The sequence below is a fragment of the Mustela erminea genome, chromosome 13 (assembly GCF_009829155.1).
Source record: "Mustela erminea isolate mMusErm1 chromosome 13, mMusErm1.Pri, whole genome shotgun sequence".
Classification (NCBI taxonomy): Eukaryota; Metazoa; Chordata; class Mammalia; order Carnivora; family Mustelidae; genus Mustela; species Mustela erminea.
Genome location: NC_045626.1, coordinates 51,784,714 through 51,906,609, shown reverse-complemented (window position 1 = coordinate 51,906,609; position 121,896 = coordinate 51,784,714). Strand labels below are relative to the sequence as shown.

At 36.1% G+C, this 121,896-nt stretch overlaps 2 protein-coding genes, 2 long non-coding RNA genes and 3 pseudogenes across 8 annotated transcripts; 5 read left to right on the top strand and 2 right to left on the bottom strand.

The window, feature by feature from the left end:
* Window positions 1-966: 966 nt before the first annotated feature.
* On the bottom strand, window positions 967-67,559 carry NDC80 (NDC80 kinetochore complex component). 3 transcript variants are annotated; one of them, XM_032310604.1, is made up of 18 exons: window positions 67,451-67,559; window positions 65,852-65,963; window positions 64,439-64,516; window positions 61,862-61,985; window positions 61,611-61,783; window positions 60,816-60,918; window positions 53,533-53,622; window positions 50,843-50,936; window positions 49,534-49,640; window positions 48,645-48,789; window positions 44,868-45,073; window positions 40,090-40,242; window positions 37,215-37,304; window positions 26,935-27,027; window positions 25,629-25,759; window positions 23,664-23,766; window positions 19,246-19,412; window positions 967-1,007 (listed from the first exon to the last, which is right to left on the bottom strand). In XM_032310604.1, the coding sequence occupies exons 2-17, from the start codon at window positions 65,950-65,952 to the stop codon at window positions 19,275-19,277; spliced, it is 1,929 nt and encodes a 642-aa protein (XP_032166495.1). In that variant the 5' UTR covers window positions 65,953-65,963; window positions 67,451-67,559; the 3' UTR covers window positions 967-1,007; window positions 19,246-19,274. The 3 variants fall into 3 exon arrangements, with proteins under 3 accessions (XP_032166495.1, XP_032166494.1, XP_032166496.1); XM_032310603.1 differs by lacking the exon at window positions 967-1,007 and having other exon boundaries at window positions 18,987-19,412; XM_032310605.1 differs by lacking the exons at window positions 967-1,007; window positions 67,451-67,559 and adding an exon at window positions 66,339-66,372 and having other exon boundaries at window positions 18,987-19,412; window positions 65,852-65,961.
* Window positions 7,169-10,683, top strand: LOC116571496 (annotated as a pseudogene).
* LOC116571495 lies at window positions 14,508-15,593 on the top strand (annotated as a pseudogene).
* Window positions 35,933-51,884, top strand: LOC116571991. Its single transcript, XR_004278072.1, has 3 exons — window positions 35,933-35,980; window positions 37,951-38,094; window positions 51,754-51,884. It is a non-coding gene; the product is annotated as an uncharacterized LOC116571991 (long non-coding RNA).
* On the top strand, window positions 57,838-65,899 carry LOC116571990. Its single transcript, XR_004278071.1, has 3 exons — window positions 57,838-57,872; window positions 59,221-59,330; window positions 65,819-65,899. It is a non-coding gene; the product is annotated as an uncharacterized LOC116571990 (long non-coding RNA).
* Window positions 67,560-67,636: 77 nt separating the features above from the next.
* On the top strand, window positions 67,637-108,971 carry METTL4 (methyltransferase like 4). Of its 3 annotated transcripts, none has more exons than XM_032310606.1 (10): window positions 67,637-67,719; window positions 69,133-69,210; window positions 69,547-69,947; window positions 72,455-72,517; window positions 83,024-83,393; window positions 85,396-85,465; window positions 99,111-99,285; window positions 101,822-101,928; window positions 102,341-102,432; window positions 107,900-108,971. In XM_032310606.1, exons 3-10 carry the CDS (start codon window positions 69,555-69,557, stop codon window positions 108,037-108,039), a joined length of 1,410 nt encoding a protein of 469 aa, XP_032166497.1. In that variant the 5' UTR covers window positions 67,637-67,719; window positions 69,133-69,210; window positions 69,547-69,554; the 3' UTR covers window positions 108,040-108,971. The 3 variants fall into 3 exon arrangements, with proteins under 3 accessions (XP_032166497.1, XP_032166498.1, XP_032166500.1); XM_032310607.1 differs by having other exon boundaries at window positions 69,133-69,214; XM_032310609.1 differs by lacking the exon at window positions 67,637-67,719 and adding an exon at window positions 67,908-67,998.
* Window positions 102,736-103,244, bottom strand: LOC116571989 (annotated as a pseudogene).
* Window positions 108,972-121,896: the final 12,925 nt, after the last annotated feature.

Below are 121,896 nucleotides of genomic sequence, written 5' to 3'. Positions count from 1 at the left end.
CTTTTTGCTTAGTATTTTCTCATATAAGAGATACTTGAAGGATGCCTGGGTGGCTCACTCAGTTAAGTGTCTGCCTTCAGCTCTGGTCATGATCTCAGGGTCTTGGGATGGAGTCCCACATCAGGCTCCTTGCTCAGCAGAGAGCCTGCATCTCCCTCTACCCGTCGTTCCCCCTGTTTGTGCTCTGTCAAATAAATAAATAAAATCTTAAAAGGGAGAGAAAGAGAGAGAGAGACACTTGACATTGTATTTAATTGCCATTTCTACAGTAGCGAAACCCATAGTTTAATAAGTACTGTATAAGCTTTTAAAATTGACTGGTATTGCTTACTACTAAAGACTTAGCTATGCTCGGAAAACTGTTATCTGCCTCCACATCAAGCTCATTATGAGATTTCCCCCAAATCCTTTTTCATATTGTTCTTAACTACCCTGTGCTTTCTGATTCAATTACAACACAGACAAGTTTACCTAACAACACAGAAGGAACAAATTTTCTAATCACTTACTGCTTATACAGATTTTTTTTCCCTTCATGGATTTTCATGATTTCTACCCAACTGAACTAAATTTGTATATTATTTTGTATACAAATATAAATTTCTATATTAGCATGCATGTGGCAAACTTTTTTTTTAAAGATTTTATTCATTTATTTGACAGACAGAGATCACAAGTAAGCAGAGAGGCAGGCAGAGAGAGAGGAGGAAACAAGCTCCCCGCCCAGCAGAGAGCTCTATCCCAGGACCCTGGGATCATGACCTGAGCTGAAGGCAGTGGCCTTAACCCACTGAGCCACCCATTTTTTTTTTTTTTTTTTTTTAAAGATTTTATTTATTTGACAGAGAGAAATCACAAGTAGATGGAGAGGCAGGCAGAGAGAGAGAGAGGGAAGCAGGCTCCCTGCTGAGCAGAGAGCCCGATGCGGGCCTCGATCCCAGGACCCTGAGATCATGACCTGAGCCGAAGGCAGCAGCTTAACCCACTGAGCCACCCAGGCGCCCGAGCCACCCATTTTTAAGAGGAATAAAATTAGAAACTTTCTCCCTCAAATGCTAAAAGTAAAATTTGACACTCTAGACTAGAATGATGTATTACTTTGTTTTGTGATTTTTCCAACTTCTCATACCCCAAATTGAGAAACACACCTATCAGCAGTAAGAAGTTAGAGAAAATGTATGTATGTATGTATGTATGTATGTGTGAGTGGCATAACAAGATCTATCTTAAAAACATGACTAGGGCAACATGTAAAAGAAGGATGACATTTTGTGCAGACACTCTTTTATACATTTTGTATAGTAAGTGGTGTACCTTATGTATCTTATTTAGAAGATAAAGTGATAATTAAAGATCTATTATCATTCATTCATTCATCAAATATTTTTTGTGTGCCAACTAGATGTCGAGGACATAAATCAATTTCCTGTTTTCATGGTGCTCATATTCAGTAGGGGAAGGCAGAAACAATTTAACAATGAAATATACAGAATGTCAGATGGTGATTAGTGTGCTATGAAGAAACATCTAAAAGGACTGGAGTCCTGGGGGCCACTAGGGTCACAATTTTATATAACAGTCAGAGAACATTTTCTGATAGATGATATCTGAGAAGAAAGCTGAAGGAAATAAAGGAATAAGTTGTAAAGATCAATGAGAAAAAATGTTCTTGGTAGAGGGAAAAACAAGTGCAAAGATCCTGAGTTTTGAACATCATGGGCATTGTGATAGAGTAATAGAGAGTGAGAATAATAATAATAGAGAGATGAATGGGGCAGAGAAGGACTAATAGAAAGGGCCTTGTAGGTTACTATATAATTTTGGCATTCACCCTGAACAAAAGGGAAAGTATTGGAAGACTTTGAGCAAGGGAATGATATGGTCAGACATATTTTTTTTAAGTCAGAGGTTTTTGAAGATTTTTATTTGTTCATTTCAGAAATAGAGACAGAGAGAGAGCACAAGTGGAGGTGAAAAGGCAGAGGGAGAAGCAAACTTTCCACTGAGCAGGGAGCCCGGCCTGGGGCTCTCATGACCTGAGATGAAGGCAGATGCTCAATTATCTGAACCACCCAGGTGCCCCCTGACATATTCTTTAAGAGAACTACTCTGACTGCTATTTTGAAGATAGACTATAAGAGGCTTAATGACTGGAGGCTGATTCAATAATCCAGGGCGGAGATAATAAGGGTTTGCTCTAGGCTGGTAATGGTGGAGCTGAGGCACAGTGATCATGTTCTGATGTATTCTGAAGGTGAAGCTGACAGACTTGTCAGCAGTTTGGAGTATGGGGAAAAGAGAGGAGTCAAGGCAATCTCTAAAATTTGTGGCTCTCTAGGAAGGATAATGCATACTTGTGTATTTTTGGCTACTCAGCCTCTCAGGCTCCTATGTTTGGAGGATTCCCCATCATATAAATGTAGGTGCCAGACAGAGCCCATCTCTGACTGAAGGTGTGGCTGTGCATGTCAAAAACTCCTTGTTCTAGTCTCCCAGGCCTCTTGATACACTCATGTAACCAATCAGACATTAATGGGGCAGCAACCACAGCATCCAGCTAGTGGAGGCAACAGAGGCACTCTTAGCCCAGGGTAGAGCCAGGGTAGTGTCCACTGTGCAAGGGGCAGCTGGCAGTGGGGTTCTCATGGAAGCAGCTCTTGATTCTCCTTATGCTTTTGGCTATGTAGCTCTCAAGTCAGGTAAGCCAACTTCCCAGGAAATCCACAAGCTACATACATTCCAAGTCAAAAATATTGTGTCTGATTTTACAAGAGCTAGAGATCGTATTTTTCCCTTGCAACTAAAAACCACGACTGATACATTGCAAATTAATATTCTTAGTGTGAACGTTGTCTTGATGATAACTGCCATTAATGTGTAACTGAGGCACTTATTTCAATTAATTCTGTCAGACAAATACTATTTCTGTACTGAGACATAAAGGCAGATCACTTGGCCAAGGTCGTATGTTTAGTAATTGACAGAGCTGGGACTAAAATCCAAATTTATTTGACTCTGAAGTGTAAGCATTTAAACACTATGGATAAGTTCATTTGGGATTCATATGCAATTGTGAACTGAACCATATTTTTTAAAGATTTTATTAATTATTTGACAGAGAGAGAGAAAGAGAGAGAACAACCAGGGGGAGCAGCAGAGGGAGAGGGAGATGCAGGCTCCCTGCTGAGCAGGAAGCCCTATATGGGACTCGATTCCAGGACCCCAGAATCATGACCTGAGCTGAAGGCAGATGCTTAACCTAGTGAGCCACCCAGGTGACCCATGAACCACTTTTTTCCATTAATTCAGTTCCCTATATTGCCTCTACATATATTCACACCAAGCATCAAATTTTCTTGAAATCCTCTAAAACTGTAGAAAGGTATTAAGCTGTGTCATTGTTTTGAAAACTTATACTCTGGTAAAGAATCATAAATCTAATTCAAAATAAATTCTAGTATTTGTCAGTGTTGTTTAAACTTTAGGCAAAATTGGTTGTTTTTTCTGAAAGTTTCAGTCTTAATGAAATCTGTTTTGATCAACTAGAAGTCAGAGGCAAAGTACTGTTTTGGCAAACACATCAAGATTTTCTTCAGATGGCATCTATCACCATTAAGACACGAGGCACCATGGCAGATTCAAAAGTACACACTTACTGCACTCTTTTAAATACATTAGATACAACGTCTCTATTCACCTAAAATACAAAGGTTTGAATATTTAAACTTCACAGCTTCAGGAAAATGTTGCTTACCCATAAGAGGTGTGGCTAACCGAGAAGAAATGAAACTAATTATCAGAAAAGGAGCTGTGGTTTGCGAGCCTCTGAGAAGCCTTGGAGGAGGAGCGTATGTTTACTTGTACAGCATTTAAGACTCACCATGGTGGTTAAGGACAAGAGAAGGGAGCTATGAGTGAGCTAGCCTCTATCTAGCTATGCACCTGAGGGCTATTCAACAAGTACTGCATGTAAGATTAATGAATCAGAGATGAATAAAACAGGCACCGAAACATAAATAACTGGGATGCCTTATTAGATGTATTCATTTGTTTATTAATCCATTTGGCACTCACTGCTAATCCTATGTATACTGTGTGCCAAGGCCTAGGGGTTTGAAGATGAACAAAAAAGCATCCTCTACCCTACACTCAGGGTATAAGAATCAGACTCACCGTGGTGCTGGCATTGCACTCCCCTCCTCCAATAGACTCCTTTTCCCTTTCTGTGGCTCTTCTAGCTCTCTCCTCTACCATTGTTTAACTAACAAGGCTCACTTTAGACTTTATTTCCCCAAGTAAGACTTTTTATGCCCTGGACTGCATATACCCTTGACATGTCCCAGGCAGGAAAGAGCTTTAGAATCCTCAAATCTGAAAATGTGATTGTGTCTTCCACTCCATAAGTGTAATAAAACTACAAACAATACAAAACTATAAGATGAGTAAAACTATATATAGTTAATCTTCTCTTCTAGATAATTTAAACCTTGGAAAATCTAATGCAATTTATCATCTTTTCTCCAGGAGAGGGGGAGAACATATCTGAGCACATATCAACACTGTCATACACATTCCTGGGGTTTGTCAATTTTCTGAAGAGACACATGGTCCCCAGATGATTCCAAAATACTATTTAACCCTGAATTTAGAAAAAGAGTTAGTACCTAATGGCCCTAGATTCAACTTCAAGGTTTTGTCCTGTGCCAGGACAACAATGAGAGTATAGAACTATGGAAGGTTTTTAATCTGGGATAAGGCACACTTAGATTTGCCCCTTAGAAATTTCTCTCTGGGAGCACCTGGGTGGCTCAGTGGGTTAAATCTTCTGCCTTCGGCCCAGGGTCCTGGGATTGAGACCCACATCGGGTCCTCTGTTCAGCGGGGAGCCTGCTTCCTCCTCTCTCTCTGCCTACCTCTCTGCCTACTTGTGATCTCTGTCAAATAAATAAATAAAATCTTGAAAAAAAAAAAAAAGAAGAAAGTTCTGACTGTAGCATGGAGAATGGACCACAACTTACTGGAGACTGTTATGGGAACCCAAGTGAGAGATTATAGTTAATGGCTAAAGGGTGCTGATTTCTTTCTTGGGTGATAAAAATATCTAAGGTTAGACTGTGGTTGTACAACCCTGCGAATATACATGTAACCATTGAACTGTACACATTAAATGGGTGAATTTTATGGTATGTGAATTATATCTCAATAAAGATTATTTCAAATTGCAATAGATTAAAACTAAAAACTTGCATACATACATAAATAAATGGATTAATAAATAAAGAGATCATGATTCTGTTATGAATATAGTCCATATATCCTAAAAGCCTTTCATAGGATTTTAAAAGCCTATGAAAGGCTTTTAGGATATAAGAGAAGGGAATGAGGAGAGGTAGGAGTCAAAAATGACTATTAGGTTTTGGGTTCAGGCCACTGGCTGAATAATGTTGCTTTTATTGAGATGGGAAAAAAATTGAAGTAACCTTAGTGCAGTGGAAGGGTTTCTGGAAGGCACAATAGAAAGGGCTGGAAGGGAACACCAAAGGAAAACTGAAGAGACTGTCACATTTAGGAAAGGAAGGACAAACTTTACTCATCGTCAGGGCAAGGTGTCAGACTTTCTGAGGAAGCCAGAAAGATTGGCTCACCAAATTCAAAACACACTTAAAGGGAAAGAAAGGTTAAATTATCAAGGGTACCAAGGGTACCAGGCTATCACTTTAGTCTGTTCATAGTTGGGATGGGGGGTGGGGGGTGAGGGACAACTTCTTCTTTTTTTTTTTTTTTAGAGAATCCAGGTTTGCAAGAAACTTCCCAGGGTTTATTATTCTGGAGACCAGAACAAGTCAGGATGACCCTAGTGTTTTCAGTTTATCCAGCAGTGCCAAATGGTTTAATTTTGCTTCTAACTATAGTATGTGATATGCTTAATCATAGAAGCAGTACGAAGTGTGAGTTTTGCTTTTATAGATTAGTGGTGACATACCTCATGCAGAGGGAAGGAGAGGAGGCAGGAGGGCGGGACGGACAGTGTGTGAGCATATAGTAGGCCGGACATGGCAGGTAAGTGAGGCAGCGAGAAAATATTGAAGAAGGAAGTATTTGCTCTTTCTGAGTCTCCCTTCAGTCCTGTGTGAGTGGTCAGGCAGTCTAGGTCATTAGTTTCCAACCTTTGACATTGGCTCCAAATAAAATGTTGTTGAGGGAGGAGTCATTGTATTACCTGGAGAAGACAGAACCAAAATACCCAAGAGAGAGCCTACTCAAATGGTAGCAGAACGATATTGTCTGGCTTAAAGCAAAACACCTTCATAAGAATTTAACACCAGCCCAACTTGAAAGTTTCAGACTTCGTCTGATGGCAAACCAAAGATAAGGTATGTGTAAACTTCTCTAGAAAGAAAGAGTCAAAGTCTACAGGAAATTACCATCGCCTGCAATAACAAAGTAAGTCTTCTCAGTTGGCGATAGGAGGTGAATTTACACACAGGCTCTATAAAAAAGCTAAATAGTAAAGCTCCAATCTTCCACTTGGGAATCTCTTTATGTTGTGTTCACCACCAGTTCCCTCTTTACAGTTCTATCACTGTTGTGAACACAGATCTTCTCCTTAATCGCTGGCAGCACAACTGAGATCCTGCTGGGGTGATCAGACTTTAGTATGCAGAAGAAAAAAATCCCTGTGAGGGGTGTTTGAGACACAGATTTCTAGGTTTCATGTCCAGCGATTTTAAATTAGTCAAGTATAGGCGTACCTCATCTCATCATGCTTCACATTACTGCATTTCACAGATACTGTGTTTTGTTTATTTGCTTACAGATTGAAGGTTTGTGGCATCCCTACATAGAACAAGTCTGTTGATGCCATGTTTCCAACAGCATTTGCTCATTTTTTGTCTCTGTGTCATATTTAGGTAATTCTTGCGGTATTTCAAAGTATTTCATTATCGTATTTGTTATGGTGATCTGTGATGAATGATCTTTGATGTTACTATTATAATTACTTTGGGACACCATGAACTGTGCACATTTCAAATGGCAAGCTTATATGACAAATGTTGTGTGTGTTCTGACTGCTACAACCACCAGTGTTCCTGTCTCCTTCCCTTTTCTTGAGACTTATTCCCCAAGACACAACAATTTTAAAATTAAGTCTACTTATTACCCTACGATGGCTTCTGAGTGTTCAAGGGAAAGGAAGAGTCTCACATCTCTCACTTGAAATCAAAAGCTAGAAACAATTAAGCTTCGTGAGGAAGGCATGTTGAAAGATGAGACAGGCCAAAGTCTAGATCTCTTGCTCCATTTAGCCATGTTATACATGCAAAGCAAAAGTTCTTGAAGGAAATTAAAAGCACTAGCCCAGTGGACACATGAGTGATAAGAAAGCTGAATAGTCTTGTTGCTGATACGGAGAGTTTGAGTGATCTGGATAGAGGATCAAACCACCCACAACATTCCCTTAAGCCAAAGTCTAATCCAGAACAAGTCCCTACCTCTTTAATTCTGTGAAGGGTGAGAGAGGTGAGGAAGCTGCAGTAGAAAAGTTTGTAGCTAACAGAGGTTGGAGCATGGAGTTTAAGGAAAGAGGCCATCTTTGTAACATCAAGTGCACGGCGAAGCAGCAAATGTTGATGGAGAAGCTACAGCAAGTGATCCAGACAATGTTGCTAAGATAATCAGTGAGGGTGGCTACCCTAAAAAACAGATTTTCAGTGTAGACCAAATAGCATTCTACTGAAAGAAGATGCCATCTAAGACTTGCATAGCTAGAAAGAAGAAGGCAATGCCTGGCTTCAAAGCTCCAAAGGACAGGCTGACTCTCTTGCTAGGGGCTACTGCAGCTGGTGACTTTAAAATGAAGTCAATGCTCATTTACCATTCTGAAAATTCTTGGTCTCTTAAGAATAATGCTAAGTTAGGGCACCTGGTGGGTCAGTTGGTTAAACGTCCAACTCTTGCTTTCAGCTTGATCTCCAGGTCCTGGGATCAAGCCCTGTATCAGATTCCATGATCAGCAGGGAGACTGCTTGAGGACTTTCTCCCTTTTCTTCTGCTGCTTCCCCCGCTCATGCTCTCTCTCTTTATCGAAAATAAGTAAATAAATCTTAAAAAAAAGAATTATTCTAGGTTTACTATGTGTTTACTCTCTAAGTGGAAGAAAAAAGCCTGGATGACAGTGCATTTATTTATAGCATGGCTTACTGAATCTTTTAAACCCACTGTTGAGACCCACTGCTCAGAAGAAAAGATTCCTTTCAAAATAGTACGTATTAATAATGCACCTGGTGAGCCAAGAACTCTGATGGAGATATGCACTTGAATGTATGTTGTTTTCATGCCTGCTAACATAAAATCCATTTGGCAGCTCATGGATCAAGGAGTAATTTCGACTCAAGTCTTATTATTGAAGAAATACATTTCATAGGGCTATAGCTTCCACAGACAGTGATTCTTCTGATGCATCTAGCCACAAAGTCAATGAAAAGTTTTCTGGAAAAGATTCACTATTGTAGATGCCATTAAGAACATTTGTGATTCATGGGAAAAGGTCAAAATATTAAAATTACCAGGAATGTAGAAGAAGTTAATTCCAACTCTAAGGGATGACTTTAAGGGGTTCCAGATTTCCATGGAGGAAGTCATTGCAGTTGTGGTGGGAATAGCAAGAGAACTAGAATTACAAGTGGAGCTTGAAGATGGGACCAAATTGCTGCAAGCTCATGACAGAGCTTTAGTGGATGAGGGGTTGGTTCTGATGGATGAACAAAGAAACTGTTTCCTTCAGGTGGAATCTACTCCTGGTGACGATGCTGTGAACGTTGTTCAAATGACAACAGAGGACTTAGAATATTCCATAAACTTAGCTGGTGAAGCAGCAACAGGGTTTGAGAGGATTGACTCCCAATTTGGAAAGAAGTGCTATTGTGGGGGCGCCTGGGTGGCTCAGTGGGTAAAGCCGCTGCCTTCGGCTCAGGTCATGATCTCAGGGTCCTGGGATCGAGTCCCGCGTCAGGCTCTCTGCTCAGCGGGGAGCCTGCTTCCTCCTCTCTCTCTGCCTGCCTCTCTGCCTACTTGTGATCTCTGTCAAATAAATAAATAAAAAATCTTAAAAAAAAAAAAAGAAGTGCTACTGTGGGTAAAATGCTATCAAAACAGCATGCATGCTACGGAGAAATCGTTCATGAAAGGAAGAGTCAATTAATGTGGCAAACTTCATTGCTGCCTTATTTTAAGAATTTGCCTTAGCTACCTCAACCTTCAGCAACCACCACTGTAATGAGTCAATGGCCATGAACACAGAGGAAAGACCCTTCACCCACAAAATGATTATGACTCACTGAAAGCTCAGGTGATGGTTAGCTTGATTTTTTTTTTCTTTTTAGCAATAAGGTATTTTTAGGGGTGCCTGGGTGGCTCAGTGGGTTAAAGCTTCTGCCTTCAGCCCAGGTCATGATCCCAGGGAGCCTGCCTCCCCCTTCTCTCTGCCTGTCTCTCTGCCTACTTGTGATCTCTGTCTGTCAAATAAATAAATAAAATCTTTTAAAAAAAAGTATTTTTAAATTCAGATATGTACCTTGTTTCTGGACATAATGCTATTGTACACTTAATAGACTACAGTATAGTGTAAACATAACTTTTAGAGGCATTGGGAAACCGAAACATTCATTTGACCTCCTTTAATGCAATAGTCACTTTATTGTGGTGACTGGAACAGAATCCACAATATCTCCGAGGTGTGCCCATACTGTATGGGACTAGGAATCTTTACTTCTAACAACTTCCAGGTGATTCTAGTGGAGGTAGTCCAAATACCAAATTTTGAGAAAGATTGGACCAGAGGGAACAAAAGGGTGATGAATATAAAAAAGAATATATAGTCTGATTTACAAAATACCAGTGACTCATTTGCAGCTCACAGCCCCTGCCTTCAGATATGCAGAGGTAGTCTTCCCCTAGCAATCAACAGTCTCTCAAACATTTCTACCTTACTTTCAATACAGTTCCCAAAGAAAACTCAAAGAGAAAGACAAATTCCCCCGTTGGACTGTTTCCATTTCCTATCTAGGTTTCACTTTCTTGAAAGAGAAGCTTTTCCCTGAAAACTGGTTACTACTCATTCTCCCCTTATAAGGCAGCGGGCCTGTCATAAAGGTGGGAATCAGCAACCCTTCCAGAGATACACAAGTAGCTCATTTACTTTTACGTAACCACATAAATTATGAAAAACAAGGACTATTTGTATTTTTTCACCTTCCTCAACATCTTTATTTTTTAGTTCTAAATGGTCTCATCAGTAATTTAGTTCATGCTGACCTCAGCCAAGCTCAGACCTGTTCCTCTTCACAGACCCTCCTTCAGCATGAGGTAAACATCACTCCTGTAATTAATTGCCTCCCTGCTGCCTAATGGGATTTAGCTCCTAATGCTTCCGGAATGTGATCTAGAAAAGAAATACTCTCTAAAGGAAACAATAAATTTGCAAAGATAAAACTGCTTACATCATGCTGGATACATTGCACAAAGAGAACCAAGTATCTCCGTTCTCCATCATACACTGATGAAATATGGACTTTAAAAAAAAATTTTTTTTTGAAATATGGACTTTTTAAAGAGAGTTAGTTGGAACAAAATATGTACAAACACTCTCAATTTTCATGTTTTTGTTCTTCAGTTTTAGAGTAGATGCTTCCTGCTTCTACAGCTGTTGGGTGTGTCCCTCCTCCTGTTCCTGTGATCTAAACCTAAAAAAAGGCTTCTCAAAGAGGAAGAAAGAAGTTGAGTAGAGTCACAACTTCACACAACACACACACACGGTATTTTATAGGGTCTCATGAATATTTTAGATTTTTAGATTCACGGTATCTCAACCCTTCCCATTTTAGAAAACATTTTTGCCTGACATTACAAAACTAAATCTGCCCAACCTGTTGCTTTTTCAGAACAAAGGAAGTTTAGGGGTGCCTGGGTGGCTCAGATGGTTAAGCATCTACCTTTGGCTTGGGTCATGGTCTCAGAGTCCTGGAATCGAGTCCTGCATCGGGCTCCATGCTTGCTGGGGAGTCTGCTTCTCCCTCTCCCTCTGTCTCTCTTCCAGCTTGTGCTCTCTCTCTCTTTCTGGCTTACTCTCTCTCTAGCTTATTCTCTCTCCAATAAATAAATAACATCTTTTTTAAAAAAGGAAGTTTATAGTAGATAGTGTATTGTCTCTAATTTTGCTTGCCTGAGAAAGAAACTGCTTCCTCAAAGCAAATTCCTCAAGGTGTGTTCTAGCACAAAGCCAACCACAACAGGAAGGGGAAGTACATGGTATCTTACATTTAGTATGATTTTGTTATTCTCTCCCTATGTGGCAAAATCTCCTCATAGAGTAAAGTATCCATGGAAGTGCAAGAAACAGCTTGTGGGTGTCTGAGGTGAGTCTCCCCTTAGATCTTCCATCTATGTTGAGCAGCCTCTTGCCTCTACACTAGCCATAATTCCCATTGGTCTGCTTTCATGGAATTCTTCCTTGAGTGCTCCTCTAGAGCTACAACCTACTGAGGTTTTTCTATGGCCTACCACTCAGCCAAATTACTTTTCTCAACCAGGACCTTTACTCTCATCCCAGCCTGAGAAAGGACAGCACAATTCTGCTAGCAGTCAGACTGTGATAAACAATGTTTTCAACAGGACTTGGGTCAACAGAACGAAGTTTCTAACAAAACACATTGAAGACCCTACTGCAGTTACAAGCATAGTGAACAACTCATCCCTTTTTAGAAATGACCAGCACAAACACAACCCTGTCCTCTCTTACTGAGACATCCCATGATCAGTTCTAACAACAAACATCAGGTATGACCTGATGACCTTTTCTTTGGTTGGTGGGCTCTAACTGGCTTTTGTTAGTTCTGGGTGACTTCTTCATCTCTCAGAGTGACTCTCCCATAGAACTGGAGTCCCCTTATTTTCCCTTTCCCTAGAAACCACAGTATGCCCCTCACTTGGTGAAGCTCCCCAAATTCCCTTTCTTTGCCCCAGAATAGAACTTTCTGTAAGGAAAGACACCAGGATATGCTGTTCTCAGTTGCTAGTTACCAAATTACTCCCCTTGTCTTCACCTACAGATGAAGAGTATCACCACAGGCTGATAGGGGATTTGCTGCCTTTGGCACCAACTGCTTACCCATCGCCTTCATCCAGAGGCTCCTGCTGGATGTGTGAGAGCCACTTCAACCTTCCCCCCTCCTCCAGCCAACTTCATTTCTGGCCTGATTTAATTCCACATCTTCTCTTGCTTGCTTGAGAAGGGATAATTTCAAGTAACCAGCTGTTCCACCTCTCCATATTTCTCTTCCAGGGTATGAGGCATTAAAGTGAAAGTATGAGAGCAGATCTGGAATTCCTTTTCCATAGTCCAAATAACTTCGAGCCTAAGGAGCCAAGCCTCTCAAACAGACCTAATCTCATCTTCCTCAATCCCAAACTGTCAGATACCTAGGAAATCAGTTTTACAACCATTCCATTTATTCCCTAGCATATTGGTGGAGTTTTGCATTATCCATCCTTGTGAGTAAAGAAGAAAGGCCTTTTCTTATGGTCTTGGGCAACTAATTTGTAGAGAACAAATATTTTCTTTTTTTCTTTTTTTTTTTTTTTTTTGAGATTTTATTTATTGGGGCTCCTGGGTGGCTCAGTTGATTAAGCGTCTGCCTGCAGCTCAGGTCATGATCCTAGGGTCTTGGGATCAAGCCCTACGTGGGACTCCTTTCTCAGCAGGGATCCTGCTTCTCCCTCTCCCTCTGCCTTCCTCTCTGTGCTTGTGCTATTTCTCTCTCTCTCTCTGTCAAATAAATAAAATCTTTTTAAAAATTTATTCATTTGAGAGAAAGAGCACAAGCAGGAGAAGCCATAGGCAGAGGGAGAGACAGAAGCAGGCTCCCCACTGAGCAGAGGACGTCCCCTCCACCCCGCCCCCACTGTGGGGCTCCATCCCAGGACCCTGGGATCATGACCTGAGCAAAAGGCAGACGCTTAATGAACTGAGCCTCCCAGGCGCCCAAGAACAAATATTCTTCCTATTTCTGAGGCCTAAAGATAAGCAGAGAGTAATTTTTCCTTGTAACTATAGTGCTCTGGTTTGTGTCCTCTTTTAGACATTTTACCAAACTACATCCCTCAAGTGAGCTCATTTCTACTAGTAAACAAACTAGCTTCTTCAGCACAGACACCTTTCTCCTTTCTTAGTTGCTTAAAGTCTTGCCATGCCAGTAGAGAGCTACTCATCACTCCATCCTCCACCACAATGGAGCTGTTGCCTCCCTTTCACAGGCAAACAACTCAGGGGCCTTCCCCATTTGTATCCTACTCCTGCAGTTATCTGGTGGGTGGAGTCTCCTGCTTCAGAGCTCCTATCTTGCTCCCCAGTCAGAGGCTGGGAGGTCTGTAAGCCATGACTATCTCACTATCATAACCCTTTTATGAATTGTTGGTGGAGCTTGTCCCTAACCACTCTGTTACTGGACACTAGCCATTTATAGTCCCTAACTTAACTGTACCCCACCCCCCGCCCAATCACACTGTAACCTTGCTAAGTAGGCCACACCCTCAGCAACTTCACTGACCAATATTCCATTAATTTACAGTTCCTTTCTCTCTAGGTGTGTTATATTTTGCACAATTCTTCAATTCTTCAGCTCCTCAGAGAATTACCTGACTTCCTGGATACCTTGCTAAATTGCTTCACAAACTCCCATGTTCTCACAATCCTTTATTTTTTTATTTATTTTTTTAAAATTTTATTTATTTATTTATTATATTTATTTATTTATTTATTTATTTTTCCCTGGGAGATCTCTGTTCCTCCTACTGAATGGCTTGACACCCCAGAGATGCCACACAGAGAAAAGTCTGATGAACGCCCACAAAAATCAGCATGATATAATTGCTAAAATTTGAGGTTCTGAAGTCAAACTGCCTGAATTCAGTTTTGCCCTTCCCTAAAGAACATTACCATTTACTAATGAAAACTTGATAAAATTACATTGTCTTTCTCAATATATGTCTCAATATGTGTCTCATTATATGTGAGGTCAAGTAAATAAAAAATAATTATGGAAACCTTAGTTATATAGTTGATAAGGTAGATCTGATTGATAATATATCCAATTAAATATCCTTAAAAGGGAATGCACTTCTCTTTCAATTGCCCATGAATACTCACAAAAACCATTAGGCCACAAAAAGCCTCAGCAAATCCAAACAGTAAATAGTAAAGACAGTATTCTCTATTAACAACACAATGTAACTGAGAATCACTAAAAATTGGGGGGACAAATCTTCTTCCATGTGGAAATTTAAAATTATTTAAAACAATGCCTAGAACAAAGAGAAGTCAGGAGCTGAAACTGCAGACAATGATAACACAACAAAGACTTGTGACGTCACTTCCTGCAGGCAGCCTGCACTCCCTCTGCTCTTGCATCTCTGTCTCCTGGCACCTCTGCTCCCAGGCCCCACAGATTGCAATGCAAAAAGAAATCATACTAGTCATTGACAATGGCTTTGTCAAGTGTAAAGTTGGCTTTGCTGGGGATGATGACCGCTAGCCATATTCCCATTTATTATCAGGTACCCAACACCAGGGCATCATGGTGGGCATGAGGTAGAATGACAGCTACATGGGTGACAGGGTCCAGAGTAATTCCTGCATCCTGACCATGACATAGCATCATCACCAACTGGGATGAATTGGGGAAAACCTGGCTCCACACCTTCTATAATGAGCTACATGTTGTTCTGGAGGAGTGCCTAGGATTGCCCACTGAGGCACTCCTGAACATCAAGTGCAGTGCAACAGACAGAATGCTATGATCATGTTTGAGACCTTCAACACCTGGGTCGGGTATGTGGCCATCCAGGCTGTGCCGTCCCTTTATGCCTCTGGCCACATCTTTGGTATTGTAATGGGCCCTAGGGATGAGGTCACCCACAGGGTGTCCATCTACTAGGGCTACACCCAGCTTCAGTCATACTGGGTCTGGACCTTGCTAGCTGGGACCTGGCTGACTTCTTCATAAAGATCCTCATGGAGCATGGGTATAGGTTCATCTCTACCACTGAGCAAAAAAAACATACATGGCATCAACAAGAACTCTGCTATATCACCCTGGGCTTGCAGCAGGAGATGGCCACAACTTTGTCCTCCTTTGTCCAGTAGAATTATGAGCATCCAGACAGCCAGGTGATCACATGAGCAATGAGTGGCTCTGGTGTCCAGAGGAGCTCTTTCCTTTCTCCTTCCTGGGTGTTGAGTCCTTGAGACCATGTCCATGAGACCACCTTCTACTCCATCATAAAGTGTGATGTTGACATTTAGAAGGACCTGAATGTCAACATGGTGTGTTTGGTGGGACATTGCCAATAAGATGCAGAAATAGATCATTGCCTTGACTTGCAGTACAATGAAGGTCAAGATCATCACTCCTCCTGAAAGTAAGTGCTTAGTGTGGGTTGGGGACTCCATCCTGGCCTCACTGTCCGCCTTCCAGCAAATGTGGATCAGCAAGCAGAAGAAGGACAAGTCGGCCCCTCCATTCACTGCCCATTTCTAAATGGGCTTGCAAGAAGATTCACAGCATTTGTTTCATGAGATGACTCAGAAGTATACATTTGCCTCATCTCCTGCTGGCCTCATGGAACTAGAATAAGCCTTTGAAAAGAGGTTTATCATTTATCTGCTTTAGCATTGGATTGCAGAATTTGCTGCTGACTTTGATGTTATATTCAAGTTAAGTGTTCTCTTTATATATTTAAAACCCTGCATATATCTTTGATTTAAATCCTTAGTACGTGTGGTTTAGTCATGTTCTAACTAAGGTGAGACATGTTTATAGAGGAGAAATCCATTGGCTTGGTGAGAACTTGCAAGATCATCAATTTCTTGATATGTGCAGTGTTAATGTGTAAGAACTGACTATTCCAGGATTTCTCTAGAGGCTGGCAAGAGTTCTTGGACCACTTGATATTTCTTTTCTTTTTTTTTTTTTTTTAAAGTTTTTATTTATTTATTTGACAGAGATCACAAGTAGGCAGAGAAGCAGGCAGAGAGAGAGGAGAAAGCAGTATCCCTGCCGAGCAAAGAGCTCGATGCGGGGCTTGATTGCAGGACCCTGGGATCATGGCCCGAGCTGAAGGCAGAGGCTTTAACCCCTGAGCCACCCAGGTACCCCATCCACTTGTTACTTCTGTCTTGCTAATCATATAGGGTTGGCAAAATGCAAGGCTTCTTGCTCAGTTTCTTTTCTTACCAGGTATTTCCCTGTCAGAACTTGGGGGGTCATTACTTGCCTTGAATTGGAAATGTTTTACATTTACGCCTGTAAACTTATTCATCATTTTAATCTATGTCATTCTTCAGGGGCCATCCTGTTTCTGAGAGAACCAGACTGGTGAATCAAATGGAGATATGATAGTGAATCCTTTGTCACCTCTGAATTCTTCAGGTCTTTCTATAATAGTTGTATTAAAGTTTGCTAACCTTCCTGGTATCTGATGTTATTTTTATTTACTATCTTGATGAAACTGGTAGTTGCAGCAGTTTCCATATGGCTTTCCTCACTATTACAGTTTTTATGCTTGCATACCAGGGACAGATTATAAGGTTGTGGGGTATTCTTCAAATCCCAAATATATCAACTTCATTTATGTACTTGGAGGTTGAGGAAGCAAACTTTGGGTAAGTCCATAGACCCAATGGGTATATGATGAACCAGATTTTAGCCAGGACTCCATTAATTAGTCCTTGTAGGCCCTACTCTCATAGAAGGGCCATCTGTGTTGGTGCTTTTGGTTAAATGTCAATTCAGATCCTGTGTCAAAGAATCCTAAAACAGTTTGGTTAGTCTTCTTTTCACACTGTACAATCATTCAAATAAGTGGCTGTGGGTCTCTTTCAGGGAAGGACTGGGGGAGTCATCACCATATACATTTGCCATAATGTTGCTAGGTCCTTCCTCCTAAAGACTCAGCTACCTCCTCTTTAGTAATGGGATTCAAATCTGAAAATGGTCCATATCTGGAAACTGAGCAAGGGATTATGACTTTTTGTAGGGATGACCACCCTAAATGCCACCCCCCTCCAGTATTTTTGCTTTTTGTTGATTGTAGAGTTAAAAATCACACTTGTTCAATTTCATTGTTAACCTAAGACTCTTCTAAAATATAGTCTATCAGGTGCCTGGGTGGCTCAATCATTAAGCCTCTACCTTCAGCTCAGGTCATGATCCCAGGGTCCTGGGATCGAGCCCCGCATCAGGCTCTCTGTTCAGCAGGGAGCTTGCTTCCTCCTCTTCTCTCTCTGCCTGCCTCTCTGCCTACTTGTGATCTCTGTCAAATAAATAAAAAAATAATAAAATCTTTAAAAAAATAAAAAAAGAAATGGGAAGATATTTTGGGACTATATAAATACCACTAAGCTTTCACCTACTAGTTTTAGTATCTATATCTCTTGATGAATTATTACTATGATAGTTGCCAAAAAATGCTTTTTTTATTGAGAAATAATTGACATATTAGTTTCAGGTGTACAATATAATGATTCAGTATTCATATAACTGCAAAATGTTCACCACACTAAGTCTAATTAACATTCATCATCACACAGTTAACACATTTTTCTTGTGCTGAGAACTTAAGATCAACTGTCTAAGCAACTTTCAAATACACACTGCAGTATTGTTAACTGTAACCACGCTGCTATACATAAAGTGTTTTTTTAACTTCTAATTCTAGAAAATTTTACATGCAAAGTGATTTTTAACTTCTATTATTCATTACTTCTACACTAATCACTTGGCATTCTACTCAAAGAACTTACCCTTCTCTACTGTTTATATGACTATGGGCCCATGGATTCTTACTTTAATCAATGGGTAATAATCTATAGCTATCATTATTTATTTTGATGTTTAAATTGTCCCAGGTTTGACCAGTGGGAGCCCCCTTCCGGCTGACTCCTCTATCCTTTTTTGACATTTCTCTGTCATTCTTTGAGTATTCACTTACTTTGTGGCACAATCCAATGTTTCAGGCCTAGTCTTTACTTTCCCTGCTCAATCCCTGGAATCGGCCAGTTCTCCAAGGATGACTGGTCCTTTTTAATGGACAATAATATTTGGAAACCAAAGCTTGAGCACTGTATATGTTCGTTGCTCCTAATGTGCCAATGCTTCCAGGTCTTCCCCAAGGACAGAGCTAGAAAATATAAGTATTTATATACATACATATATCTAAATACTTCTATCTGAATCAATATATTACAAACCATGAGTTCATATCAATATCTCCAGTTCCACTCCAGTACCACAAAGGTGCTTAATACATAAGTTCAATAAGCAAGAATTCCCTGGCTTAGGGATACTTTTTCAGAATACAGAATTTAACACCCTGTAAAGGACCCCAGCAGATTTGGTAAACTCACTGATGAGGAGGCTGGATAGATAAGATGATGGCTATTACTCAGTCAAATGGAAATGCCTGTGTTGCCCTTGCAGAGAGTAGAGGAAGAAACAGAAAGGCTGAGGGAAGTGAAAATGCTGCAACACACAATGTGAAGGCAGAAGAGTCCCCAGGGTTTCATAGGAGGACTTTGAGGACAACCCATGCATGAAAGCCACAGGGAATGTTCTGGTGAGAAGGGCAGCAGTATCACTAGGATGTTCAGTGGTAGCTCTTTTACAGAATGTTGACAGTCTGTAGAGCCCCAGCCTTTGTAGAGCGTATACCAGGGACTGGAGAAGTTTATGTAAAGGGCCAGATAATTAATTTTTGGGCCTGCAGTCTAATGAATGTAATAAACATTGCCACTGTACTGTGAAAGTACTCATAGATGATGTGTCAATGAATGGATGTGACTGCATTTGGCCGTTTGCTGCTTCCTGGTTTAGATAAAAATAACTGTCTTCTAACCATCTGAAGTTAGATTGAGAAATAAGGGAAAAACACACTTTGTTGATATAATTTTATTAACTCTGGATGCATAATATAACTAGTCTTTCACATCTAAAGATAACAATCTAACAAGTTACCATAATTTTGGGTTATACATACTTTAAATTAACAAACTAGGTTTATAAAAAATATAAAAATATTTCACAGGCTTGGGAAGATACGGTCATAAGACTTCATTGTAAGGAGGGGTATAAGATATGTTAGAGATTTTTTGAACTTACAAAGGACATTTAAAAATTTACACTGTTAATAAAGTTCTTGTTTAGATAATCAATATTTTATCTTCATTCATCAGAAGGCTTAATTAGAGCAGCTTTCTTCTTATACTTGTCTCCAATCTCTCTAATATTTTCCAAGAGATCTTCAGACATGTATTCTTCATACTCTCTCTCAACTTTAGCAATCTGCTCCTCAAGATGTTTCTAGTAAAAACAATGATTAGAGAAGAAACATTAATTTATTTTAAAAATATATAAACAAGTGGTAACATTTGTAAGAACCGGGAATGTAAGGGATACTCTTTTGTGTCCTTTCCTAATCATATCCCCATTTTTCTTCCCAGAGCCAACCACTCTCAACAATGTTTTGTTTTTCTTTATACTTTTATCCCCTGCCCCACACAGATATGTATGTATCTCTGGACAATATGCTAGTTTAGTGGTACCAGGTTTTATCTTTCATATTTACTGAATGATATTAAATATAATATTCTATGCCTTTTTTCCACCCAGTATTTCGATTCATTGATGTTAATACAGATAGCTTGTTTATTCACGTACTGCCAAATAGTTTTCTATTGCATGAACATACCAATATTTATTATCCATTTTACTATTTAGTTTATTTCCAGTTATGGTAGGCTGAATAGCAGCCTCCTCAAAGATGTCCATGGCCTAATTCCCAGAAACTATGAACACATTATCTTACAGGGCAAAGGAACTTTACAGATGTGATTAAGTTAAGGAGTTTGAGAAAAGGGGATCATTCTGCATTATCCTGGTGGGCCCAATGTAATCATGAGGGTCTTGGTAAAAGGGAATCAGCAATGTGAGAGTCAGAAAGAGAAAATGTAAGGACAGAAAAGCAGTTGGAGGGGATAGAAGATGTTGTGCTGCTGGCTTTGAAGAGGCTGCAAACCAAGAGGTATAGGTGGCTCTAGAAAAGGGAAAAGGCAAAGAAATTCCATCTAGTCTCTAGAAAGATTGTAGTCTGGAAGGCCCATTTTACACTCCTGACCTCTAGATATATAAGGAAATAAATCCGTGTTGCTTTAAGCCATTAGGTTGGTGGTAATTTGTTATAGCACTAACAGGAAATTAATATGCTGGGTTATGTTTTTTATTATTTCAATTATACTATAACAAATTTTAACATACTATATGGCTTAAGAAATTTATTTTCTCACAGTTTTGGAGGCTTGAAGTCCAAAATCAAGATACTGACAAGGCCACTTTCTCTGAAAGCTCTAGGGGAAGAATCCTTCCTTACCTCTTACCAGCTTCTAGCAGTTCTGGGTAATCCCTAGTTTACAGCTGTGTCACTCTAATTTCTGCCTCCATCTTCACATGGACTCTTATAAGGATATTGGTCCCTAGGTTGAGGACCTACCTAATCTATTATGACCTCATTTTAACTAATGACATCCACAAAGACCTTATTTTTTCAAATGTCACATGATGAGATGCTAGATACACATGAATTTTGAGAGGATACTATTCAACTAGTATAGTACTAGTACTAATAGTGCTAGTACTCTAGCACACGTGTAAAAATTTAGCTTAATACCTAGAATGGAACTGCACTATTTTATTAGGGATTGCAAATTTGTTTTCTAAAACTGTTAACATCAGTTTGCAACCCTGTAGTATAAAGGAAAACTTGCATTTCTCTATGTTCTTGCTGGCATTTAGTATTCCCAAACTTTAATTTTTTTGCCAATTTCTTGAGGGTGGGAAGCGGTAGATCTTTTCCTGTTTATTGGCCACCTTAGCTTTCTGTGAAATTCCCATTCAAGTCTTTTGCCCACCTTCTGTACTTATTTATCAGAGGTCATTATGTATCTGGATACTATTAGTTATCTTAAAAAATTATTGTTTTGTGGCTTGCCTTTCCACTTAAAAAAAAAGAAAAATTTATATATGTATTTATTTAGAGAGAGAGTAAACAACTGGGGGGGGGGAGGGGCAGAGGGAGAGGGAAAAGTGACTACCCAGTGAACAGGGAGCTGGATGCGGAGCTGATCCCAGGACCCTGGGATCATAATCTGAGCTGAAGGCAGAAGCTTGACCAACTGAGCCACCCAGGTGTCCCTCCAGTCTTTGTCTTTTGATGTAGAGATCTTAATTTTAACAAAGGTGAATTTATAAATAATTACTTTTGTGGTTTTTACTCTTTGTGTCTAATTTAAGAACTACTTTACAACTCCTGAGGAATAAAAATAGTGTCCATAATTTTTCGAAAGTTAAAAATTTAGCCTCACTTTGGGCTGCCTGGGTGGCTCAGTAGCTTAAGTGTCTGACTCTTGATTTCAGCTCAGGTCATGACCTCAGGGTTGTGGGATCAAGCCCCATGTTGGACTCTGTACTGGGAGCAGAGCCTGCTTAAGGTTCTCTCTCCCTGTTCCCCTGCCCCTCTCCCCAGCCCTCATTCTCTCTCCAAAAAAATAAATTTAGCTTCACATTAATTTCTTAATCCATCTTGAAGTGATTTTTGTTTATGTTTTAAGGCAGGAATCCCAAATCCATTAATTGAACAATTCATTTTACCCCACTAGTCTGCAATACAACCTCTCTTAAAAATATAACTTCTGTCTATGCTTATCCATCTTTTTCTGCACTCTGTCAGAGCTTGGTTTATATGCATCAGTACTATAATGGGTTTGTTATTAGGGCTTAATAATAATTTCTGAACATCTTAACAGACAAAAAAGATTTTGTGCCCTTCAAGAAGGTAGAATTCTGGAATAGGCGTCAGCAACTTTTTCCTGTAAAGGTCCAAATAACAAATACTTCAGGCTTTGTGAACCAAACGGCCTTTGTTGCAACTGCTCAACCCCACCACTGTAGTGGGAATGCAGCCATAAAGAGTATGGAAGTGAATGAAGTGTCTGTGTTCCAATAAAACTTATTTACAAAAGCAGCCTGTGGGCACAATTTGGCCTGTGAGCTGTAGTTTGCTCTCTCCTAGTCTAGAATATCAAGACACATACAGGATCTGCATGGGGCTACAACCAGGAACTGCCCAAGGAAACGTTTTACCTCAGAGGAAAAATACCCCATTTAAAGATACCATTAGATCCACAGTCCTCTGTTTTCTACAGTCTAATTTTATCACTTGTAAAATTTCCTCACATTAGGTTTTAAAGATGATTGATTGACTTTAGGGGCTCCTTCCATAGTTTACTGGCTATTTGTAATTTTTACATAGTGCAAAGTAAGTGCTCTGAAAATGCCATCTGATCTTGAACAACAATGAACTAAATAGAAACTAAAAAGTAATAATCATTAGGGTTTCAAATCTAACTTCATGTTAACTGAGTAAAACTTTAACAGTTGTGGTTTCCTTTCACATAAATCCCTTGTGATAAATCACTATCGGATTAACACTGAGGTCAAACTAATTGTTATAGAGAATAGAGATGTGAAGATGTTGGCAGTGATTTAGTACAACCCTCTCATTACACAGATGGAGGAGGTGAAGACCAAAAGCAGCAAAATGATACATATAAGTAGACTTTCTCAATCTGAGCCAATCATCACAGGTTGGGAATGAATTTTCCTCTTATGCATTTATTATACATCATCCTTGAGAGAACAAGAAAGTAATTACTCATATAATTATCTGGTCTGTGGTTCAAATTAACAATACTTGTTGAAAAAGAACCTATGAAAGGTTATAGAGCCACTAGGCGGGGAGAAGCCAGGTTTTCTGATGTAGGATCCAGCTTATTTTCTTAGTTCTTTTCACCAAGCACTCAAGAACACTAGCATACAAGAAAATGCAGTTCAATGTCTTTTAGGAGAAAGGAGGAGAAATAGCATATCACATGCTATTTTCAATAAATGGAAGACTAACAATGTGATATAATGAGGTTATTTTTTTCTCTTAAACTATTAACAATTGACAATATATTATCACCTAATAGACTACCCTGGAATTTTAAAGGTTAGCAGTTTAGCTTGGCTTCTGGGCTCTGTACAGCAGGTTGGAGGACTAGTATTATTTTTGAACTTTAAAGATATGCTTCACGTTTCATAAGTACTTCATTCTATATTTTATAAGTACTTTACACGAAATTAATGGAAAGGAAAAATATTTGTCATAACCCATGCTCTTTCATCTTAATCTTACTGAAATCTTAAACGTGCTGGTATGTTTTCAGTATGTAGAATGTGGCCTGGCGCATGATTATATACTATTGATGTAATAAATACCATTACATGTTGTTTATGTTGTTGTTACGTGAACAAAACAGATTGTTTTATGAAATGCAGATGCTCCTTACATACCACGAAACAGGACTCTTCTGATAACTTTTTACTAGAATATATTTTCCATAGAAATAAAATTTATCAAAAAAAATAAAATTTATCATTTAATTTCTATAGAAACAAAATAGAAATACAGTTTAAAAAATCTTCATTAGAATGTAGGAAAGACCTTCATACACTTACCTCCACAGACCCTACATGTGTAGCAACCATCTCTAAAAGACGCTGCAAGTTATTTCCCACTTTTCGTCGTTCTTCAGTTGTGGTTTGCACAACTAGTTGGTATCTGTAGAATAAAAACTCTTGCTTGAGTTGTCTAGGAGAAAACCCCTAATCCATCAGTTCTAGTTAGCTCACTTCTCCTTTTCATATTCAATAAACGCAGACTGTGTTTGGTATATGCGCTGTTTGCTTCTCAGCCATTAAGACGGAAAAACATTTTCAAAGATCCTTTGCAAGCACCAAAACAAAACAGCACCAAAACCTTGTGCCTTAACATACAAAACTTGGGGGCAATTGGTCTTCACTGAATCTCCAAAAGGGTTGTAAACTTAAATGCTTTCAGGGAGAAGGCATTCAATACATTTGAATGGGGAGTGGGAGTCTCTCTCTTTTTTTTTTTTTTACGTATGCAAATTCAAATTAAAAACAAAGACTGCAAGCCAAAAAAATGCTTCAGCTGAGTTTTTTATCCCTAAACTACAAATAAGCAAATGAAGAGGTGTGATTTTCTTAAGGGTTGTACTTCAGATCTCAAAGTCAGAATTTTTTAGTTGAGGGTCACTTAATTAAGACTTTAAAAAAAAGAGCCTATGGATTCAGTATATTGACTTTCTATGCGTTGCATGAGAAAATTATATACACAAAGGCAGAATACCCTTTAAAAAAGGATGTCACCATTTTAGTTACTGTTAATAAATAATGTGGCTAAAACTCTTTCTATGTAATTTTTAAAATAATATGGAAACCAAGAGGGAAAACTTGACAATGTGTAATTTGATAATGAAGAACTAAGAAATGTAGCATATAGAGTTAGTTCTGCTGCTTGTTTGGAAACACGCATTTGCTCCATTTGGATTGAAATATTACGCAGCAATTTGACCATAATGCAAAAATTTGTATTTGCTTATGACATTTCTTTTCTTTTTTAGAGTCTGTTTATCTATTTATTTATTTTTAATAAATTTGGGGCTCAAACTCACAATCCTGTGATCAAGAGTTGCATGCTTAAAAAAAAAAAGTTCCATGTTCTTCAGCTGAGTCATACAGTTGTCCCTATGCCATTTCCTTCTTGAGAAACACTAAGTGAATGCAGAAAACTGCCCTCAGCTGAATCCAGATGCAAAGGAATATAAAAACATATAAACACACACCTCAAATGTGTACCAGCTCCCTCAATTCATTACATTATGTGATGAGTCACATGCATCCACCTCTGGTGTTAAAACTTCCCATCTGATTTTGGATAATTCTCCCTCTACCTCATTTCAATAATTTAAAAGCTGCAACCCTTTGAATGCCCCTTTCCCAGGCAAACTTCTGGACTCTTTAAAATAAAGTGTCATATTTATCATAGCATTATGTACTTCTTAAACATTTAACATATGTACAATTGTGCTAACATTTTAGTTAGGTTCCCATCTTTTGTTTATGTGTGTCACTGGCTGATTTTGAGTGTTGTGCCCAATCCCAATTTTACTGTAGGTCCTGATTTTTCATTGCATGATTTTGCAGTGTGGTGATTATTATGAGGGCACATAATGTGTTATAGCACAATGATCATATAATTTACAGGATACAGTTTGTTGTATATATAATTTCCAGAAAGTATAAATATCTTAAAAATAGTAACAAATAGCCAAAGTATTTCAACTGACTGAAAATTTTATGCTGTTTTCAGTGTTTAAAAGCCCTTTATTAATTATATGTAAAAATAAATGTTTTCTTAGGAGGCAATAGCTATAATAGTAGCAGAATACATTTAGGGACAGTATTTCAAGTTACAGGCTCTTTCTGTGTTCACTACTTCCTCTTTCCCATGTAGCTCTATAATATAAATTAAAGCTAATAAACATAGATCTGGTTTTACAGAAATGTTAAATAATTAATCTGAAATAAACATTATAAATCTTGGTTACATGAACTTACTCTCGCTGAATAGCATCTAATTCATTCATAGCTTCACTGAGGCCCTCGTTAACAGCGCTTTCCAGCAGATGCTTGTGTTTCTCCAAGGACTCCAGCTCACTGGCACATTTTTTGTCCTCTTCTTCAGCTTCCTATCAAGATAAGCGTATGGTTATCATTTTTAATGTTTGTGTTCTATATACTTCATATACTATACTCCACATACCATATATATGTAACACATTAAAAAAAAAATCAGGTTACACCATCATTTATATTCTCAGAATGTGTACTGTTTTACATGTATGAGACTTTAAAAAGCTTTTTTGGAAATTTTATACTGTAAACCTAAATATGACCTTCTCAACAGGCCTTGTATGGAATTCATTCAGCGGTATTTTCAGGTAGGTACTATAAGAAACCTTAGGATAATGACTTAAATATTTCCTATGATCATCAAGAGGTCTTTTATACATGCAAAAATGTGGGTAACTTTCACACTACCTTTATTTCACATATGTGAAATATGCACAGGAAAAGGAGCCCAAAGTCATCAACTCTTAGGTTAAGATGAAATATGAAAGGCTTTCACTGAAGTGCTTTAAGAGGACAAATGCAAGTACTGTCATGGAGAACATATGAAAATAACAATGATTACCAACTAGCTGGTGTATTTTCTAAAAATTTCTCACTACTTAACAAAATGTATAGGCCCTAAATGCAATACAAGGCCAAGAGAAAATTTCCAGTTCCTAATACTTTGTTGCTGTAACTAAGTAAAAGATATTAGTATGACTAAAATTCTCTTGTCAGTTTTATAAATGGTAATGAAGAGTCACATGAGTGCTTCCCTAAGTAAAACATGGTGAGAAGGTGGATGGATTAGAGGTGGTGGGAAAAGAATCCTATTATTTTTCCCACATTCTAAATTTCATATAAAATATCTCTGTGATTTGGCCAAGTTAGTCAGTTTGCTATAACTCTTTCCAGGCAATCACATACACAAGCCTTATTGGAGGTTTATGCTTTAGGAGTACCTAACACTAAATTTCTAAAAAAGATAGAAGAGATTACATTTAAAACATGTTTTGGTCTTACAAGGATACAGAATCTCATATTCAAGTCTACAATATTAATGAAACAATAAATGTGTTCTCATGTGAAACAGCCTAATTCCTGGAAAAAAATCCTTTAAAAGGACAAAATAACTCTTTACAATAAACTTTAGAAGATTAGACTAAACTTAAACACAAGTTAAGCTTAAATGTTTACTTAGATGTAAGACTAGGTCAAAGCTTACCTATACAAACTGTGGCAAAGTTCTTACCTTAACCTTTTGTTGGTAAAGATCGTCCAGCTTTTGAACTTCTTCTTTCAGAGTTCTTACACCTCTCCTGCTTTCTGTTATCATTGTATTTAGCTTGGAGAATAAAACTTGGGTTGAGAAATCATAACCATACACCAAAAACATTTTAGTAAGTTATAAAACGTTCATATTACCGATTGAACCATGTTATTTTTAGTCCTTTTGGATTCTCACCTATCATTTGTTCTCAGAATTTATTATTCCCCAAAGAGGAGTTAAATAAAAACAAACACACAAAAAGACATATATATATTTTTAATGTACAATATTAAAATACTGAGTTAATTAGGAAAAAAAGTCTGGCTTAATTCCCAGTAAAAGAAGGATAGCGGGTACTTTTCTACTAGTTGCTGTGGGAGTGTTTGTAAGCAATCTTATATAGTATTATAAATATTACATGTATTATTTACACTCTGAACATTTTTATATTAATTTGTTAATACATGTAAGTTGTTTTTGCCTTCTAGTTTTGAAGTCTAGATTTACTTAGATTTCATCTCTTTTATTAGTTATCTAGCTTTCCATTTGTGTGTTTACTTTCTAGGATGTTAAAGAGAAGTTTTCATATTGATTTTACTGGATGTTTTCTAACTGGTTATTAATCAATGGATTCTCCCAAACAGTAATAAATTTAACACATTTAATCTTATTAAAGTTTGAGCTTTAAGATCTGTTGAAACCAAAATTAAAGAGAAAAAGTGTTTCCAAAGTTACCAGAAATTAATATAGAATGTTTTCCAGCTAGGTTAAGAAAATATTTACTCTAGGAAATAAAAAATAGAAAAATGTATCTATAAGCTGGATCTTTCTTTAAAAGGATGATTCAGGGTGCCTGGGTGGCTCAGTGGGTTAAGCCGCTGCCTTCGGCTTAGGTCATGATCTCAGGGTCCTGGGATCGAGTCCCGCATGGGGCTCTCTGCTCAGCAGGGAGCCTGCTTCCTCCTCTCTCTCTGCCTGCCTCTCTGCCTACTTGTGATCTCTCTCTGTCAAATAAATAAATAAAATCTTTAAAAAAAAAAAAAAAATAAAAGGATGATTCAGCACATATATGAAGTCACAAAAAAATTACGTGTACATATTTTGAGGAGAAATTTAGTGAATCAATTGTTGTTTGGTATATGATAGGATGGTAAAGTGACTTTTTATTAGAGAAACTTGCATATACTTCTCATTCAATTATCAAAAGTCTCTTTATAAAGAATATTCCTTTTCTATTTTACAAATGAGAAGAGTTGGCTAGAATGAATGCTATTCACGTAGGATCATACAGAGAGCATATGCCCACAACTGCAACCTAGATGTTCTTTTTTTTTTTTTTTTTAAAAGATTTTATTTATTTATTTGACAGAGAACACAAGTAGGCAGAGAGGCAGGCAGAGAGAGAGAGAGAGAGAGAGAGAAGCAGGCTCTGCACTGAGCAGAGAGCCCGATGCGGGGCTCGATCCCAGGACCCTGGGATCATGACTTGGGCCGAAGGCAGAGGCTTTAACCCGCTGAGCCACCCAGGCGCCCCCAACCTCGATGTTCTAACTCCAATCAGCTCAGCTGATTAAGTGTCTGACGCTTGATCTTGGCTCAGGTCACGATCTCAGGGTCATGGGATCAAGCCTGTGTTGGGCTCTATGCTGGGCATGGAGCCTGCTTAAGATTCTCTCTCTCCCCTTCCTCTGCCTTCTCCCCGCCCCCACAAGACTAAAGTTACTGAAGCTATTCAAGCAGGAAAAAATTTTCTCTACCCTTAAGGTTCTTTTGGCTGGTTTAAGAATTTAACTGACATAAGAATGATTAACAGGAGAAAACCAAATTTAATTTTGTATGTATGGGGAATGCGCAAAGACATGAGATTCTAAAGACAAGCAAAAGGAAGTATATTTGTCATCGTAAGCTAAAGATAAGGGGGTAGGGGTCTGGGATTTCAAGAAAAGGAAAGCAATTCATAGGAAGATGGAAGAGTTAATGTTTGGTAAACAAATGTTTTCTAGGCCACACAGACACAAATGGGACATAGAGAGGAATTTTAAGAAAGAGACTTTGCTAAGTTCCTCACTGTCTACCATCCCTTAGTTTATATTATACTGTAGTTATCTATGGTGATACCTCCCTTCTGGGAGGAGCACCTTTAATTCCTTTAGGCAATTAGGGGGTAGGTGGAGATCAAAGTTTCTTCCAGTCTCTTGGGTATTGAATACTTTCAGTTCTGAATAAGCTGCATGCCAAAGTGGCACATCTTGGGGTGATTCGCCCTTGACACCTACACTATAAACTTCCCGTTTAAAGATATGTTATTTCTGGGGCGCCTGGGTGGCTCAGTGGGTTAAAGCCTCTGCCTTCAGCTCAGGTCATGATCCCAGGGTCCTGGGATCCAGCCCCGCATCAGGCTCTCTGCTCAGCAGGGAGCCTGCTTTCCCCTCTCTCTTTGCCTGCCTCTCTGCCTACTTGTGATCTCTGTCTGTCAAATAAATAAATAAAATCTTAAAAAAAAAATAAAGATATGTTATTTCTGAAGAAAAGTGCTGAATTAAACCAGTTGTTTCATTAAATTTATCTGCAGTAAGACCATTGCATAGCCAAATAATCAGAACTTCCACTAGGAAGTCATGTTTGTCAAAATCATGTTTACTTAATCTCTGAGCAGCTTCTAACTTTCATGTGAGCTTTGCTAAAATTTCATCAATTAAACATTCCCACCCCTCCCCCAACCTTATTACAGAAATATACATTTCCACTGTAGTAAATAAGGGAAAAATTAAGGAAAATAAAAATTACTAATAATTCTATAATCTCAAAGAACTGTTATTAATATTTGGTATACTTCCTTCAGTATTTCATTCATTCATTCATTCAGTAAACAACTGTCCAACAGTTTATAAGCAGAGAAGATATCATTAGTTACTTTAGTTAGAAATTTTTTTTCTTCTGTCATTGAGAAGACAGAAGCCACTAGATTGGATTTCCATCACTTCCTGTCTCCCAACAACCAAAATATTTCTTACGAGACCCTTCTTCCTTCTGTCAGTTTCAGGATGCATGATACCCATTTTCCTCATGAAGAGAACCCCTTTACCTCTTCTCTAGACCCCAAGCCTTGGTATTTCTTCATGAACTATGTTCAAATCCATCAATACCTTTCACTCCTAATTTTTTAAACTTCATTTTTTAAACTAATTTTTTAAACTCTTTTCCTTAAACTAATTCTTTCACCTTTAAACTCAAACAACTGCTCCCTCACCCCCTGCAAAATGAAAATCTTTCCCATACACCACTTTCTAACTACTGTTCCATTTTGTCTCCTTAGACTCAAATTTTGTGATGATCTAATTGTAGCATTCCATAGAAAGTAGACTATTAATACTGTAGTATCTTCTGCTACTACCATTCAAATTTAAATCCACAGCAATAAGCTTTCTGGCTCCTCTGCTTCATGAAGTTGCCTTTGCAAAGATCATCATTAACAAATTGTTTGCTAAAGTCAAAGAACATCTTTCATGATTTATATCTGAGTAACATATTTAGTCGATCACTTTCTTCTGAAATCCCCTTTCTTGGTTTCTATGACCATAGACGCTCCTGGTTTTCTCTTTAAGTCTTGGGAGGTCCTTCTAACTCTTCCTTATGGATTTCTCTTTCTCTGTTTGTACTTTGGAAGTGAATGTTCTCCCAGGATTCTGATCTTGGCTGTATTCTCATCTGCTCATTTGGGAGAGCTTGCTCTTTCATTTTCACAACTGGGAAATTTCTTGGCTTTAATTAAATGCATGCTAAATAATACATATTTATATCTATGTACACAGTCCAACTGCCTACAGGACAGTCTCCACTCTGATGTTCTAGACATCTGAAACTCAGTATATCCCAGACTGAAATTCTTTTTTCTACAACCTTCTCTTGTATTCTTTATCAAGGATCTAGAATATCACCACCAAAAGATCTACTCAGCTCTTCTGAAAGAGAGTTTTCCTTTGGCTTCTGTGTTTGTCTTTGTCCAATTTTAGCAAGAATCATGCTTAAGACAGTTTAATTAGAATCCTTAACCTCAATATCTAATCAAGTCCCTTCAACATCCTTCAGCTGGTGTCTGATCACGTTGGCCTGCTTTCAGCAAGAACACTATTAGGCTGGTTTAGATAGTATCATCCCTTACCCCTATTAGGATGGTTTAGACAGTATCGTCCCTTACCCCTAGAGTTTCTTCTCAGTAATTCTTTAACCACTGATCTGCATTCTACTCTCCTTGGTTACAATTCCCTTTTTGTTGTTGTTGTATTTGGAGTTGAGCCTGATCTCTCTCACCTACTATAAAACCTCTTTGTAATGGTCCCCCTTGAATGAAGTCCACCTTACTTCCTTTAACAAGTGTCATAAATATTTTTTTTTCTTTAACATCATATACCAAAGCTAGACATCTGAACATTCTTAATTCCTTTCTTCTGTAACCTTTACATCCAAATGGACCAGTAAATTACATTGTTCCCATCTTTAAATCTTTTTTCCACCCTCACTGAAATAGCCTTGGATTGAGTCTTTACCATTTATCACTTGGGATAGTGTTAGGTCTCTGAAATGTATGCCTCTAGTTTCATGTACTTCTAAACTAGCCTTCATACATTATGGGGCTTACTGTAATACAAGGGTGTTATGCCCTGACTTAAAAATCTTCAGGGGCACCTGGGTAGCTCAGTCAGTTAAGCGTCTTGACTTTTGATTTCAGCTCAGGTCATGATCTCAGATTGGGATTGAGCCCTGCGAGGCTCACATCCAAATGGACCACTAAATTACATTGTTTCAATCTTTAAATATCTCTTTTACATCCTTATTGCAATAGCCCTGGTTTAAGTTTTTTACCATGTATCATTCAGGATACTATTAGGCTTCCTAACTGGTGCTTCTAGTCTCTTTCCCCTTCTGCAATCATTTGGAGCTCTCTTCTATTTGCTAAATGGGATGCTGCCTGACTCATGAATTGTTGAACAAAGTCAATTAGATCTTCAGATTTATTCACTTCTTTACAAAACTAGAAAATGCAACTCTAGAAGCATTTCAAAGTTCATCTGTTTCTTTTTACCAGTCCCCAAACAATCCCTATTTATTTTAAAAGTCTTGTAACTTGTATTCTTTCCTGTGTCTTTGAAATGTAAATGTTAAAGTACAACTTCAGGGATAATTCTTACCAGGAAAAAAATGAAAAAAGAAAACATCATTTAAAACTTAGTTTAAGCCATCCACTCAAGTAGCCTTAAATTACTCTATCTACCAAATAAACAACTTAGATACAAATTCTTTTTAACTAGTAAAACAGGCCAGAAGGTCTCTGTTTATATCTGTTATATGTTTATGTGTGTCTATTATAAGTGCATTAAAGGTGTGTGGTATTTTTCTACCTCTAAAATTAGTTTGTAAAAAAGCTCTATTATAAATTCGCTATTCATAAAAAGTAAAAATAACCCCAAAAAACAAAAAAAAACAATGGAAACTAACCCAAATGCTTTCTGAATTCATAACACCTAAGAAAATATTCATTATTAAGTTTAACTTAAGTTTGTTTGATTTAAGTAAAATAAACTTTTCTTTCAAGTTATAAACATTGAATAAAATGCATACATACAAGTCTTATTCCACCTGGGTTTATCGATCAAATCAGTTTATGTTATCTCTTTACAAAATTTGTCAGCAAGAAAAATTATCTTGGGATGATGACTGACTTTGTCTAATGTCTAATGAAATTTTGGTTGGTAATCGAAACACAGGAAAGAACAAGTAAATTAAAGGGATATAAAAAGATAAAAAGTTTTTAGGTGAACTTTTAAATAGTTTCCCCAAGTCTTTTTGGTAGCCTGGAAACTTAAAGTTTTGCTAGGTTAAGTTAAATGATCAGTAAAGTTAAATTCATTCACTATTCAGATCATTTCCAAATAAGATAAAATACTAACACATTAGTTACTGAATATTGGTTTATCTACTTTTTAATTCCTTTTACACAGGAACTAAAGATATGTGGACTTACTAATAAACATGTGTCATGACCCTGACAAATTTTCTGTGAGAAAACACGTTTCTAGAAATCATAAAGAAGTATTATTAGTCTGCTAATCTACAGAATGGTAATGTAAAAGATGGTTTTTAAGTTCTTACTTCTTAGATTTCACTGGAAATTAAAAGTTTCTAATGGTAGAAATTTTAATATGTATAATTAAAACTGGTAGAAATAATAAGGGAAAGACATTCTATGTGTGGTCAAGGTTGTAAGATTGGAATGAATTTAATTAAGAAAAAGAGGGTTTTTTTGGTCTTTTTTTAAAAAAAGATTTTACTTATTTACTTATTTATTTGAGAGAGGAGAGAGAACACAAGTGCACGTGTGTGTGAGGAGGTAGGGTCAGAGGGAGAAGACAACTCCTTGCTGAGCAGGCAGCCCCATATGAGGCTTGATTTGTGCACCATTCTTACAAGTCTCCAGTAAAGCAATTTTAAAAAGAGATTTTTTGGTCAATTGCTTTTCTTGCTATTCTTATGTAAATAATGAGACCAAGTTTAATGCAAATAAATTACTTTTACCGTGGTTATCTTCAGTAAATATGAGTGTAATTTCAGAGAGAAAAATTAGGTTTGAACCTTTGTAGATATTAAATTATAATCCTGTTACCTTTGAGGTTTTGTTATATACCTATAAATCAGACTAGGTCTTGGATTATTCTAATTTCCTCACACATCTGACTATGACTTTCCAAATTAATGTTTCCAATTATCTCCTCTGACTTCTGATTTGGAATTACTAAGAACAAAGACTGCCTTGAATCTTCCCTTGAAAGAGACTATTACTACCTCCTTACCACCCTGACGGCAGGAAAACTTCAGGGACCTGAACCCTAGACATAGCGTCTCACAGCTGAAGAAGGTTCTGCCTGACATTGGTCCTGTGCAAATGATGGAGACCTCTAAAGCAAATTAAGATTAACTAAGAAGAGAACGAGCGGACAGTAAGATAGATTATTTCCTCCCAAGGTGCTGGATCAGGACTTCAGACCTTATCTAAACATGACACCCTCTATTCTTCTCTTTCTTTACTTTGGCATTGGCCTGGAAAGATAAAGCCATCATCTGTATTTCCTAGGCCACTGCTAAGGAAGGTTTTTCTCTGGTATTTGGAACAACTTTTAATTTCAGGTTAGGAGAAAACCTAACTGACCCCTGGTTTGTACGGGTGAATGCAGCAATCCCTGTGATTTAATCCATTAATGGGACAGCCTTACAGGAATGATCTGGGCCCCAACAGGGTTTTTCTTTGTCTGTGGTGGTTATTATTCTGGCTGGGCCTATGAACGCCTGAATGGCTAATATACAATTGAGCAATGCTTCTTAGGTTATTTAATTGTGCCTCTAACTATCCACAAACTGAGATACCTCACTGGTCACCTCCCTAAATTTAAATTGTCAAGGCAGAAGGGATTTACATGACTCAAAGGCATTCATGACTCAAAATTAGCTTACTTTGACTCTGGCCAAAGTTGTTCTTGGTAATAGGATAGCCCTTGATTATCTTTTAGCCAAGCAGGGAGGTACTTGTGTTGAGGTCAACATTACCTGCTGCACCTGGACTAGCAATTCTGGGGACGATGAAAATCAGTTATGTAAGATCACTGAGGAAGCCACTTTTAAAAAGGTGACTGTTGGTCCCTTTTTATTTATTTGAGATAGAGAGCATGAGAAGGGGTAGGGTCAGAGGGAGAAGCAGACTCCCTGCTGAGCAGTGAGTCTGATGGGAGACCTGATCCTGGGAGTCCAGGGCTCCCTGAGCTGAAGGCAGTCACTTAATCAACTGAGCTATCCAGGTGACCCTTGTCCTCTTCTAAGAGTTTTTCCCAGAATCTCCTTCCTTTGTCTATCTCTTAAGTAGTGTTGTTTCTCAAGATATGATCCTCTGCCACTTTCTTCTACATAGTCTCAGAAATATCATCCACATTTGGGTTTAAGAACCACCTATATGGTGAAGACTCTTGAAATCTGTATTTTCAGACCTAATCTCTCCCCATGTTCTGAATCTATTACTCTGGCTTCCTTTTGGATGTCTGTGTTCTGCAGAGGCAAGCTCAATATCACCAGTACAGGGCCGATTAGTTGCACTCATTTTTCCTCCCCAAGGTTGCCCTCATTGGAAAAAATGGAAGTTACTGTTGGTACCTCTTTCCCTCCCAGCTTTTACAGTCTGCCAAAAATTGCCTGAGGTCTACCTCAACATTTCCTAAATCTGTACCCTTCCTTCTATTGCTACTGTAATACTTTGGTTTAACTTCTTAACAATTTCAAGTGCTTCCCCACAAGTCACTTTTCTATGACCAAAAGGGTTTTGAAAAATGGGAACCTGATTAGTGTAACTACAGGTCAGTCTTTTCCTCCAAATGGGAGTTTATACTTCATTCAAACTTTTTATATTTATCTACAGCCTATACTATAGTATAGCCTATACTATATAGTAGGCATTAAAAAAAAAAAGTTTTATTAATTTCAGAGAGCCAGAGAGAGTGTGAGCATGGAGGGCAGTGGGCAGAGAGAGAATCTCAAGCAGACTCCCCACTGGACATGGTGCAGTCCTGACCCCAGGACCCTGAGATCATGACCTGAGCTGAAATCAAGAGTCAAGGATTAACCAACAGAGCCACCCAGGTGCCCCACCTATAGTAGGCATTTTAGAACTCCCTGGGCGTCCCTTCCAAGTTTTCCTGCCTACGGCTTTTAAAAAGTTTCAAGTCAGTTTGAAAGTCTGCAGGTTTAGTGCCCATTCCAACGAAAGAGAGAAATCAAACTGAAGGAACTTAAGTGAAGATGTCATCTTAAATAACCCACACACCTGCAGAGTACCTGTTTAAGTAGTCCTAGTTCCTTATCTTCTTTCCATTGTGTGATGTTATAGAAACCCCAAATTATAATAACAATAGTATCATGAAAAGGCCCACTTATCTAATGTTAAAAAGTCTGCTATATTTTTTTGAGTGGGGATTCTTTCTAATACAAAGTAAGTTTTGATAGAATTTGTTAACTTGAAAAAAATGTGGGTTACTTGCATAATTTGTGAAATGCATAGGTTTTATTTCCAGATGAGAAAAACAAATTTCTATTCTGAGCAAAGACAGGATTTTGTACCTTGAGATGCCACAGTACTAGCTGAAGAGCTGAACTAGAGTTTTCCTTCAGTTGTTTGGTGTCATATAAACAATACCTTTTGTGTGCAGTTGAGAAATAGCTTCTTAATCAACTTTAACAATACTTAAAGGTTACTGAATCAATAGTAGTGTTATCTTTTGGTTATATTATTTTTATATTTATATATTTATATTATATTTATATATATTATATTATATTTCAAGTATCTTAGAAGAAGGAATTTTATGAAACCTATTTTTGGAAGTAGACTTCTACTGGCATTTGAGTTCCCCTGAATTTCATAGTGCAGAATGAAAAATGTGGTTAATAGAAATCTCTTAATTTATTATAGCTACTTTGCCTCAAGCCCCAAGTGATACATATCTACTTTTAAGGTAGCCATCTCAAATTCCTTATAGTATAAAGAGATATTAAGGGGCACCTGGCTGGCTCAATCCAAAGGGCATGCAATCTTGATAGCAGGGTTTTAAGTCTGAGCCCCATGTTGGGTTTAGAGATTTACTTAAATATATATAAAACTTAAAAAGAAAAAGGGATATTAAATTATCTGAAGTTGAAGGAGATAATTCTCCACTTATTTTTATTTTTATTAAAGATTGTATTTACTTATTTGGCAGAAGCACACACAGCAAGAGAAGGAACATAAGGGGGAGTGGGAGAGGGAAAAGCAGGCTTCCTGCTGAGCAGGGAGCCCAATGCAGGGCTCCATCCCAGGACACTGGGATCATGACCTGACCTGAAGGCAGACACTTAATGACTGAGCCACCCAGACGCCCAGGCAATTATTCATTTAAAATCAAGGATAATTTACTCAGTATTTTATTATTTCATCATCAATGACATTTATAGCCAAGGATATTTAAGTTATTTTAAAAGTTTTATTTTATGTATAGCCAAGGATGTTTAAGTTATTTTAAAAGTTACCTAAAATGTTTCTAAGTCAAGGGCATACTCAATTCTCCTTTTACATAATATCTTAAAAATTCATTCCTTAAAGCTACAAATTCATTCCTTAGAAACTACAAACCATCTCTAAGAGTTAAAAATCTTATTTTTGCTTTTAAAAACTACATTCTGTTACTTACCTGTTCTAAAGTATCCTCTAACCCCATTTTTTTATTTAGAGCTTTATTAATTTCTTCTTCAGTTTGGTTCAAGAGTTCCTTGAGTGGTACCTATAAAATACATAGGAATATGGGTTACATATGATATATCTAAGTACAAAAGCTCTCATGAGGCATCTACGTATTGTGATAGAAGGAGCCACTTTTGGAGAAAAAAAAGTGAAGCCATTTAGTTTTCACACTAAATTAATACACCATAAATAAGACAATAAAAGTAATTTTTTTCTTTAAAGATTTATTTATGAAAGAGAGAGAGAGAAAAAGAGAGAGAGGCAGACAGAGGCATGCAGGGGTGGGGCAAAGGAAGAGGGAGAGAATCTCAAGTAGACTCCCTACGGAGCAAGAAGCCTGACTCCGGGCTTGATCTTTGGACTCTGAGATTATGACCTAAATAGAAACCAAGATGATGTTCAACCTAGTGAGTCACCCAGGAGTGACGATAAAACCAATTTTCAATGTAATTTCTGTAACTATAGAATGCAACTTGCTTTTGGTTTTGAATACTCGCAAAATTTTAGATTTGCTTATGGATTCTGGGGATTCACTGCTATTCAAATATTTTATAAATACACTTATTTTAATGCAGTGTCTTTTCTGAAAACAATTTATATTTTTCTCTTTAATCCTTTTCAACTGTTTAATCTTAAAATTATCTGCTTGTATTTCTTCTTTCTGCTATTCATTGGAATTCTGCTAGAATAGCAAGACTTGAAACATAGCATATGTCCACCAGCAGCGAATGACTGGTTGAATAAGCTACACAATGAAGACTCAGAGACTGCAAAAAGAACCACGGACTCCTCGACATACTACTGCAGAGTTTTTCCGTGAATAAAGCAAGGTGGGTATCCAGCATAGGCAAATGTTTACCAGTTTATTTAAGAATGATGGAAGTTAGAAACAGCCAGATGGAAAAGACGCATAAGGCAAGGTACTTTGGAAGGGGGACAAAGCTTCCATACCCTCTGGGTGAGCCCTGCATTTCCATGTGTTCACCAACCCTGAAGCTCTCATTGCTTCTATTTCTTATGCTTATCATCTATTCTACTAATTTTCTTTCAACACAGTACCTCATTTGTTTCCATTATTATTTTTTTATTGACATCAAACTCACACTTTAAAATGATTGAATTGAAATAATTTAAAATGAATTTAATATAAAACTACCCCTTTTAAAGCATACAATTAAATGGCAGTTAGTACATTCAGTGTTGCATTTAGTACATCAGTGTTGTATAAACACCACGTCTCATTCCAAACCATCTTCAACACCAAAAGGAAACCCTGTGGTTACTACCTTTTTTAGTAGGTCTTCTGAAATTACTGTTTTTAATTTTGGCACTCTTTTTTGCAAGATGCAATGCCTTTTTTTTTTTAAAAGATTTTATTATTTATTTGACAGACAGATATCTGTCTGTAGGCAGAGAGGCAGGCAGAGAAAGAGAGGGGAAGCAGGCTCCCCGCTGAGCAGAGAGCCCGATGTGGGGCTCGATCCCAGGACCCTGGGATCATGACCTGAATCGAAGGCAGAGGCCTTAACCTACTGAGCCACCCAGGCGCCCTGATGCAATGCCTCTTTTTTCTTTTCTCCAAATACTATTTGTAACAGTTGGGGTTGCACCTTCTGGATGCTATTTCTACTTTTATTGTTCTATTATTATGTAAAACTCTTCCCAGAGACCATAGTAAAACCTTTCCTCTTTTCTTAGAATGTGAGTTCTTTTTGTATTGGGTAATCCTTTCTACACTGATTTGAAGCAAGTAATTATTTTCTTGCATCAGTGTCAAATTACTCAAAATAGTGGTGTGTAAACTATCTGGCTGCCAGCCTGTCTACCTGCCTACCTAGCTATTGCTTGAGAAACAATTCAGTAAAAGACCGTATGTTTACCGGATGGATTTTTTCTATTGAAAATGAGTCTAGCTTTATTTAATCAAAGTCTGTTCACCAGTAAACTGTGATCTCTGGAAATGCAGGAATTGTATCTTTCTGGGTATTTCATTTCCAGCACCTAGCTGGTGGGGGCATACTATGTATTTAATCAATAATTTACTGAATGCATGAATGACTGTCAAGGGAAAAATGCATACCTTTAGACTCTGACATTCTTTATTAAAAAACTAAGTATTTTGAAAAGTGTCATTTTTGTGGGGCCACTAAAATACTAAAATCTGTGAATAATTCAGAAGATGCAATAGAAAGATTTAAAAATTTTCTTCCATAAATTATATCCTTGGCTATATTTAAAAATTAGGTGCAGATTTTTCATTATTGACTGGTGTTACTTAATCCCCTGTTATATTTATGCTTTCACACATGACTTCATGAGTGTCCTTATGCCTGAAGCTCTTTCCACAGACCATCCCAATAAATACCTCCTCTTTCAAGATTTCATTCCAGGTTCACCATCTCTGGGGACACTTTTCTTCCCCCCAGTTCTGGCAAGAATTAATCTCAACACCATAACTTGTGAGCATTTCTAATAAAGCACATATATAATAATTATTTATTTACTTAAGAGCAAGGGTCAGGTAATTTTTCTCTTTACAATTCTGATGTCTATATTAAATATAATCGAAGTTTCTATTGGTTATTGGTTTCTAGTTGAGTAAATAAAGTAGGTAGAGAGGAAGAAAAGTCTTTATAATTCAAAGAGGATGGTATAATAAAGACTTTTAAATACCAAAACAAAGGAGGATTAAAAGTTTCAGTGTTTTATTCCTGTGTTCAGTCCTCATTTATGAAGATGCTGAAGTTTAAACTCTTACTTATAATAAATGAACAAGACATTAGTCATATCATTTAAAAATCTTTTGAACTACTTATAGTACTTACGTAAACTTGAGCTCTGTATTTGACAAGGCAGTTGGCACCAGCTTCAGGATTAAACTTAATTTCAAAGTCATAACCTTTGGAATTTTCAGCACCCTTAGGGATAAGTTTTAATTTTCTGGCCAACTTGTGATACTCTGATAATTGTGTTTCAATCTGTAGGAAGAGAACACAAAAAGGAATGTTAAAGTAAACAAAACAGTCCCTTTCCATATGGTTTTCAATTGGCATTTCTGCAATTATACATAAAAATTACAGTATTTTTTGTAGTTTAGTAATTTGGTTTATTTTAGTAGTAAGGGTGGCAGTTTTAAAATGCAAAGAATGAAAGATTTTATTCACACAAAATCTGTGTAATTTAAAAATTGTAATTAATTAGTAAGCAATATACTACTCTTCTTTCACTTACTGGATAGTTTGGAACGAGAATCCATATTTAGGTATTAATTAAAATTTACTTTAACTGTCAGAGAAATTATGAAACCAAACAAACCTTGGTATCATCAATGTACAAAATAAAACATTTCATTTCTCCAAAATAAGTGAAATGCAATCATAGAAGTCACAAATGTCATTTTAACAAAAATATTTTAATAACAATCCCATATTTCCTGGTCTCCTTCCCTTCGTTCAGGGCTCTGTTCAAATTACATCATCAGAAAGGCTTTTGCTCTATATTTCTCAATCCTCTTTACTTTTATTCATAGCACTTACTAATACCTGATGTATTTATTTATTTTCATTGTAAGCTCCATGAAAGTAGTCCCTGCAGGACTCAGAACAGTGTTTGGCATTTAGGAGGTACCCAATATTTGATTAAATAAATGAATTTGCAGAGTCTAGACAATTTATTTTCATACTGCTTCCTCCATTTCATTTTCTCACTGTTGTTACCTATCTACAAAACTGAAGACTTTGAGTGAAAGAATGCAATGGGGGAAGAGCACCCACTGAAACTCAATTTGTAATTTCCAAAAATTTATCAGCTCTCAAAAGCAAGGCTACTTATATATTAATATATATATATATTACACTTAAGATTTTTAAAAGTTATTTATTTATTCATTTAAGTAATTTCTACACCCAAAGTGGGCTCAAACTCATGACCCCAAGATCAAGAGTTGCAAGATCTTCAGATGAGTTAACGAGGTGCCCCACATTTAAGATTTCTTACTAATGAATCAGGAAATAATTTCAACTACTCTAATTTCTAAGATAGTAGCTCTCTAGGGATTATTAAAATGTGTAAGCTCTGTTTGTCCTTGTACTAAATGGTTTTATAGGTAGTTGCTTCTGTTCTTCACTAGCAGTTTATTTATCTGAATGAAAACAGTTTTCACAAGCCCATGCACTTACTGCAGGGAGAGCAAATGTGTGGCACATTTATTCTTCCCACACGCAACTCAGAGAGTGAAAGCCAATCACACATTTTCCTGATGAGCAGATGTTGGTTCAATGGTTATCTTAACATAGAGATCCAAAAAGCTACACTAGCCGGAGGTGGCATGTGGAATAAAAATTAATTCAGAAAAAAAGATGACGGATCAAATGTTCATATTAAATTTTTGCATTCTGCTATCATTTTTTAATCTCTCTCTCATCTAGTACCCTAAAGTTTTCTTCTCACTGTGCATGGCTTACTCTGCTCTAATCAGATCACTGCTTACCTATTTCCCACATAATTTTCTTCTTTTGCGTGATCCTCCAAAATAAAAAACAGCATTTATACAGCTAATTTTAGCTAGTCAAACTCAAGAGTTCATCTTGTCCAGAGATTCATAACTTCCCTATTCTCACACAGTGCTTGAGAAATAAAATATATTAATGTTTGTTGAAGGAGCTTATTTCAGATTCACTGATGTAGTTTAACCATACCTTACTTTATTAATAAGGAAACTGAGACTATGAGAGGTGAGATAACATGCTGAGTTCAAACAGGTACATGATGGAAAATCCAGGGTTAAAATACAGGTTTACCAAATTCTAGGTTCAAAGACTTTTGGGATCACCACTACAGCCTAGTTCTTATAAATGTCTATGTTTCCCCTTAATACACAGCGACAGAGGTTATCTAGAGGGTAGGATGAGGGAGTAAAGATAGTCAAGGCAAAGCAAAAGTATGGTGAAACAGGGATTTAAAAAAAAGAGGCAATGTTTACTGCTCATACTGAACTGTTCTTTCCAGATGAAAAATTACATATGTAGGTGTGCAAACTACAGATTTTTAAAAATATAAAAGAGTTAAAACCTGACTAAGAAACTATTTGTATTATGCCTATAATATACTTTATAAGGCAACCAGGATGAAAAACCAATATTGTCCCTTTGGGCAAAAAGAGATGCTTTGAATTACTTTTTTCATTTTAATAACAGTGATAAATATTTTTAAGAAATAATGTACTAAGGAAAGTGCCGGCACTAATATGATACAAAACCACATTACCTTTGAAGCAAAACGAGACTAAATCTTTCTCAGTGAGGTATATATTTTAGTACTATACCTACCAATAAACAAACATTATAACTGAAAATAGTAGGGTAGAACACTTCGAAGGTTAATTTTGAAACTCTCTAGTTTATTTTTTCCATTAAAAAAAAAAGCCCTTTGAAAGACACATTTTATTACCTTTTCTTAAAAAAAGAGTCTTAAATAACTTTTTCTTAAGAATGCAATAGTGTATAATAGCAGAAAAGATCACTTTGGAATTATTTGATAGGAAAGTTTTATTTGGTTCCTAGATAACCTGTTAACTTATTGCTGTTTTAGAATACGTTGGTGTCACATGCATGATTACGCTAAATCATTAAGAAAAAGTTCATACCTACTGAGAGCTACATTAAAGAGTAATAAAGACTGCATAGGTAGCAAGAAGTATAGCAAACAGAAGTATAGAACATTTATTAAGGGATTGCCAACAAAAATAAGGATAATCTTTAATTATCTAGAAATTCATATGGCCAATATGCACACTTTCTCAACAATGTTGGCTAAAAGGATAATGTGCTACCTATAAAACTGAAGTGAAGGGGCGCCTGGGTGGCTCAGGGGTTAAAGCCTCTGCCTTTGGCTCAGGTCATGATCTTGGGTTCTGGGATCAAGCCCTGCATTGGCCTCTCTGCTCAGCAGGGAGCCTGCTTCCTCCTCTCTCTGCCTGCCTCTCTGCCTGCTTGTGATTTCTGCCTGTAAAATAAATAAATAAAATCTTAAACAAACAAAGAAACAAACAAAAAACTGAAATGAAGTCAAGTAATTTGGTTCCAGTGAAGGTCACTAGTGGCTGCTGTTAGGAATCTGACAGAAACTTTTAAATCCCCTTATTGCATTTGACAATGCTAATTCCTTCCCGACTTCCTTTCTCAGTTTCTATCCTCGTGATCTTTCTGGCTAGTCCTCTGTTACTTTTAGGTTTCTCTTGAGGAACCTTTGTCCACTTTAAGATGCTGGTGCTCCCTTCCTCCTGTGAATTCTTCCTTGGTGAATTCATCTACCCTTGTGGTTTCAGTCACAATACATACTGATTTTTACTTAATCTACATTGCAAACCCTCGTATTTTATGCTGAGGTTCAGACTCAAAGAAAAATAGCCTGTTAAATATGTTCACTTGGATGCTCCATGGACATAACAGGTCCAGCATACCATCCCTATTCCTGACTGGCCACTTCTCTTCTATTTTGGAGTAAAGCACCAAGCCAGACACGGTGAATGCACCCTTTTTCTTTCATCAGGTCTTATTCACTCTACCTCCTAAGAGCACCTCCTAAGCAGTCAGAATCCACCCACTTCTTTGAATCTCCACTAGCACTATCTAAATCTAGCTCATAACTTCTTACTGCATTACTTCCACAGATCCTTATCTGTTTTGCTCTCTTCCAATCCATTTTTCACATGACCAAAAATGAGATCTTTCTGAAATGTCATATGTTTAAAAATTGTAAGGGCTTCTTGGAGCTTTCAGGATAAAGTCCAAACTTTCAAATATGAAAAGAACCATTATTGTCTGGTGTATGCTTTTTCTCTTGAGTTTTCTCTTTTGGTGTGCCCTTATCCCATGCTATTAAGCTCCAGCCATATGAAAAGATTCTGATGCCAGAGTACAACACACTATTTTCTCTCTGACCTTGCCCATATACTTGTTTGCTGACTCCCCTACCCTTGCCAAGAGAACTCTTACTTATACTTCCCAAATCAGTCCAGATGTTACCTCTTCAAGGAAACCTTTCTAAAATTTACCTCATACAACTTCCCACACCACAAACACTACATCTGCATTAAGAATACTGTATGTTTCCTCAATACCCTGTGCAAACATCTTTTAGAGGTCTGATCACATGGTCTCATATTGACTAGACTGGAAGTTTCTTTAGGGGAGAGTCTGTCTTTATATCTTTATTCTTCTGAGCTTAGCATGGGAAGTGGCACACAGCAGATGTTAAACAAATGTTTGAATGGTGAATAGGTAAATAAAGGATGACTCAAATCCTCTTCTAGAATAAAAGGCATGTGATTTATGAATATTATTTTCATGGACTTAGAGACATTTTTGCTTATTTCTTGGCTCACTGCTAAAAAATACAGACTACCTTAAATCTGATGGAGAGAAATTGGGGTATTACTGGAAGTGACATGTGTGTTTTAGGGATGAGTGTGTTTTAGTAAAATGTCAATGCTAAAGTTTTAACTCTTTAGCCAATTTATTCTCCCCACTCAGTTTTTCTTAATAGGTGTAGACCTTTATGAATGTCAGCTCTAAGTTGCCACTGTGGAAATGGGATGACATACCGCCTCTTTTCCTCTGGCATATTTTAGCTCTTCATTCCATAACTGCTGTTGTTCAGCCTCTAGGTCCTTGGTTAATTTATTAATGGTCTGTTGCAATTCATTTCTTTCATGATTTATTCTCTCGATGTCTGCAACTGAGTACTTCTGGTTATCGACAATATTCTGCAGGCGAGTATTCTCCTGTTTCATTGTTTCACATTCTAGTTCTGCATCGAAGAAAACAAATTTGTTAAGTTCTTTCAATTCCTACAAAGAAATTGAGGCCGTTATTTATTTATTTTTCAAACATTGTTAAAGCCGATTGAAATTTTTTTAAAAGATTTTATTTATTTATTTATTTGACAGACAGAGATCACAAGTAGGCTGAGAAGCAGGCAGAGAGAGAGGAGGAAGCAGGCTCCCTGCTGAGCAGAGAGCCTGATGTGGGGCTCAATCCCAGGACCCTGAAATCATGACCTGAGCTGAAGGCAGAGGCTTTAACCCACTGAGCCACCCAGGCACCCCAGATTTAGAATTTTTTAACTCAGTCTCTACACCCAATGTAGGGCTCAAATTCACAACTCCCAGATCAGGAGTGGCATGCTCTACTGACTGAGCCAGCCATGCACCCTGATGCCATTATGGAATAGAATTGATTAATATGTCTAAATTTCCAAGTTATGTACATGTGTATTTTTCTCTTCTCTTTGTGGGGATGATTCTATTTGATCTCACCTTGTTAATAACATTTCTGAAAGATGATACAACTAAAATTTTATGTTAGAAACTTACTTCCCTATTGGCTTGCATGATTTTCAGAAAGTGCTACATGAAAAAAATATGGCCCCACACATAATGATTAAGAATTATTACACTTAAAAGGAACAGTCTGCCAATGTTCAGTTCAAATGATTTTTATACTCCAGCATGATTCTCAGCAATAATCAAAAACCCCACAAATTCTTCACAAACATAAAAATATTTATATTTAAATACATCACTTTATTCTCATTCATGGGCATTTTCAGTAGTTTGATCAAATAGTAAGTAACTACAGTGGTTAAGTTCTTGCTCTACTTACCAAAAAATTTTTTTAAGTATTTATTTATTTGAGAGAGTGTGAGTACAGGTGGGAGGGGCAAAGGGAGAGAGAGAGAATCTCAAGCAGACTCCACACTAAGCAGAGCCTGATATGGGGTTCGTATCTTGATCCCAGGACCCCAAAATCATGACTGGTGCTGAAACCAAGAGTCATATGCTTAAATGACTGCACCACCCAAGTGCCCTTCTATTTGCCAAAATTTATAAGCAAGAATGAGTATATTATTGTACTAAGACAAAATGATACTTACGAACAGGAAATGATCATGCAAAGGGCAAGAAACGTTATTAAACTTAAAATATTTGGGATTATATAGAATGGTATTTTCCAACCTTTTGTTATTCACAGCTTATAAAGAATATGACAGTACTTTTAGGCAGGCTGGAATAGATGGATGAGAATATGCATGACCAAATGGGCCAAGACAATCATTCCATGGGTTTACAGGATCAAGATCTTAGCTTTGTTATAACTCATTTGTAGCACTGTTCTTGTGAAGTCCCATATTTGAGTTCAAAATAAAAATAGATGAAGTAAAACATTATATATCACAGGAATTTGTACAATGTACATCCATCCATCTATCTTTCTCTCTTCCTTCCTATCTCTAGATCTATTTATATCCAGAGAGTTTAATTAGGTCTTTTTGATTCTTGGCCGTGAGTGACTTTAAATAATCATGAAAGGGGCGCCTGGGTGGCTCAGTGGGTTAAAGCCTCTGCCTTCGGCTCAGGTCATGATCTCAGGGTCCTGCGATCAAGCCCCATGTTGGGCTCTCTGCTCAGCGGGTAGCCTGCTTCCCCCTCTCTCTCTGCCTGCCTCTCTGCCTACTTGTGATCTCTGTCTGCCGAATAAATAAATAAAATCTTTAAAAAAATTATGAAACTTAAAATACTCAGAATAAAAACATCTTAGTTTAAGTTATAAAAATTATTATCCCAAATTAAATCAATCTAGAATAGTATGATGGCTAAAGTATCTCTTTCACCTCTTTAGCTTGCAATTATGGGGAAAAAATTCTCACAAGAAAAGTAGGAATATGAAAATTCTCTTGATAAATACCAATGAGGAAGACAGACTATTATAAAGTATTGATTTACAAATAGATTTTTTTCGAACATATTTTATTTATTTGTCAGAGAGCGAGAGTGAGCACAGGCAAAGGAAGCGGCAGGCAGAGGGTGAAGCAGGTTCCCTGCTGAGCAAGGAGCTGATATGGGACTCTATTCCGGGACCCTGGGATCATGACCTGAGCTGAAGGTAGATGCTTAACTAAATGACCCATCCAGGCATCCCTGCCTTACAAATATTGTTATGATAAAAAATTAGTTTATGGTTTCTTGTCATCACGGAGAACAAATGTTAGGGGCCAACTGTAAATTATTTAAAGGCTTGGTTTAGAGCAAATCTAATATATGTAATCAGAATTATTTGGAAAAAATAAGCTGATTTAAACAAATACTCCATATAATTATTATCTTTGACTTGACAGATGGTTAATATTATATAGACTAAGCATTAAATCAAATATCCTAAGGACTATCTACACAAATCCTATGTGAGACAGACACAGTCTGTAAAATCCTGTAAGAATAAAACTGAAGTGGACAAACACCTAGAAAAATAGTACAATAGGTCCATAGGATTATTCATTTTGTAAAGTGCCATCCAATGGCTCTGTGATTTATGAATACTTCCCTTTGCTTGCCTTCTGGCAGTACAGAAATATCAATCCATGTGTTACAGTATTTTTAATTTTACAGTTATGACTGATATGTGCTTATGAAAAACAAGGTTAGGAACTCACAGGATATAAACACACTTTCTTTAATTGGGCTTTTGCTTCCAAAGAACTGTAGTACTTTCATCTTTCCATCTTACTTTTTCAATCAGCTTAAGTTGCCAAGTGGAGGTAGTAGTAATAAGACAATTATAGCAGACTGAAGCCAGGAGAGGTTTAAGAATCTGGCTTATTAATTACAAGGCAGAATAGAATATATATTTATATCAGGTATCATATGTTTTTAGATTAGGTCCCTCTTGGCTTTAAAAAATCAGACAACAGAACATGTTAGAAGGTGTATTAGGTTGAATAATGGTTACCCAAACATATGAAATCCTAAATTTGTAAATATTTCTTTATTTGGAAAAGGGTTTTTTGCAGATATTATTAAATATTTTGAGATGAGATTACCTCATCTCATTATTATGCCCTGGATTATCCAGTGGGTCCTAAATGACATCATAAATGTTCTTAAAAGATAGAGGCTGAGAGAAACAAACACAAACAGAAGAGGAGACACACATACAGAGACAAGGCAATGTGTGGGTGAAGGCAGAAATCGGAGTGACATGGCCAAAAGCTCAGGAATACCATCAGGAAGCAGAAGCTGGAAGAGACAAGGAATGAATTCTTCCCTAGAGTCCTTGGAGGGAGCTTGGCTGTGCTAAATTTTGGATTTATGGCCTTTAGAACAAATTTCTATTGTTCTAATCTACCAATTTTGTGGGTTTTTTCGATAGCAGCCTAGAAAACTAATACATGCAGAAGGCATTGAAAATTTGGTGGCCTGCTATAGCCATTCATCATTAAAGAAAAAATGATATGGATGACAAAGTTGTCTGTGTATGTGATAAACCCCAGGCAGGTCCCCATTCCAGTCTGAAGGTCCTCTTTTAGCATTGGTTGTGCTTACCTACTCTAGAGATTTCTTCATCAAGACCATTCAGTTTCTGGTCAAGAATGGCTGAATGAGACTCCAAATTGCTCATGTATGCCTGATATTTTTGAACATCTGCTTGTAAGGAAGTTTTCAATTTTCTCAATGACTCCAGACGATTCTTTAAAAGAAAAAAAAAAATTCTCATTGATAACCATTCCTTTACTTGAAAATAACACAATATTATTTAAATTCATCTTAGAGAAAGGTGTATTAGCAGTTTCTATCCCTTTTAGAGGGAGCCAAAGAACTAAAAGGGAACTTTGCTGTTATGTTATTACCTAATTAAGAAGAGGTACTTTTTGGGAAGTCAGTTTGGGATACAAAAAGTCAAGGGCCAGAATGAATAAGCAGAAACATTTAAAATCTGATGTTTTACAGAACAGTCTAGGCGATTCAGTAATATTAAAACCCCAAATAAAATTAGGTATCTGGATATTATCATCTAGCTTTTAGAAAGCTCTTAGAATACAGTAACATTACATAAACACACTTATCGCCATTCCCTTTTCACGAACTCAGGGCTTTTTATAAATTGTGCTCCCTAGAGGTGTGAAACATGGGGATCTTGTTCAAAAGATCTTTTTGGACTTATGTAAATAGGTAAGACTCTTTCATCATATTCTGAACACCATTAGTTCAAGACTGATAGATCACAAGGGAAAACAAAGCTCTAGAGATACCAAACATGTTTTCATGGAGAGTTCTGTCCTATGTAAAAAAAAAAACTAACATTTAAGAAGCTTATTTTGTTAATTTTTTTTTTTTTTTGGATAAAGAAATAGCTGGTGTTCTCGAAGGAGATCTAAGAGTCCAAAACAGCTACGTATATAAACCTATTCATGAAATAAACATGTTTACTAACCGGTTCTTTTTCTCTTTCTTGTTCCAATCTTGCAATCTGTTCATTCAGTGCTTTGTTTTTTGCTGCTAATGATTCCAGCTTGGAAGCATCTACATTAAACAAATCCTCTGGAGAGAAAACCCCAAAACTTAGTAAGATCTCAATTCTGCCTAGAAACATTTATCCCCTGGGTCTTCACCATTGCTCTTTCCCTTATTTCCTTTTTGGTCTCTGCTCAGAATGCTACCAGTGAAGGATATCCTACCCTCTAAAATAGCAAACCTTTCCATTCACTACACTTTCTACCCTCTTACCTTGCTTTATTTTGTTCTTGGAGTTACCACCCTTTGATTTATGGTTGTTAATTTGATTATTATCTCTAGTAGGGTAACTTCCTAGGACAGGGATTTTCTATCTCTTATTCATTACTGTATCCTCAGTGCCTAAGGTGACTTGCCCACTGTAGGTATACAATAAATATTGTGTCAATAAATGAATTCACTAGATGCTTTTTATATTAGATCACTATGAATTTTCCTCTTTTAAAATGAAACATCATTTACCTTGCTCCCTTTCTTATGTTGACAAGCTGAAACTCTTGTTATTTCAGGAAGATACGTCTAATGGGAACATAGATACGTCTTTTGTGCCGATAGTGGCAAGGTGATATTCTCCTGTTTTGATTGATTTCATTGAAGAAATAGTTTTACACATCTTAAATTTATCTGTTTTAGCCACCATTCTACCATTTTACATTTAAGACTATTTCAATAAAGGAAAAAAGATTAAATTAATTCCTCTGGATCACTTTAGAGTTAGCTAGGAAATACTGAATGTCCCTAGGTTATAACAGAGTGGAAATATAATGAAGAATTTCTTTCATTGGAAATATAATGGTTCATTAACTGCCTGTCACACATTTTGAAGGGACCTTAAGACTTCTCACTAATTGGTAATTTCTCAAACAATAAAGCAAGAATATCATAGGAATATCACAGGAATAACATTTGCTGTTTATCTTCTGTGTTCCTGGTAGTGTGTCTGATACTTAACATAAAAGGCCACCTAATCTTGCAAAACCTCATTAGACAGGTTAAGTAATTTGTTAAGGTCACGTAGCCAGGAAGAGGTTTGCCTCCAAAACTGGAATTCTTTCCTGCTTAACTATCACTTCTCTCCACCAAAGAAACAATGAAGACAAAAATTAGTAGGCATGCAAACACATTTAGAGTAGTTCACATAAAATGGGTGTGGTAAAATGAGCTACAACTCCACAAAAAGAGTTTAATACATGAGTAATAGCAAGCACACTAGGAATGAGAACACTTACTCAGCTTTGACTGCAACTCTGCATTCATCTCTTCAAAACTGTCAGCCCCAGTCATGAAACTCTCATAGCATTTTATGGTGTAGTCCAAAAACAACTGATTGGGTTAAGCAGATTTAAAAACAAAGCTATTATTCTCTATTTAGTTTGTTTCATTTTTCTAAGTGAAAATTTAAACTTGAATTAAAAAAAAAAGAAAAGTCAGGAATACTTAGTTATAAGAACTCCTATAAATGAGACACAAACCTAGGATCTATCATTAATTATGTTGCACAGATTTACTCAGTCTGCTACTTGTAATGTGACTGAAAATAATAAAGAACAACTTAAATTTGGATAAAGGTGATACTTAGTAAAAAATAAAGAAACCATACATTCAGAATTTTGAGGTCAAACAAGGAAGCTTATTAACAAATATAAGTCAACATAAAATGCTCATTCATCTTTATGCAATTAACCTTATAAAAAACTTAAATGAATTGATGATGATGTAAAGTCCAATTAATCTAAGTCTAGCTGTGAAAATCAGAATGAAGGCTTTAGTTACATTGTTAACTTCAGTCTAAAAAGAATGGCATGGTTAGTAGATATCTAAATAGTAGAATATTAGCATTCTTAATATTTATCCAAGAGAAAAAAACACTATATTTTGCCATTACGAGGTGATTTGGTCACTGAAGATGTGTGCTTTGTTAGGAGGTATGGATGACTGATTAGAATTTTCCAAAGCCTATATGAAATAAATATCCCTCAAGACAAACCAATTCCCTTTGCGCTGATTCTTTGCTAATTAAACAACCTCCATATTACTTGGTTGATATGGAAAGGGTACCCTAAATAGGCAGTATGAGTATTCCTCTAACTAGAAAGGTATACCATTGATGATAAATTAATATATTTTCACTCTATTTCAGATCAGTTTCTTGTGAATTTGGTGACAGTGAATCAGTTTCTTTAAGCTTGGTCAATTTTGATTTTGCAGATATAAAAAAAAATCAAATTTCTACAGTCAAATGCTCTGCTACTAACAAACGGAGTTTCTGGATCCACAAGGTGAGGCTCAGAATCTGGCGAAATTGTATACTTTGATAACCTTCTTTAATTTAAAATATTTTCAAATAATATTTTATATAGAGCAGTGCTTTAAAATTTCTAAAGTCCTGCTCTTGTATATTGTCATTTGAAATAACAGCTAAAATAACAAGAATAACTTTTACTGGTTTAACCTTCAGGATAAATGTTAAAAAATTTAATATTTAGTAAGTGTTATATTTGGCTGCAAAATGAGGTACAGATAAATCTAGTCAAGGGCACATATTGTAACACGGGAGAATTCTCTGGGGTAGGATCCAAGGCTTTCTAACTGCTTCTCCAGCAGGGGTCATTGCTGAAGCAGTAAAAGGTATGGTTACTCTGTTTAAAAAAAAAAAAAAAGTAATCATACCTCCTTGACCTATTTCCCAGGTAGTAATAAAAATTGAGACTAAAGTTTCTTGCCAATTTCTTTTTATTGCAAATGCTCCAAAGAGTGCTGATTAAAATTAGCACAGAAAGTAAGTTTTCTTTTTAGGGACCTGCATGGTGATTGATCTTTTACATGTGCTAGGGTACATTAATTTTAATCTTAATATTATAAATCTATTCCTTAGAGGTAGTATTTGCTTTATTCAGACACATACATTTGCTTATTTTAGGAAATAGGGTGAGGTTAGTTACATAGTTTAGGCTCCAGTAAAGTATGGATTGGGAACCAACTTAGATCATGTTTACTTTTATCTCAATCTCTTTTGGAAGTGGTAACTTGGATCTAAGTGGTAATACGCCTAACTAAAAAGGCCAAAACAAAACATAAACCCTACATGTAGTATTTTAAGACTTATGTTTTCTATTGACAAAGAACTATCTTAGACTTACGTTGCCAGTACTGCTATCTTCATTATAAAAGGTAGGCAAGGAAAGAAATGTTGTATTTATATATAAGAAAATAACATGTTACGATTTAATTCCAATTTCCATGCTTTTCTACTTACTTAGTTAACATTTAATTAATTATTTTTTTAAAAAAGATTTATTTATTTTAGAGAGAGAGAGTGCACGAGTGAGTACATAAGCATGTGGCCGCTCATGGGGGAGAAGGAGCAGAGGGGGAGGGAGAAAGTCTCAAGCAGAATCCAAGCTGGGCATGGAGCCAGCTGCAGGACTCGATCCCATGACCCTGAGATCATGACTTGAGCTGGACACTTAACCAACTGCACCACCCAGGTGCCTCACTTAGTTAACATTTAAAATTTCTATGCCTACTTAATTTTAAGAAATTACAATGTGATTCCAAGAATAAATTTAAGATGAAAAAAAAATTCAATTTTAAAATTTTTCAGGAAGCAAAAAGACAAACTCTACAAAAGACTATATTAATTTTTTAAAAAAGATTTTAATTTATTTTTGGGAGAGATAGAGTAAGAGAGCATGAGCGGGGGGAGGAACAGAGAGAGAAGCAGAGCCCCCACTGAGCAGGAACCTGAGGTGGGGCTCTACCCCAGGACCCTGGGATCACGACCTGAGCCAAAGGCAGACAACTGACTGAACCAAAGGTAGACAACTGACTCAGCCACCTAGGTGCCTGACTGCATTAATTTCAATAGTGACACAGTTAAAATACCAAGATAACTAATGTTTGTGTTAATGTAAGGTACCTTATTATGCATAATTCCATCTTCAGTTTCTTCTCCCCAAGGCTGTCCGTCATCAAATAAAGGTGAGCTTTCTTTCATGGCATTATGTAACTAGTAAGTACACAAGCAACATATTTAAGTTGATGAAATGTGAGAAAAACACATAGCTTTCATGTTTTGTAACGTTTGATTTAGTGTCACTTTTAGAAGCATTTACATTATTGCAGGGCTGAAAGTCTTTAGAGAGATCATATTATTGAGCATTAAAATGTAATCCTTTTGCTATTTTAGCAACTTAATCCATTAGAATTAGAAAAGGATGGATTCCATATTTACTTCTACAAAATATGCTGATGTTTATACTACTACTAATTCATTGAGAGCATATATACACGTTTTGATGGAACTCTGAGAAACTTACAAATTTGGTGCTTAAATGTTATCTACAAACTCCTTCAGTATGTATAAATATGAACTTCAGATTGATCACAATATGAAATATTCAGAAATGCAATTGTTAAAGCTTAAAAGTGATAACAGATAATACATTATAGCAAAACAGATATTTATAATAGTAAGCCAAAAGGAAAATGGCTAAGGGTTTTTAAGGCAAAGAAATTCCATTTTGGAACACCTATTTTTATAAATTGTTTTAAAAATACAACCTTCCAAACATGAAAAAAATCACTAGAAAATGTAAATAAAATTGCTATGAAATGTAAACTTATAAATGTGTATCTAGTATAATGCACAGTAAGGTTCTAAGAGAAGTATCATGCATTAGGAATGAAAAAGGAATGTGGTTTCTACTAAAAATATTTCATTAATTTTTCTTATCCCAGAACTTACATATCAGATTCCTAAGTTCTTAGCCCAGAGTTGCTTGCACATCTACTTCTATCCTATTCCAAAGACACTCATATAAGACTTTTTGTACATCTAAGGTGAAGGCAGGAAAACTCTATTAACTCATCTTTTACAACTTCTTCCCTTGACAAGGCCTCAGTAATCAGATTTTTAAAAATTTATTTATTTTTAAAGATTTTATTTATTCATTTGAGAGAGATAGAGACAGAGAAAGAGAGAGAGCACAAGCAGGGGGAGAGGCAGAGGGAGAAGCCCAACATGGGGCTTGATCCCAGGACCTAGAGATCATGACCTGAGCTGAAGGCAGATGCTTAACCATCTGAGCCAGCCAGGTACCCCACAGTGAGATTTAACTAAGTCTGAAAGACATGTAGGGCAGAGCCCAAGATGAAGAACAGAATCTTCTACCTTGTTATCAGGGTAGATAAGTGTTTCTGTTGATTTGTCAAAGGTCCATGTGAAAATTCTTGATACTCCATTAAGTTAAAAAAAGACCCTTATTGAGGGACAAACAACTCACCAGGAGCTATATAAAACATTACTACCAGAATTAAAAGTTCTTCCAAACTGAGGAGATTTGGTTGAAACAGTTTCAACCTGAAACTGTATAGAGGTAACAGAAATGTGGACTTGAGTAATATTTTTTCAGTAAAAGGTGATTACTTTCCAGTATACCACTTCTCTATATAGTGAAATATAAGAGAGGAAAAAAGAACTCAGAAAGCCTGAGCCTGCCCCTCTGCCCAAGTAGGGGAGTTAATCCATAGCTCCACCCACTGCTCAGTGTAGCTCTTAGCTCGACCTGATCAGAAAGCCTGTCTAGACTCCTGAAATGCTTCTCAGCTCAGAAATACCTGAGCTAAGAGCCTGGAAGGCAGAAGTGATCATCCACTGAGCAAAGCTAGGGACCTCATTTGGACAATAAACTTGGGGCATGGGTTGGTTTAAGTCAAGACCACAAAGAGCAACTAGAGCCTGTTCTCCTGCTCTGCTCAGGCAGGAGAACTAATTCATAACCTTACCCATGGCTAGTATAGCTTCTGGCTCTGTTCAAGCTGGAAACCTAGCTGGAGCATCTGGAAAACTGCCTGGCTCAGGAGATGGTGAAGAGAGCTTGGTTGGGGCTTTGACCACCTGCAGAGGAAAGTCAGCAACTCCGTCTGGCCAGAGTCTGGAGCACAGGTTTGCCTCGTTAGCTTCCCAAGAAGAATCTTGCCAGCCTTGGGTCTGTTCTCTTCCTCTACTCTGTTAGGGAAACTGATCCATAGCCCTGTCCACTGCTAAACACAACCTCCAGCCCTGTTAACCAGAAAAACTTACAAGAACTCATGGAATCTCAATAGCCTCCCCTCTAGCCCCAGTTACAGCAATTGAGTGGAGAACCTGCTCAGTGGCTCTGTTTCTGCAGACCCAAGACAACAGCCCTGTTATTCAGGGAGCTAAGCATGCAATTCTCTCTGATTTGATTCCCAAAAAGCTTTGCTGGCTGAGGCTTGATCTGAAACCCCAGTAGGAAAGGGAAGATAATTTATGGTGCTATCCAAAACTGAATACAGTCTCCAGCGCCACCTGACCAGAAAACCTAACCAGAGCACCTGGGAATATGGCAGGGAACGGAGTCAGCAGTCTTTTCGTACTGTAGAGTAGAACTTCCCCTTCTCTCCTAACTTCACAGCTTGGGCAGTGACCTTTCCCCAAAATAGACCCTGATATAAGCCCCACCTAACCAAGCACATTATACATCTAGATACATCTAAAAACCCAATGTGAGCTGACTGGTAAAGAACTGTCTCTAAAAGAGAACCTGTCAAATGTGAAGAAGAGACCACTTACTCAAATGTGCAGGTACCATCATAAGGAATCAAGGATCATAAAAAATAAGGTAAACATGACATTACCAAAGGAAACCTAATAAAGCTCCAATAACTGACCCTACAGAAATGGAGATCTATGAACTAATTCAGAATAATCCTCTCAAAAATATTTACTAAGGTATAAGAACACACAGCCAACTAAACAAAATTAGAAAAACAATGTATGAACAAAACAAGAAATTCAACGAAGAAACAGACACTATTAAAAAAAAAAATCAAATGAGAGCTGTAAAAAAAAAGGCTGATCTAAAGAATTAAACAAAGAGCTTCAAAAGCAAAGTCAAGGGGCGCTTGGATGGCTCAGTGGGTTAAAGCCTCTGCCTTCGGCTCCGGTCATGATCCCAGGGTCCTGGGATAGAGCCCCACATCGGGCTCTCTGCTCAGGAGGGAGCCTGCTTCCCCCCTACCTCTCTCTGCCTGCCTCTCTGCCTGCTTGTGATCTCTCCCTCTGTCAAATAAATAAAAATCTTAAAAAAAAACAAAAACAAAAACAAAGTCAACCACGCAGAAGAAGGAATCAGTGGGCTAGAGGACAGGACATTTGAAATTATCCAGTCACATAAACAGAAAGAAAAAAGAATGAAAAAGAGAAAAAAGTATATGGGACTTATGGATCATCATCAAATGATATAATATCTGCATTATGGGAATCTCAAAAGGAGAAGAGAAAGAGAAGGGCATAGAAAGTATAAAGCAACAAAGACTTTAAACAATAAGAGATGAAAGTATAAAGTATAAAAATAAACTATAAAGCAATAAGAGACTTAAAGCAGTAAGCGATGAAAACTTCCCAAATGTAGAAAGAAAAATGGACATCCAGATCCATGAAGCACACAGGACCCCAAACAGGGCTATGTTGAGACTATTATAATTAAATTGTCAAAAATCAAGACAAAGAATTTGGAAAGCAGAAAGAGAAAAGAGAGAAGTTACAGACAAGAAAACCCCCATAAGGCTATTGGTGTAATTCTAAATAGAACTTTTTAGGGCAGGAGAGAAAGGGATGGCATACTCAAAATATTGAAAGGAAAAAAACTGTCAACCTAAAATATTATATCTGGAAAAACGGCCTTTAAGAAATGAAGGAGAGATATAGACATTCCAACATAAAAGCCGAGGGAGTTTACCACCACAAGACCTGCCTTACAAGGAAGGTTACAGGGAAGTTCTTTGAGTAGAAGCAAAAAGATGCTACTTAACACTGTAAAAACATATGAAGGTAGTGTAAAACTCATTGATAATGATAAACATATCATAAACATTTTTTTTTAAAGTCTTCTTTTCTAATGTGGTGGTGTGTAATTCACTTATGACTCTAGTTTAATAGTTAAAAAATAAAAGTATTAAAAAGAACCATAAATGCAATAACCTGTTATTGGAAACACAATATAAAAAGGTATGTAAACTGTAACATCAATAAGCTAAAATGTAAAAGGGGAAGTGGAAGTGTAGAGTTTATGAATGTTATTGAAGCTATCGGTTTAAAATAGAATGTTATAGCTATTTTTTTTTTAATTAGGTTCTACACGCAGCATGGAGCCCAGTGTGAGGCTTGAACTCATGACCTGAGATCAAGACCTGACATCAAGAGTTGGACACTTAACCAACTGAACTATCCAGGTGCCCTGAATGTTATAGTTTTAAAGATATTTTATCTAAGCCTTATGATAATCACAAGGGAAAAACATGAAGTAGATACACAAACAAATGATAGTCAAAGTATGCTGATACCAAAGATCATCACATTTCAAAAGAAGATAGTAGAATAAGGACCAAGCAGAACAAAAGATCTACAAAACAGAAAACTATGAACAAAATGGCAATAAATCCTTACCTATGGATAATTACTTTAAGTGCAAATGGATTAAGCTTTCCATCCAAAAGACACAGAATTACTAAATGGACAAAAATAAGATCCAAAAATAGGCTGCCTACAAGAAGCTCACTTTAATTTTAGAGATACAGACTGAGAGTGAAGGGATGAAAAAATGTATCAGACAAAACAGACTTTAAACTAAAAATGGTAGAAAGAGACAACAAAGGTCATTACATAATGATAAAAGAGTCAGTCCATCAGAAGATAAAATATTTATGCAACCAACATGGGAGCACCTAAATATATAAAGCAAATACTAATAGACCTAAAAGAAATAACAGCAATACAATAATAGTTGGAAGACTTTAATACTACACTCTTAACAATGGGGAGATCATCCAGACAGAGAATAAATAAGTTGCAATTTGAACAACACTATAGACCAATAGGACTCAACAAACATACACAAAACATATCCAACAACAGCAAAATATACATTCTTCTCATGAGTACAAGGAACATCTTCTAGGAAAGAACATTTATGACTTATATTAAGTCATAAAACAAGTCAGTATAATTCAAGTCTTAGTATAATTCAAGAAGAAATCATACCAAGTATCTTCTCTAACCAAAATGGTATGAAACTATAAATGAACAATAGGAGGAAAACTGAAAAAGTCACAGGAACATGAAAGTTAAATATCACTCTCCTGAACAACCAATGTAGCAAACCAGAAATTAAAGGGGAAATGAAAAACTATCTTGAGATCAAAATGGAATCACAACATACCAAGCTGTAGTTAAACCAGTTTAAAGAGGGAAGTTTACAGCTACAAATGCATACATCAAGGAAACAGATCCCATATAAAGAAACCTAGCTCTATACCTCAAGCAACTAGAAAGAGAATACCAAAATAAGTCCAAAGTTAGCAGAAGGAAGGAAACAATAAAGATTATTTAACTACAATGAAGTTATAAAAATAGGAGGGAAAAAAGTGGAAGAAAAAAATTTTTTTTTTTAATATCAGAGACTAAAGGAGGCCATCCTAAGTCTGGCTAAATTTCTAGGACTCTGTTAAGTGGGAAAGATAATTAGAACAAGAAACATATGATGTCTCACTGATTCTTACAATCTCTCATTGATTCTTCTAGTGTTCAGTTCTACCACCTCAAGCAAACCAATATAGCAAGGAGGAAATTTCTACTGTATAATAGATTTGGAGGCATCTCCAGAGGTCCCTTTCCAACAGAAGCCAAAGCAGGTACTCCATGAGGTCTTGCATCACTGTGGAAATGCTATCTCCTAACCACTTATGAATAACATAAGCTGCTTAGTGAAACAAGGTAAAGTGTTCCATTGACAAGAGGAGTATTTGGTAGTGGGAAAAGAGAGGTAGTTATCCAACGTCCATGGATATCACTGAGGAGAAACAGATTGAATCCACAGACATCATACATAAAGTTCAATAAAATGTGAGGTGTATTAATGGACTATGTCATTGGATTTCTACTCTTATCTTGACAATGGTAGTGCTGAAAGTACTGAGATGTCTTCTGGGTCAAAATCCAACCACCCAGTGCCTGCCTATATTTTGTCAAGGGATTTCAATTGCCAAGAGAATGTCAGGAGGACGGTGTTAGTTTTAGGGATTTTAGGACTAAGGACAGGAAACTCAAACTATAAAAGGAAGAAAAAAAAAACTATAAAAGGAAGAGACTAAACTAGACTAGATAACAATTTGTATTTCTCAATAGTGAAAATAGAGCACATAAGTCAAAAGGGAAAAAAAATCTGTACCATATCCATACGAGCTAACTACTCCAATCTGACTGTTTTTGATGTTCAAAATGGTGTTCTTATAAATCATTAAGAAAATAGAAAAATGGCAAAAGACACAAATAGGCAGTTGTAATAAGTGTGAAATATGTTCAAGTTGAGAAGAAAAATTGCAAATATGAAAAAAATCACGTTTTCACTCATTCGTTTAAAATATTGATAAATATAAGCAGTTTTATAAAGGTTAAAATTAATAAAAGCAAAAAAATATATATACATAAAATATGGCAAAAAAGTCCACAAGAAATAGTAATGACAAACCATATAAAAAGACAATTCCTTTTATAACATATATATGTTTAAGCTATTTTTTTCACCTTTCAAATGGTAAAGATTTTAAAAGAATGATGTAGATGCCATGGGGAAAGGCATATGCTCACATTGTTGAGGAGCTTTTAACTGGTGCAAGTTTTCTGCAGAGAAATTTGTCAATATATATCAAAAGTTGAAAGAAAAAAACCTACATACTTTGCATAGCAAAACTGTATCTTTAAAACTACAGCCAAGGAAATGTTTTAAATTGTTGTCTCTGAGTCGTGGGATTATGGGTATATCACTTTCTGTGTATTTCTGTATTTTCCAAAGAATATGAATTTTAATTAATAAAGGGGAAAAAAACCAAAGTAATGTTATGTATATAATGGGGGAAATAATTTCCTACTTTTTTTTTTTTTTAAGCTTTAAAACCTCATGAAAACAAATAATTTCCTTGCCAGTGTGGTAATCCCTTACTCTCACCTCTAGAAGCATTTATTAAGAGTCTGAAGTACTTTTAAAAGCAAATGTGCTTTGGAAAATGAAAATAGTTGCAAACTTTGAGATAACTGGCAAAAGACATAGAGAAATAACACTATCATAAGGAAAAAAAAAATCTTTCCTACATATAAAATTAAAATGAAAAACCAAATACCTTGATGCAGTCTATCAGCCAAACCAAGGCTGCCACAATGTGTGGCCATGTATGAGGGGCACCCACTGTATACATGGAGCTTTTGGATAATGCAAAAGGATACCTATGAAAAATCAGAAAAAAAAATAGAGGCCAACAATGCTAATTTTGTGAAAATAAGGCTAAATTTGTCAAGAAGTTACATTAGAAAAATTCCACATATATACCCACAGTCTTGACTTATTTAGAAGATATTTATTAAGGTTTCATCCTTGGTCGTCTTATTTTGAAATGAGATTTCAGAATCTCATTGGTTTCTTCTCTGCAGATTATTTCATGCCTGTATACCTAATACTGTAGAACTTGACTTATAACCAGTATGCTTTAGGAGAGATCCTAAAAGATTTTTTGTTCTCTCAAATTCAATGTACTCCAAATAAGCTACATGTGTATACTCTTCATCTTCAAATCCATTCCTTCCCATGTTTACTCTACACAGCCATTCTCGACTTTACCCACCCCATTTTCTCCAGGCCTCCTGTCTTTTTTGCTTCTATAAAATCTGTGGTATCCAGCCCATCCTATCTATTCCTCGTCATCTCAGTATTTGGAAGGCCTTATGAACTATCTTCTATAGTTTTGCAATAACCTTCAAACAGTGGTTTTTCTTGCCTTTTAAATTTATCCTAAGATATACTGCTCACAGTGATCTTAAATACAGGATTTTTCTAACTCAGAATCTTTACAAATTAATTGACTCTGATTCTTCTTTGTGTTTCAACAATCTCTCTAGGCTAATAAATATAACATACAAACCCAAGATCTTTAAAGATTCTTGGAACCTCTTCTTCAAACTTTGTGTCAGGAAGTTCATATGAAGGGCACAGGAAGCCATAAAGAAAAGTGAAGATCTTTAGGAAGTCTTTAACAGAAGGAGCTTGTAGAGATTTCATGGATACGCTATATGCATAACCATTTTCTGTAAGAAACTACAAAAATTTTTATGAAACATCAAACACTTTATAATAGAAAAATTATTGGGAAACACTTAAGAGAATATAAAATACCTCACAGAGTTGTCGAATACACTGCTGAATGAATGCTTTGTCATTAAGTGGTCGTGGGTCCTTGATTTTTTCAGAACTGGAAAATATACCAAATTGACTATTCCGGGATCCATGTCCACTAGTTCTGGAAACATAAAGAGCCAGTCAAAAGTATTTCTGGCAGTGGTCAAGTCTAAATTATTTCAGGTGATCTTGTATTTTCCTAGCAGCAACAACATCAAAGTTCAATTCTTTTATTCAAAGCAGAGATAAAGGGCAAATCATGATAAGTATAAAATGAGATGGGAAGAAAAATGCACTGTGGTGCTTTGCATTCCTAACACCATCACCTAAGAATGTGCATTTTGAGTCCATTAGATCTTCTGTAAAACCATTCTCCAAGTTTATTCAGTAACCCAAGTCCTTTCGCCATCCTTTTTAGCCTTTCATGATTGCTCCTTCACTCTTAACCCCTTCATTTGACATCATTTCTTGTGGGAAAATTGCTTTTGAGATGTTAAAATAGGTGGTGTATGCTTTTTCTCTTGAATATTTTTGTGTCATGCAATACTATGTATCTGATTGTTATTTACCATAAATTTACATGGTGCAACTTTTTAGTCATTAATGGATGCAACATATACGTTCCATTCTAAGCCTTCCCCACAAAACAAAACTTTATATTTTTATAATGGTTCCTTTTGCCTAACTTTGTAGCCTGATTTGGCTAACAACTGTAGCTTATTAAATACCCTTAGAATAATAATTTTCTTTATTGAACACATGCCACAAAACTGAGATGCAATGAACATTGGTGTAATATTTGAACTCTGTTCATCAGAGATCTATTTCTCCCTGCAGGTTTGCTTACTGCTTTCAACTTCTCTCCTGCCAAAGCTCTAAAAGTTCTTTAGTTTGGGCCCTCTCATTCCACAGCCCAGATTAGCTATTTTTTCCCCTGAGAATTTGCTAATTTCAGAACCACTTTTCTACATACTGTTATTACTTATTTTTTTTTCTTTTTACCAAAAGGAGTACATGTATAGACTCAGCTGTTACTCTACACAAAACTGCACTATTAGATATCTTTTTAAGTTAAAAGAGAATACCCTAACCGATCAAAATACTGTATCATTCAATTTATAGCTTAAGAGCACAAGGCCTAGAACCAGAGTTTGTGGTTTCAAATTCTTTCTCTTGTTTCTAGTTGTATGACCCTAAATAAATTACTTAATCTCTCTGTGCTTCAATTTCCTTTTCTGTAAAATGGATACAATAACAGTGTCTATTCACAGGGCAGTTCTGAGGATTGATTAAAAGAGTAAGTACAGACAAAATACTTAAAACAATGTCTGGCTCAGAAAATGTTAGATTTTATAATAATTACCATTATCTCAGAGGTTCACCACTGAGGGAAAAGTTACAATACAAAAATTCTTAAGATTCTTCATCAGCAGGAATGAATACCAGAAAGAGCTTAATTTGGTTTAAAGGCAAAGACTTTTGTAATGTAACAAAACATTTCCTCTCTGAATAATTTCAAAACAACTGAACAGGTTTGCCTTAAAACAGTTATATTTGGTTTTGGTGAGATAAAAGAACAGATTATTTTTTCAGTTTTGGGGTTTATCATTTCTTATAAAATAGATCAATTTTATTGAGTTGTAATTTGCTTAGAGTAAAATGTATCTGTTTAAAGTGTCCAGTATGATGAGGTTTGACAACATATACACACGTGTAATCTCTGCCACAATGAAGATATGAAGATATTGAACATTTTCATCATTGCAAAAAAGTTTTTTTACTCTTTAACAATCAAGATTTGCCCTACCTTCAGCATAGGCAACCACTGATCTACACTAACCAGTGGTTCTCAAAGTGTGATCTCAGAGATCTGAGAAGTGAAAGCTATTTTCATACTGAAAAACTAAGACAGTACTTGCCCCTTTCATTCTCATTTTCTCATGAGTGTACTCTGGAGTTTTTCAGAGGTTGGCTATTATGATGTATGATATTTTAACAATGTGGAAGCTGATATGAGAAGCTAGCGATCTTCTATTTAGCCAGACATTAAAGAGATTTGCAAAGATGTAAAACAACATCACTTTTCTTACTGAAATAGTTTTGTATTTGGAAAAAAAAAATATACTTATGATATTTTTGTTAACATGTAAGGGGTTATTATTATTTTATATTCAATGAATGCATAATTAAAAACTTTTCAGTTTTAATATCTAATATGATTAATATCCGTGAATACAGCCCATAAAATAAAAAGCTCTTTGGGATCTTAATATTTAAGAGTATAAAAAAGCCTGGGCCTAAAATGTTGAACTAGATGATGGTTCCCCCAAATTTAAAAATGCTATGATTCCATACTATCTGAAAGCTAGGTATAGAATTTTTAATCTATTCACTTATAACATGAAATAGTGGTCTGAATGTGCTGCTAGATCTCTTAGCACTATCTAAAACAGATATAACCATTTCATCATTTAAAATGGAAAAAAGCTAGCTTATAACTTTCTTTTGTAAGAGATCATGCCATCCAATTTCTTTTAGAATCCCTTCATTAAAACTAATAAAAAATATCATTACCTTTTACCAAACACAGAGACTTTTCTTTCAGATGTGGGTTTGTTTATATTCAACTTTCCAAAGGTTGGTTTCTCTTTGCTTTAACAAAATGAAAAAGACAAACTTTAAAAAATAAATATAAAAAAATTAGTTTAAGAAATTTTTGGAAATACGTTGGAACTAGCACCTCTTTTCTGTTACCTATAAAAATAATTCAGAATCATGAAAAAAATATATTTTTTAAGATTTTATTTATTTGACAGAGAGACATAGCGAAAGAGAGAACACAAACAGGGGGAGTAGCAGAGGGAGAAGCAGGCTTCCCACAGAGCAAGGAGCCCAATGTGGGGCTCGATCCTGGGATCATGACCTGAGATGAAGGCAGACACTTAATGACTGAGCCACCCAGGGGCCCAGAATCATGAAAATTTTTAGTAGCAATCGTAGCTGTTAAAAATGGTATAGGCTAATAACATGCACAAGTACTAATGCTAAAATGTTAAGAAGAAAGTAGAAAAAACCATTATCTATATTCTCATTTCTATCATTTTAACGTATGTACATTTATGGATAACTTTAAAGGAAAAGAATTTAAAAATGGGTATCTTCAATCATAGGATGATAGCTACATTTAACATTTTTCTTTTAAGGCCTATTGTATCAGAATGCAGCTACACCTAAGAACATACATTATGTAAATAACAAACCCAAAACATTATCAGTGACTGCTGTTTAGTTTTCAATATAATTCCAGGCATAAATCTTTAAGTGTACGTAATGTGTAATAATACAAAAAATTTCTGATTTCAGAAGTTAAAGATACAAATAATTCAAATTTCTAAAAGTAGCTGAGGCTTATACAATGTAAACCTAAGTAATTTAAGTAGAGTTAGCAAGTAACTTGTACCTTGTTATCACAGGGTTGATAAAGCCCTCACTGACTTACAAACAGCCTTCTTTTAATTAGAACAAACTTAAAGAGAAAAACTTGTTTATGATAGTATAATTATATACCACTTTCCAGTGAATACTAAGAAAACAGTTTGGAGAAGTGGTTCTGTAGGCTCTTCTAAACCACAGCTTATCATCAAGCAAGTAAGTAATAACTCTGGTAAAGTTGGATATACTTCAGTAAATTCAAAGTTCTAGCAATAAGCTTGCATTAAGCAGGTCTAGAATAAGGGAGGAAAATAAGAAAAAATGCTGAAAGGGAATTAACAGTCCTTTTTAGGAGTTGCTGGGCAAAGGTTGTAGCTTTGGAAATTTAAGGAACAAATGAGATAAAACACAATTAATAATATGCCAATTTTTAGCTTTCATTAACCCAAATTAGGTACCAATGTGAACAAACAAGATTCATCAGAACATCATAGTAAACTTTTATATTAATCATCTTCACAGATTTTTTTGTTCAAGACAGGCACGAGGACTTACGTTTGAGGGGTATGGAGGCCTTGTTTATTGAGATCCTGAGACCTTAACTCCTGCATGGAGAGTCGGCCAGCACCACCGGTGGAAACTGAACTGCGCTTCATGCTTACCACCTGCATTCATGAATGAATTCAGATGCTTCAGTAAACACCAGCTGCTATCTTCATCCCCAAACAGAAAGCAACCGAGCATTGTTTCTTCAAGATAATCTTTCCCTGGGCCCTCTTGTTCATATAACGTGAAGCCATTTGCAGGGAATGTGTAGTTAACTTCTTTTAAAAATATTCAACACACACGAATATTTACTAACTGCCTACCATGTACGCCCGAGTGTGCAAGGCAACTGAAATGACACAATGATAAATAAGGTTTAATTCCTGCCTTGACACATCCATGGTAATTAAAGCCCTGAAGCCTAACCCAGATCACCTTATTGCTATTGGCTGCGTCTTTTCACTGGGAAAGTCAGAGGCTACCTGACAAGAACTACCTCAAGATGTTTCCTTGGGGCGCCTGGGTGGCTCAGTAGGTTAAAGCCTCTGCCTTCCGCTCAGGTCATGATCTCAGGGTCCTGGGATTGAGCCCCACATCGGGCTCTCTGCTCAGCGGGGAGTCTGCTTCCTCCTGCCTCTCTGCCTGCCTCTCTGCCTACTTGTGATCTCTGTCTGTCAAATAAAAAAAATAAAATCTTAAAAAAAAAAAAAAAGGTGTTTCCTTTACTTTGGTCTTAGACAATACAGCTGTTGTTTTCTTTTCCTAATGTCCATCTCTCTTGCTCTGTCTTTAATCCACTGTTTCCTATTTATGCTTAATTAGTGCCCCTCTTACTTCAATCTCCCTTCCAACAAGGATCAATTATCTGGTCCACAAAATGGTCTACAGGCTGTTTCTTATTTCTCAGAAAATTAACATTTCTTTCATCTCTACTGAAGCAGTTGTCTCCTAGAATTCTCATGATTGCAAATCTTTGGATCCTACCTCATCTCTGTGGCATTAGACACTCTACACCTAGATTTCTCAGGTCCTGTCTTGATTTCCAGCGCTGTGGACATTTGTGGGTTTCCTGTCACTTCTCTAGGCTCTCCTTTGTTTTTTAAACTGATCACATTCTTTCCATCTTGTTCTGCCACCTATTTCTTTCACATCTTTATACGTTTCTGCTATGCTTTCAAACTTCCCACTCACCTACATGTACATTCCAAATCTTCACTTAAAATGTAATTTAAGATTAAGATTTCCCTACACACCCACTAGGACGTTACACTAGGATCTCAAACGCAACACCTCAAACAGTTCTTCATCTTGTCCCTCCTCTCCCTGCTCCCATCAGTTCTTCCCCTTTCCTCCCTCCAGACTCTCTGCTCCCCACCAGAGTGCCCTTAGGTCTCCCTCTTCTCCCCTGGAAGTCACTGTCAGTTGAAATTTATTGGACTCCGGGAAACTTGCTCCCCGTACAGACTCGGCCCGGAGGAGGCTTCTCACAATGGCAGACACCAAAACGTTGCTCCTCAGGGCCTCTAAATCTAAGCTGTTAGCGCCATCGCTTTCTCCCTTAGAACAGTTCTGACGGCATAAAATTAACTCAAAGTCATTAATTACCTTTCTTCCAGTTTCGTGACACAACCCAGGGACCGAATTCCTGTAACCCGTGCAACTATTCACCGGGCAGGACAGCAGCCGCCGAAACAACCAACTCCTCCCTCCACCCGCCGTCGCAGTTCGAATTTTAAAATCTCCGCCGGCGTCTACGTCAACACGTACGTCGAACGCGTGCACAACTCTTCCGCGCCGCTCCCCGTCGCGGGAATTGTGCGTCTTGCTGGCCGCCTGCCGCCTCGGTCAGCACACTGGTCAGCACACTGGCGTCTCTGGTAAGTGCAAGCGTCCCCTACAAAGTCTGGTCCGATTTCTAAAATTAGCGCTGAAGACCTGGGCGCTCTAGGTTTCTGAGGAGCGGGTGGAGAGCACCAAATCGCCCTGGAAACGCTTTTTCCGTACAGCAACATGGCAGCGCCCGTTGACTCGTAGAAAAATTTTTTTCCTTTGCTATGAAAGTAGCGTCTTTCATGACCACTCTTTAGAGGGTTGCTTCTTTCCTGATGCAAGTCTGGGAGACGTCGTGCAGTTTTTCTGACAGGGAATGCGGTGAGGTAGGAGATAGGGACTGTTGAGGGTGGGTGTCACCGGCTTCGAGGATCTAGTGTGGCGCCGCGGCCGCTAAGGATCGGGTTCGCAGTTTGCTCGCGAGGGTTTCACGGTCCTCTAGTGGTGGCCAGAGACTAAAGCTACGAGGAACCCAAGAGGGTAGAAGGTGGGTTTGGTTGTGAGGGGGAGAGGTAGAATAGAAAGGATTTAAGCACCGTAGTGTACTTTGTTAAAACAGAACTTCCTGCTTCCCTGAGTTTAAACTCAGAGACGTGTACTGCCCAATACCCGGAGAGTGGTGGCTTTGGGAGAAAAGCTTTGAGCCAAAGTGCGCATACTGATTCTTGGAGCAGATTTGCGGTTAACGAATTGTAATAATGGGCATGTCATCTTTTCTGAGTTTCAGTCTTCTTGACTAAATTTCTTGCTCTCATTAGCCATTATGTTACCGCAAGTGGTGACTCTGAAGGGAGGACCAATACCAGGATTACCATCACTAATAGCATTTGTTTGAGCAGTTGCTGTGTGTCAGACACTGGGCAGCACTTAGATTATCTCATTTAGTTCTCTAAATTGCCTTCTGAGATATCATAAAAAATGGATGAATTTGAGACTCAGTGAGATTAAATAACTTGTCCATGGTCACACTGCGGACACTACATGGAGTTAGAAGTTTGGATCTAAATGCTCTCTTACTAGCTGTAGTGTTAAAACACTTATTCTATCCTCCTCTTAAGTTCTTCATTATACTACATTTAGAAGGCAATACCCAGAACTTTACCCCCGCCCCCCCCTTTTTTTTTTTGTAAAAAGGAGGTTTTGAAAAAACATAGTTGCTGAAGGAGGACTGCTCAGAACCAATAACCTTGCAATTTTGTTAGGGTTTGGTACTTCTGATATCTGTTAAAATTGCCCTGTGCTCTGCCTAGACCAGTCTTTCGTTTTGTTTTTCACACTCTTATGGTAGCAGTGGTTAAGTGTGGCAGTGTTGATGGGTTGGCTTGTTATGGCAAATGTGCTTTGAAAAAACAAGGACTGATCTGCTAACAACTCCTCTGGAAATTATGTGACCTCTCTAGGTTTATCTCATTAAAAAGGGTGAATTCACATAGGTAATGTAGTATTCTTTGCTTTGACAGAACACTCTCATCTTTAAGAATTGAGTGACTTCGTGACTTGGAGGATGTGGACTTAGTGGCTGGATTCAAGGACGAACAGTAGGTTGTATGGAGGGCCCAGGAGGATTCAGTTGGGATCCCAGAAATAAGATCATGTTTTAATGCTCTTTTGCTAAATTGGCTGAAAAGTTTGAATTATCAACCCTGTAATTAAAAGTTTATATTAAAACATTACATTTTTCTTAACATATCATGACTCTCAAATTCTCTTTTGTGTATATGTTAAGTTTATGTACATGCACATGAAATTACCTGTGTATGTGAAGTATATTTTTATTGAAATGCAGGACATTTAAGAAGTTAATCTGGAAAATTGGGTTTTACATCTAGACCCTCATTTCCAGAGGTTTTTTTTTTTTTCCTTTCTTTTTTAAGAGAAGAGAATGTCAGTGGTGCATCAGCTCTCTTCAGGATGGTTATTAGATCACCTTTCTTTCGTTAACAACATAAACTACCAACTTCACCAACATCATGAGCCTCGTTGCAGCAAAAATGAACCGACTTCATCTGCCCACTTTGATCCTCTTCAAAAGGATTCTTTGATGTCTTTGGGAGCCTCTGCTACATTTAGAGCTTTTGACTTTACCACTAAACCAGATAATGATGCCAGAGGAAATTGTAAAATTGTCATACAGAGATACGTTTTTCGATCTGAGCTATTTAATGTCACCAAACCTTATATAACCCCAACTGTTCACAAAGAATGCCAACAAAGGAATGAAAAGGAAGATCCAATGGATGGTGTTAAAGAAGAAAACTGCATTTCTGTTGGGAAGGTAGAAAGTTTTAGTACATTTTTATTTTTCTACAGAACATGCAGAAGAAGTTTATTATTCCAATATCTTAAATATCTTACAACTTACTAAGTCTAAAAAACAATCCGTAAAGCATAGGAAGGTTTTAGTTATAGCCAATGTAATATTTTTTTAAAGATTTTATTTATTTATTTGACAGAGAGAGATCACAAGTAGGCAGAGAGGCAGGCAGAGAGAGAGAGGAGGAAGCAGGCTCCCTGCTGAGCAGAGAGCCCGATGTGGGGCTCAATCCCAGATCATGACCTGAGCCGAAGGCAGAGGCTTTAACTCACTGAGCCGCCCAGGCGCCCCTAGCCAATGTAATTTTTAAAAACCTTTATTTACTTATTTATTTGACAGAGAGAGAGAGAGATCACAAGCAGACAGAAAAGCAGGCAGAGACAGAGAGAGGGGGAAGCAGGCTCTCCGCTGAGCAGAGAGCCCAATGCAGGGCTCCATCCTGGGACTCTGGGATCATGATCTGAGCTGAAGGCAGAGGCTTTAACCCACTGAGCCACTCAGGCGCCCCAAGGCAATGTAATTTTTAACTCTTTCCTAATGTTCTACCATTCTTAGAAGACCAAATTTGCATATTTCAAAAGTAAGCAAAGTTTGCTCAAAAGTGAATGCTCTGTAAATTAAACAAAACAACAAAAACAAAAAGCCCTTTCTGCTAGTCATTTGTATTAATTGCATATTTTTAGAGCTGTTTTTGTTCAACAGTGTGCTGCTTTGTCTGCAAAATCCCAAAGCAGTTTATGGATTTTGGGAGATTCTTAGAGACCTGTCCATTGGGGATAAGTTCATATAATGAAGTTTGCAGGAAGCGTGATATTTCATAAAGTTTTTAATAATAAAAGTAGAAAGCTACTATAGGAAATTGTGTATGTTCTTAAAGCATATGTATTTGTATATACACTAGTGCAGTCTTTTGGTGAAGTTTCAAGAATGCTATACTCAAGATCAAATTAATTATGCTTTAATAGTTTTTATGTTTCTGAAGAGTTCAGAAGTGATTATACAAAGTCCATTTCAGATAGATTATATGAACATTTTCTTTGATAGAGTAGGAGTAACTTTATTACTCACACACAAATATTTGAGATCTTTCTGTGTGCTGTTGTACATACAGGGATGAAACAAGATAAACAAAGTTAGTACCTTCATGGATCTTATAACTGAGATCCATGAAGAAAGATATTAAATAAGAAAGCATGTTGAGAATTAGAATAAGGAAAGTATTAGGGGTAATTTATTATATTGTTCTCGTTTCCTGAAATAGGACTTTTAATATTCTTGTAATTTCTTCCGCCTTTCTTTTCCTTTGGACAAATATTTATTGACCATTTGCTGTGTGTCAGGCATAGGAAAGAATATATAATATCTGAGATTTCAGTGAAATAGTACATGGATTATCAATACTGTTACTAATACAGAAAAATAATAAGCATTTGCACTTCACTAAGTATGGGCATCTTTTAATGTATTCACTATTATGTTGGATAAATTTCTCTTTTTAATATGGAAAAATATAGAGGAGTGTATGTAATTAATATCTTCACAAAAACTTACCTTAATTCTGATATGCTAAGGCAAACTGTTCAATTAGCTTAGTTTTCAGTCCATTTATTTATTCAGCCAGGAAACATTTATTGTTAGCCTGCTGGGATTATGCTACCGTGTATGCACTCATGTTTCAGCAATAAGAGGTATAAAGTCCCTGCTCTATTTTGCACTGTCTTACATGTTCTTTTCTGTGGAGTTGTTAGACACAGAATGGTGTTAGTATAGCTGATTTATACCTAGCCCTCAGATCAGTCATAAAGAGCTATTGAAAATGCAAGGGTGGCTCAGTGGGTTAAGCCTCTGCCTTCTGCTCGGGTCATGATCTCGGGGTCCTGGGATCGAGCCCCGCATCGGGCTCTCTGCTCAGCAGGGAGCCTGCTTCCTCCTCTATCTCTGCCTGCCTATCTGCCTACTTGTGATCTTTCTCTCCGTCAAATAAATAAATAAAATCTTTAAAAAAAAAAAAAAAGAAAATGCAAGGGATTTTTAAAATGATAGTATATGAATAGTTCCTTTCCTCATAAATGAAGTTGAGAATTGTGTGATATATATCACCTGATAGATGACACTAGTAATATTATACAGTGTCACAGTTTTCTTGTGTTCATGGATGTCTGTGCTACATTTTATCATTGTACCATAGCAGATACAGGTTAGGTGACCTTATATCATTCATTAAATTTGTAGTAATAACAATAATAATAATTAATAATAACAATACATAGTAATTTTTCTATTTGGGAAAGCTTATTTCCTTAGTCCGTACACTTTTCACTGATTTTGACCTTCCTTGTTGATTAACCTCTTCAAGACTAAGATACACACTATGGAAAATGTGATAACAGAGAAATACTAATATATTTCAAAATATCAATATTGCGATAGATGGCAACATAATTTTGTCTCTGTAATTTACTATTTAGAAGCGTAAAAGATGTGTCGTTTTCAATCAAGGTGAATTGGATGCTATGGAATATCATACAAAGGTAGGTGTGAAATATTCATTGATGACATTGGAAGATTAATGTGAAGTTGTATAAATAACCAATATAAATAAAGATGTTCTTAAAAATTAAGCAGTTATTTTGATCAAAGTTAGAATTTAATAGTGGAGTGATTTATTTTTACTTTTATAGTAATAAAGAGTTCAATTTTTCTTAAAATTTTATATACTTCTATTAGTTTTACTATTTAACACAAGTAAACTTATTCTATATTGGTTAAGTTTAGAAATTTGATAAGTTTTAAAGTCTCTTGTCCGTAGGTAAGATGACTCAATAAGATAGTTGAGGAAGAAATCATGAACGATGTGAAGGATGTATTTTTAGAGCATAATAATAAAGGGGATCTAGTAAAGAAATGAGAGGAAACAGAGGGTACTCTAGTAATTTAAGCTTTAACTCTCTTGATTGAAATGGGAAAATTGGGGTTGGAATTTGGCTTAGGAGGGATGATAGTAAATGCAGTCTTGGACATGTTGAGTTAATTTGATGATAGGACCTAAGATTTTTTCTCTTTTGTGTAGGAAGATGTACATAATAAAATCTGCTGTTTTACCATTTTTAGATGTATAATTCAGTGGCATTAAGTACATTCACAATATTGAGCCATAATCACCGTGCAGCCATCTCCAGAACTTTCTTATCATCTCACATAGAATCTACGCTAGTTAAATAGCTCCCCATTTTCCTCTTCCCACAGCCCTTAGTAACGTCTATTCTACTTTCTGTATTTTGCATTTGCCTATTATAGGTGTATAAGTGGAATCATATATTTATCCTTTTGTTTCTAATTTATTTCACTTAGCGTAATGTCTTCAAGGTTCATTCCAGTATCAGAATTTCATTCTTTTTTAAGACTGAGTAGTATTTCATTGTATATCTGCACTTCATTTTTTTTTTATCCATTCATTTGTTCATGGACATTTGGGTTCTTTCCATCTTTTGGCTGTTGTGAATAATGCTGCTATGAATATTTGGTGTATAAGTATCTGTTTAAGTCTTGCTTTCAATTATTTTCGGTATATACCTAGATGAGAATTGCTGGATCACATAGTAACTTTATGTTTAACTTTTTGAGGAACTGCCAAACTCTTTTCCACAGCAGTTGCATCAATTTATATTCCTACCAGCAGTGCACAAGGGTTCCAGTTCCTGCACATTCTAATACTTGTAATATTCTGTTTACCTTTTCAAAAGTAAAAGCCATCCTAAGAGGTGTAGAGTGATATCTCATTGTGGTTTTCATTAATACATTGGATTTTATGTGTATTGAGGATAGCTGAATACACAAGTGCTAAATCTTTCAATACCAAAAGTTTGCTGTAGTTTGTTAATTTTCAAAGTATTTCTGTTGCCTGGAAATGTCACTTGCAAGATTAAACTGCAGAAGTATGTAAAAATCCAGGGTGTGATATAAGAAAGATTAATAATTTTAAGATGTTAAATGAAATTAGAGAATAGAATTTCTTGAATTCATATATGTATTCAGATCACTAAATACTTTTGACTATAAATGATAACTATAAATTGGGAAACATTCATGTGCTACAGAATAGAATCAAACCCTTCAGTCATAGAACAGAATATTTATAAAATCAAATTTAGAACTCTTTTAGCTTCAGTAGCAAATTGGAATAAAAGTATATGGCCATTTTATTGTCAGTTAACAATTTTATAGGGATTAGAGTCTATTGGCTGTAATGGAATGTTTGAAGTTGGTACGAGGACTGTTAATAGACAAGATATGTAGATGACTTTAAGGAACATATATTAAGGAAAAGCCTGTAGTAGAACTTGTCTTATTTTCTTTACTGAATGAATCTTTCTGTGTCCCTCCCTTTCTTCTTATCTAATTCATTTATACATTTATTCCCTCACTCAGTAAGTGCATTTATTCAGTTCACTTATAAATATTCATTAAGTGCCAGCTGTACGGCAGACAGAGTTATTCCTGGGACTTCAGTAGAAATACAGATAAAACAGTGCTTCTGTTTTAGCACTTAGGTTCTTGAGGGACACAGATGATTAAACTAAACTACTGTATATCATAAAAAGCACTATGCTAGGACAAGTCTAGGATACAGTGAGAGCACAGAGGTGGGTGTCCAACTTAGACCTAAGGATGGGGTGTCAAGGAAAGCTTTATGGAGGCACTAATTTTGTTTAAGTTGAGTCTTTCTAGTAGGCATTAGTCATATGAAGAGGGTGATGAAGAGTAATGAAGAGTGGTTCTTTGAGAAGAATAGCATTTTTTAAAAAAGATTTTATTTATTTGACAGAGAGAGATCACAAGTAGGCAGAGAGGCAGGCAGAGAGAGAGGGGGAAGCAGGCTCCCTGCTGAACAGAGAGCCTGATGCGGGCTCCATCTCAGGACCCTGAGAGCATGACCTGAGCTGAAGGCAGAGGCTTAAATCTCTGAGCCACCCAGGAGCCCTGAAGAATAGCATTTTGCTAAAGTTTAAAAACAAGATGGTATCAAGCTTATTTAAGAAACTGAAAAAGGCTCTGGTAGCTGGGCTGTGGAATGTGGAGAGGGTGGTTAGAGATGAAACTGGGGAAATAAGAAGTCATAGATCATGTGAGATTTTACAAGACCATCTTAAGTCATTTAGAATTAAGGGTGGTGGGAAGCTGTTGAAAGCAGGCAACATGATCAGATTTACATTTTATTTAATTTATTTAATATTAACTTTATTTTTAGATAGAAAATGCATTCATTTGGTAAAGTTCAAAATTTACAAAGAGTGTATAGTAGGTCTTTCTCTAATCCCTATTCCTCAGTCACCTGCTTTTTCCTCTCAATGTATTTGTCCAGTGGTGGTTGCGTTCATACATGAAATACAATTTGTGCATATATTCCCCTTCTCCTTTTTTATTTAGGTGGTAGCATACTTGATACAATTTTTTCTTGCTTTTTTCCCTTCAGATAGACATACTTGACAAATTGGTTTATGTCACTTGTCTTTTGTACTTTTCTTAGTCTTTAACTGTTGACATTTAGGTACATTATACACATGCTATATACATAAATATGTATCTGCAGGGTACATTTCAAGCAATTAAGTTGTTGGGTCAGAGGTTTGAACCTTTTGATAAATATTTTCAAATTGCTACTATGGAGGTTTTATCATCTTATTAGCAAACCAGAAATGTATAATTTTGCCTTTTTTCTCACATCCTTACAGTGTGTGCTGTATTGTTTTTTTTTTTTTTGCTGTATTGTTTTTGATACTTGCCAGTTTGATAGGTAAAAAATAATATTTCAGTATGATTTTAATTTGCATTCCCTTAGTGTGGTTAAGTATTTTTACATACATTTAAAAACCATTTGTATTTTTTTAATGTGAACTGTTTGTTTCTTTTGTGTATTCAAATATTGTGTCCTTAATTTATAGGTGCTCTTTATATGTTAGGGAAACTAGTACTTCAATCTCTGTGGAGATTGAATAGGTGATTTTTCTACTAATATTTCCCTTTGATTTTTCTTCATGTGTAACCCTCCTTGTGTTTGTAGTGTATATTCCAAATGACCAGCTGTCAGTGCCTCTCCTCTGTCAAAGATGCATGGTTAATTGTCTCCCATTTGCCTGGTGAATTTTGAGGTTTCTCAGTCTGAATATTGGAAATAGGCACCATTCTTGGCTCTTTGGGAACTCCTGGCACTATTTCTTCTGTTCTTTGGATGTTTCTTTTCCTGGCCTTGTATAATTCCCTCATACACTTAAGCACATTAGTACTTAGGGGAATTTTTCCAGTGTGACTATCTATGGATCTATATAGTTCTCTCTTGTAGCTCTTTCCAATCCGGTACTCTGTCCTATGAATTCTTGTCTTGACCTCCCTGTATTCTCTGCTTTGTCTACTCAGCTCTGGATTTTTCCTAGGCTCTGTCCAGATTCTTCTTTCTTTTGGCCTAGAAACTTCCCAGGCAGTTAGCTGGGGGCACTCATAGGGCTTACCTATGATTTCTTTCATTGTCTTTATTGCCTGATGTCCTGTGTCTTGAAAGCTGTTGTTCCTGAGACTTTATCTTAGTTGAAAGTAGAAATCTTTTGCTGCTTTGAATATTTTTTTCTTTATCATTGATTTTTAGCAACCTCATTATGATGGTCCTTAATGTAGTTTTCCCCACCTCCTCTGTTGAACTTTGAATCTATAAATTAATAGTTTCAGCAGATTTGGAAATTTTTTTGGCCATTTCCTCCTCAAATATTTTTTCTGTCATCTTCTTTTTGGATACTTCTATTGTGTTGTTTTCAAGTACAGTAATCTTTTCTTCTTCAGTACCTGCTGTTAATGCAATCTAGTATATATTTCCTTTTTGCATTGAACAGGCATACCTTGTTTTATTGCTCTTTGCTTTATTGTACTTTGCAGATATCACACTTCTTGAAAAATGAAAATTTGTGGCCACCCTGCATTGAGCAAGTCTGTCAGTGCTGTTCTTCCAACAGCATTTGCTTACTTTGTTTCTCTGAGTCACATTTAGATAGTTCTTGCAGTATTTTAAACTTTTTTATATAACGTTTGTCATGGTGATCTGTGATGAGTGATCTTTGATATTACTATTGTAATTGTTTTGGGGCACCACAAGCTGCACAAATATAAGATGGCAAACTTAACTGATAAATGTTGTGTGCTCTCACTCCTCCACCAACCAGCCATTCCCCAGTCTCTCTCCCTCTTCTTGGGCCTCCCTATTGCCTGAGATACAGCAGTCTTGAAATTAGTCTAATTAATAACTGTGCAATTGCCTCCAAGTGTTCAAGTGAAAGGAAGAGTTGGGTGTCTCGGACTTTAAATTTTTTTTTAAAAGATTTTGTTTGGGGCGCCTGGTTGGCTCCGTGGGTTAAGCCTCTGCCTTCGGTTCAGGTCATGATCTCAGGGTCCTGGGATTGAGCAGAGAGTCTACTTTCCCCCTCTCTCTGCCTGCCTTTCTGCCTACTTGCAATCTCTCTCTCTCTGTCAAATAAGTAAATAAAAACTTAAAAAAAAAATAAAGGTTTTATTTCTTTGAGAGAGAGAAAGTGAGAGAGAAAGAGAGCACAAGCCAGGGAAGGGACAAAGGGGGAAGCAGAAACCCTGCTTAGCAGGGAGCCTGATGTGGAGCTCTAATCCCAGAACCCTGGGATCATGACCTGAGCTGAAGGCAGATGGTTAACTGATTGAGCCACCCAGATGCTCCTAATTTTTTTTTTAAGATTTTATTTATTTATTTGACAGAGAGAAAGATCACAAGTAGGCAGAGAGAGGGGGAAGCAGGCTCCCAGGACCCTGAGATCACGTTTTTTTTTTTTTTAAGAGACTGTGGGGTGGGGAAGGGAAGGGTAGAGGGAGAGGGAGAGAGAGAGAATCTTAAATAGGCTCCATAGCTGTGCAGAGCATGACTCAGGGCTTGATCTCATGATTCTGGGATGACCTGAGCTGAAATCAAGAGTTGCATGCTTGGGCACCTGGGTGGCTCAGTGGGTTAAGCCGCTGCCTTCGGCTCAGGTCATGATCTCGGGGTCCTGGGATCGAGTCCCACATCGGGCTGTCTGCTCAGCGGGGAGCCTGCTTCCTCCTCTCTCTCTCTGCCTGCCTCTCTGCCTACATGTAATCTCTCTCTGTCAAATAAATAAATAAAATCTTAAAAAAAAAAAAAAAAGAGTTGCATGCTTAACCAACTGAGCCACCCAGGAACTCCAACATGTCTATGCTTTAAATCAAAAGCTGGAAATGATTAAGTTCAGTGAAGAAGGCAGATCAAAAGCTGAGATATGCCAAAAACTAGGTCCCTTTTACCAAAGTATTAGTGAAATTGTGAATGCAAAGCAAAAGTTCTTGAAGGAAATGTAAAGTCCTAAACCAGTGAGCATATGAATGATAAGTGAAATCAGCCTTATTGCTGATACGGAGAAAATTTGAATGGTCTGGTTAGAAGATTGAACCAGCCACAATATTCCCTTAAGCCAAAGCCTAATCCAGAGCAAGGCCCTAACTCTCTTTTTAGTTCTATGAAGGCTGAGAAGATGTATGAGGAAGTTGTAGAAGAGTTTGAAGTTGGTAGAGGTTGGTTTATGAGGTTTAAGAAGCTCTCTGTCTAACATCAGAGTGCAAGGTGAAGCAGTAAGTGCTCATGGAGAAGCTGTAGCAAGTGATTCAGATGATGTAGCTAAGACCATTATTGAAGGTGGCTACACTAAACAGATTTTCAAGGTAGACGAGGCAGGCTTCTATTGGAAGAAGATGGCATCTAGGAATTTTAAAGCTAGTTAGAAGAATGCCTAACTTCAGTTTGAAAGAATAGGCTGGCTCTCTTGCTAGGGGCTACTGATGCTGGTGATTTTAAGTTGAAGACAATGCTCATTTACCATTCTGAAGATCCTCAGTCTCTTAAGTACTATGCTAAGTTAGGGCACCTGGTGGCTCAGTTGGTTAAATCTCTGACTCTTGATTTCAGTTTGGGTCATGATCTCCAGGTCCTGGGATCAAGCCCTGTATCAGGTTCCATGGGTTCCATGATTAGCAGGGCATCTGCTTGAGGAAATTCTCCCTTTCCCTCTACCTCTCCTCCTGCTCATGCTCTCTCTCTTTGTCGAAAATAAATAAATAAATCTTTAAAAAAAATTATGCTGTTTACTATGTGTTTGCTCTCTAAGTGGAAGAAAAAAGCCTGGATGACAGCACATCTGTTTACAGCGTGGCTTACTGAATCTTTTAAACCTACTGTTGAGACCCACTGTTCAGAAGAAAAGATTCCTTTCAAAATGGTACTTACTAATAATGCACCTGGTAAGCCAAGAGTTCTGATGGAGATGTGCTCTTGGATGTATGTTGTTTTCATGCCTGCTAACATAAAATCCGTTTGGCAGCTCACAGATCAAGGAGTAATTTTGACTCAAGTCTTATTGAAGAAATGCATTTCATAGGGCTATAGCTTCCACAGACAGTGATTCCTCTGATGCATCTGGCCACAAAGTCAATGAAAAGTTTTCTGGAAAAGATTCACTATTGTAGATGCCATTAAGAACATTTGTGATTCATGGGAAGAGGTCAAAATATCAAAATTACCAGGAATGTGGAGGAATTCCTAATTAATTCCAACTCCAAGGGAAGACTTCAAGGGGTTCCAGATTTCCGTGGAGGAAGTCATTGCAGATGTGGTGGGAATAGCAAGAGAACTAGAATTACAAGTGGAGCTTGAAGATGGGACCAAATTGCTGCAAGCTCATGACAGAGCTTTAGTGGATAAGGGGTTGGTTCTGATGGACAAAGAAAACAGTTCCTTCAGGTTGAATGTACTCCTGGTGACGATGCTGTGAACATTGTTGAAATGACAACAGAGGACTTAGAATATTCCATAAACTTAGCTGGCGAAGCAGCAACAGGGTTTGAGAGGATTGACTCCCAATTTGAAAAGAAGTTCTACTGTGGGTAAAATGCTATCAAAGAGCATTCATGAAGAGTCAACTGATGCAGCAAACTTCATTGTTGTCTTATTTTAAAAAATTGCCATGGATACCTCAGCCTTCAAAAACCACCACCCTAATGAGTCAATAGCTATCAACATGGAGTCAAGACTCTCCACCCACAAAAAGAATATTACTTGCTGAAATTTCAGATGATAGTTTGCATTTTTTAGCAATAAGGTATTTTTAAGTTAAGGTATATACATTGTTTTTAAGGCTGTAATGCTGTTGAACAGTATAAATATAACTTTTATTTGCACTGAAATCCAAAAAATAAATTTGACTCACTTTATTGCTATAGTCACTTTATTGTGGTGGCCGGGAACTAAAACCCCACTATCTCCTGTATGGGAGTAGGAATTTTTATTTTTAACAACTTCCAGGTGATGCCAACGGAGGTAGTCCAAATAGCATATTTTGAGGACTGCACCAAGGGGGACAAAAAAGATAATGATTATAGAAAAGAATATATAGTCTGATTTATAAAATACAGCTGAATCTTTTGCAGCTTACAGACCTTGGCTTGAGATGATTGACTTTATTGCAATAAGTTGGCTTCATTCCAGTGGTCTGTAACTCAACCCGCAATATTCCTGTGGTATGCAGTTTTTTCCCTGTGGAAGCTCTTGATATTGTTTAGTAGTTTTTGTGTCTCTTTAACGTTCTCATTTTTTTCTGTACATTTTTTGAACATATGAATATGGTTATGATAAGTGCCTTATTATATTCTACTTTTGTTCCTAATTTTTTTTTAAAGATTTTATTTATTTATTTGACAGACAGAGATCAGAAGTAGGCAGAGAGGTGGGCAGAGAGAGAGGGGGAAGCAGGCTTTCTGCTGAGCAGAGAGCTGGATGCGGGGCTTGATCCCACAACCCTGAGATCATGACCTGAGCCGAAGGCAGAGGCTTTAACCTACTGAGCCACCCAGCCTTCCCTGCCTAATCTTTTAATGGGCTGCAAGTAAACCTATCCAGCCTTTTCTGCTGTTTGTTCATCTGTGTTATTCTTGTGTGTTTCTATTGAGTGATTATTCCTCCGTAATGTGTTGCATTTTCCTGCTTCTTTATATATCTGATAATTTTCAATTTTTTTGTATAACATTTCAATTTTAGTTCTTAGGTACTAGATATTTTCTTTTCTTTATTTTTTTTTAATTTATTTTTAATTTATTTTCAGCATAACAGTATTCATTGTTTTTGCACCACACCCAGTGCTCCATGCAATCTGTGCCCTCTCTAATACCCACCACCTGGTTCCCCCAACCTCCACCCCCCCCACCCCCCGCCACTTCAAACCCCTCAGATTGTTTTTCAGAGTCCATAGTCTCTCATGGTTCACCTCCCCTTCCAATTTCCCCCAACTCCCCTTTTTTTTTTTTTTAAATTTTTTATTTTTTATAAACATATATTTTTATCCCCAGGGGTACAGGTCTGTGAATCACCAGGTTTACACTCAACCATTTTCAAAATAAATTTCTCCAAGAACAAATTTCAAGAATATTTATAGGAATATGAAAATATCTAGTACCTATACTAGGACTCCTGGGTGGCTCAGTCGTTAAGCATCTGCCTTCGGCTCAGGTCATGATCTCAGGATTCTGGAATCAAGTCCCACATCAGGCTCCCTGCTCAGCGGAAAGCCTGCTTCTCCCCCTCTCACTCCCCCTGCTTGTATCCCCCCCCCCCGCGCCCCCCCCCCCCCCCCCCCCCCGCCGTCACTCTTCTCTGTCAAATAAATTAAATCTTTAAACAACAATAACAGCAACAACAACTAAAACAGTGCTGGCCAATGGAAATATGTGAGTAACATCAAGGAATTTAAACCTTCCTAATATCTGGGTTTAAAAAAAAAAAAAAAAAAGGTTGATCCTTTTGTGACTTTTTTTTTTTTCTAAAGTTTTGAAGCTTGTTTTAAGATTTTTTTTTAGTTAAGTCCAGAGCAGTCTTTGGAGCTATTTTTTTTTTTTTCCTGACTCATGAGGCAGTACCCTTTTGAGAAGTCTACCTGATGCCTTGTAATTAGGAGAGTTCCATTCTGGCAATGGGAGCACTGTTCCCGGCCCGGCGTGAGCTCTGTGGGTTGTTTCCTCTTAACATTTGACATCATTTCTTTCCCTGACCTTGGGGAGACTTGAGTGGACCTTCTGCAGCTTTTAAGAATTCTCTCTTTGTGCACCTCTCTCCTCTTTGGTATCCTGCCCTACAAACTCTAGCTGCTTTGACCTTTTCAGACTTTGAGCTCCATCTTCTCTACTCAGAGACTTTTGGACTCTGAAAACTTTTGCTCTGCTGCTGCCTGGAAACTTTCTCAAAGCAGTAAACTGGAACAATCATTCTATTTCTCCTTTTTTTAGGGGCCAGTATTTTTCACTACTTGACATCCATCTAAGGTTTGAAAGCCTTTTAAAAAAATTACACTTTATACTTTTTTAAAAAAGTAATTTCAGATGAAAAGTTAAATCTGACCTCTGGTATTGCCTTGCCCAGAAGTGGAACTTAGATTTTAATTTTCTAATGGTTGGAGTTGTATTTTTGCAAAACTTTGTTTATATGTTCATTTAATGGTTGCTTTTTTTCTTTACAATTTAAGAAATATAAATTCAAAGGTAAGTTTATTTTAAAATTAGATCATTAGAAAAATATAATATTAAATCTGATCTAAGCTTAGTTTGCTTTATAGGTTAGAAATTCTGCTTTCTTCTAGAAACATTCATGTTATCAAATTCATATTTATTTATTTGTTTCTCATCTATGTTAATACATTTTTAAGAATGTGTTTTTTTATGTATATTGTTTGGTTATTTAATTGTAAGTGAATTTATGAGGTTTATTTTATTCCACATTTAGGAAACAGCAATTCAAAGGTATACTCACATATTCTTGCCTTTACATTTTATCATAAAATTATTTTAGAATTTTAAAATACTGATTTCAATCCATAAGTTCACATATTCAAAGCATCGTTGAATTTCATTATTTAGAGAATTGTCTTAATGTAAATGACCTTTTAATGTACCTTAACAAATTTTTCTTATAGATCAGGGGACTGATTTTGGATGGCTCTTCAGAATTAATCCAAGAAGGTCTCAAAAGTGGCTTTCTTCATCCACTTTCTGAAAAATGGGACAAGTGTAGTGAGCCTATTACTTTACCACTTGATACCTGCAATTTGTCAGAATTATGTGCAATGGCAAAGCATTTGCCTTCTCTGAATGAAATGGAACTTCAGGTGTTACAATTGATGGATGAAGATATGTCCGTTACAGAACAGGATTTATTTTCACGGGTTGTTGAAAACAACTCTAGCATTACAAAAATGATTACTTTAATGGGACAGAATTACCTGGTGCCACCAAAAAGCAGTTTTCTTTTGTCTGACATTTCTTGCATGCATCCACTTCTGAACTGTAAGTAACTACTATGTTATTAGAAAAATATAATTTTTTTTGTGGCCTCAGAAGTCAAGAGCTAGTCTGAATGCTGAATGTGGGTCAACATTATGAGGATAGAGTAAATGCTTAATTTTCTCTGTGTGATTTTTTCTTTTAAGTTTAATTTTAAAAGTCTTTTGATTTAAAAACATTTAAAAATTTTGAAAAAATTAAAAAATGAAACTAATGAACAAAGGGTCAAAAAGTAATTGGTCCCTGTGAAAGCAAATGTAAATTGCTGCTCTGTACTCACGAATTCATGGTACAGTTGGGCTTGGCCAAACGATTTTATTTAACTTTTCTTTATAGTGAAGTAGGAACACTTCAGACATAAATATTAACACTGTAGCCTTTTAAGTTACAGTTTAAGCTAGTGTTCTAGTTTATTGTCTAAAGTTTCTTGAAATATTTTCCTATATAATGTCAACAAAATTTAAAGATTGAAATTCACATTCATATATACCTGAATTTAAATTTAGATTCTAAAGCTTAACCGTTAATCTTTGAGCTATTCATTTACAAAACTGAGCCTCAGTTTCCTAGTTTGTAAAATGGTTATGATAATAATCTACTTCTGAAGGTCATCTGTATCAATTGCTTATGTCAGGGATTTATACGTATTTAATAAGTCATAATATTCTAAGGGATGAAGTAGGAAAAGAAATGTATTGATAAAGTTTAAATTAATATGATATTGTTATTTGGATATTTAATATAAAAATTTTTAATTTATTAAATGACATAGTTTATTAAGGAAATGCTTTTTTAAATTTCTGTCAAGCCATGTTACATATGAGAGGTCATTCATGTCATAGTGTCATAAATTCTTTAGGGTAAATGACAGGGTAATAAATTAATGGGAAAGTTACATTTGAATGTTGTTTTCTGTTCTTTTTGGTTTTTGTCACTTTAATAGTTTAAAAACCATTACTTCCTTATTTTAATTTGCACTGTTTTGATTGCTTGTAAAACTGTACATATACCAAAATATATATATGTTTATAAAAAAGAGAAGGGACAGCTCTTCCTTATAGTAAAATTCAAGTTAAAAAATGTGGGTGGAATGGTAGAATTAGAAAGTTTCTATTTGGCAAACATCATGGTAATTAGATGTCAAAATAGTAGATGAAAAGATGAGACAAAGGATGTTTGCACAGTATTAAAGTATCTCCTTACAAGATACTTAACTAATTACAAAGTGAAAACTGGAGAAACCTGGTAGACAACCCTTTAACCAAGTGATCAAAGGTAGTATCACCAATAATGAGACATTTTGACATCGTGTATTTCCTGATTACTTGGTAGTGTTCTTGCTAAAAATTAATAATCTAAGTTAATCACGAGGAAATACCAAACCTAAATTAAGAGACATTCTATAAAATAACTGGCCAGTAGCGTTCAAAGTGTCAAGGTCATAAGTGACAAAGACTGAGGAACTTTCCCAGATTGGAAGAGATTGAGGAGACATGGCAGTTAGATGCAGTATGTGATTCTGCTTTGGATCCTGGGCCAGAAAAAAAGACACCTGTAAATTGAGGAAGTTTTACCAAGGTCAGTGTATCAGTTTTAACATAAATTATTTTAAAACAAAGCTTAAAAAAAATGAAAGCAAAAAAATGACAAAAACAAAACACAACAACAACAAAAAAACCCATTTAGGTTTGAAAGGATCATGTTAATATGGCTGTCAAGACATAAAAGACATTTACAAATGGTTGGTGTCCAGCTAAGTGAGCTATAGTTATTTTCAGGTAGTCTTTGCAAAAATAGGAATAGGTGAACTTAGGTTAAAATCCCAGTGGCACTAAATTATAAGGGAAATCTCAATTATTTAGATTCAATTATTCCATTTGAATAAATGTTGTAAGTGCTTTTGTTGCATTCCATTTTATTTGTGTCTATAGTCAATGCACTTTAGTTTTTAAAGCGATCACCTACAGAAGGTAGGTATTTTCTGAAGTTGTGTATTTCTTTTCAGGTAAGAAAACATATGATGTAATTGTGATAGATCCACCATGGCAGAACAAATCAGTTAAAAGAAGTAACAGGTAAGTATAAATAAATTGTCTATTAGATTAGATATGCTTTGGGTTGTTTTTTTTTTTTTAAATTTCCAGCATGAACCCCAATGTGGGGCCTGAACTCACGACCCTGAGATCAAGACCTGAGCTGACACCAAGAGTCAGGTGCTTACCTGATTGAGCCATCCATGCACCCATACTTTTCTAAGAGCTAATTGTCCTTTTTACATTCTGGTTACATTGCTAAAAGTATTAGTTTGAGATGTAGGTTGTCTGAAACTACTAAAATATTTTCAATTTTTCATTCCCCTAATTAGGTAATTCTCTTGCACTAGAATGACATGTAGGTATAAGAATGTAACAAGTAATATATTTATTAATGACTGAGGTTACTGACTGAACCAGTTGAGGGATATTTCTGTAATACCAAAGGGCAACATTTTTGCTTCCTTTGATATCACATTTTAAAGTTTAGAAATACGTGCCAAAATATGGGCGTACCTTGTTTTATTGTGTGTGACTTTATTGTACTTTGCAGATATTGCCTTTTTAAAAAATAATTGAAGGTTTGTGGCAACTCTGCATTGAGCGCATCTGTTGGTTTCATTTTTCCAACAGCATTTGCTCACTTTGTGTCACATTTTGCAATATTTCAAACATTTTCATTATTTGTTTTGGTGATCTGTGAATAGAGATTATGACTCAATGAAAGTCAGATGATGGTTAGCAATTTTTAGCAATGAAGTATGTATGTTGTTTTCTTAGACATAATGCTATTGCATACTCAGTTGACTACAGTATAGTGTGAACATAACTGTTACATGCACTGGGAAGCCCCAATATTAATTTGACTCACTTTACTAAAAGTGATATTAGCTTTGTTGTGGTGGCCTGCAACTGACCTGGAGGATCTCTGAGGTATGCATAGTTTCCCTCAGTAGCTGCTATGAATGAATTTGTCTAATCCATTTAAAATTTGTTTTATGTCACCTTTTTTGTTTATGTCACCTCTTAGAGTAATCAGTTCAATTAACTTCTGAGAGGATATTTCCTTTTCTTTTTTTTAAGATTTTATTTATTTATTTGATAGAGATCACAAGTAGGCAGAGAGGAAGGCAGAGAGGGTGGGGCAGGGGAGAAGCAGGCTCCCTGCTGAGCAGAGAGCCCCCCAGGTGGGACTCGATCCCAGGACCCTGGGACCATGACCTGAGCTGAAGGCAGCGGCTTAACCCGCTGAGCCACCCAGGCACCCCTGACATTTCCTTTTAACAGCTTTTTAAAACTAAGTTTTTCTCTCCCATTCTAGTGAATATCTTCAGTTACAGTTCCTTTCATGTTCAATTTCTAGTCTGAATAATTCTATTATCTTGACTTCAACTTCATATGGAATTTCTTTATCTCCTCAATTATCTCCAGCTTTTTTATGCTTTTTTGTTTATGAGCTGTACAGTGGGATTTTTTTCTCTTAAAGTTGCAAGAATCATACGAAGTATTCATGTATCTGTTCTCTATGTGTTTGTGTGTATAAATATTTATATCTATACATACTTCTTTAAAAATCATTTGAAAATAATTTAGGAGAAAATAAATTGCTCTGAAATATTTAATTTTATATTTCCTGAAAACAAAGAAATTCTCTCATAACATAATTGTCAAAATAGGTACTTAACATTGATATAGTACTGTTATTGATATAAACTAGTATCTAATCCATACACTTTATTCAGGTTTTACCAGTTATCCTAGAAACCTCCTTCATAGCAAAATAAAATTCTGGATCATTACTTATATTTAGTTGTTGTGTCTCTTTAATATACTTTTTAAAAAAAACATTATTTTATTATTTATTTGTGTGAGAGAGAGAGAGACAGGGAGTGTAAGCAGGAGGGGCAGAGGGAGAGGAAGAGAGATTCTCAAGCCGACTCTGCGCTGAGTGCAGAGCCCAATATGGGCTTGTTCTCAGGATTCAGAGATTATATCCTAAACCGAAACCCAGAGTTAGAAGCTTAACCCATTCTGCCATCCAGGCACCCCTCTTTAGAATCCTTTAATTTGGAAGTTTCTGTGTCTTTACTGGTGTTTCATGAATCTGACATTTCCGAAAGCAGCAATAGAAAACTAATATTGCATCTATTGTTGAATCTGCCCAAGTCAGTTATTATTAAGGCAGTTGCCAAATGGTGATTGTGTATGTGTGGCTTTGTTTTTGGGCTCTCTATCCTGTTCCATTGATACATGTATGTTTTTTTGTACCAGTACCATACTGTTTTTATTAGCATAGCTTTTTAACATGTTTTGAAGTCAGGGAGCCTGATAACCTCTAGGTTTGTTTTTTTAAAGATCACTTTGGCTATTTAGTCTTTTGTGGTTCCATAGGCATTTCAGGATTCTTCGTTCTAGTTCTATTAAAAATGCCATTGGTATTTTGAAATGGATTGCATTAATTCCTTTTTTTTTTTTTTTTTTAAATTTCCTTTGGTTGAGAGAGTGAGAGTGAGCAAGAGACGGATTGTGAGAACAAATCGGGGGTGGGGGGGAGAGGCAGAGGGAGATGTGGACTTCCTGCAAGGCAGGGAGCCTGATGTGGGACTTGATCCCAGGACTCTGGGATCATGACCTGAGCTGAAGGTAGGCACTTAACTGACTGAGCCATCCAGGTGCCCTGATAGGGACTGCATTAAATTTATAGATTGCTTTGTGTAGTATAGACATTCTAACAATATTAATTCTTCCAGTCCATGAACACAGTAAATTAATTTCCATTTATTTGTGTTGTCTTCAGTATTTTTCATTTTGTACTCTTCAGAGTACAGGTCTTTCATAGGTTGATTTTTTTTCTAGGTATAACTTTTTGATGCAATTTTAAATGGGATTGTTTTCTTGATTTCTCTTTCTGATAGCTTGTTATTAGTGTATAGAAATGAAACAGATTTCTCCATATGTTCATTTTGTATCTTGTGACTTTACTGAATTATTTTATTAGTTTAACAGTTTTTTTGGTAGAGCCTTATGGTTTTCTGTATATGATATTATATCATCTGTAATTAGTAACAATTTTACTCCTTTTTCAATTTAGATGCCTTTGATTTTTTTTTTTCTTGCCTAATTGATGTGGCTGGGATTTCCCTATGTTGAATAAGTTGAATGAAGAGAATGAAGAGAATGCGTATCCTTGTCTTGTTTCTGATGTTAGAGGAAAAACTTACAGCTTTTCACCGTTGATATAATGTTAGCCAAGGGTTTATCATATCTGGACTATATTATACTTGGTATGTTCTTTCTGTAATTGCTCCATTGGGTTTTTTTTTTTTTTTTAAAAGATTTTATTTATTTGACAGAGAGAAATCACAAGTAGATGGAGAGGCAGGCAGAGAGAGAGAGAGGGTAGCAGGCTCTCCGCTGAGCAGAGAGCCCGATACGGGACTCGATCCCAGGACTCTGAGATCATGACCTGAGCCGAAGGCAGCGGCTTAACCCACTGAGCCACCCAGGCGCCCTCCATTGGGGTTTTTATCATAAATGGATGTTATATATGTCAAATGCTTTTTTGTATCTACTTAGATGATCACATTTTTATCTTTAGTCTTGTTAATGTGGTGTATTATGTCAGTAAATTTCACTGGATCATGGAGTATGAACCTATTAATGTATTGTTGATTTTGATTTGCTCTTATTTTGAAGAGGATTTTTGCATCTGTATTCACTGGGGATATTGACCTTTTTTTAAGTGGTATCTTTGATTCTGCTGGTCTTGTAAAATGAGTTTTGAAGCATTTCTTCCTTTTTAACTTTTTGGAATAACTTGAGAAGGATGGTTACTAACTTTTCTTTAAATGTTTCATAGAAATCATATATGAAACAGTCTGGTCTTGGACTTGTTTTCTGAGATTTTTTAAATTACAGATTCAATTTTGTTACTTGAAATTGGTACATTCAGATTTTCTATTTCTTTGTGATTCAGTCTTGGAAGGTTGTCTGTTTCTAGGAATTTATCCATTTCTTCTAGGTAGTCTCCTGTGTTACGTAGTCTCCTATATATTTTTGTGGTTTTAGTTGTAACTTCTCTTTCATTTTTGCTTTTATTCATTTGAACCCTTACTTTTTTCATTTGAGCCCTTTTTTTCTTGATGAGTCTGGCTCAAGTTTTTCAATTCTAGCTTTTCAAAGAATCAGGTTTTAGTTTCATTGATTTTTAAAGTTTCTATTTCAATTATTTCCACCCTAATATTTATTATTTTTTTCCTTCTACTAACTTTGGCCTTTGTTGTCCTTTTTCTAGTTTAGGTTAGATTGCTTTATTTGGGGTTTTTCTTGTTTCTTTAGGTAGGTTTGTATTGCTGTGAACTTCCCTCTTAGAACTGTTTTGTTGCAGTTTTAGAAAGTTGTATTTTCATTTGTCTCAAAGTATTTTTTTGATCTCTTTGATTTCTTTGTTTACCCATTTGCTGTGTAGTAATACTTCTTTTTTTTTTTCTAGTTTTCTTCTTGGAAATGATTTCCAATTTCATACTGTTGTTGGAAAAGATGGCCGATATGATTTAAGTCATTTTAAATTTATTGAGATTTGTTTGTGGCCCAATATATGATCTGCCCTGAAGAATATTCCATGTGCCATTGAAAAAAATGTGCATTCAGCAGTTTTTGGGCCAAACATGCTGTGTATATGCATTAAGTCCATCTGGTCTAATGTGTCAAGAGCAGTGTATCCTTATCAATTATCTGTCTGGATGATCTATGCATTGATGTAAGTGGGGGTATTGAGGACCTCTATCATTATTGTATTAAAGTCAATTTCTTCCTTTAAGTCTGTTAAGATTTGTTTTATGTATTTAGGTGCTACTATATTAGATGCATAAATATTTATAACTGTTACAATATCTTCTCAGGTGGACCTCCTTATCATTATGTAATTCTTTTATTTATCTTTTGTTGCAGTCTTTGTTGTAAAGTCTATTTTGTCTGATACAAGTATTGGTACTCCAGCCTTCATTTTGTTTTTATTTGCATAGAGTACTTTTTTCCATTCCTTTATTTTTAGTTTGTGTTTGTCTTTAGATGTGAAGTGAGTTTCTTGCAGGCAGTATATAGATAGGTCTTGTTTTCTTTCAGCCATTTAGCTTCCCTATGTCTTTTAACTGGAGCATTTTAATCCATTTATATTTAAAGTAATTACTGATAGGCATGTACTTATTGACATTTTAATTATTTTATGGTTATTTTTGCATTTCTCTGTTTATTTGTCTTTCCTTTGCTTTCTTCCCTTGTGATTTGATGGTTTTCTTTAGAGTTATGTTTGGGTTTTTTTGTCTTTATTTTTTGTATATCTACTGTAGCTTTTTGGTCTGTGGTTCCTGTAAAGTGCATATATTTATATTGACCTAGATATTTTTTAAGCACTGTATTTTAAGCTGATAGTTATTTCAGTTTTAATGCATTCTAAAAGCACTACTTTTTTACTGCCTCTCAACATTTTCTGTTTTTGACATCATAATTTACATCTTTTTATTTTATATATCCCTTAACTACTTATTGTAGTTATAGTTGAGTTTACTTTTTTGTCTTTAACCTCATACTAGCTTTTTCATTGGTTCATGCACTGCCTTTACTAGACTTTTGCTTTTATGAGTGAGATTTTTTTCTTTCATATATTTTCTTGTTTTTCAGTCATGGGATTTTCTTTTCTGCTTAAAGATCTTTTAACATATTTTGTAGGGCTGGTTTAGTCAGGGTGAATTGCTTTAGTTTTTGCTTATATGGAAACCCTTTATCTCTCTTTTAGTTCTGACTGAGAGCCTTGCTGAATAGAGTATTTTTGGTTATATGTTTTTCCTTTTCAGCAGTTTAAATACATCCTGGCACTCTTTCTGGCTTGCAAAGTTTTTGCTGAAAAATAAGTTGATCATCTTATGGGATTTTCCTCATTTATGACTTTTTTTTTTAATTGCTGCCTTCAACATTCTCTCATTACCTTTTACCATTTTATTTATAATACGTCTTGGTGGATTTTTTTGGTTTCATTTTATTAGGGACTCTCTATGCTTTTTGCATCTGATATGTGTTTCCTTTCCCAAGTTAGGGAAGTTTTCAGCCATTATTTCTTCAAATTTTCTGGCCCTTTCCTTCTGGTACCCATAAAATGTGAATGTTAGTATGCTTGTTGTTCCAGAAGTCCCTTAAAACTGTCCTCATTAAAAAAATCTTTTTCACTATTCTCTCTTCCAGATTGCTGATTCATTCTTCTTTATCGTATAATCTGCTTTTGGTTCTTTCTAATGTATTTTTCGTTTCAGTTATTGTATTCCTCAGCTCTGATTGATTCTTTTTTATGTTTTCTTTCTCTGTGTAGAAGTTGTCACTGTGTTCTTCCATTCACCTCCTGTGTTTGATGAGTATCTTTTTTTTTTTTTAAAGATTTTATTTATTTATTTGACAGAGAGAAATCACAAGTAGATGGAGAGGCAGGCAGAGAGAGAGAGAGAGGGAAGCAGGCTCCCTGCTGAGCAGAGAGCCCGATACGGGACTCGATCCCAGGACCCTGAGATCATGACCCGAGCCGAAGGCAGCGGCTTAACCCACTGAGCCACCCAGGCGCCCCTGATGAGTATCTTTTTTTTTTTTTTTTTTTTTTGATGAGTATCTTTTTGATCATTATTTTCAACTTTTTATCAGGTAAATTACTTATCTCCTTTTCTTTAGGTTTTCCTTTTTTTCCTGGGTTTTTTCCTTGTTGTCTTGTTTGGAATATATTTCTCTGTCACCTCATTTTGTTTGACTTTCTGTGTGTGTTTCTGTGAATTAGCTATAAGAGCTAACTCTCATGGTGTTGAAGGAGTGGCCTTATGTTGGACTGCCTGCTGTGTAGACTGTATGCCTGATGGCTTTGGTAGGCTGGCTGGAGCTGGAGTGGGTTGGTTTGGAGGTTCTGGTGGGGCATGTTGTGCTGTGGCTACCTTTGTGGAATTGCTGGAGTGGAAGTGGGCATAGGCTGGATATGTTCCAGGATGGGCTATGCTGTGGACATAAGCTAATTGGGTCCTGGAGGGTGCTGCCCTTGGCATGATGGCTGGAGCTGGGGCTGATGTGTTTGGGGTCTGGGGGTGTACTACCTGGGGGCTGTCTTTGAAGGGTGGCTGGAGCTGGAGTGGGCCAGGTGTCTGGAGTGTGCTGGGGTGGCCCTACCAGGTTGGAAAAGTACCCGGACCCTGTTCATGTTTACACTATGGAGGTAGATGCAGAACGTAAAAGTGGTGTCTGCTGGTTCCTCTGTGAGAGTTGCATTGGTTCTGTACCTATTTGTTGGATGCTCTAGTGTTAGTAAATGGATTTCCTTCATTTATAAACTATTTGCCCTTTAAACTGCTATGTCTGAGGGCTGATGAGTCTTTCCAATGGCCTCTCATCAATATCCTTCTCTACTGTAGGTCACCTAATGAAGAGTGGGGTTCCTTTTGTGTCCACACTTCTATGTTTCCCTTATTCCCTTTATTGTCCTTTATTGTTCGTTGTGTAGAAGCTGTGCAGTCAGCCCTCTCTTCTTCTTCTGGAAGAATGTCTCTATATATAGGTATAGATTTAGTTTGTGGGAGGAGATGAATTCAGAGTCTTCCTGTGTCACCATCTTGGACATTCTTAGCAAATTTTAATGTTTTCAGTCTGTTCTGTATTTTAGTTACAGTGGTGAGTGATCTCTTTTTTCTTTTATTATTAGATTGGGTGCTCTTTGAGAGAAGGGTGCTAATATAGTTTTTTTTTTTAAAAGATTTATTTATTTATTTATTTGAGAGAGAGAGAGAGAGAGAGAGATATCATGAATGGAAGAGGCAGAGCGAGAGGGAGAGAGAATCCCAACCAGACTCCACTCTGAGTGTGAAGCTTCACTCAGGGCTTGATCTCATGAACCTGAGATCATGACTTGAGCTGAAATCAAGAGTCCAGTGTTTAACCAACTGCACCACCCAGGCTTCCCAGGGAGGTTTTTGAAAACTAGATAACATTAACCATTTTAGCCACTTTAAAGTGTACAGTTTAGTGGTTTAATTCATTGACGTTGTGCAATTCATGTTGTGCAATTATTACCTTATCTAATTCCAGAATATTTCTATCACCCCTAAAAGAATCCCTGTTCCTTCTAGTTTGCCTCTTTGCCCATACTCTGACAACCATTAATCTTCTCTTTGTCTCCATATGCCTACCTTTTGGGACATTATGTATAAATGGAATCATATAACATGTGGCCTTTGTGTCTGGCTTACTTCATTAGATATTTGCTTTCATAGTTCATCCATGTTTTAGCATATATCAGTACTTCATTCCTTTTCATGGCTGTGTAATACTCCATTGGATGGATCTCTGTGTGTGTGTATATGTATATATATACACACACACATACATACATACACATACACATATGTACATACATACCACATTTTATTTATCCATTCGTTAGTTGGTGATGTTTGCATGGTTTCCAGCTTTGGGCTGTAGTGCTGCCATAAGCATTTGTGTACAGCTTTTCTTTTCTTTCCTTTCTTTTTCTTTTCTTTTCTTTAAGATTTATGTGTTTTAGAGAGAGAGAGAGTACATGCATGAGCAGTAGGGGCAGGAGAGGGAGAGTGAATAACAAGCAGACTGCATGCTGATTGTGGAGCTTACATGGGCTTAATATCACATCCTTGAGATCAGACCTGAGCCGAAACCAAGACTTGGATACTTAACCAACCGTGCCACCCAGGCGCCCCTGTAAAATCTTTTGTGTGAACAATGTGTGTTAAAGAATTTGACGCTGCCCAAACAAAGTTTGACTGTTCTCTTAGGTTTTGGGAGGGAATCTATACCTGATAGGATTGTTTTTGCTTAGAGTGCTTGGGTTGGGTGAAGGTAGTTGGGAGACTGGCTGTATAAATAATCTTAGGATAGGGATTGGTGCACCAGAAAGGCCAACCATGTCATTTAGGGTAGGCTTTGGTCCCAGTGGTATTAGTTAACCTGGAGACTGAGTTCAACCACCTGGGCTATCAGCCACTTTATTTTGCCTATGTAATATATCTCCAGTTAAAACTCTGGAAACTGAAGCTGAGGTGAATTTCCCTGGTTAGCAGTACTCTGTGTGTATTATCACACATAGATGCCGGGAAGGTAATGTGTTCTGATTCCATGAGAGAGGACTCTTGGAGGCTCTGTGTTTGTAAGCCCCCCCAACTCTGCTCTGAGTTTCTTCTTTTGGCTGATTTTAATCTGTATTAAACCATAATAACCTTTATGTGATAAATTTTTATTAGTCATCTTTTGTTATAAGCTGTAATCATGATTATAATAGCTTTCAATAAAGTTCTGTGAGTCTTTTTGACAAATTATTGAACCTGAGTGGTTTTGGAAACTGCCCAAACTTCCAGTTGGTTGTAGGAGAGAGGACAAAATTAAGGCCTGTTCCGAATTAAGGCCTATTCCTTCAGACTTTGTAGTTGCCTAATTCCAGATGACATGTTTTCATTCATTTTGGGTATATACCTAGGAATAGAGTTGCTGCATCACATGGCAGTTCTATCTTTAACTCTTGAAGAACTACTGAACTGTTTTCATGATGGATATGTCATCTTACATTCCCACTGGAAACATAAGAAGGTTCCAGTTTCTCTACATTCTCAGTGACACTTACTTTTTGTTTTGTGTTTATTTTTGATTATAGCCATCCTGATGAGTATGGAGTGATATCTTGTGGTTTTGATTTGCATTTCTCTAATGACTAATAATATTGAGCATCTTTTCATGTTCTTATTGGCCATCTGTGTATATTCTTTGGAGAATTGACTCTTCAGATCCTTTGCACATTTTAAAATTAAGTTGTTTGTCTTTTTGTTGATTTCTAAGACTTCTTTATGTATTCTGGATATTAGGCCCTTACCTTATATGGTTGGCAAGTATTTTCTCCTATTTTCTTTTCTTGCCTTTTCACTTTCTTTCTAATGTTTTCAAAGCACAAAGCTTTACACTTTGTTGAAGTCCAGCTTAGCCTATTTTTATTTTTGTTGCTGTGCATTTGGTATTTTATTTAAGAAACCATTGCCTTAATCGGGGTCACAATCATGGACACCTGTGTTTTCTAAGCGTTTCAGCTCTCATGTTTAAGCCTTTGATCCATTTGAGTTTAATTTTGTATGTGAGGTGGAATCACAATTTTATCCTTTTGCATTTGGATAGCCAGTTGTCCCAACATCATATGTTGAAAAGACTGTTCCCAATTACTTCTCATTATTAGAGTTAAGTGTTAAATTCAAAAGAATCAAAGCCCAATTTTGTAATATTCTTTGGTAATGTGTTCCAGTTTTCTCTAAGAATTATTTTTTAAAAAGTAACTTTAAGTTTCATTTGCCTTTTATCTTAATGAAAATTGATAGCTTTTTTATATGTTATTCTTGAATACTCTTTAGAAGTTTAAAAAAGTAAACAAATGATCAGAATTAGCAATATCTTTGGTGGCAGTTTTTATAATTCTGGAAAATAGACTCATTCCTTTTATAATATTTTATGATACTTTCATATAGTACATTTTGCAATTTTTTGTTTAAAAAATTTTTTTGAAATTTTTTGTTTTTTTCAGCCTGTAAGTGTATGTTCATGATCTTTTTTGTAATAATTTATTGTATTTCTTTCCTTCAACTTTTGAGTTTTAAAATTCCAAACTTTGAAAAAAGTTGAAAAAATAGTACATGAATATCAAATTACCTTTCCTCTAGATTCACCAGTTTTTAAAATATTTATTCTACCAAAATTGTATGTATTTTCTCTTTTCCAGCTCTCTGCTTGATATTGTAGACATCATGCTTCACTTATAAATTATTTCATGTGTATCTCCTAAAAACAAGGATATTCTTTTACATAACTATGATACCATTATTACTCCTAATAAAATTAATATTGCCATTAATAATATTATCAAATATACATGATATATTCTTTTTTTTTTTCATGTCTTCTCAAAGTGTTTTTTTATGGCTATATTTTCCTTTTAATTGTTCAGATTTAGGCTCCAGTCAGGTATCACACATTACATTTAATCTTTCTTTTTCTTTTCTTCCTTTAATGCAGAATAGTCTCTTGGCCATTTTTTACTTTTCAGGATGTTGACTCTTTTTTAAGATCCCAAGTCCCTTTTTTGTATATTTCCTACCATTTGGATTTGTCTGATTGTTTCTTCATGATTAGATTCAGGTTAAACAATACTATCTTGGTGATAAAGGTGCATATTTTATAGTTTGCTCAGTGATTTCCAGGAGATTGAACAACAACATCAAAAAGGAATATTTCATTCCTCCTTCTTTATGCCACATCAACCCAATTAAAAAAAATTGAGGGAATCAAAGAATCTGCAATTATTGGGAACATCAAACTTCAAAATCTTGACCTGATGTTTTTCATACTTTGGCAAACTTAGTTTTTTTTTAAGTTATCACTTTGATTATAAGAAAAGCTAGTCTACTAGAAGAGCACCAGTCTGGATGGTAGGAAATGGTTGTATAAGATGTGAATTGTTTTACTCATATGTTTATTTAAGAAATGCTGTTGATCATTTCCTCACATCATACAGTTGCTAAGTGTGCAAGAACTGGATTCCAGTTTTTATTGCATTTGGCCATTAAGATGTCATTTACTTTTTACAGAGTAGGTATAGTAGTAGAAACCTCATTATAGTCATTGGAGGAATAAAATAAAGTAGTGAAAGTAGTTAACACTAAATGCATACCAGTCCTTAGCTTAGTTGTAGAATTTAGGGAATTTCTCTTTTCTTTTTTCTTCCCCTCCCCACCTTCTCTGTGTCTTTTTCTTTCTTCCTTTAAAACCTAGGCTGATGGTGAGGAACTGCTAGAGAGGTTGAGACACAAAAGGAGAGGAATAACTAGCATCGTAAGATACTGGAAGATGGGAACGAGAGAACACAGGTGGAGGGATAAGCTTTAGATAGGCAAAGCCATACCATTTGATTTAAGAGGAAACGTATCCAAATGGATAGGTGAAGGTGTGTAAGGAGAGAGGTTTAGGTACTTGAAGGAGTCCGGTGGACTTTATTTTTAGTGATACATGAGTTAATTTCATCTGCCAAGAGTGAGTTTAGGTAAGAAATTTGAAAAGAGTTGAGGGTTTGTAGTTGACCAAGGATAAGTAAAAGAATTAATGAGTCATTTTGATAGCCTGAGAATGGGTTTAATTGACCCAGTTCTTCACTTCTGCATTTTTCTCTACCTGATTTTCCCCATATAAAGAGGTTGAATTGAATTCTGTGGAAGTGGGGTTGAACTGAAGATTAGAGGTTTGAAGGAGTTTGGGGGTGAAAGGTAAAGGGAGGATGGAAATTTAGGATGCTAATGAGAGGGCAGTGAAATGATTGGTAGTCTTTGGAGAAGAGGAGCATGTGTGCAGGCAGAAATGATTGAGTCAGTAAAGTAGAGGGATGGGGCATGGTTTGCTTCGATAAGGTCAAAGAATAGATGAAGACTAAAAGGTTATAGCCAGAGATAAATCGATGTTTAGTTTCAGAGTTGGAATAAGTGTGAGTGGTGATGAGGTCCAGGTTAGGGTTCCTGGAATGGATTAGTGGGATGAATGCAGTTGTATTTGTGTAGGGGAAGAATAGTTGAGGTACGCACATCATATTGATTGTGCCTTGAAATTGCCCAGGGTAATGACAAGATTTGTGCTGGTAAGGTAGAAGGATCTTAGCTTAAGGCTTCATTGATTACGGAGAGTGAGGAACAAATGGGTTCAATAAAGGACATTACATTCTAGCACAGCCAGATAGCATACCTCTCAAAGAGAAGTGGATTTTATGCAAATGTGGAGGAGTTTTAGCCTAGAAGCAGCTAACAGAGGAGCTAGGAGAATATGGACTCTCCTCTCTCTGTTGTGTATGTAGGGTGTTAGAGAAATCCATTAGATTGGATTTTATAGAGCAAGTAGTTCCAGCAAGAGAAATGAAACTTTATACTATTAATGACTGGGGTGGGAGTGCAAGACTATCGAATTTTTTTTAAATGAAAGCATGAGGCTTTCTTTTCTTTCTAAGAGATTTTATTTATTTGAGAGAGCGAGAGAATGAGGACAGAGCATAAGCAAGGGGAGTGGCAGAGGGAGAGGAAGCAGGCTCCCCGCTAAGCAGGGAGTTCCAAGACCTGAGCAGGAGGCAGACAGGTAACTGACTGAGCCACCCAGGCACCCTGAAGGCATGAGGATTTCAAAGACCCCAGTGGAATTGATTGGAATAAGAAAGAAGCAGGATGATAAATTGAGGGTTGAAAATATAGTAGAATATTGAGATAGCAGTTTGAAGACTCACTGTGATGGGGGTCCCTGTGTAAAATACAGATTATGGAAACCAAACAATGGTATTTGCTTAATTTTGAATGGGGGAGAAGGATATTAGTGAAATTACTGAAATGTAATACATTTAGAAATGATAAAGATAGCTGACAATTTTATACTATTAAAAATGAAAAATTGTTAATTCTGACTTGCTTGTAATAATGTGTCCACTGGGTGTCGCTGTGGCTTCATGTTTAGTTATACAAATAACTAGGTATAGGGGCTTTGTGTCTGTGGAGTCAATATTACATGGGTCTTCTGTCTGCTTATTTTTCCTTTTTGCAGTGAATTTTGCTGATATCACTTTGTTTATTTTTAGGTACAGCTATTTATCACCACTGCAAATAAAGCAGATACCTATTCCTAAACTGGCGGCTCCAAACTGTCTTGTTATTACCTGGGTGACCAATAGACAGAAGCACCTACGTTTTGTAAAGGAAGAACTTTATCCTTCTTGGTCTGTTGAGATAGTTGCTGAGTGGCACTGGGTAAAAGTAAGTTGAAAAAGTAACTTATTTGTTCATATAGTGTGACATATAAGTCACATAAATGTAGCATCTAATTTTTAACACTTAACATGTCACTGCCCTATTCCTTCAGAACAATCTATTTAAAACTTTTACCATACTACGTTTTTTCTTTTTGATGCTAAATACTTATATCTTCTTATTCTCAAAGGCTCTTTACTTTTTGTTCTCTTTTTGCAGTAGAGTCTCAAACTGCTGGCCTTAGGAAATATTTGATTCAGGGAGCGATAATTGGATGGCATTCTAAAAAGCTCTGATGTCTGTAGTTTAAAAAACAACAACAAAAAACTTTGGAGAATCTGTCAGTGAGCATTGAAATAGTGTTGTTCTTCATCTTCTTGCTCTTTATGCATCCACAATTTTGAAAAGTCACCCTTTTTGAGTTCTTTCCTGTAGTTGTTTTTTTTTCCTTATGTTGCTGGGCATGGGAAGGAGAATAGCAAACCCAGCACAGAAGAGGTGGAAAAAACCAAGAACCTTAAGTACTTTAAATTTTAACTTAAGTCTTCAGTGTCTTATGTGCCGCTAGGCCTACTTTTGAAAGAAGTAACTCAACTCTTGGATTGGTTGAATGATCTTTAGTGTCTCTGTTTACTATAAGAACCAAAAAAATACAGAAAAATAAGGCATCTGTTCAGAGTCCATTAGACATCTGTTTAAAGATGCATTGTCTACTTGATGAATTTTGCAAAAGCCCTCCTACATTTTAAAAAGATAAGCCAACTTGTTATCGATTGAATGTTTAGTATTTATATAGCTGATATATTCATTTTAGACAGGAGAATTCTGTTTTTATGTACTTTGTATGTATTTTGTGGGCTACCAGAATATCTTATAAAAGGTGTGTACATTGTTTATTTGCACCTATTTTAATGGACTTAGCAAACAAACATTAACTGTTGTATCTTTGCTTTTTTTTTTTTTTTTTTTTTTAGGATTTTATTTATTTATTTGACAGATAGAGATCACAAGTAGGCAGAGAGGCAGGCTGAAAGAGAGAGAGGAAAAAGCAGGCTCCCTGCCGAGCAGAGAGCCCAATGTGGGACTCGATCCCAGGACCCTGGGATCATGACCTGAGCTGAAGGCAGAGGCTTAACCCACTGAGCCACTTAGGCACCCCTGTATCTTTGCTTTTAATTGCATACTTTGGGCTTAGCTTTGGTTGATTTGGTATTTAGGACATTGATGGCAATATAAAACTCCATTCTACCCTGTACATAATGACAGTTCTTTTATTGTCAGAGATGGGGGCCAAAGTCAGGAAAAGGGTACCTTCTGAAATCCAGTAAATGTTAATACATAAAATCTAAGAGTATTCTACTTATTTGTAGTACTAATCAGTACAAGAGATGATATGATAAGCCCAGAGTTTAAAACAAAAAAACCCCAGTATATTATATGAAATGCTATTAGGTAACTATTTGTACTGGTATAACAAAAGGGGTAATTTGCATTGAATATAAAATATATCAAAAGAATAAGAATTTGCATATATTTATACAGCACTGTATGGAAGAGATACTGTCTCTCCTGGGCCCTAGAGGTGATAATAGGACTTTAATGATTTGGCTCTTTAGTTATCTTGATATTGAGTTAAAGGTTCAACAAATATTCTGTTGGTGAAAATATGTATTTCAGTGGTTAGTTAATAAATTGCTATTGCTATTATCAATTATGTTTTCAGTTTGATTAGCTTTAAGTGAGTCTTTGAGAGTATGATCACTCCAGGGTGAAATGACAAAATTGAACTTCTGGATTTATAATGCCAAGGGCTTAGACTAAGTATTGTCTATCTTACCAGTCCCTGAGCTTTTTTTAATTACTAATTCTAGCTCTGACAGTTTTTAATGACAGTATATTTTACAAAGTTTAATAAGATATACTTTATTATAATCCACTTAGTCACATAGCCAGTAATCAATAAGTATTGTTTGAATGAATAAATGAATTAATGATAACATGGTTTCAGGAGTACATTTTTAATGAGAAGTAGATTTTTATGTGTAAGATGATAAAGTGGTATTTAAAATATTTTAGTCCCTTATAGATGCTTTGTGAAGTGATGCTCACTAGCAATATGTGGTTCTTTAGCACTTGAAATGTGGCTTGTCAAAATTGAATTGATATTAAGTGTAAGATACACATTGGCTTTCAAACACTTAGTATGAAAGAAAAAAATGTAATATACTCAATAACTTTTTGAATTTATTACATATTGAAATAGTATTTTGGTTATGTGAGACTAAGCTAAATATATAATTATAATTATTTCCTCATTCTTCTTACTTTTTAAAATGTTTAATATTAGTAGAAAATTTAAATTACACATGTGGCTTGCATTTGTGGCTTACATTACATTTTTTGGATAGCACTATCCTAAAGGTTTAATTTCTTTTTCTTTGGTAGAAACTGTATAGTGATAGGAATTAAGCCAATCCCTTTCCTGGATATTTACAGATGTATGGTTTTATTTTGTTTTGTATTTTTGTCTCCTTCCTATCAGATCACCAATTCAGGAGAGTTTGTGTTCCCATTAGATTCTCCACACAAAAAGCCTTATGAAGGTCTTATACTGGGGAGAGTTCAAGAAAAAACTGCTGTACCATTAAGGTAGGAAACGTGATTTTTTCAAAATTGTATAAATGTATGCATTTATATGTTTTATAATATTAATAGTACAGTATAGATCATTAACTTTCCTTAATTTTTACATTTTTGAAAATCTGGAAATGGCTCAGATAGAAAAGTGTGAATGATATGGCACATGAAATTTTATATTATCTTTTGTTTTATCTGGTTATTATATATAACTTCAATATAATTGTCATTATATTGAAGAAAAGGAAATTTTCAGTAATGTCTCAGTACTTAAATTGCTGATTTCCATTATTGCTTCTATTCTTGAGTTTATTTTTAAATTCAGATTCTGTTTGAAAGGTGAAAAAGAATCAAGGAAACTATGGCTTATATATGAAAAATTGTCATTAAAATATAATTTATTTTGTTGTTTTGTTTTAATTAGGAATGAAGATGTAAAAGTACTTCCCATTCCAGATCACAAATTAATTGTCAGTGTGCCCTGTACTCTTCATTCCCATAAGCCACCTCTTGCTGGTATGTTTTTATAAAATAGAATTTTTATGACATCTGCAAATTGAAAAAAGAATTGAATTTATTATTTGAATGGTGTAGAGATTTGGAAACTAAATGGATGTTTTATTTTCATTAATATTCTAAAATTCATAGCAGAATTTATTTGTTTTGTTACAAAAGCTTTATTGTTTTCATTTGGTCCATGACTTGGGAGATGGCTCTATGATGGTTAAAGGGCTGGCTGCAGGGAGAGGCACAGGCAGAAGCTCTGACATCAGGGGGATGTGGACGTGCCCCTCAAAGGCTGCTGGGCTCTGGAAGCTTCTAGTTGTGCTTGAGGATGAGCCTTTTGAAGAGATACTTGACAGGCCCAGCCCAGCCTGGGGCCAGCCACCAGCCAACCTGTGGAGGTTAGTCAGGTGGTCACCCAAGTTTTTGATGAGTTTTGCCTCCTCATCTGGAAGTAGCTCTCCAGGAAGTCCCACAGATGGGGATTTATGTGGGTAGAACCCAGAGCATACATATCTAGAAGGGCCTGGTTCAGGCCCTTCTTCAGGGCCATGCAGCTTCCATGGCATTCATGGTTTTGCCTCGCTCATCTTGGGAGGGCTTCTTCATTTTTGAAAAAAGGTGTGGCTGTCGCACTGGTTTTGCATCTTCCAAGAGATGCCTGGCCAACTCGAGGTAGAAGTGCCTAGGCCTTCCAGAGTCACATTGTTACAATCCAAATAAAAGCCCTGAGAGGTGAAGGAGGTCTGCAGATTCAGGTTGACCAGACAGTTAACAGGGGCCTCCACCTTGGGAGGATAATTCTGAGGAATCTGGGAGCTCATCGTTGGTCAGCAATAAGGAGCTAACCAAAAGAAATGAGGTTGGCTGGTCCTGGAAGTCATTGCTGGAAAGGAGATTGGAAGGTGGTTGTAGAGTAGTCAGAGACTGGAAGAAGGGGGTCTCTGGGTCTGTTCCATCCAAAGACTGTTGAACAAGATTGTTGAACTGTTGAAACAAGAGATGGGTTTGTGGGATTGCCAGCTGCACTGTGTAGATGAGTTTCATTTCACTTTTGCTTTTCCTTTTATACCAATTTTTTAGGTTCCCCTTATTATATTGGTTGTTACTCCCTCACTGTCCTTGATAGACTGGAGACTGATGGGGCATCTAAGGACTGTAGTTCTACTAGGGGCTTTATTTCACTCTATCCCTTGCTTGTTCTGAGACCGGGAACTCAGAATAGCAGTCAGAGAGAGATAGAATCTCCTTGATACTTGGTAGAGATTCAGTTTTATGTTGAGGTAGTGTGGCTTTTCTGAACGATTGGAAAGGTAATTGCTGCAGCCTAGTCTTACTAGCCTTAGTGCTTTAATATAATGTTTATTATGCAGTGAAACTAAGCAGCAAGGAATAATGGAAAGTTTTGGCTTTGGAGATTGACTGACATGGGTTTAAATCCTGGTTCTGCTACTTTATGAGTTACTCTAACAATTTTTTACCTCAAAGTCCTCATTTAAAGAGAGACTAATGGTATTTGATTTTTTTAGAGTTGTTTAATCTTTGAGAATTAAGATTGCTTAATTTGAAATTATATAGCATGTAGTGGAAGCTCTGTAAATGCTAAATTTTTCAAGTACGAGTTTAAAAAAATAGGAATGTAGGGGAACCTGGGTGTCTCAGTGGCTTAAGTGTTTGACTCTTGATTTTGGCTCAGATTATGATCCTCAGGGTCATGAGATCAAGCCCCCATGTCAGGCTTCTCATTGGGCATGGAGCCTGCTTAAGATTCTCTCTCTCCCTTTCTCTGTGCCTTCTCCACCCCCAAAAAGGAATGTAAATGACATACTCAATTTGTGATTGTTTCTTCTTCAAAAATTTTTTTGAGGAGTATCTTTTTATTAATTTGGTGATTCCTGCTTAAAAAACCCAAAACTTTTAAGCTGCCACTCAGGAAAACTGCAGGGTCGCCAGCCTATCTATTATTTTGTAGAATATGGGATAGTTCATGAGCTAGAATACATGGGAAAGTGAATTACAGATTCCCAAGGTAATTTTTATTGATTGCGCTTAGGATTTCTGTTCTCTTAAATTGCTTATTTGGAAGAGTTTGTAGTGTTACTTCATTTGAGAAATATTCAGAAGTGTATCTGATGATCCATTCTTTGACATAGAGGCATGTTGAGTGAATAATTATCTTTAAGCTTTGGACTGTCATAGACTGTTCATTGCATTAAATATTAGTGACTTAAATGAGAAGTGAGATTGCACTGTTCTTTGAGAAAAAAATCATGTTTGTTACATTATTCAGTGTACCAAAACAGTATTCAGTGGAAGGAATCTAATTTGTATTCTTCTCATTTGAATTATCTTTATCATTCAGTGAGTATCAAAGCATAATTTAGTATTTGTCTTAGGGCTTATTATTTTACTTTTAAAAATCTAAAAGCTAAGATCCAACCTTTCATTCCCAAATTACAGTTAAACTGTTTATCAGTTCTTTTTAAATAGGATAAAATTATGTTTAAAGATTAATCTAAGAAACAGGGTTTTAAAATAGTAGGTAAAAATTAGTCTTTTATTAATCCTAAAAAAATTAGTCTTAACATCCCGTATCTATGAGGTGCAGTTCTGCCATGTTCCCAGTAGAGGGCAGCACAAACAAAAAAAATTTTTTTTCTTTTCTTTTTTTTTTTTTTTTTAAAGGCTTGGGACCCTTTAAAAAGAAGAGTTAGATTTTTGGGGGGAAAAATCCACATTACTTGACATATAATCCTTATGTTTTGGTTAGGTGGTGGTAGACAGGAAGTATTTGTAATTCTATATTTTTGAATTTATGTTATGTGTAGCAAGTACATATATTTTTAGGTATAGAGCTATAAAAATTAAAGCCATCAGAAAATAATTTCTGCATTGTATTTTACTCTGAAATCGTAACTCTAGGATTTGGGATAGTACATGTTCTATATGTAATGCTTAGAACTTTTACATGTAAATGTTCTTAAGCTGTTTTATGCAAATTGATAAAATGAAATGTTCTCTCTTGCTCCTAAAAGCACCAAGATTTTTAAAAAAATTTTGACTTATTGCTGCATTTACTCTGTTTTTAAATTTTGAAGTTTCCTGCCACAGATTAAAAGATAAACCATCAATAGCTATGCCTTGTAATCTAACATTATAAATGTATATAAAGTTTAAAGATTTAAAAGTATTTGGATCAAAACTGTTTTTTTTTACATTTTACTTTAGAAGAATTTCCACTCCTTTTACTACTTTACTCACTAACAGTTTCTATCTGAAGAGTGAAACAGTTTGATGAGATTCTGTGCACTGTTTTGAACCCCTTCTCCCCTCGCCCTGCCCTTTGTTTCCAGAGCAAAAGGGGAATGACTGGCTGTGTGTGCATTATTTCCTCCTCTTTGATTAGAAGTGTGTTTTGCTAATGTCAGATGTTATATAATTATCTAAGTATATGTGTATGTCATATTCATACTTTCTACATTTGAATTTACTTTTTAAAAATTGAGGTATAATTGACATATACCATTGTTTTAGTTTCAGGTGTACAACATAATGATTTGATGGTATATATAGAGAGAAATGATCACCAATCACAATATGTATAGATAACATTTATTACCACACATAGCTACAAATTTTTTTCTTTGTAATTAGAACTTTTAAGATCTTGAGTTTACTTTTAAACTGATATTTAAAATTAGTAAGAGTAAGACATTTCCATTCATTTGCTTTTATTTCTTTTGTTTTGTTTTGAAATGTAGTTAACATTTTAAAAATATTACTCCTTTAATTTCTATTTTTCTCAAACTGAAAGGAAAAAAAAATCATGCAGAAATGAGTTACATGTAGAAAGTAGGAGGTAGTAAATGGTTTTCGGTTTTCTGTACTATAGTTGTCAACTCCCAAGTGCCTGGCCATCTTTTTCTACTAGATTGTGTACTTTTAGGAAACATGAGTATCTGTTTCCTTTGTTAAGTTCCATAGCACTGATTATAGTGGCTGTTCAGAATAGTAAACATTTTTGACTGGCTGACTCCTGCCCGTTCAGACTCCAGATGATAGTTCCAGAATAGAGTTCCTAATGTATTTTACCAAAACACTGAATAAACAGGCAAACAAACAAAACCTTGCTTCAGTATAACCTTAGACCACATTAAAAGTGAATTGAGGTTGGTAAGGCATTGAATTCATGGAGAAAAAAATGGAAAAGTGATATAAGTTTATTGTCCTCTAAGGCTCTGGGGAAATCTTTCTCTTTCAGGTTTAGTAATTTTTAATTATACACTTATGAAAGGACTAGAACTCTCCTGTTAACATCTCCTAAAAGTTATTGAAGCCTAAATTTGACTGCAGTTGGATTATAGACAATGAATGCTTTAAATTCTTTGATTTTTGATAAACAGGACCAATATTTTTATAAACAGTTATTTTGCTGTGAGAGTGATTGGAGAACGTTATGAACATAAAATTTTATATACTTTTTCTTTAAAACTTTTTCTATGTCAAGTACTCCTAAGGAATGCTTACTGTTCCTAAAGGAAATTTGATCAAATTATTCCAAGCTCAATCTTGTATGCTAATTAAGAACTACATTTAAAAAATGCTCTTTTAGGACTCTTCATGCCTAAATTGTTATTTTCATGCCCACTTCATGTAATGGTTAATGTAGCTAACCAACAACAATCAAAGTTAAATTGATTTAAATATTTGCAATCCAAATGAACATGTGCTTTAAAAAAAAAAAAAGCTTCTATGGTAGAGTATGGGATAGTTTCTGTTACTGTGTATCTTAGCATTTAATCAGCATATGTTTGAGGTACCTTTTTCCTGATAAAATATGATTTTTAGTAGTTATTAATACATTGCATAAGGACTACTTACTTGTGGAAATATATGGTGAAATTTTAGGTAAAAAGGATCTATAATTTGGGAATGATGGAATGTGCTACCAAGTTAAAGCTATGAAAGTGTTTTATTTGTTAGTTATATGTGTTCAGTATTTTTATTGGTATCTAGTTCTTCATTTACTGTTCTTGCACTAATATATTGCTAGCATAGCATATTTTATCTCAGTTTTTTAAAGTGGGTTATTTTTGTGTTGTTCCTATATACTTCTTTTTCACACACAGAATACATTTATTAAAAAATAAAGTTAGTATTCAGCAGATATATCAGCAGTACTGGAAAACTGAAAAGTCACCTGTGAGGGTGTTGAAATTCTTTTTTCTTATCCACAAGTGAAAACTGATAAATCAGGACTCCTGAAATTTCTGATACTGTGTTTCCAATCTCAGGAGTGCTTATTTCAAATGATTTCTAACTATAAATACTAAAGCCTATGTTGAAATCCTTGAAATTAATTAACTGTCCCTCCACATTTTTAAAAGGAAATCTTCTTGTTTTTCTGCTTTAAAATGCTAAAAGGAAATTGATTCCTTTCTTAATAATAATTTTTGTGTTTTTTCTCTTTTTTGGACAGAGGTTCTAAAAGACTATGTCAAGCCAGATGGGGAATATCTGGAATTGTTTGCTCGAAATTTACAGCCAGGTTGGACTAGTTGGGGCAATGAAGTTCTCAAATTTCAACACATGGATTATTTTGTTGCTCTGCAAGTCTAGAAGCTGACTATGATCTTAAAGTTCTGATTTTCTTCAGTTTTCCTTACCCCTTTTTCCCTTATTCTAATGGATATTTCGTTTTCTTACCAACCAGTATGCTTAGAAATGTAAATAGGATTTGGTTTCTGTGCAGAAGACCAGAAGTGACTAGTCTTTATGTAATTTTGAGATGAATTTACTTCAATCGTACCAGTATTCCCCATTATTCCAGGTTCACTGCAAATAAAGAGGTAAGCAGTTAGAAAAATGACAAGACTTTGTTATCGAAAAAGTTCGGAAAGCATGCACTGTGAACCGGAGGTCATAATTCTGCCTATAGATGTGTTTTATTTGGCTCATATGGTGTTGTAAAAGAAATTTGAACCATCATTCCGAAAAATCGGGAAATTTCACATAAAGTGTAGATTTTTGCTTTACTTTAAACATCAGAAGCTCTGGCTGCACTGCTTCTGGGCATCAGTCAGTAGGACCCAGTGGTAGCAGCTCACTTGGGAAGGGACATGGCTCTGCAGTTCACCACAGTAACACTTGCTCCATGCCACTCGCTTGTGTTGTCTACTTGGCCTCTGTGCAACCCAAATTTTTGACTTCTGGTATACTGTTACATTCTGGAAAAATATTGAGAGACCTACCAAGTACCTCATCATTGTACTGAGCTTATCCTTTCTGGAGGGTTTTAAATTGCATTCAAGATCACTCTTCAAGTACTTCTTAGTTTTGCTAGTTTTTTTTAGAAGATTTAAAAAGTATTTCTTATAATAATGTCAGAAGATAACACTGCCTATCATTTAAAAGATATTTATATTATTTACAGATTTTCCATAAATATTTTTTTACTAAATAAAATACTTTTTACTGAAATTATTTGAAAAGCATGCTGATTTATTGTGTATAAACTTTTTTAAAATTGAGATACAATTTCACATAAACTTCTCCAATTTTTACTATAGGGTTCAGTGAGTTTAGAAAACATATGTATGGTTGTCTGTCTACCACCCTATTCATGATATAGAACATTTTCTTCACCTCTAAAACTCATGTGTCCTATTATAGTCAGTCTCTTCCTCCCACCCCTGGCCTTTGGTGAAGAATGATTTGTTTTCTATCATTAGTTTTGCTTTTTTAGAATTTTATATAAACAATTATAGAATATGTAACTTATTGTATCTGGCTTCTTTAGCATTTTGACAAAAGTATTTATATAATTTACAGCTTTTCTACAAATAGTTATCTGTTAAATAAAATGTTAGATTGAAATGGTTATCTGACAGGGTTGCCAATATGTTTACTGATTTTGCCAATGAAAGATGTTATTTTTCAAGTTTGTTCATTCTTTGAGTGTGTGAATATAGTATTATAGGCTTAACTTTATATTTATAGGGATATTCTAACTTGTTACTGAAATGAAAAAAAAGGTATTAAACATGAAGCAAACATCTCACAACCGCATTTGAAACCTTTTCCAGCTTCTTGTAGTATTTATAGATTTTATATAATTTATGGAAACATTTTATCCTCACCAAGGTTTTGGATCTTTATTTTTGCACCACAAATACTGATACTTGAGGGAAAAAGAGAGAGGATTTTTATTCACTGAATGTGGTATTCAAGACACAGAGGTGTTTTTTTTTTTTAGTTGTTATCTTAGCTCTGTTCCTAAATTATATAACCTGTGGGCCTTGTTTGTAATGACTGTTTAATTATTCGGCTCTTTTTTGAACAAAGGATGGTTCTGGAAAATGAAATAATCATATACCTTGTGAGAACAGAAAGGCCAGAGTAAGAGCATTGACCTTTGTTTGACTTCATTACCAGAGTTGTAGCCAACTGACCTAATGAACTTTATTATTTGTTTAATGTTTTAAGATATCTTCATTCAGAGATTTTTTTTAAAAAAAGATTTTATTTATTTATTTGACAGAGAGAGAGACAGTGAGAGAGGGAACATAAGCAGGAAGAATGTGAGAGGGAGAAGCAGGCTTTCCGCTGAGCAGGGAGCCCCATGCAGGGCTGGATCCTTGGACCCTGGGATCATGACCTGAGCAGAAGGCAGAGGCTTAAATGACTGAGCCATCCAGGTGCCCCTCATTCAGAGATTTTTATATTGCTTTTAAAACATGTAAGGATTTTATTTTCTGTCATATTCTTTTTACAGACTCAAAAAGTATTTTAGGACTCTTAGAAGTGCTTAGCCAAAGGGATAGAGCTAATGTTTGTTCAATAGTGTGTGTTACTCTTTGCTATGCTTTTTACATTTTATTGCATTTAATCCTTGTATAGTCCTGAGAGATATTATTTCCATTTAATAGTCGAGAAAACTGAGGCCAAGGAGACTATTTTGTCCTAAAACCTTAGTAAGTATTAGAACTAGGATTAGAATGCATAGCTCCCTGACTTCTGAGCCCTAGAGTTTTGTTTGATTTGGACTTACCTGGAGGCCATGCAATCACAGTTGGCATCCTGAGCAACCACACAAAAAGCCATTTCACCCACACATAGTTAAAAGTGGACACCACATTCAAGAAACTTTGGGGAATCTTGCCTCAGAAGATTGTATCCTTAAAATTCATGGCCTTTCTTTTGACATTCTTTCACCTTCCTGTTCAGGGTCCATTAGAGTAAAATCACAGAGCATGTAACTACTTTTTTGGGAGAAGATTCTCTTTAACTTGGTCCTTTCTGTCTTCCTTTCTCAGAAATGGGAAATAATAATACTTATTTCTGAAGTTGTTATGAGGATTAAATGAGTTAACACATGTAAAGTATTTGGAATATTTTAAGCAATCTGTGTATAAACTCTTCACATATTTTTTAGTTTCAGGTCAAAAAGCTTTTCTTTCACAATCTGTATTCCAATTCAGGGCATTCACCTGAATACTGCCTATGAAGTTTTTCTGTCTAAACATCATATTTTCTTGATCTTTTTCTTGAGATCAGATTTCCTAGCTTGTACCTGGTTTCATACATGAGGAAGCTTTGAAATCCGTCATTTCCATTGTGGTCTTGCCTAGAAACAAGTAATTGAAAATTAAAACAAAGGCCCCATGTAGCTCTTGGGCTTCAGCTTGTGTCTCTGAACTTCATAGTTACTGTACATTGTTCTTTGATGACTTCCATAGGTGGTTAATTGGTGGCCTTTCTCATATTTCTTCTATATTCAGAGACTTTAATTTTGGTTCAAAATAGATCTGTTATACTTGCAGGACCTTGATTTTTATGTAACTGTGGGCTGAACTGTTTGTACCCTCCCAAAATTCATATTCGTACTCTAACCCTCAATGTGATAATATTTAGGGGTAGGGCCTTTGGGAGGCAATTGGGGTCAGATTAGGTTGTCAGCATGGGGCCCTCATGATAGGATTAATTAGCTTTATAAAAAGAAACATGGGATCTCAGTCTCTGGATGCAAGCACCAACAAAAGGTCAGATGAGGACATAACCAGGAAGATGGCTTACAGGGAACCTGACCATGCTGACACCTGATCTTGAACTTTGAACCTCCTGAATCCCAAAGAATAAATGTTGATGGTAATTTTTATAGTAGCCTGGGACTGACTGAGACAGCCATCAAAGGGATTTTCTTATTGATAAGGTACCTACCAAGTAAATAAGGCCTTTTTCTTTGGATGGTCTGAAAGTGAGAATAGATTTTCTTCTTGGATGTTAACATTTGAGCTCCCTCAAAAAAGCCAGTGTCACTGTGGGCTGGTTGTCTTCTTGAAGGAGGACAGAGAGATTAGTCCGTGACTCAGGTCTGGGCCTTGCCTCAACTGCTACCTTGCTCTCTCCTTGCTGTAGGCTGAATTCACCTTGTCCTGTTCTAGTCCTCCGAGTTCTGTGACTCAAACTCTTTCTTATTAGAACACCAAATTCACCTTTTCAGGTTTGGTACCTTAGAGACATATCTTTAGTGAATTTTTATATTTCAGCTTCAGTGAGACTCTGGGTTTTCCACTGATAGTGATTCAGAGGAAGATTATAATCACATTAAAGGGCCTTCCCTTCCCTGAAGATGCTCATCAGTTCACCTCATTTGACTCATATCACCACTAGCCTACCACACCCTGGGAAGCACCACAACCCCGCTGTCATAGTTCTCTGGTTATCAGAGTGCTTTTACTTCAATTATGTCACTTTACCCTCAAAGCAGTTTTATGAAGTTGTAGTTATAATGAGAGAACAAGTTCATAGAGGCTAGCTGACATAGGTAATAAGTGATAACCAGGACTTGAATTCTGATTCCTAAATTAAGGCACTTTGTTGTATAATGTTTGTTAATGAACTTGAGATCTTACTAATAGGCTCATCAGCTGTTAATGAGAGGATCCATTGGGTAGCCTGAAGCAAATTTAGAAGGGTTCATATATAATCATCCAAACATACCTTTCTCAATATATGATATCATATATGATGTATCTATCTATTGATATAGGATATCAATATATGATAAGTTATTAACACAATAGTTTTCATTAAAGATTTTAGTGACATTGAACTGATAGCCACAATGCCATTCAGAACCACTCAGAATCAGTTAGGCTATAAAACCCTTTGACGTAAGTTATTAGCATATTTACCATGCAGTTCTGTGTTCCTCAATCAGATAGCCATTTTCAGTTCACGTTTTAAAGGAAACTTACGCAAAAATACAGATTTGGATTTGAAGATGGCTATTCAAGTAGTGAGAAAGGAAAGATTAAAGAAGGTAAGTGCAGGTGCAAATTATTTTATGTACTGTGGTGATCTGTTAGCAGTGTTTGGATGTATGGACCAGTCCAGAACTATGCAGGTGGTCTTAATTCATGGTTCTATTGACTAGTCCAGTTTGAAAGCAAGTCAGATTACCATGATAACTCCACAATCAACCTTTTCCCTTAAATATTCCTAAGAGTTAACCTAAATCTTCTGGGACTTCTGTGAACTTGAGGGGAACTTCTTGGTCTTTTTCAGTAGCAGTCCAAGACCTTTGGACCATATAAAAACAATTTGATCTCTAGGGGTGGAGAACATGAGGAAACTATTTTTTCATTTACTTTCTCTGATCAGGCTTTGGCCCAATTACTAGATAACTGTGACACAACAGTGGGATAACTTTGGGTGACAACTAGGGCAAATGAATGGTCACTTATGCTCAACAGTGTTAAATAATTTTTGGGCAGTATCTTTAAGGAAAAATACAAGGCACCCAGCTGATTTTTAGCTCCTTCTCCAAATTGCCCACACAGATCCTGATTATTAGTCAAACTAGACTGTTCGTTGTTATTTGACTTCAGGACTCTGTGCTGTTGGTTATGACTCTCCCTCAGTTGGGAAAAAACTAGGCTGTGGGATCAGCTGGATCTATATTTTGAGTCTTGATATTCATCTTCTGAGTGACTGAATAATTATTTAAACTATGCCTTCCTGTTTTCTGAGGAATAAGTAGGCTAACCTTTGGGCTTTGTAAGATTATTATGAAGATGAAGTGAAATAATGTATGAAGTTGCCTAGCATAGGACCTGGTACTTAGAAGTTATTCAATATATATGCTTATTTCTCTTTATTTACAGTCTTCCTGACAACATGTCTTAGCTTCGTGATCCACTTTTCCCTCCCCCTAAAAGAAGGCTTTTATTCTTGCTCTGAGAGCCGCTTTTCACGTGTGGATTATCCAGATAGGTTTTCCCTCACATTTATCATGGAAAGAGAAAAGTGGTTAATTCTTTAGGTGGCTCACTGAAAAAAAAATAGGCTTTTTATCCTCTGGAACACCTATTGAGAGGAGGAGAACCTTTTATTTATGTTTCTCCTACCAGCATACCTGAACTGCCCAAATGAATGAATGAATGAATGAATGAATGAAAGAACCCTTGGCTTTCAAGTATCTTTGAATTCTGTTGAGTAGCTAAGACTTGCATAAAAAACCATTACAGCATAACAAACCATAGTGTACAAAGATTAAGTGGTGGAATAGACAGAAAGTGATGCAGAAATTTAGAGAAGCAGATCATAGAGATCACTAAGCAATGAGAGAAACAGCGAGCAAACCAAGTCTTGATTAAATTTTGGTTTATTTTCTAGCCATAATGACGTTACTAGACAGTAGGCAGCTAAAATGTGTGAGTTCAGAAGAATTACAAAGAAAGCATTTTATTCTTTGTAGATTGTAAAAAATTAAAATATTATATATTTCTCTAGAAATATAGAGGATAATAGTACATGCAGTTTATTTTATCAGTTTGTTAGAACAGGAGTTTCTACTTCTCTGTATTTTCCACCTGTTGAATGAACATGTTATTTGGGCATTTTTTCTAGATTTGTCTTATAGGATTATTTTTATTATTTTACAGCTATACTGAGGTATAATTGGTGTAAATAAATTGCACATACTTAACAATGTAAAGTTTAATGAACTTTTACTTAAGTGTATACCCGTGAAGCTACCATCACAAACAAGATAATAAACATAATCTCCCAAGACTTTGTCAAAGCCCTGTATATCCATCTTCTGTAAGTACCCCTGTACATTTTATCCCTACACAATCTAGCCAAGTGAACTTCAGGCAAACTTCCTTGATTAGACCTTAGTGTAAGTTCAGTAAGGGTTGGCAGTCACCTTGGCTCCCAGCTGTTGGCTGCACCCTCTAAGCTCTGGTCTAATTCTCTTGACTTTTGTTTTCATCCTTTGAGTTATCCTCCCTTTTCTATGAAAGGTAGCATGTGTTTACAGCTGACTTTTTTTTAACAGCTTGCTTTCTGTCAGTATAATTTGGGAGATATGACAGCCTTCTTTTCATTTTATACACTCTCCCTTTGAGTCCAAGCTGGTATCATTTCTGCTGGCATAAATTCTCAAGAACCTTGTGGATCTTGTTTGGAACTTTTTTTTAAGATGCTTTTTATTAACTTGGGGAAGTTCTATTCCTATTGTCTTGAGAGTTTTTATCATGACTAGATGCTGTATTTCATTAGATGTCTTTTCTGTGTCAGTTGATAAGATCATATGATTTTTCTTCTTTAGTTTGTTAATATGACAGATTACATTTATTGGCTTTCAAATTACGAGGTAGCCTTTCAAATTGAATAAATCCCTCTAGGATGAGGTCTGTAACTTTTTTCCCCACAGTGCTGTTTTTGTTTTGTGAATACTTAAAAAAATGTTTACTAAACCCAAGATTATTTGCATTTCCTGGCATTTTTTTCTTCCAGAAGTTTTATACAATTTGGTTTATGATCTATTTATAGTTATTTTTATGTGTAGTGTGAGGTGTAAAGGTCAATGTTTATTTTTTTCCAAATGTATAGCCAATTAATATAGCATTAATGGTTATAACATTTCTTTTCTGCTACTGAATTGCGTTGACATCTTGGTTGAAAACAACTGACAAAGATATGTGGATCTATTTCCAGATTCTTAGTTTGTTCCACTGAACTATGTCTTTATGCCAGTTCCACACTATCTTGATTACCGTAGTTTATATTAAGAAGTCTTACAATCAGATAGGGTCAGCCACAAACTTTGTTGTTATTTTAATGATTTTTGATCATCACTTAAAAAAAACTTTTTTATTTAGTTAACATATAGTGTAATATGGGTTTCAGGAGAAAAGTTTAGTGATTCATCACTTATATATAACACCCAGTACTCACCACTGTGAGTGATGAGTACCCTCCTTAATACCCATCAGTCATTTAGCCCACCCCCAACATACCTCCCCTTCAGCAACCCTCAGTTTATTCTCTATAGTTAAAAAAGTCTTACGGTTTGCCTCTTTCTCTCTCTCTCTTTTTTACCCCTTCCCCCATGTTCATCTGTTTTCTTGCTTAAATTGCACATATGGTTATCACTTAAGAGATACCAATTTATTTGTAAAATTTACATTAAAAATTATTAGTAATATCAAACATTTAAAAATACTAGGCCAGGGGCACGTGGGTGGCTCAGTGGGTTAAGCCTCTGCCTTTGGCTAAGGTCATGATCTCAGGGTTCGGGGATCGAGCCCTACATCAGGCTCTCTGCCCAGCCAGGAATCTGCTTCACCCCCACTCCCCCCTGCCTGCTTCTCTGCCTACTTGTGATCTCTGTCAAATAAATAAATAAATAAAATCTTTAAGAAAAAATACTAGGCCAGTCATATTTTTTTCATGAATTATCAACAGTTCTGATTATCCATTTTCCTGATGAGGCATTCATATTTTTAAATGAATTTTTCCAAGCTTTATAATATGGAAATTCCGGGCACCTAGGTGGCTCAGTGGGTTAAGCCTCTGACTTCGGCTCAGGTCATGATCTCAGGGTCCTGGGATGGAGCCCCACATTGGGCTCTCTGCTCAGCGGGGAGCTTGCTTCCCCTTCTCTCTCTGCCTGCCTCTCTAACTACTTGTGATCTCTTTCTCTCTGTCAAATAAATAAATAAATAAATAATCTTTATAATATGGAAATTTAAAACATACACAAAGTAAGAGGCAATGATATAATGAACCTCTATATACTGATCATTCAGTTTCAACAATTACCAACCTATGACCAGTTATTACTTTATACTCCTGCCTACTCCTCCCACCTGGATTGTTAAAAAGACAATCCCAGACATCATATTATTCCACCTGTGGTGACTTCATTCATTCTACAGATGAGCAAAGTGAGATTCAGAGAGTTTAAATGAGTTGGTCAAAGTCATACAGGTAAGAAATAGCAAAAGTGGGACCTGAACTCCAGTCTATTTCACTCCAAATCCTACACTATGATTTACTTGTTTCTTTCTTCATTTTAAAACTACTTTACTGAGGTGTAATTGACATGAAAAAGCTGTACATATTTAATGTATACAACTTAATGGGTATGGGAATAAGTATATACTTATGAAACCATCACCACTGTCAAGGCCATAAACATATCCATCACATCTCAAAGTTCCCTCCTACCTTCTTTTTATTATTATTAGTAGTAGTAGTATTGTATATGTGTCTTTGTATGTATGTGTTAGAACATACTCCTCTGTCTCCCTCTCCCCTTCACCTGTTTTGCCAACCTTACACCTCCCCTCTGGCAACCATCAGTCTGTTCTCTGTATTTATAATTCTGATTCCTTTTGTTTGTTTATTCATTGTTTTTTCTTAGATTCCATTTATGAGTAGAATCATACACAATTTTTCTTTCTCAGTCTGACTTTTTTTTACTTAGCATAATAACCTCTAGGTCTATCCATGTTGTCTCAACGGGCATGATTTCATCCTTTTTTGGTTGTGTAATATTCTGTATATACATAACATTTGCTTTATCCATTCTTCTATTGATGGACCTTAGGTTGCTTCCATGTCTTTGTTATTGCAAAAAAAAAAAATTGCTGCAATAAACACCTGGGATACATCTATCTTTTCTAATAACATTTTCATTTTCCCTAGATAAATACCCAAGAGTGGAATTAGGGGTCATATGGTAGTTCTGTTTTAATTTTTTGAGGAATGTTCATACTATTTTCCAAAGTGGCTGTGCCAATTTACATTCCCACCAACAGTGCATGAGGGTTCCTTTTCCCCTCATCCTTGCCAACACTTGTTTCTTATCTTCTTGATTTTAGCTATTCTGACCAGTACGAGGTGGTATCTCATTGTGGTTTTGATTTGTATTTCCGTGATGCGGAACATCTTTTTATGTGTCTGTTGGCCATCTGTATTTCTTCTTTTGAAAAATGCCTATTAAGGTCCTCTTAACATTTTTTAATCAGTTGTTAATTTTTTTTGGTGTTGTATTGTTTGTGTTCTTTAAATGTTGTGGATACTAACCCTTATTAGATGTATCATTTGCAAATATCTTCTCCCATTGAATAGGTTGTCTTTCTGTTTGGTTGATGGTTTCCTCTTGTGCAAAAGCTTTTTATTTTGATGTAGTACCAATAGTTTATTTTTGCTTTTGTTTCTCCTGCCGTAAGAGATATATCTAGAAAAATGGTTGATGTCAGAGAAGTTATGGCCTATGTTCTCTTCTAAGGTTTTAATGGTTTCATGTCTCATATTTAGGCCTTTAGTCCATTTTGAGCTTATTTTTGTGTATGGTGTAATAAAGTGGTCCATTTTCATTCTTTTGCATTTAGCTGTCCAGTTTTCCCAGCTCCATTTATTGAAAAGGTAGTCTTTTCCCCATTGTATGTTCTTGCCCCCTTTGTCATAGGTTAATTGATCAAATATGTGGGCTTATTTCTGGGATCACTATCCTGTTCTCTTGATCTGTATATGTGTGTGTGTGTGTGTGTGTGTGGGCGCGCGCGCGCGCACATGCGCGCACACCTGTACTATTCTGTTTTGTTTACTACAGCTTTGTAGTATATCTTGAAATCTGAAATTGTGATACCTCCAACTTTGTTCTTTCTCAGGATTGCTTTGACTGTTTGGGGTCTTCTGTGGTGCCATACAAATTATTTGTTCTAGTTTTGTGAAAAATGCTGTTGGTATTTTGATAGGGATTGTATTGAATCTGTAGATAGCTTTGGGTAATATTGATATTTTGACAGTATTAATTCTTTCAGTCCAAGAGCATGGACTATTTTCCCATTTGTGTAGTCTTCAATTTCTTTCGTCAATGTTTATAGTTTTCAGAGTGGGTCTTTCACCTCATTTTTATTTTTAGGCATTTTATTTATTTTTAGGTTGTTAATTTATTTATTAGGTTATTTGTTTATTTTTAGGGTTAGTTTATTTTAGGTATTTTATTCTTTTTGGTGCAATTGTAAATTATGTTGTTTTTAAATTTCTCTTCCTGCAACTTTGTTGTTAGTATATAGAAACACTTCTGGTTTTAGGGTATTAATTTTGTATTCTGGCAGTTTACTGAATTTGTTTATTACTTCTACCACTTTTTTTGGTGGAATCTTGAGGATTTTCTATTTATAGTATCATGTTATCTGTGAATAGTGACAGCTTAACTTCTTCTTTATCAATATGGATGCCTCCTACTCTTCTTAATTTTTTTTTCTTTTTTTTAAATTAATTTTTTATTTTTTATAAACATATATTTTTATCCCCAGGGGTACAGGTCTGTGAATCACCAGGTTTACACACTTCACAGCACTCACCAAAGCACATACCCTCCCCAATGTCCATAATCCCACCCCCTTCTCCCAAACCCCCTCCCCCCAGCAACCCTCAGTTTGTTTTGTGAGATTAAGAGTCACTTATGGTTTGTCTCCCTCCCAATCCCATCTTGTTTCATTTATTCAAGATGGCGGAGAAGTAGCAGGCTGAGACTGCTTCAGCTAGCCGGAGATCAGCTAGATAGCTTATCTAAAGATTGCAAGCTACTCTTCTTAATTTTTAAATTTTAAAATTTTTAATTTATATTTTTTATTTTTTGTGTCTTATTTTTCTTGTCTGATTGCTGTGGCTAGGAATTATTTTTTAAACATTTTAAAATTTAAATACAGCTTAATTAATATATGCTGTATTATTAGTTTCAGAGGTAGAATTCAGTGATTCATCAGTTGCATACAGCACACAGTGCTCATTACTTCAAGTGCCCTCCTTAATGCCCATCACCCAGTTACCCCATCTCCCTACCCAGCTCCCTTTCAGCAACTCTCAGCTCCCTGTAGTTCGGCATCTCTTATGGTTTGCATCCCCTTCTTTTTTTTCTTATTTTATTTTTCCTTCCTTTCCCCTATGTTCATCTGTTTTGTTTCTTAAATTCTAAATGAGTGAAATCATATTTTTATTTTTCTGACTGACTTATTTCACATAGCATAATGCCCTCTAGTACCATCCACGTCATTGCAAATAGCAAGATTTCATTCTTTTGATGACTGAATAATATTCTGTTGTGTGTGTGTATGTGTGTGTATACACACACACGTATGTGTATATATATGCACACCACATCTTCTTTATCCGTTCATCCCTTGTTTTGGTTCATGTGGTGTATAATGTCAATTTGTGAATATTTAACCACTAGAAATAAATCCTAGGAATAAATCCTACCCGATTGTGGTGAATGATCTTTTTAATGTATTGCTGTATGCAGTTTGCTAATACTTTGTGTAGGATTTTTTCATCTATGTTTATCAAGGATGTTGGCCTGTAGATTTTTTTTTTTGTGGTGTCTTTGTCTGGTCTTGGTATTATGCTAATGCTGACTTTGTAGACTGTATTTTGGAAGCTTTCCTTTCTCTTCTATTTTTTTGAATAGTTTGAAGAGAATAGGTATTAACTCTTCTTTAAGTGTCTGGTAGGAATCACTTGTGAATCTGTTTGGTCCTGGACTTTTATTTTTTGTTAGTTTTTTTAAAATTAGTATTTTAGTTCTGTTACTTGTAGTCAGTCCATTGAGATTTTCTATTTCTTCGTGGTTCAGTTCTGGAGGGTTGTATGTTTCTAAGAATTTATCCATTTCTTCTAGATTGTCCAGTTTGTTGGCATCTTATCTTTCATAGTATTCTCCTACAACCTTTTGTATTTCTGTGGTATCAATTGTTGCTTCTCTTTCAGTTCTAAGTTTTACTTACTTGGGTCCTTTCTCTTTTTCTTGGTGAGTCTAAGAGTGTGTCAATTTTGTTTATCTTTTCAAAGACCCAGCTCTTGGTTTTATTGATTATTTTTTTCTAATGTCCTTTTAGTCTTTATATCATTTATTTCTGCTCTGATCTTTATTAATTTCTTTCTTTCTTCTCCTCGCTTTGAATTTTGTTTGTTCTTCTTTTTCTCATTACTTTTGGGGTAAGGTTAGATTATTTGAGTTTTTTTTTTCTTCTGAGGTAGTTCTGTATTGCTATATACTTCTCTCTTAGAACTGCTTTTGCTGTGTCCTAGAGATTTTGGATTGTTGAATTTTCATTTTTATTAGTCTCCGTTTTTTCTTTTTTTGGTTGCTTAATATTATGTTTATGTTTAATATTATGTTTATGTTTAATGTTATGTTATTTAGTCTCTTTGTGTTTGTGCTTTTTCCAGTTGCTGTTGTTGTTTTTGGTGTGATTTATTTCTCATTTCATATTGTTGTGGTCAGAAAGGATGCATGGTATGATTTCAGTCTGCTTAAATTTATTGAGGCTTGTTTTATGTCCTAACTCGTGATCTGTTCTGGAGAATGTTCCATGTGCACTTGAAAAGAATGTTTATTCTGTTGTTTTTGGGCGGAATGTTCTGTATATACCTGTTGTGTTCATCTAGTCCAGTGTGTTGTTCAAAGACATTATTTCCTTATTGATTTCCTCTCTGGATTATCTACCCATTGATGTACTTAGAGTGCTAAAGTCACCTACTATTATTGTATTACCATCAGTTTCTCTCTTTATGTCCTTTAATTTTTGCTTTCCGTGTTTAGGTGCTCCAGTGTTGGATATTATAACCTTTTATTGGATTGATCCCTTTATCATTATGTAATGCTTTTCTTTGTCTCTTGTTACAGTCTTTGTTTTAAAGTTAGTTTTTGTATAATTAATAATTGCTACCCCAACTTTTTTTTTTTCCACTTCTGTTTGCATTGCAAATGTTTTACCAACCTGAACTTCACTTTCAAACTGTATGTGTCTTTAGATCCCAGGTGAATCTCTTGTAGGCAGCATATAGATAGGTCTTGTTTTTTAATCCCTTCTGTCACTCTGTGTCTCTTGATTGAAGCATTTAGGCCATTTACACTTAAACTAATTATTTATAGGTATTTATGTATTGACATTTTCATAATTTGTTTTCTGGTTGTTTTGTATTTCTTCTTTATTCCTTTTTTTCTTTTCTTGATCTCTTTCTTTGTCATCAGTAAGTATCTATAGTGTTTTTTCTGACTTTCTCTTTATTTTTTTGTGTCTATCATAGGGTTTGGGTTTGTGGTTACCATAAGGTTCATATATAACATGTGTCACTCTGTGTCTTTTGATTGAAACATTTAGGCCA

Coding starts and splice junctions, on each gene's coding strand:
- NDC80 (XM_032310604.1), bottom strand. CDS start 65,952: ATGAAGCGCAGTTCAGTTTCCACCGGTGGTGCTGGCCGACTCTCCATG. Junction 61,986..64,438: donor GTCTCTGTGTTTGGTAAAAG/GTAATGATATTT, acceptor TTATGTTTCCAG/AACTAGTGGACATGGATCCC. Junction 50,937..53,532: donor ATGGAATTATGCATAATAAG/GTACCTTACATT, acceptor TAACCCAATCAG/TTGTTTTTGGACTACACCAT.
- METTL4 (XM_032310606.1), top strand. CDS start 69,555: ATGTCAGTGGTGCATCAGCTCTCTTCAGGATGGTTATTAGATCACCTT. Junction 101,929..102,340: donor AAAACTGCTGTACCATTAAG/GTAGGAAACGTG, acceptor TGTTTTAATTAG/GAATGAAGATGTAAAAGTAC. Junction 102,433..107,899: donor CCATAAGCCACCTCTTGCTG/GTATGTTTTTAT, acceptor TTTTTTGGACAG/AGGTTCTAAAAGACTATGTC.